Source organism: Pholcus phalangioides, unplaced genomic scaffold, assembly GCF_987345545.1.
Source record: "Pholcus phalangioides strain wild (caught in Gottingen) unplaced genomic scaffold, Ppha-v1.0 ptg000015l_1, whole genome shotgun sequence".
NCBI lineage: Eukaryota > Metazoa > Arthropoda > Arachnida > Araneae > Pholcidae > Pholcus > Pholcus phalangioides.
Genome location: NW_028301608.1, coordinates 115402408 through 115526981, shown reverse-complemented (window position 1 = coordinate 115526981; position 124574 = coordinate 115402408). Strand labels below are relative to the sequence as shown.

Below are 124574 nucleotides of genomic sequence, written 5' to 3'. Positions count from 1 at the left end.
AAACTGGATCAGCTTTATTTCGGTCACACCGAAATATCTCAGGTTCTTAATATACTTTTATTTCTAGTGTGGCAGTTATAATGCGGATCAGAAAAATTTTAAAAACTGCTTAAAGGGTTAATAAATACTTTATTTTTGGCATAAAAATCCTTTGGTTAAACTTGCAGCTTTTATTTCTCCGCAAAACTTGAATTTAGGTAGAAAAAAAGTGTAAAAAATGTTTCAACATTCCATCCATCGGATACATAAAGCTCTTCTATAATAATGCATGGATGCATATAAATCATGTTATTCCATGTGTACAACTGGTGCTTATTATGCTTGTGACACAAAAATATTGTTATGGGAAAAATTTGCTTTTGAAATCACAGATCAATATTTTTTTCCCTTTTTTGTTGAAATTTTTTAAAGATTTTGTTCAGTTATCGTAATTAGCGTTTGTGTGTTTCTTTTCAAATTTAATAATGACAGTTTTTGTGCATTGTTTATTTGTCTGAGTCTTGATATAATTTCCCCTCTTGTACAAATATTAGTTCAAGTTTAAGTAGTAGTAAACATCAAATGATCTGTCTTATGAATGTTTGTTACAAGTCTTGTAGTTTTCTGTTCCAGTCATTGTATTAGTAGGGTTTTGATGTAAATCTCTGGTAATGTTTGTGTTATGATGGGTCACACTTTGAGAGAGTCTCCCCCTCTTCCCCTTTCCAGAATCTAAATGTATTGAAAATGCTTCCCCAGCATCCCTCAATTCTCTTCTTGCTCGTTTAATTGTGTAAATTGTGATTTTTTTTTATCTGTGATTTTTCGATATTCGATAATTGATGGAAATCAAGTTAGAAAGAAGAAAAAAATAGAGATATATATATATTTGTTACCTGTGATTTGTGTATTGTACTGAGTTGATGAATTTTTCTGAAAGTAAAGTCACTACATATTTATTTTGACGAAACAATCTTTTAAAACTTGATTCACGAAAAAAATTACCATTGGCTAGTTCTTCGTTTCTGCTGGGATAATACGTTGGGATTTTTTTTGCATTGAGGATCCATTATTACTTTTGCATTATTATTTGTGAATCTGTTACAATGCTGTAATAATTACATTAACTGTTTACTGTATATTTTAATTGATAGCATTATGTAGATTGAATTCTTTGTTTAAAATTTAATCTATCCATTGCCTCCAGAAAATATGAAATTCTGTAGAGGAATGTGTATGAGGTGCATGTTTGGTTAAGTAGTAGTAATCACCAGCTCACCGTGGTGACTAGAAAATCAGTATCCGCGCCCATATGTGATTGCTAAATTAGAGCCCATAGACAACACAATAGTTTCTGATTTAACAACAGTGTGTTGAAAACAAAATTTTTGTTTTTCTGCACAGTCACATGGCAGTGAGTTTGATGACAGTCAGTTTTCGACATTTTGTTTTCTACAGTGAAACACCTGCACGAAATAGAACATCAAGAGACTTAAATATGAAATAATATTCTGTTTTAGACAGATTTCCATATTATAAAGGTGCTCATCAAAGCATAAATTATCAAACAGACGTATCTTTTAATTTCATTCAAGATGGGTTTCAGTCTCATAAAAACATACTTGACTCCTAAGAAATTTTGCTGGTGCCTTTATTTATTTTTTAATTTTGTCAAGCTCTGGTATAGTATTGTATAAAATCAAAGTATATACATACAGCGGAACCTCTCATAATGGACACTCCCCATTTAAATGTCTGAATAAAGGTAATAAATGCAGGAATTCTCAGTTTAAAGCAAAAATATCCTATTTTAGAACAATGTGGAAAACGGCACAGTTAAACATTCTCTAACCAGTTGTGTGAAAAGTAATAACTGAGTAATGCATAACTCATTTCATTTTCATTCATTTCATTCAATTAAACTGAAGATATGATCAGCGTATTTGCTTTTGGATTTCTTTTGGATATAGTTATCAATTGTTTATTGCTACCCAAAACCCTGAGTTCAGAAGTAATCATATTAAGTGGCATACACTGTATAAACTTCTGCGCACAGACATGCAGTGAGACATGCTTTCCTTTTCTATGAAGAAAAAACGCTGAAAAAAAAACTTACTGGATGGGCTAGATTAGCACATGGCTAGATTATCAAGAGTTTATTGTAATGAGTAACGCTTTGCACTTGGATATTCTCAAAATTAATTTGCAAATGATGAAACCATCAGAATGTCCGAATGTAGCTTGAAAATGGCAAATATGCACTGAAGGTGGTTTGAAGGTTAGATTCGTGGGAATAAATAACCTTAATCCATTCTTCTCATAATCAAGTTTTCTGCAAATAGAAAATTTAACTAAGAAAAGTAGGCGGGAAAAAGAAGCAAAATATGATTTTACAATACTCAAAACAGCCCACTAGAATTCAAGGAAAGAAAAGAGGCACTATCAATTGCAAAAAGGTAAATTTACGAATAAGAAGATTTAGATTAGGTTACTAAGAAATCTGTTACCTTTCTATGTTTGAAAATTTGTCATAGATATACTTTGCTGAAATCTGTGTTCATTATAAGCAATCAAAATAACATAGATAAGCAATACGAAATTCACTGGACGGAAAAACTTCATTATATGTAAAAATTTTTAATATCTGTTTTCATTATAAACAAGTCTGACTGTATTTTACTATCCCTTAACAGACACTCCTCATTAGCAGACAGAATTTTTAGTCCTAAGGGTTATCCGTTATTGAGAAGTTCTACTGTACTTATTTTTGTAGAACATTGAAATATTACGAAAAATATATAAAAGGTTTTTTCCCATCCTGGAAAGCAAAACTCTTTAGTTGCAGATCAATGCTAACGATGGTGATAGAGCGAGTAAAAAGTGGGAAAAAAAAGTTTTGCAACTATTGATGTTCTACAGACAAAGTGCTACTCTGGTAAATGAAATAGATTCTGTTCATATTATTTTTCAAGTTTAAATGTTGCCAAGAACAATGTCCTCCTAAATGCAACAGTCATTATAGAAATTAAAAGAAGGGTGGTTATATAAGCAAAAAAAATTTTTTTTTTCTCAAGTGTAATTTTTCTCTTTGTCGGCAGAATTGTTTTGCATATTTTTCTCCATTAAGTTCCATATTGAAAGTGTATATTGTTCTGCGGTTTTATGTTAAATATTATAACTTATGAAAACCCTTGTGTGTAACTTAATTTCTTAAAAATTTCATTACGAGTTCGTATGTAAAGCTTGTGAAAAAGGAAAATGTTGAACAACTCCTGCTGGTTAACCTGTAAATGATAATCTGCAGTCATAGGAATCGGAAAGGAAAAATGAAACATTAATATTCAAAGATGATTGTAAAATTTTATTGCTTTTGTTAAAAAACAAATTCTTCTTCAGGGCTATTATGCCATGGCTGAAAGATTAAAATATGACCTGACATTGAGTCGAATAATGTTTGAGTCAAAATTTTAATGTGGCACCAGAATCTTCTTTGTTATAGGGTAGCTTGGTGGGTTGAGTTAACATTAATTGTGAGTTTTCCTTTGACTATTGCTAATTTGGCCAAGCAAGGTTTGGCTGTATTTTCCACTGGTATCTGCAAATCATGAGTGGACTGGTTGGCAAAGTTGGGTACACTAAGGGAGAAGTGACTGGTATCCCAGATTTCTGCTTTAACTCCTTGCAGCATCAATGTATGCAGGGTGGGGTATATATTAGAGGACCTGTGCCTCTCCCAAGACGATCAAAAATTTAAATATTTTTGAAAAAAAATAAAACATAGAAAGAAAATACCTTTATATACAGAAATACCTGCTATAAATTTCTGTTAATTTAAAATAATTTATGAAGGTTAATAAAATTCTCGAAAGATATTTCTTATGCTCCTTCTAAATCCAATGTGCCCCTTCAACAGTCAATATGTCCCCTGCCTTGCAGGTGTAGCTAGCTGTAACTTGTCTTGAAACAATATGTCTGGATTACTGTAGGTTTATGATATCTGTCTTAGCTGCAAGCAAAAAGTTTGCTTGCACAGTCAGATATCTGATTAATCACTTTTAGTGCCACCTCTCCTATCATGTCAATTTTTAAAGGTCCCTGCCAGCATAATTAGCAATTTGAACTTACTATTTATTAAGTCAACCTACTTATGAAGTCATTTTTATTCAGTCATCAGAAGTAGCTTTATCCCTTTAATTGGCAAGCATTGAAATATCTGAAGGAAAGAAATTTTGAGAGATTATATTCAGCAAGTGTGTGTGTGTGAGGTACCCTGAATGCTTTTAGATGACAAAAAAAATTGTCAGTATTTGAAAAAATATGGGATGTTGCACTTCAAGGAACATATTGTATGTATGTGATTTGCATAGATTTGATAAATGTGGTATACAAAAAGTCATTTACTGTTTGCCAACATACTTTTCCATCATTGTTGAAGAATGCACACAGCAATATGTCTCCTAAGCACATATTTCCTTCCAAAGTGCAAGGGTTAAAAATCTTTCTTGCTTGGCTTGTCAAGAACTAAGAGATGTATCGGCTGTGTTTGGTGGGAAAAAAGAACACCATTATAAAATTATCAAATTTTAAATTTGTGGGAACAACAAAAATACTAGGTACAGCTCACAAGTAAAAATTGAACATTTAGGAGTTGCTTAGAAGCATCGATGCTGAAACAAGCTCAAAATATAAAATGCCTTTATTTGAAAAATATGAGAAATTTGTGGTGCTTTTTAAAGCAACACAGCTAAATAAAGGGTTATACTGAGGTCTCTGTTTTGACCTCAAAGCCATTCATCAATAGCCTAGAAGATGAATTGTGTATTTATTAATTAAAACCAAATTCTCAGAATATATAAAGCAATCTTCCCTATTAATTCATAAAAAAAAAAAAAAAAAAAAAAATTCTCTAGGATATAACAATATGCGACCAAAAATTCTCAGACTAATTAAAAAAAATTTTGATGTGAGCTTTTCGGGTGATGTCGAAAAAGTAGTTGGGATAGCGTCATATGCTTAATTACATGCAAGATCAGAAAGCAAAAAGAAAAATCAAGTTTTTATTTTCAATATTTTAAGTTCAATCAACCGCTCTTTGCCACATGAACAAAATTCCTGATCATGCAATTTCTGTAAATTGCAAGTTGATGCCCATTTTCAGGAAATTCTCTCTCCTTTCTTGAAACGCTTTTTTATTGCATTCTCAAAAGTTATTGGAAATCTCATAATTGTTGTTAATATCATTTATTTATTAATTTCCCCAAAATGTATTATTTTTTGTATATAGTATGTAAATGATCATCGAGAACCTGCAAAAATAAATGCTTATAACAACTTGTAATATATTAACTTAAGTGAGAACGAAAGTCAATGATGGGTAGAGAGTGTATCCCTCAAAATATAGTCACCGATTCATTTTCTTTGAACTACTGAAGTTTCTTTTCTTCAACGCCAATGATTCCCTGTCATTAAGGAAGGGAAAATCAATTTTGTCCTATTTAATTTTTATGCTTCTTTCTGATAATGTAAAATACACCAATTGTGATTATCATATTTCTTGGCCTATCTGCTGCATGTACTTACATTTTTTGAAACATTAATTTGGATGCTTGGGGGTACTTACTACGTTGTTCAAAAAAACAATGTCCAAGAAAGTTGATTTAAAATTACTGCATAAAATCCAAACACCAACTAATTGAATTGCAATTAAACTCTTCAGAATTATTTTGGGGAGCTTAGTGGTAATTTTCTGATAAGTATTTGCCACAAGGCAGAATGTGCCAAAAATTGTGACGTACGTTGCAGAAAAATATTAGGAAGAATTTTTAACACACAGAAAAAAAACTCTTCTGTGCATAGAAAACACTATTATGGGAAATTTAAAGTAGAAAATTTCAATCAGCTGAGTGCTTGCTGCAGAACAATGCAAAACATCCTACTTTGAGGCATACTTGTTTGTAGAATACAAGAAAACAATAATTTCATAAATATTGAATTTTACCCTAGAAATGTATGACATTTACACCAAACAAAATACTTTTATTATTATTATTTTCAATGGCAGCACTTACTCTAAGAAATATGACAATTAATGATTAATTAAAAAAACATTCTATCAGAAAAGTAATTTCATTTAGGGTATAAAAAAATCTATTACCAACTGTTTCAGTTTTGATGTGTGTTATCGTGTTTCGTTGTTTGTAAAAAAATTGTCAATTGACAATCCCATAAAATTTTAGATTAAATTTTGAATGATTGTAGATTGAAATAAATGCTAACTTGGTGTTTTAGAGATAAGCCGTACTCACTGTTCTTAATGTCTGTGAAATGATGCGTTTGCCATTGTATTGCACTAAGAGATCATTTATCTTTCCTATTCATAAGGCTTAGCTATATTGTATTTCTATGTTCAGGATGATGTGCTTTTAACACACTGAGTTTTCAAATCCTGTTGTAGTATGCACTTCTGTGTGATCTTCACTATTTTAAAAATATATGTGCATTTTCATACATTTCTTGGAAAATTTTCCGTATGTACAATTGCTGCGCAATTGGAAACATTGTTTGTGCAAGCTATATTTTTGTTAGTCTTTCTCTTTGTTCTTTGAAACATAGAACATAATTAAAACATATGGATTGTGACTGAAATTTCATCACTGTTCGGGGTGTCTTGTAAGGGCTAATGTAGCTTTTATCTTATCAACCTTTCGTCGGAGAGGTAAATGCTCAAAAGGCATTCAAAAATTACCCTCTACCAGTTTCGAGAGTAAAAAAATATAATGTGTAACAAAATGAAATTTTTTAACTTTTATATAGTCCCCATCCTTAACTTCCAATTAAAATGTTGTTGCCCCGTCTCCCCTGAGGCAAAAAAGAAGAAAATTCCAAGTTTCTAAGCGCAATATTCGCTGAGATATTCAAATTCAAAAACCAGAGAAAAGTTGGGGAAGGGCAGCATAAAGGAAAGAAAGGAGCTTTGTCCGTTAGTTTTTGCTGTTCTTTCATAACTTTTCTCGGGTTTTTAAATTCAAGTATAGCTAATGTTGCACATAGAAACTGTTGGCCTCAGAAGAGACAAGGCAACAACTTTCTAACTGGAAGTTAGAGAACAAGGGGACTGTAGAAATTTAGATTTTTTTCATTTTGTGACACACTGTATTTTCACTCTCAAAACTGGTATAGAGTAATTTTTTAACACCTTGTGAACTTTTTTTAACTCTTTTACAGCTGGTTTTTTCCCCCTCAAAATAGACTCATCCAACTTTGGACTAATCTTTTTCCTCTATTTTTACTCTTTTTCTCCTCATCCTTCTATGAGACAGCCTTTATTTCAGGTTTCCACATTTGACGAGATCTTTCATTTTCCTCCTCATTTTTGAAAAAACCAAAATATACCCATACTCCCTATCTGGGCCATCTTCGGCTTTATAGAGTTGAATTGGGATCATACCTTTACGACAGTCAGTTGATGAGATAAAAGCTACATTCTCACTTATAGGACACCTTGTATATCTGCATCAAGATGTTTTGTATTTTTGTTTTTTTTAGCTTTAAATGAATGTGAAACCTATTTGAGACATACTCATCAAACTTACTCCCACATTGGCCAATAAGCACTGTCAAAATGGTATTTATCACCACAGTATTGTATAAAAAAACCTGACCAAAAATTAAATGCTGGATGGAAAATTATTATAGAAAAAATGATTGCTGGTTCATCAGGCATTCATTAATATTTTCATTTATGGCACCATGTAATCTGTACTTAGCACTCAAATTTATGGAAATGTTTATCGAATGGTCAGTGATCAGACTTTTTAGTAAAAAGGTGCAGTTTTTTTTAAGTTTTCTTCAAGTGATGAGTGCATTTGATTGTGAGTGTCATTGCAAAAATGTTTTTATGATCTCAAAAATGTATTTTTTTAAAACATATTTTTCAGTTTCTTGGAACTTTTTATGTTATTTTTAAGGCATAGCCTTTTTTTCAGTGGTGTTTTTACCAAAAAGAATTTTGGAAGCCATCTGCATATTTTCTGGAAATAGCATCTCTTTTAATCAAGAATTTCATTAGGAAAAGTTCATAAAAATTAGTTTCTTAAACTAAACTCTTTGAAGTGACTCTGAAAGTGATAATAACTTAAATTGTTGTGATTTTCTTTCATTACTGTGTTTGGATTTTTTTGGTACTTTTCACTATCTCTATGAAGATGATTATGACGAAAAACTCACAGAAATCAATTGCGAGATCGTAAAAACCTGATGAAGAGGTTTTGTTTTTCTCATTACATTCTGGTAATAAGATCTGGTCATTGAATGTGGAATCTGTATAGTTTTTCCTGCTATGTTGTCTTAGGCTTCATGAGACATGGTTAATGCATGGGCAGAGATACAGGGGGTGGGGTGATTTCCCCCTTCCAGCATCAATGATGGAGCCAACTGATCTAATGTATATACATATATGTGAATTGTATCACTATTGTACCTCCCCTGCAGCCTTTTGAGTCTGTCTCTGCCTATGGCTTATGTGCTCATGTCCATCTGTATAGATTCCAAATGTTTGTAGGTCGTTGCTGCTTCTTTTGAGACTAATGGGTACTGCAGTTGATGCTCGTTTTACTTATGAACCTGTATTGATATGAAAAATAATTCATAAAATTGAAAGTTTGTAAATGGGGAACACGTTCAAAGGAATAGTATATAACAATAAACAGTGTAAATTAACAGTTTTCCAGGTTCAGCTATAAGAGTATCATTAACCTAATAAGTTAGCATCACATAGTCATAAAAAAATATATATGTACAGTAGTACCCTGATTTAAGGATTTCCTTGATTTAACAAATTTGTTTTGAAATCCCAGTGATATGTTTGAGATTATCTTGGCTCGAATTTAACAGATAAAACTTCTGGCCCAGTCTAATTCATTAAATCAGGGTTCCATTGTCCGTATAATATTCTTTTGAATTCTGTTCTTATATTTCAAGTCTTTGCAATTTCTTTGCACTGTTATTTATTTAAAAAATTTCACAGTAAATTTTATTCACATCCGATTAAATCTTATACAGATTCTCTAAAAAGAAGAATTGGGAAAGATGTGTGAGATGTTAGGAAACAGCTATGTGTTGATTTATATTTTATATACAGTCTCTAATCAAAGAATTTTACGCCTTCATTGCAACAGACAGTTGAAACAGTAATGAGATTAGTTCAGTTTCACCTCTGATAGGTAAATACTATTAACATTAAATTTCCTCAGTACTGGAATATATATTTTCATGTCGATTACTAATTGACTTTTTTGAATAATACTCATCGAATTGTTTCATGGTTATATAGAATGTTTTTAACTTAATTTCACTGAAAAATTTTATTACGTGTTTTTCAGAAAAGATAGAAAAATTACATATTTTTTGTATATTCTGCTTGAATGGCTTAGAAAAAAACTAAAGCGGGTATTACGGCCTGAAAAGCCTTGTACAGAATGTTTTTTTTCCTTTTCAATGTATTTATACTGAATTCTTGATGTATGAAATATTGCATTAAATTATGTAATTCGAGCATTAATTTTTCTGTAAATATTGTTTAGATGTTTGCGAAGCAGCTACTATTTTTTTATTCCTTGTACGATTCTTGATCGAGTTATGTGATGAGTTTGTGTCAGTTTTTCTTAATTATCCACACTTTGTAAGAGTCTGGATTGATGCTATAGTTTTTTTTTTGTAAATGTATGATGTATTTAACTGTCTCCAGTGCTTTTTTACTATTAGTAGTTGATCTAGTGAAAGGGTATTCATGTGTGCTATATGATACTATAGAGCTTAAGTTATATCTGAATAATGCAGATTCCAGATAAGAGATTCCTAGTGACAGAAAATAAAACCAATATTCAGTTGAAGCAATTACTCAACTAAAACTTTACATCCATTTGACTAATGAAATTATTTTTATTGGCTGCATGTTCTGAAACTTGTACTAACGAATTCCTTAAAGGAAGTAAACATTTTTAATTTTTTTTAGTTTCTTCATGGATAAATTTGTGTAGAAATTCTCCATTTGAAATCAAAGTTGTGTTTTCTTTTAAGCTACTCACTGTGCATTACCATTAATTTTTCCTCAATGAAAGAACAGTCCTATTTCTCCGAAGATACATTGTTTTTAGTTGTGTATATACCATTACAGGACTCCCACTCATCCTACTTTTCCTTTTTTTTTGGTAAAATGTCCTACTTTTGTCCTACTTTCTTGGTTTTGTCCTACTTTCTAGTGTTTGTTCTACTTTTCCTACCAAATCTTATCAACAAAATTTGTGTAATTGATTATACTTGAGGAGGAAATTGATATATTGCCAAATATTACAAATGTTGTGGATTGCAATTATTAATGATTCTGCCAAAGCAGAAATTGTATCATTTTTAAGGTTATTTTGGGGGGGGGGGGGTATGGGGCCCATTTTTCATTTGCTTAGTTTGAGGGTTAAACAAGTAGAGTAGTAATTAAAAACTTCTGTCCAGATGGAAAAATAATTTTGTAATTAACATTTCATGGTCTTGGACAGTAACTAACATTCATCATTCAAAATTATGGTGCACATTTTGTATAGAGGTAAAGCAACAGTTTGCATTACAAAGCAGTTGAATACATGGGCCTATTCTAGGTTTGTAGCATTCAATTGTCTTCTGTATTTTTAGACCATGCAGAGGTATAAACAATGTTTACACTGCTCAGCAGAGCCAGAAATGAAAGTGCTTTAGTTGCCAAAAACTATGACACCGGCATTGGACAGTAAAATGTAAACAAATCCTTTTAAAAAAAGATGAACAATGCTGTAAAACCATTCGGTTCACCTTGACTTATTTACATCAGATCTTGTAATTTACATGTTTTGCACTGTGCTTTGGAAGTGGTCTTGAAAGAGCATCATTCTTAAAAAATGTACATCTTTATAATTTGCTGTGCATTGTGAGAGTTGGCAGGCTGGACTGTGGGAGACTCCGAAGAAGAATGTAATTTATATTGTATATTGCATGGAGAGACAGAAAAGAATTTTCTGTGGTTGCTAGTGCACTGTTTTGGCCAAAAATTGCACACCCCCCCCCCCACATCATACTTTTTCCTACTTTTCTAATTTTTTGAGTGGGAGCCCTGCATTAAGAAAATAGCATGTATAATGACTTCTTATATATATTTAGTGTTCTTTATTTTTGTGTAGAGAGGTCATAAAAATCAAGTGATACATATTAAACAACGTCAATGAAATATTTTCTCTCAGTATGGTTTCTTTATCACTACTGAGGCTCAGAACACCTTTTCTCTGTTGCATTTTATGAATTGAAATCAGTTTAGTCTAGAGTATCATTGAAAATGAACTTTTATCACTATAGTCATTTGTTTTGGTGCAGTTTGACCAAATTGGTCATTGCGCCAATAAATCCAATCCAATTTTATCGCTGTTCTAGAGAAAAAAATTTTATAAAAACCATTTTAATAGCCAAAGTTTTATGTTCAGTTTAAGAACAAATTTTTTTAACATGGCACCTTCTCTGCAAAGGGCTGCATAGATGTAAGTTTAGGAGTGTGGTCAGCTCTTCAACACTCAGAACCAAAGATCAATGTTGCTTTCATGAATATGTTAGCTTCAGCCAGCGAATATGTTTTTAGAGCTTCGAAGAGAAAAAAAATTTCAACTATTTTTTATTTTCCTTGTCTCCATCTTCTAGATAAATTGGAGTAAAAGTTTTTTATTATTATTACGTACTTTGGGTATTATAAACATAGTTACTGGAATAGTGGAAAAAATGTGTTAAAGGTGTCTAGTTTTGGATAAGAGAGATCTCGTTCTGTGTATTTAGAGTAATTATATGGATTAGCTTTATTTCAGAATTCAATACTAATTTAGCTGACTTAGTGATATATGTGTGTTTTAGGTGACTAGAAAAAATCTGTTTCTGAGAAAAGAAAGTTTGAAACATTAATTTGATGTTATTCTTTAAGTAGCACTACGTGTTTGTTTTTATTCTCAACATGTATTTATGAGCTGGCTATCTGAGACTAAGACTAACGAGTTAACATCCTTTGAAATATGTGTGTGTGTATGTGTATGAACAAAGTAGAGGTTTATATCAGGTGTGTCCAAAAAAAACTTGTTAAGAGTGGATTTATTAAATTTAGACTGACAAAAAGTTCATGTGATGGTGTGGCAGAATTGAACGAAGCAATCTGTAAAGAAGGCAAAATTGAATTTAATTCATTTGGGATGGGGGGGGGGGGGGTTTGGGTCTGGTTTTACAAGTTTTGGCCCTCGGGCAAATATAAATTTTTGGAACCCCCTTATATGTCACATTCTTTGAGGTGGGAGGGAGCCTGTGCCTATTATACAAAAGGCAGCCAATTTTGGGGCTGTGCCCTGTTTGTCCATGTGAAAAACAGGCTGCGGGGGTCACCCTAACCATTCACGCAGGTGTCCAACTTCTGGAAGGGATGGATATAGCCAGTGGAAATTTGGTCTATGCGAGCCAGTCTCCCATTTGAAAACGTCTCGCCCCAGAGAGCAGGCAGACCTTTAACATGATATTTACATAACATGAAAATTTTCAAGCATTCACCATCTTCACTTCCAAAACATGAGAGTCGTGACAATGCCAGCACAACACAAAACAGGCACAACTCTGACAACATGAATACGTTAAAGTCACACTCATGCAACACATTCCTGCAAATAATCAATTCATTAGAAATTCAGCAGAGGAATGTGTGCAAGGTGCATGTACAGTTAAGTAGTAGTGGTGGTGGTCAGGTCGTGAGGTCCAGGGTTCGAACCCCACAGTGGTGGTCAGCTGAAGTTGGTTTTCTGTGGTTCCCAACTTCAAGGTGTGAATGCAAGCTGATCTCCCCTTTACAAAGTCTCATCACAGAGAGCAACAGACTTACAAACAATACAAATGTAATTGAATCATAACACATCACTCACTTCACTTCTGAAATACAGATGGCAACACTGAAAAATCAAACACAACACCAGATACGCACTCAGACTGTTAGGTACATACACACACACTTCCAGCACAACTCACTAGGTAGTAGATAGAAATAGAACTGAGTTTTGCTCAGTTTGAAAGAAAGAAATAAAGGAGAAGTGTTGGAACTTTGGTTGGTCTGCTAGAATGATGCTTTGGGTGAGCTGCATAAAGGTCATCGTGACTAAATGACCCAGCATACATTTCCCATGGTGAGATTTTCTTTCAGAGTAACACTTATTGTCATGTTGATTATGTGGATGCTGTAGTACAAAGAAGTTATGGGTTCTCTACACCACCTATCCTATAGCTCTGATTTGTTCTCATTGAGCTTTCATTTGTTCAGACTTACGAAAAAAGCTCTAAAAAGAAACATGAGTGAGGATGAGCATTGCCATTCAACAAAATCACACCACAGGAAAGCATGCTGTGATGCTTAGTCATGATGAATGTATGCAGCTTGCTTTTTTATGCTTGCTACTTAAATGCTTTGAGTGTATAACAGGAAGACTCTTAATATCAAACTAAACAGTCTGAACATTCTAGGAACTTATCTTTTCCATCTGAATTGGTGTGAGAAAGAAATGAGCTGACATATTACATAGCACAGCATCTGACACACTTTTTTTAATCACTACAGCACAAACCACTTATTGTGTCCACAGTGTAAAATAAAAAGATGTTCCTTTAAGTTCTCCTTCATCCAATTAGGAAGTTATTTATCTCAGCCTTCAGTCGGTTTCTATTATATATATATATATATATAGTCGTGCATTTTAGTATTAAATGAAAGTTAATTTGAAATTTTGACATTTCCTAGAATGGATTAAGCAATTTTCCATAAAAACTTACGGGAAGTCTGTTTTGGTTAACGGTTTCAGTTAGTTAACAAAGGAAATTCTCAAACAAATTATCTTTAAAAGCCAAGGTACCACTGCATTGATCGCCTCAAGAAGTATATATCTGTGTGAATGGTTATTTTGACTTTTTCAAAGGACATAAGTGCACTCTGGCTTTCTTATAGAGATAGATTTGTTCAATTCTGCCACACCATCAAAAATGTACCTTCTTCGTCCATGAATCCACTCAAACGGATTTGATCGAGTTTGATTGATTTGATCGATCAAATGATCGAGTTTTCACTCTGGATTCAATTTCAACAGGATTCATTTGCAAAGTTAATGTTTGATATTTTGAGAAGCAGCTCAGAGAGCCACGAAATTGGTTCATTAACATTTATTATTTGGAAAGTTCCAGTGCTGTAACGTAAATAAAAAAAGAAGCTTGTGAAGCACATTAATGTGCTTTTTATTTTTAATTTTTTATAATGCATCTGCGAGGTACTTAGATATAAATTTGAATGTATGAGCTTCATGCTTGTTATACAACGGCCTTCCCATCATCTCAAAGAGTAATGACTGCTTTTGTTGCCATTTTTATTCTCGAATATTACAGTGGTGTAAAATTAATTTTTATTTGGAACCTTTGTATGTAAAAATCGTGAAAAAGAAAGAAACTAAATGTGTGTTTGCATGTTCACAAATTACCGGAAATAGTTTTCTAGGAATGAAAAAATATATCTTGTGTGGAAGAGTATAGACCATAGTAAAGTAAGTTTTCGACGTTGCTGTGTGTGTTGATACCATAGCCAGTTCCCGGTGAATGAGCTAAGATTTATAATATGAATTGTGTGCAAAAAAATTCACACAAAATGCATCGCTGTAATAAAGAGCATGGAAATCTTGACTTGTATGTTCCCAAGAGTATAAAAAGTATCATCATCATGTTGCTGTGTATTTATTATTAATTGAACTTGATGGGGTACTCTTTTGTATTGTGAGTTATTCGGTGGCTTTTCTTTTCCTTCCCCCCCCCCCCCATCGTGTATGTAAGTTTGTGTATATGTGCATGGTGTGCACCGCTTTATAAACATATACAGTACTAGTACTGATACCGCACATGATTGTGATATCCCTTCTCTTATCCAAATGTTTTTTTTTTTTTTCTGGTGCACATTTAAATAGCTCAAAGCCAAGTGCACTTTTTCTACCGGTATAATATTATTGATGTTATGTCGAACCTCTGTGCATAGATATTTTCAATTTTTAAGACATCTGCGAGTTATGTATCGAAAAATAAAGGAGAACATTATATATATTTAATGTTGAACATGCAGAGATCGCAATAAATCTGGAAACAAATATTTTTTTCGCTCATCTACGAAGTTCTGTGTACTAGAGGTTCTGGCGTATTTCTCTCCCCCTCACTTTCAGTTCAGTTCTCTGTCATACTTACACTGTATATTTTTGTACATATTGTGTGTGCATTAAAAGAAATTTTCAGCCCACATTTGTGTTGGTTTCGCTGTATTTTTTCCATTGTTTGCAGTGGCTCTTAAGGGGTCATTCAAGTATTACGTCAGCATCTAGGGGGGGGGGAGAGGGGGGTTTCGGATTTGCTGACTTTTGATGACAAGGGGGGAAGAAGGTTTGAAGGTTGCTTACTTCATCAACCACCCCTTTTTGAAGATATGAAATATTCTAAGCTGCTGACAGGAGGGGTCAGTGTTTTGCTGATTTTTGTTAACAAGGGGGTGGGGAGGGGGTCAAAAATGGCTGAAAATCTGCTTACATAATACTTGAATGGCCCTAACCTATGAGTTGTGGCCCAAACTCAACTTTATTCACAGGGTCTTCCAAGAAGTATCGTTCAAATCCTCTAACAAAAAAAGGTTCTACAAAGCTCTAGCCCCAAAAACTCATACTGTGCAGTATGTAGATTCGCACAATGGCACCTTAACTGGGTGAAGCTAAGCACAAGGGGCAAAGTGTTTAAGTCAAACAGGAACCTTATATTATTAAAATTATTCTAAGATATTTTTTTTCATCAAAATTCTGAAATTATTTTTTCACTGAATATGAATTTCGTTAATTCTGAAATTAATTTTTTTTAATCAAATATGAACTTTAATTCCTTTGAAATTATTTTTCCCATCGAAAATGAATTATATTTCTGAAATTTTTTTTTTTCATTGAATAAGTCTTTATTCTGAAAATATTTCCCGTTAATGAAATTTTCATAAATTGTGGAATAATTTTTTCCACCAATTTTGAAATTATTTCTTTCAAAAATTATGAAATAATTTCTCATTAATTCTGAAACGTTTCCTATCAATAATTTTGAAATTACCGTAGTTTAAATTATTAGAAACTTCTTATTTGTTCTAAAAAAATTATGTCCTAAACATAAGAGGAATTCCTTATACTTGGATAGTATTTTATAAATATTAACACATTGCTCAGAGTTCTTTGCAATTGATAATGAGAGTGACTCGATGATAATTATAACGAACTAGAGTCGATGTAGCCGATCGTGATGTACCAGGTGAAAGTGATGAGGAATTTAATGGTTTCTGAGATGAATAATAAATATCTTTCTTATATGTCTTAAAAAAAAAATGTCTTTGATAAAAGAATTTTTCAAATTTTAAGCCCAAAAATCAGGAGATTCCTTATACATGTTAAAATAACTTTAGAGAGTTGCTGCAAATATAAATAATTTTGTAAGAAAAATCTTTGTCGGCTGTGGTTTTTATTTTGAATAATTGGAGGGGGAATGAATATCACTTTTAGAATTTATGTAATGCTGTTATGAGTTATATTTTTGACTAATACTTGAAGGTTTTAGAACACTTTGGTGACAACAGAAAGCATTCATGTGGATTGATTATTTTATGAATTCTTATGATGCTGGGTAACAAATCAAAACTTGTAATTTTTGAACCACTTCTACATCCATATTTTTGAAAAGAGGGAAAATATGTTTGCAAATTAAAAATAAATTTGCATATGTGCCCCGCCCCTTTTTTGCTGTAGAACTTGTAAGTTATGAAGTTTGCCACGACTCCTTAAAAACTGCTTGAAACTCTCTTAAAAAGTCCTTAAAAACTCCTTACTTTCCATTTTGAAAATTTTGTATGAACCCTGCTTTACTTCTTTCAACAATTCTAGATTATATTTTTGATTATGTACTTCTTTTTTTCTTGTAGCACACATTTTTCATAAGTTCTGTAACTAGTAAGCCTTTTTGCTTGTGGGCTACTGCAAAGAGTTTTGAAGACACCTGGTCTAAAATACTAAAGTTTGAATGTTTCATGCAAATAATGATGATTTTGGTACTGGCAGAAAATTCTAACACATACTTGTCTAAATGAAACTGCAGAATATTTTTCAGACGACCTACTGTGTGCATGATATGTGATCAACATACCTGAATAAACGGTTTTAATATGCAGAGGCTCATTTATGGTTTTTCTGCCTGAGGGCTACACAAATTTTGCCTCCTTTTTCTTATGGTGCTATAACCCACTTGCCTTGCCCCCCTGTAAATATGCCTCTGTCTCTTGGTCACTTACATGTTTTCATATTCTCTTGGCCCCTTCCATGCTCACACACTCTGTACATCACCCTTTTGGTCATTCACGTGCTTGCACACTGTTTTGGTCACATTTCCACACTCAGAAGTCTTTCTTTTAGTCACTCACTGACCTGTCCCTTGCTCTCTAGGTTACTCTTAGTCACTTCCATGCTCGCACACATTCTATAGTTCACTATTATATTCATTCACATGCTTGTACACTCTAGGTTGCTCTTTAGCTAACTGACGTGCTCACATATTCTTTAGGTCACTCGTTTAGTCACATGCTGACCTGATCCCTGACTTTCTAGGTCACTCTTTTGGTCAGTCCAATGCTTGCTCAGGCTCTATGTCACTCTTTTGTTCATTCACATACTTGCATATGCTCACTGACCATTCTTGCTGTCTAGGTCACTCTGTTGGTCATTCACATGCTTGCGCAAGCTCTAGGTCCATATGCTTGCACTCAGTCTAGGTGGCTCTTTTGCTCACTTACGTGCTTGCAAACTCTTGGTCACTCGTTTGGCCACTCACTGACCTGGCCCTCACTAGACAGAGGTAGATTCATGCCCTTCTCTCATTCTACTATTTCTCTACCACTCGTTTCTCAAATTTACCGAGCTAAGCCTGCCCTTAAATACACCACTGTTAATATGACATTAGATGACTTTGTAAGGCTGTACTATAGAAGTCAGTCATACCTTCACTTGTGCCATCGATGTAGGGCATTAAAAATTTTTTTGGATGCCATCAACGTACTGATATAACTTTTTTGTGTGTGCTAAATTTGACAACCTGTCTAAGAGCATATCAGATGGCAGAGTAATTTTTGAAATCCAATACTTTCCTCCTAAAAAAGCAAGCACTGACCCCGCACTTATTGATCGTCCAATGTAGAGTTCATTAGATGTGACTTTGGAGCGATGATACTCTATGATTGTTTACGAACCCCGTTTGTGAAATTCAGTGCATCGCGGATCCCCTATAGTAAAGGTCAATTATCCGCGGACCCCTTGCAGCGAAGGACAATTTGTAGTGTGCACCCCCTCCCATAAAATCCAAAATGTATTGTTTTGTGTAATTTGCATACACCATAAAAAATTGATGTAACAAATTATAATTTCACAGCATTAATTGTGTCATTCGTGTAATGGTAGTGAATGAAAATAATACCGGGGGACAAAGCACTTGCAGAGTCTCAGCAGGGCCGGCGCCAGGCATTGAAGCGACGAGGCGGCCGCCTGGGGCGACATTTTTTATGGCAGATTTATTATGACGATGTTTTCACTCTTGGAAATTTTTACACATCGAAATAACTTTGAAGGGAAAGCCGCGTGGATAAATAAGTGCAGGTAAATGTAATACTTTTCAGTGTTGAAATGCTCTATTCAACTCTTTGCTATTCAATGCTTAATTCATCTCAACACACCTCCTTTCTTGCACTTGCAAAAAGTGTCACCTATCTCTAGAGGGGACTGGTATGTGAAAAAAAAAATTAGGTTCTCTTTCCCTCTTTTGTTCAAGATATTTTCACTCTATCAAAATTTTTCCTAATGACTTTTCGATTTCTTATCACTAAAAATTCATAAAATGGGGGGGGGGGCACCAAAGATCTCAGCCTTGGGCTCTACTGCGGCCATGGCCCCACAGCTGTGCCTGATTGAACTCACGTGGCTGGAGCCCTGTCAACCTATTGGGAGGCATATTCACGATCGAGAGCTTTGATTATAACCATCACCAGAAGAAAGGCACTCGCACAAGAACTCTGACACATGGCTTTAACTGAAATAATCATGCTAATCATTGAATGATAGGGTGTTCATCTGAGTTGTCGGTGAACATCTGAGTATGAAGTCAAGCATGTATCCTCAATGGTTTAAGTGAACACTATGATCCCTACAAGGGTAGGGTTGGCAGGTCTCTAACACGGGTCTCAGTCTTGGGGGTTCAGTTCCAAGATGGAGGGGGGCCCGATGAGTACTGAGATGCTCGCGGTTCAATAGGAAAAATTCTATTCTTGCACATATTGCCTTTTATTACACCTACACACAAGGGTGTAGCCAGGGGGGGGGGGGACCAGACCCCCAAGTCCCCCCCCCCCGAAATGTGAGAAAATGACCGAAAAAAGGGGAAAAGATGGCCAAATCTATTGTTCTGTCAGTTTGGTCCTCCCCCCCCCCGAAATGAAAGTGGTTCCCCCCCGAACGAAATTTCTGGCTACGCCCCTGCCTACACAGACCTGTTTCTTTGATCACAGAATTTCGATATCTGTGCGGAATATACAATATAGGGAATTTTTTTCTGTGCAGCAAAAAACTCTGTGCATGGAAGCATTCTCAGAATCAAAATGGCCATATTTTGTAAACTTATTCACCGTGAAAAAAATTGTGCCTTTCTTAGGCACTTTTGTCCATAACCAATAAACGGGTAAAAATAAAATTTCGTAAGTAAAACATAAACAGCCTTTTTCTCTCTAGAAAATATTGAACGGTACAGTATTATATCACATGTGCGAAAAACATTGGTGAACTAGAACCCCTTCCGCTACCTATCAAATAAAACTGTTACAATTCTTCGATTGAATTTAATAACCCGATTTTGATTATTGCACTGCATGAAAAAAAAAACAATGACACGGTATTATTTAATATTTTATGAGTAATAATATTAATTAAATTATCAAGTTTGGCTCTAAATTTCAACCGTTATTATTTGTCAGCGGTAAAACAACGTTAATAAAACTCGCAAACTGCAGCTGCCCTTGACTTCCATAAAGTTTTTGATTGTAATCACACAAAGCTTAAGGTGGCTGCCGTTGCTAGTTGGTGGGAAGCACTGAGCTCTCGTCATCGTGGTTTCTCTACTTAGGTAGAGATATTGATCAGTCAATGGCGAAATCGTTGCTTAAAATCAACCGTCGGTGATTTTTTTAAAATTATATATCACCCTTTATACATAAAATATTCTCACCAATACAAAACAATATCGATATACTGATTTACATTGTTAACAGTTTTCAGGGATTAAAACATCTACCCCATCAGGTTACACTTTCAAAAATAAATCTCGTAGGTTGCAAATATTCTCAGTATATTTCTATTTAGACAAAAAATATGTGTATATACATCAAAACTCCAACAATGTCACCAAAACCATTCAATGTGATTTCTAAACATTTGACAAGCATATTTATAAAATTAATAATAACAATGATAGGAAAATAGAGTGGAGGTTACAAATGGTCTCTTCAAGTGGATGCAATTTGCGAGTTTTACTAATAATGTTTTACTTCACATAAATAACAACTGTTAAAATTTCGAAGCAAACTTCATAACTTAATTAATATTATTGCTCAAAATATAAATTAGTATCATATCACATTGCTTTTTTATATGGCACGTTAATCAAAATCCGTTTACTAATTTCAATTGAAGAATTGTAACAGTTTTGTTTGATAGGTAGCGTAAGTGGTTCTAGGTCATTGATGTCTTCCTCACATGTAAAATACAGGGTGATTCTAAATTCACGGGGCAAGTTTTAAGAGGTGATCTAAGACCATGGGCGGAGATATGGAGGGACAATGCTCCCCCCCCCGCGTCAAAGGTGGAGTCGACAGATCTAGTGTATATGCGTACATATGAATTGACATCATCATCGTGCCCCTAGACTTCCAAGTCTATCTCCACCTATGTCTAAGACACCTAAACAAGCAGTTTTGATCGTTGAATGTGCTGTTGAATCGCAATAGCAAAGGTGGTAGAGGGTGTTTTAGGAGTACGATTTGCTGATTTTTCCGACAGATTTGCTGCGATATGTGCTATCGTTCATTCGGGAATTGGATTGGAGTTGGTTTTTTATAGCTGCAAGGACCATATCAAAGTTATGCTGCGCCAAACAATGATTAAGCGGTATAATGACTTGTGGTAGAATTTGCGTTACCAGGTTGCGCATGAGAAGACCTACCACATTACAATACCCTACGCCCTGGTCACGAACACAGCGCGATTTTACAGTAGGAAATGAGGAGAGCGATTCTTTTTTCAAGAAATGTGCATTTTGGATTCGGAATAAATAATTAATTTATAAATTTTCATGTTTTCTCCTATAAAAATGCGCAAAAACACATTTGTGATACTCGATTGAATAAAATTTTTCTTCATGTTATTTTTAGTAAATTTTTGTACATGTGCTAAACAGCTCAATTAATCCTTTGAAGGGCAAACATTTTTCCAAAACTCATATGAAAAAATGTAAACAAGTGCGCCCACTATGGTACCATGGTACCAACCGTCCCCTTCAAAGAAGAATGGTTATATTTATTTGGATGTCTACTTTTTTCATCAGAACGTTTTTATTCAGGAAATTCTCTCGCGGAATCTTAAATCATCAACGTTACACACGGCCCCTACAAGGGGATCGTGACCAACACTTTGGGAACCACTGTATAAATGTAATAGAGGTAAAGAAAAAAAACTCTTTTCTCTAGACAGTCGTATCTTAAGGGCGGCAAAATATTATTCGCCTCAGACGGCAGAATTTCTAGGACCAGCCCTGCTGTCGGGGGTCCGCAGACAACAGGTTGGAAAACACTACTGTATGACTTTTAAAAGAAATTTATTACCTCAGGAATGTTATGAAAGGCATTTTGGCTCTTCTGGAATCGAGGCAATAGTACATAAATACTGATTTTAACTGGCAAATGTAGAACTTGGAAAATAATTTAAAAATATCATCCCTATTTCTTGACCCTTAAGATAAAAGACCCTCAAGAAAATACAAGAATCTTGCGCGGAAAGTACCTCATATTATACAAGCTGGCCCAAATTTTTTTCACGGCAAATATCTCTGCAGCTATTGATTTTAGAAACATACTTTCAATTACAAAATTTCAATTCACGTGGTTACTAAAAATCTCAAAATTTGTTTGAGGGTCCGCATTTTATGAAAAAAAAAATGAAAACATTTGTTTCATACAGTCCCCGTGAACTAAAAAGCTTTCATATTATTGAAGTGTAGCTCCAGCTTTAAAGAGTCATTTGCAAAAAGTTTCGTATTTTTAAATGCAATGATATTAAAAAAAAATTAAATATGCACATTTACAATGAATGTTTTACATGACATTGACAAATGTGAACATTCCGGCCTTAAGATGATCATCGACGTGACAATGGAACAGCCAGGTTCCCAAGTTGTCGAAGGTCATCTCGACCGTCCGTGAGATTCCTGGGAACAGGTCAACGACGTCTTCTCTGCGTCCGCTCGACAGCGTCGCGTCGTCTTTCTCGACGGCAGACAGGCCGTGGAAATGGGCCGTGTGCAGGTCGATCTCCGATCCTAGACCCATCAGGTACCAAGCGACCCTGTCAGCAAGTTTACCAGATAAACCTTTGAGGTTACCGTAAATTCGACCATTGACAGCTGCAAAGAAATGATTAAACAAGTTTCAGGAACGTCGAAAATTTCAAATATTTTAATGTAGTACATTTTGGAGATGATAGAAATTAGGAATGTTCATCTCTTTCACCGGAAGGTACTATACAAGGGTATCTCATGATTACACCTACAAACTTTGAGGGAGGGGGAAGAACATGAATACATAATAACATGACAACCTAAGATCCGAATGTGAGAATTACCACCAAGACCAGTGGTTCCCAACTTCTCGTGCTTCAAGTATCCCTCCTGGAAATGCGTTAGAAGTGCGCGTTGTATTTCTTTAGAAATGCATTAAAAAACGTATATTGAGTATCTCTAGAAATTACGTATGAAGCGCGCGTCGAGTACCCATGAAAATGTGCACGAAGCGAGCGTTAACTACCCCCCAGAAATGCGTACGATGCTTACGTTAAGTATCCATAAAAATGCGGAGAAGACATGGGTACCACTAGAAATGTGTGAGATTTGCATATCCGTAGAAATGCGCAAGAGGTGTAAGTTGCGCACTCTGAGAAATGCACATGCAAGTCTTACTTATAATTAGAGATGCGAGAATGCTTGCGTACTCCTAGAAATGTGGAGGAAGCTTGCGTAGTCCCATGTATATTGTGTCAACTTGTTTAGCACTTTTCTATGACTATTCGTTTTTACATCATTACCTATTATTTTTTGCGTGACTCTGACTGACCCCGTTACATATACTCAAGAGTAGGTCGTAGCACAAATGGGGGTACCATTGCTCTAGACAAGGTTTGAACTAGAGGGCGAGGGAGAGGGCAAGGGCCCCCGGGAGGGCAAAATTTAGAGGGGTGGCAGTTTTATAGATAGGAATAAAAAACGCCGTTATAGGATTATCAAATTTTAAAGTTGCGTTGGCGCAACTTTAAAAAATCCTAGTTACACGGCCCTGGCTCTAGATGCCAATGAAAACTCTCCATTCGTTCTTTCTTCTGTGGATATCGTTCTTTTCAAGGTGTGTTCTCCACCATCCCTAATATTTTGTGTGGTGCCATTTTGAGATACGTTTTTACAGCTAATTTTAATAAACGAGATTTATATACCATGGATTTTGTTGCTTTCGATGAAGTCGTCGTCGTCGAGGCGCACCTCGTGTGGCGCCGAGCAATATTCGTCGACGTTGCTCTGCAAATACCAGCTGTCGTTCTCGTCGAATACCGAGAAGAGGACGCTGAACTCCTTGTCGACATCATTCCTTGAACCTGGTGATCAAGTAGGTTACGTGTTACAGAAGAGCAAACAAATAAGTCATCAAATTAAAAAAACCAACTCAAACGATCTTGTATTTAAGGTCCTTTCGCCCCCATCCTACAGCATACCAAACTTAACCATTAAAGCAATAGATATTAAATGTATAGATCAAAGGGTGGCCAACCCACGGCACGCGTGCCACAAGTGGCATGCCATGATATCAGCAGTGGCACGCGAACACTTTTCAAAAATTAAAGGAATTCTGTGTGTTTCGTTTCTTCAATCAAATAAATTCTCCCCAACTTTTAAACAATTCTTTCCTTTATGAATGTGATGTTTTTGTAGGCTGCCAAACCTACATTTTGTACGGTATATAGGCACTCTTAAAATAATAACAATATGAAATTCTATTCAACTTGCTATTCTCCGTTTTTCGCCTTTGGGAACAGTTGTTGGACGTCCCACGTGCGCGAAATTCAGCATCGTCCGGATGGGAGGGGGGGGGGGGAAGGGGGACATGCATTTTGTAATGAAATTACATTGTATATCTATGAATTATTGGGGGGGTGGGGGAAATCTAAGACCTCCAAAGTTTATTGGTGGGGGGGGGGGGAGGCAAGCATTCTTAGTTTTCAAGTTACGGTGTCCATGCCCAACATGGTGCAACATATAGGTCTACCGATATAGTACGTACACACATAATCCGCATTGCGATAATCGAATTTATGACTAAAAATTAAAAACAATTTTAGAGCTCCAAAGAGTGGCAAACTGAACATTTTTACGAAAATAAGAAGACAGCGAATAATATTTTACAGAAACCGAAATAATGCTCATGTCTCGTAAATCAGGACAAGTGGTCTGCACGTTAAAATTCGTAGAGTGGCTCGCCCATCGAAAAATAACCTTGATTGTGGCACGGTATGGAAAAGGGTTGGCCATCTCTGGTATATATTTTGACCGTAAAACTCTCCATTTCTCATGTGTTTTTTATCCTAAACAGTTGCACGAGAGTGATAGATGAAGCTACAGTTTCTTTCAACTCCTCTTTTTTCAAACCAAGCACAACCCCGTCTATCGCCGTGGGAAATTTACTTGTGTCGGAAGTGTGAGTGCATATTTTTCAGTGCTGCCATCCATCTACACTTCGAATTGTGAGTGAAGTGTAATGGGTGAATATTTGTACCGTTGTAGGCCTGTTGCTCTATCTCTGTGACGAGACTTTTTAACGGGGAGTTGGGCTCGCATTCTTGCCTTCGATTTTTTAACTGAAACATACAAAAGCTCAAGGATTTTTTTTTTCTTCCGGGCTCGAGCACCTTGATGGATGGTTCTCGGATAGTATCTCCGGAACAGCCAGAGGATTCACGGTGTTGGGTTTAGGGAGCTCATGATAACGAGGTCTGTTATTAAGCCAGGCCCCCTCCACACTCGTGTCAAGACTGGGGAGACCGAATAGTCATTCGCAAATATTTGCTTCCAATATTTGCCTCCCCCCGATACAAAGAAGCAGCAGCGGCATAGTCTGGCTACCAGCTCGGTTCAATATTTCTCGGTGAATATTTGCTTCCAGAACACTATCCAAGGAAATAATACGCCAACTCTTGTTGTGATTTTTTTCGTTCTCCGGCCAGACGGATTGGAAGATCGGGAAGGAAGGCGGCACCTTTGACTTTTGTTGGAAGCTGGAAGGTACTCGACCAGCCTTCCAATACCCTCCAGCCTTTTTGTTACAAAGATGAATATTTTTAATTACAGAATTTAACTGTCGAAAGGTGAGCGAGTAAAAATCAATGGCTACGTGAAGAATAAGTACAGTAAAGCTTCTCTTTTGCGGACACCGATGGGACGAAAAAAATCGTCCGTGAAAGAGAGGGTGACCTTTAATCCGGAGTTTGAAATGCATACTTTTATTATACAAAGGAAAATTATTATTTATCCGGAAAAGAGGAGTGACTGCATCTGAGGGGTGTCCGTTAAGAGGGGTTTTACTGTACTCCCTAATATTAATCATGATGAAGGTGAGTCTTACCGTCGTTGTTGAGGGTGCCAGGCTTGCAAACCACTATAGGCCCAACGAGGCCGCTGCTCGTGTCCTTTTGTGTTTTCGCTGTGGAGTAGTACATCCAGTTCGAACAGTTGAACCCATTATGCGTTGGTCCAGCTGCTGGAGGAACGGTCCATTCCATCTCTATCGTTTCTCCAGGTGCGACGTGTCGATGGTAGTCGTCTTCGATCGTGTTGTTACCATCACTGTGGCGATCGTTTTGCCACGAGACCCCGTGGGGCCTCAGGTTGAAGGAACCACGAGAAGCTTTGTTCATGAAGACCACGTGTATGGTGTCGCCGATCTCAGCCTTTATGACGGGTCCGAGTATTCCCTGGTGCAAATCGTTTAGGGTCCTAGGCTTTTCGTTCTCGAAGGTTCGATCCGTGAACCCGCGGTACACGACTTTCCTGTATTTGGACCCGATGTGAGTTGCGTCTTTTCTCACGAAGATTTCGCTTTCTCTGCAAAAAATACACAAAAAAAAAAAAAACGAAATAAATTAATGTTCAGGAAACTGTTTTATTATCGTGTGCTTTCCTTTCGGAGATATCGTTATTATCACACAGTCGAGTCACATTATTATGACCACTTCCTCTTGCGCCTCAACAGCGTCAACTACCGCCGGCCAAAGTGATGTGGTCCCTCTGCCATGCTAAAAAATCCAATCTACCTATCCATTCACAGGGTGTCCCGGAAATGACTACGCAGCTTTGAAGGTGAATTTGTATGTCATGAATATAGAATTGCATTATACTGTTTGCTGCATTTTTATTGGGAAATCAGTCAACTTTCAACCCGAACAAAAATATGCAATTGCAAATTTCACTTATCTTTGACGCTGCAGGGGATTTTAGGCAATTACAACGTTCGTGCACCTCCTAAACATTCCTCTGAGGATTTTCTCACTATTCGATACATGCCGGTATGTGTTGCGTGTGTATGGGTGGGGCCCTAACATATTTATGTTGTCAGAATTATGATTGTTTCATGTCTAATGTTCTAATGGTGTCATCTGTCCTCAATATATGAAGTGAAAGTGTGGTAGATGCTTGAATTTTCGTGTCATGTAAAAATCGTGTTGAAGGTCTGCCTGCTCTCTATAGGAGACCGGTTCGCCTTCGGACCTCGAAGTTGGAAAATCGCAAAAAACCAACTTCGACTGATCACTACTGTGACACCAACGGGATTCGAACCTGGATACTACATAATTATAGAGGTCGGACAGTATAGATACTATATACAGTGGCAGGACAGCACTTCCTGGGGAGGTTGTTAAAAAAAAGAAAAAAAAAGCTTCTCTCCACTATTACTTCTTAACCATGCATACAACCACGTACACATTTCTCTATGGAATTTTCTAACGGATCGGTACCTTCAGGAACGTATATATGTGCATGGCCCTAACATATTTATGTTTTGTTAGAGTTATGATTGTGTCGTGTAATACTGGAGCTACCATCTGTCTTAGAAAGTGAAAACGGCAAATGCAGAAATGAATTTTTCACTAAACTTTTATATACTTCTTGTTTCCACCAAAGCTACTAAGGGCTACTCCACCAAGGAGTCCGCGGACTCGTGGTTTAGTTACTGCTCGGATTGTGGTTCGCCGTTATCATTAATATTATCCGGTGGTAACAAATGATATTCGAATATGTATTTTGGACAGAAGGGACTCACTCGTTTTCTGTCAAATTCTCTCCAGTGATGGGATTGATTTTGGACGGTGCGTAATCCCATTCGATTTCCACAGCAGCTATGTAATACGATCTGGTTTTACGTCCATCCTCAGTCTTCGGCGATTCGCTGGTCACTTCTTGGGTTACGTCGGGACAAGACACGATGTCATAACTCGCGCGCATACCACCTCGTATGTCTTTGGTCGTCTCGCTGCGCAGAGGGTACGTACCTGAGGATAGTAAATTCACCTTAACACATAAATTACTGAGAAATCTCAAATTATAATTTAATTGCACGATCGTAGCTAGAGACGGTCACGTGGTCTGACTTATACTGATCCCGATACAGCGCTGTATCCAGGAAAAAGAAAATTTCAGGAAGCTCACCTATAGTTGAAGGCACGACGTAGGCCGTAACGTGACTTCCGGGAAGTAATTCGATGGTTTCTCTGTGATTTCCGTGATAGATGAGTTTGTTGCCGATAAAGTGCACGACGTGGAGATCCTCGGCCTTGCCTATGGTTATGACGTGCAGGCTGTTGTTGACACCGGCGCAAAGGCTCGGTTTCGGCAACGTGCCATCCGTGAAACCGTTTATAGCTTTTACAAAAAATAAAAAACAATCAGTCATCATATAAACCGAAATATATTTCACAACAAAGATCATTTAATGCTGATGGCATTGATAATTGTTCGCAGAAAATAACCTATCGTTAAAGATTCAGTCATCGTCATACAGGATGTCCCGTAACAGACTCTCCCTCCCCCTCCCCACCAAGGAGATTAAAAAGAGGGTGTCAAAAAGGAACCAGTTCTGATTTGGACCTGCTTGACCAATAGTTTCCGGATAAAACGCCAAACAAAATCTAAAACGTTATATCTATAGTCACTGGATAAAACCCAGGACGACTCATCGTCCGCCATTAATGCACAATGTGACGTCATTATCATCGCTGCAGTCAATAGCTGTCCCCTATGCCGGTTTTTTTAACGAATTAGACGTCACTTTGACGTCACATTGAATAAAAATCTAGTTTTTCTGCCCTCGATAAGTCCGCTAGGGATTTTAATTCGTCTTCATTACATCCGCATTACATGCGCGTGACGAGTATGTAATTTGTTTTCTATGTAGAAAATCGAGATGTAGAGCTTCATGAACTACTAGGCTGACTCACTCACCATACCATCTTTGAGCGTATGACATGATAATTATTGTTATAGCTCATACATTATTGCTATAGCTCCCAAACTAGGCAATATTGTTCTCTGTTGGGGGGGGGGGGGTGATTGAATGATCCAGAGGGGAGGTAGAAGATTTGTATAATTTAGAAACCTATTGGTATAGTATAGAATCCTTTGTGTTGGCTTGAGTTGGGGGGAGATGGTGGTACACAAACAGTTTGGGAAACTCTGCTATAGCCAGTTGAAGGGTTCATTGAAATTCCAGGCTGACTCACCCGCCATCTTTGAGAGCAAGTGTGATATCAGTATTATCGCTATATTCAATCGCTGTTCCCCACCCTGCCCTTTTTAACAATTATGCGTCACTTTGAGCTGAAAACCCCCTGTTTTTGCTCTAAGGAGGCCGATAAGTCCGCTCTCTTTTCTATGGCCTCTAGCGAAACGCTATGTTCCCTTGAAATTGTTTTTTATGATTTCCGATACATCACTGGAGGCAAACCTGTTTTGTGTTTAAAGATGGAGGACGAAGAGTCCGCTCTCCTTTATAGGCACTTTCCAGACAACTTGTATCGACAAGTTGTGTGTAAGACGCCTGGAAAGCTGGTGGTACTCAACGTCCTTAATCTCAGAACAAAAAAAAAACTGTTTTTCCCGCTTAAAAAGGACGTCTAAGATTAAAAAAACAAAGATAGGGAACAGCAATTGGCTATTGTACTAACGTCCCACGTGCACTCAAAGATGACAGATGAGTCAGCCTGGGACTTCAGTGAACCCTAGTCGTAGGCATTCGATTCGGAAGTAAAAGATTCAAATTCCGTGACGTCATAATTTCTGTCCCGCCTTCTACTTGAAATTTTAGATCGTAGAGGGCTCTTCAGACACCTTTCATCTACTCTGTGTGAGGATTCTTATCCTCCAAAGTATATGCGGTCTTTTTAAGGAACATCCTGTATCTCCCACTGATCGAAATGTAAACTCACAATGAATTCTATTGGATTCCAAAACGCTTTCGTCAGAGTCACTTCCAGAATAATGCGAGTCGTTTTCGTCCATATTTGCCAACATCAGGACGTGTTCGGTGCTCACGTATTTCTATACATGATAAAAGCGTATCAGTTCATGGAATTTAGGAAAAATATATATCGTCTTATACTGCTCATGTTTTGTTTTTTTTAAATGCGTAAATATTTGCATATTCGAGTGCATGCATATACACAATGCACTCACATTATGTACCAAGGTCTCTCGAGAACGTAAAAATTTGATCCTTCTTGCTCGTTAGAAAAAAAAATAAACACGTCATTAAAAAAATTACGTGATTTTTAAAAAAAAAATAAAATTAAATATTTTTAGGATATGAAATGACGTATATTCTTATTTTGATTATTATATAACGTCTGTTTTGCTCATTACATGACACATCATTTTATAACAAAAAATACTTCATGTAATGACCAAAACTGACGTTATTTAATAATCAAAATAAGACTACGCAATTTCATGTCCTAAAAGTATATCATATTATGACAAAAAAATACATACGTAATTTTTGGTTATTAAATGACGTCTTTTTTGTTCATTAATAACGTATTTTTTGGTTATAAAATGGCGCGTTTTTGGCCATTAAATGACGAGTTTTTGGCCATTAAATGACGAGTTTTTGGCCATTAAATGACGTGTTTTTGTTCATTAAATTATGTGTTTTTAGTCATTAAATGGCGCATTTTTTGTTGAAAAATGACATAACTCTATATTTTATTTTATTTAGCTGCAGCTGTTTTTAAAGAGGATATTTCTGTGATCTTTATTTCTGTAATACCGGTTTGGGACACATTATGACTTACTAAAAACGTTATTTATGACGTGATGGAGCCATGGCCCCCACATCCTGGAGCAAGGCCCCCAGGCTGGGATCTTTTGCGGGCCCCTTTGTGATGAATTTATAGCGTGAAAAGCAAAAAAAACTATGAAAATCGTCCCGGGCCCCAGGGCTGGAGCCTTGTCAGCCCACCCCTTGTGGGACCATGGATGGAGCGTTACCTGATTTCCGTCTGCGTCCAAAACCCCCTGCCTGCACGTAAGCAGCACTCCATTCAGTCCAGAATACTGGTCCGTTGTAGTATCGACGTCTGAGAAGTACCTCCAGGTGACACACTGGGGATCGTGTTCTGTCGGCTCGTATTCCTCACTAATGTAAAACCTCAAAGTAGCATTTTTACCAGGCAAAATACCTTCTATACCTATAAAACAATAATTACACTTAACGACACAACGTTTGTAACGAAAATAATTATGTGACTTATATACGTCATGGCTGACGTCCGAGGTCTTACAAGTTTGCCAAATGGCCTTTCAACTTCACGTGTTCTCAGAAAACACGAGAAGCTAAATAACTTCGAGCTTTGGCTGGCCAACTAGCCAGACCCCGGACATTCGCCGTAACACAGTATTACCATTAGGGTGATCGGCGCACACAAACGCTGTAGACCGCAATGAGTAGGGCCGACTGGCCCTGTTCAAGAAACGTATCTCCAATAGTTCTCCGACCTCGGCTCTCAACGTCGGGCCAAGAAATCCCAGGCTGTTCGGTTGGGCCACGACCTCCTGGAACGCTTCATCTTTGTACTGCACATACACAGCTTTTAGGTACGTCTTATTTGATCGGTGCTGTTCACTGCAAGAAAAATATGAAAATAACAAAGACAGCCTTCACACACTTAGATCGGGGGGGGGGGGGGAATCTCATCCGGCATAACAACTGATTTAAACTAACATAGATGTTTCAATAATATTTTTAGATTATATTTGTGGGGGTGTATTTCAAATTATTTTATTAATATGGATTAGAAAGCCCAAAACAACTTTTATTTTCCTGTTGCGGCCCAAGCAGTTATCCTTCTTCCGGCGCGGTCCGACGTAGTCTTTATCTCCCGAAGGCAGCTCAAAACAATGTTTCCTCTTTTCGATAGGCCAAAAAGAGTTTTCTTCATTCATTATTGTTTTCAGATGTGGCTCAAAACACTCTTTTACCTCCCAAATGCGACTCAAAACAGTGTTTCACTTCTCAAGTGCGGTTAAAACTGTTTCTTCGTCAGGCCTTGGTTCAAATGCTGCTAAAAACAGTGATCCCCCTCCCCCCCCAAGTGCTGCTCAAATTAGTGTTTATCATCCCGATACGGCCCAAAAAGGATTTTTATCATTCAGTGTTGAAAACAAGATGTGGCTCAAAACAGTGTTTCTTCTCTCAAATGCGTCTCAAACACAACAGCGTTGTTCCTCCCGATATGTGCGGCTTGAAGAATCCTTTTCCTCTTCCAATATGCGGCCCGGAAAAACTTACTCCTCCTCTCTCCGTGTGGCTCAACACTCGTGGTGGACAACCGTGTGGCTCTCTCAATGTGACCAAGAATACCCAGAAGGTTGAATATTTCTGATTTACATCCTAAAACCACTCCATGATTAATTAATTTTACGATTAATGTATACATATTTATGCAATGTGTAAATATATTTACGATGTTCCGTCTCTATTTGGAGCAGATGGATGGTAATTCCACTCTTTCTCTTCGGCAGCAATGTAAAATGTTCGGGTGCGTGCCGGTGCTGTATGTGGTGCGACTGTAGGGACGGTGCCTTCCTTGGGGGCGCATGCCAATATTTCCATAGACGCTTCTGAAAGTAAACAAAAAAGGAATGTGTTGCATTAGAATATTTAATTCAGGCTATATATGTTTTCTTGCTTGGTATTCCTACTGATAATAATAAATTCGGGAATTTACCGGATTGGTCGCCGATAACTTGAGACCGGACGGGCCAGGTTCCCAGATGATAGCTTGTCATCTTGGCTGTCACAAACTTCCCCGGATACAGATGGACTATGTCTGTACTGAGAGAGAGGAGGAAAGACATGTAATTTTGAGTATCGTGCAATCTTGACACGAGGCCAGATTTGCACAACTGCGAAGAGTGCAGCCATTCTGAGTCGCAAAATATTAAGGCCAGTGAAGTGAAACAATTGTAGTGTGACCTTTGAAGACCGGACACACCCCGCTTACCATCTCGGAGAGATATCGAAGCGTTCCCGAAGGATGGGTGCATCCGAAAAGTTTTATTAAAAACAACGTAACATGACCACCTCAGACGAAGGCAGCAAAAAATAAAATAAATTACATAAAAATTGATCGTCAACCTGAAGTCATATAACAAATAAATAAAATCTAAACAATCGACGCCAATGGGCAATCAAAATTATAAGCGGAATTATAAGATGGTGGTGTATAGCCGTCCATCCCAAAAATGTTTATTTTCTTCCCCCACCTCCCCATTTCTCTCTACTAAAGAATGAACCCCTCTCTTTTCATGGTGAGGCTCATACAAAAAGGCAGAGGCCATCTTTCCGCACTACATTTATTTTGAATTTAACAGCTTATCAAAGCCTTCCATCAATTTGTTAGGTAAATCAGGGAAGAAATTACTCGTCTTATTCTTTGTTAACATATAGGACCCTGCCATGGGGAAGGGGGGGGGATGTCAAGAACCCCCTTCTTCCCGAACAGGTAAAAGATATAGTGTCCAAAACTAGAAAATATATGAGACCAACTCTATCCTAGAGCCTTGTTAGCTTCCTCCTTGTAGAATCCATGTATACAGATATTGTGCTGCAATTGTTTTTTCCGTACTGGGTCATGAAATCACCCAGCCTAGCCCTGGCTTGATGTTACACTTGCAGAGCAGTATCACGTCCCCCCTCCCCCGGATAAATTGATTTTGTATGAAGCCTCCCCTACCTGGCTGAAATTACACTGTGATTACCAATTTACTTACTCTCGAAAATTGTAACTATATCTCATTATAAGGAGGTGCCTTCTGCACTTGAGGCCCCAGGGCCGTGACAGGATGGGCCCATGTGTTAAGATGGCACCGTATACTTGAATCTTGGTTAACTCCTTTATGATCACAGACGTAATATTGCGTTCAAACGCCAGTGGAATAAATTCAAAGTTCTATGCATTTTCTTTCCTCCCTCTTCACTATCGCGAAGCTTTATAGTAACCCTATCAACTGGAGTTGCTTTTTTTTTTTCTTTCCCTCCTTTCTCTCTGTATATACTCCTGTTAATACTTTTTTCCCACACATATAACATATCTTTCTACTATATACATGTAAGAGCGAAAGGGAACAAGTACGGTGAGCGTGAAAAGAGGACTCTAAAAAACTCTCTGATTGACCTTATATATTATGCTTTTTCCTTTTATATATTTTTCTCCCTTCCCCCTCATTTTTCTAACGTGTGGTCAAGTTATGGCGAGGTTACCAGATTTATCGCCGATTCGTGAAATAGAGATAATCCAAATTTGTTGCCAAAAGCTTGCACGTGAAGTGGTTAAAGATGAAGCTAAAAGATTATAGGAATGGTCAAGATTTTCCTCTTCCCTAAGCAATATTTTCTTTAGCTTCTGATTTTGAGTGTTATGCCTTTGAAGCTTCGTAGCACGTATTTTAAGGATAACTGCGATCGCCTTTTTCTGAAATTTAAATAAACACTAATTGCCGAAATCAAAACTGAGACATTGAAGATGGTTAATCCAAATGTGAATAAATAGTTAATTTTCATCCAACAGAGATGTGCTTTAATAACGTAACACCACTAAAGTGACACTCACCGGTGTCCATTGACAACCAGGGTATGTCCCTCGAACGAGATGGCGTGGATGTCTTCTTCGTTGCCCATGCCCATCAAATGCCAAGTCACACCGACGTCGATGCACATCTGCAGTCCGCGTAGGTTTTTGCTCGAGTAACCGTTCACTGAATGGAATTTGCTAGAATCCTGCAAAATGATAAGAAGCAGACTTGATGGAAATGTATAGTTGAGACATAGGAAAGCTGGGTAACTTTATGGACAAGGCCGTCTTAAGAGCATCGTGGGGCTCCGGGCCAAATGATTTTTCTGAGGCCCCACCAGGCAAATTCTCGAAAATCTCAACCAGATCTCATTTTTGTGGGGCCCCTTTTCTCTTGAGGCCCCCGGGCCCATGCCTTAAGACGGCACTGTTTATGGATGGTCACACCTCTTTTTTTGCCAGTCGATCAAGAAGTCACGGGCAGCATAAGTTATCCGAGGATGGTGTCACTCTCCGCTATCCATACGAAGGTTTTTAACAACTGGCTGATGCGAAGATATATATATATATGAAAAAATGAATTTTTTCTTTCTTTCCTAAATATATATATGAAAATATATCTTCGCGCATTATCCTCGAATAAGTCGCCATCTGGTGGCATTATCAGCAATTGTGAGCTTTGGCTTGAGTTAGGTCATTACTTCCTAGAGATGTATCTCTAGAAGGTAATGGTTAGGTCCGACCCCCCCGTCCATGTACGGTCCCGTTCAGTGCACACGAGCTCCAAACAAAGAAAGATTGAGATATTCGTTGCCTCTGTAGTCTAGTGCGTTCACCCGGATAATGAAAGAACGTGGGTTCGATTCCCCACAGGGACAGTTGAATTGTCTATTTTTCCTAAATATATCTTCGCCTCAGCCAGCTGTTAAAAACCTTCGTATAGCATAAGGTTGACAGAAAAAAAAAGAAAGAGAGTTCTTGCTCGTCAGAAGCAAAAAGATACAGACGACAAATGTTATATGTTGTTGGTCACTTAATATTAATTAATCCATAAGACGATGGCCACTCACCTCATCTTCTTCAGCATGGCCAACGACGCCATCAGCTGTCGGATTCGCATCCGTCACGTTGTTCTCCTCGGCATACCAACTTTGGCTCTCGTCAAATATCAAGAACATGAGCACGAACTCGTTCTGTACATCATTAGCGTGACCTGCAATAAATTATGCATTAATTGTTGTGCTGTGCCTTATCCACTGAAATAATTTCGGTGTAACGCATTTCATGCCAGCTGTACCCATTTTCCTACGGTAATTATAGTAATAACCTGGTTTGCAGATAATCAGTGGTCCTATCAGTCCAGTATGGATATCCGTGTCACCAGTCACGTGGGAATGGTACGCGAACAAGATGCAGTCCTCATCCGATGCTGTCGGGCCTCTGTCAGCCGGTATCTGCCAATGATACGTGTAGTTATATCCGGGGCGGACCATGTCACCAGCACCATGTTCAACTCCGTCTTCGTTATAAACGGCACCTGCGGAGAAAAATATTCTAGTGAAGGAAAGAAATAATGCTGATCAATGATGGAATATCAACATAAAAAAGGAATAAGTCCTCCGGAAATCATCAGTGTTTACTCAAAAGACACGTTCTCCTGTCAAGAACGTATGATGTCAACTTTGGCAATCTTGGGTTTATTTCATTTATCCTGGACTGCATAGGCCGGGGGTCTTCATGTCATGGCCCTCTGAGGTTTTTTCTGTGACCCGCTGACCATTTAGAAAATGGATACTTTATACGTAGAAAAACGATTAAATTCCGAAAAAAATTCGTTTAAGAACTCTTCCCACCGAGATTCGAATTGCTGTATTTAGAACTGTGAGGTACTTTCCAGATTAAATAGTAAAACTGCATTTGATAAATTAAAAGGGTCGGCGTAACGAATTCGTGGGCCCAGAACCCAAACACTTCTTGAGACCTACGATTTAATATATTCCGAGATGCAAAATTCAGCATTCAAAGGTACGCATAATTACAGAATTTACAGAAATGCTAAAAAAACACCTTTAAGGAAAGAAATAATTTCAGAATTATTGAAAAACTAGTTACAGCATCACTGATAGAAATGATTTCAGAATTCAGAAGGAAACAGATATTTTTTGGATGTAATGCTGAGGTGAACTCGGAAAGAAAAGTTATCTGATCTTCGCACCCAGGCGCCCTCTTGCAAACCGGCAAGCATGCTATCATTTACACCACTGGAGACACGACCCTACCTTCTTTATTTCACGCATTGTGGTGTGAGGCATAACATTCAGAAAATATCTGTTCTAGATTAACTGAGATTCCAGTACAATTTCAGAATCTTCAACAGTAATTCCCGAATTGTCAAGAGTGATTTTAGAATCTTGAAGAGTGATTCCCGAATTCTCAAGAGGGATTTCGGAATCATGAAGAGTAATTTCGGAATTGTCAAGAGGGATTTCGGAATTGTCAAGAGGGATTTCGGAATTGTCAAGAGGGATTTCGGAATCGTGAAGAGTAATTTCAGAATTGTCAACAATGATTTCGGAATTGTCAACAATGATTTCAGAATCGTGAAGAGTAATTTCGGAATTGTCAACAATGATTTCGGAATCGTGAAGAGTAATTTCGGAATTGTCAACAATGATTTCAGAATCGTGAAGAGTAATTTCGGAATCGTGAAGAGTAATTTCGGAATTGTCAACAATGATTTCAGAATCGTGAAGAGTAATTTCGGAATTGTCAAGAGGGATTTCGGAATCGTGAAGAGTAATTTCGGAATTGTCAAGAGGGATTTCGGAATCGTGAAGAGTAATTTCGGAATTGTCAAGAGGGATTTCGGAATCGTGAAGAGTAATTTCGGAATTGTCAAGAGGGATTTCGGAATCGTGAAGAGTAATTTCGGAATCGTGAAGAGTAATTTCGGAATCGTGAAGAGTAATTTCGGAATTGTCAAGAGTAATTTCGGAATTGTCAAGAGGGATTTCGGAATCGTGAAGGGTAATTTCACAGAATCGTAAAGAGTCATTCCAGAAAAAATATAAAGAAAAAAAATTAAATTCTTCAAAGAAATAATTTCACAGTTAATGAAAATTTGAAATTATCGAAAAAAAATAACTTTGGAATTATCGGGACAAATTTTAGGCTCAATAAAAGAAATAATTCATTAAAAAGAATTAATTAATTGAAGGAAGTTATTTGCAAATGAATACAAATTAATGAAATATTGTTTCATTCAATAATTACGAAATCATTACTCATTAAATCCGGAATTGTTTCTCTTATTAGAGTTCTGAAATGTTTTCTAAGCATAATTTTAAAATTGCTTCTTTCATCAATTTTGTAACAGTTTTTCATTGAGGTTCTTTTAAGTATTTCTATAAATTCTGTAACTATGTAAGACTTTACGTTGGCGGGCTGCTACAAAAAGGTTCGAAGGCCACGTTGGGCCATTTCAATTAGCGGCCCATGCGTGACCCCTGCCCTAATTGCTAGTGCAGAAATATGATTCGGATACAGGTTTCAGCGCATAATTTACTGATAAGAAGGTATATACGATAAATGAAGTTATTATACATAACAACCGGTTAATATTCGTACTTACCAAGCATTTTGATAAATCTGATATACTTCCGTAAATTTATCACTTTTACCGGCGCTTATACATAGTACCCGAGTATTGCAGGTAAACATGATAAATCGTACTGTGGGATATACTATACATGATGATGCATGCATGTATTGCATCATTATATCAGGGTACGATCGCAAAATTTGTTATCATTATATCGGGGTTCGACTATTTTCATCACACATTTGAAATTTTTTTCACATATTAATCAAATTCACTAATTATACCATGGCATTGTGCATAATCACAGATAAAGGCTATAAATTTCAAGTATATATCAAATTTATCGATCTGCATCTTGGTTATTATGCATAATCGCCGGTTATATTGATAACGTTTCCAGTAATTTATCAAACTTACCTAGACGATTGGTAAGTATGCACAATAATCGGCTGTTATATAGATAATAACCGATTTATCACACCTTTACCGTAACATATATATAAGATGATAGAAGTTTTACGTGATTGGAACTGAGTCTTACCTTCGTGCTTTTTGTCGTAGAGCACACCATGCGCGTGCAGCGACACGTCGTGCGACGCTCCATTGTAAAGGACAATCTCTATCTCGTCACCGACCTGGGCCTTAATCACCGGGCCCAATATACCCAGGTACGGGCTTCTTTCGGGCTTTCTCGAAGTGAAAGTGTCGTCCGTGTATTCCCTGAAGACTGCTTTCTTGTAACGAGTCGCCGAATCTTCTCCACTGACAGGTGCGTAGTCCCAAGTCGTATCTTCAGCGGCAATGTAGAACTTCCTGTGGGTCGGGCCGTATATCGGTGAGGCCCAAGTGAAGGACAAGAAAACGGTCAAGATGCCGCAGCCGAGGCTGAAGATAAGAATGACCGCGAGTCCGGCCATGATGTTTGCTTTTCGCCTTTTGCGAACGAGAGTCCTCCCGAAATAACAGGTTTCCATTTTTTATTATTCTTTCTGTTGCATATAATTACGCGATTATTATTATTCTTTTTGCTCTTTGGTACGGAATTGACAAGGAGGAAATGCTGAGTGACGTAGTGGCCCGTTTGCCAAACGGCGACTGTCACGCGAATGATTGGTTGGCTGAATTCAACTTCCCGGCCTTTGCAAGAATAGTGAAAGTTGTTGTTTTCCTCTTCCAAGAAACGATTTCTCTTCTCTTTTCATTATTATTATTATTATTTCAATTTCAGCCGCATCGCGACGAGCAACGGATCATGTAGACATTCTGCTGTTTGTTACACGATTACACGAAAAAGTCATGGTTTTGGTCCATAATCACTAATACAATAGACGCCAGTTATAACGACCCCCTTCGTCCCATGGAAAACGGACGTAGTATTCGGAGGTCGTTGTATCGGACGTTTAAAAAATATTATAAAGTTTAGTTTCTCCGGAAAATTTATTGTTCATTGTACCGACAGAATTAAAAAAGAAAACGTTTCATTTTGTTGGTAATGTCGTCTGGCTGAAAAAAAAATTAAATACCCTCAAACGGAGTGACTTGGTGCAAAATTTGAATAAATTAATATTTTTTACTAAAAGTTTCGCCACTAGTAGCGATAGAGAGATAGAAAAGTTTCTTTGTGTTTTTATGCAAGGACCCGTGGTTTCTCGCTCACGTGGATTTGGTAATGTGAAAACTACTCGGCGATGATTCCCCCCCCCCCCACAACATTTGAGCCCTTCCTCATGACCCCCTTGCGGGGATGAATTTTCAGAAATACCGTCTTAGTGGGTATCTACATTATAAAATATAATACTGACTACATTTCATATATTTATGGCTTCAGCAATAATTGCTCCATATTACCTTTAAACCCCCCCCCCTTCCCCCGCAATTACTAGAGGATTGAATTTTGAAAAACCCTTCCCAATGACACTCTCTACATTGCAATACAAAAATACTGACCAGATATCGTTTTTACGTTTTTACAGCTTCAAAGGCTTCGGCTCGGCGTAATTTCTCTATATAACCTTTGAGCCCCTTCATGCCCCCCACTAGGGTTCGAATTTCGAAAAAAACACTTCTTAATGAGTTTTTACGTCATGAAATAAAACTAAATTTCATATTTACAGCTTCACCGGTTTCGGCTCAGCGATGTTGAATCGATCAATCAGTCAGTCAGGACATGTTATTTTATATACAGGGCGCATAGCAAAAAGGGGTGTATGACATTTTGCTGGCGAACCGTTCGTTCTAGAGGTACACTTCCAACTAAAAAAAGTTTCCAAATAACTTGTAGTACTCAGATACGTCATTCATGTTTAAAGGGGGTTGCATAGTTATCAAAATAAAAAAAATTGACTTTTTATAGTCCCCGTGTGTTCCCAAAACCCAGTTAGATAGTTGTTTTCTCGTCTCTCCTGATGCCAACAAAAAAACAAATTCCACGTTTCTAAATGCAATGTTCACAGAGATATTCGAATTCCGAAAACGGAGGAAATTTGGGAAAAAACAGCTTCAATTGCGGGTAAAACGCCCCCCCCCCCCGCATTTGAGTAAAGGGATTATATTCTGGAAGGGACAGAGGCCGGGGCTTGACTGGTCTGACAGCACATTAACTGCGGAAGACGGGAAAATAATCCACCGCCATTTATACGACATATTGAATACTTAAAAGCGTCTATAACGGGGATTTTCTCAGAGTTTTTCCACTCGCGACTCCCTTGCCCTATTCATGATTCATTTGCGACTTCTCAGAAAAGTTCAACCAATATTTTGCATTTTATGCATTCATAAAAAAACCACTTCAAAAGCGTAAATAGGCTCATACATCAATATTTCAGCTCGTCGTGACGCCTCTGACAAAGGTTGATGACGCCCAACGAGCCGCGAAACACACTTTCACACTTGAAACACTGGTCTATAGTATTTCAAATCATCAATAATGATGGGAGCAGTTCGCTACGACCAATGTATATTGACGATAGGAAAAGTTGAAGAGCTAAAATCTCCCAGGTAGGGGGGGAAAAACAGGAAATTTTCCATTATTTTATTGCGGCCTTGGAATAGTCAACAAATTATACTTATATGACCCGTGAGTGATTTAGGAATCACTGATGCGGATAACACTCTTCGTGAGGTTGAGCATCCTTACAGGTCTATATCGACTTTGAAATTGTGTCGAAAAGTGTAGTTTATGTACTTTTTTATGTAGGATGATTCAAAAAAGATGGGCCAGACTTTAAGGGGTGGTAAAACACACGAGGATTTTTTTTTTTTTTGTCACGGGATGTCTGGTAAGGAAATAAACGTAAAAGCGCTACATGTTACATGAGACATGCTTCATTTTATCAAAAAGTTTAGTAGAGAAACTTAGCGTCCAATTATCGTCCAGTTAGTTCGACGAGCTCCCTCTCGAAAATTTTGGAAATTGTTATCAAAAGGTTGGTGAAGTGGATAGACGATAATAATGTATTGTCGAAAAACCAACTTGGGTTTAGGAAGGAAAGTCCTGCGTAACGGATCTTCTTTCCTTCTATAATCATGTGACTAAGGCAAAAACGTCGAAGTTGTGAATCTTGATTTCCAGAAAGCATTTGATCTGGTCCAACAAGATAAACTTTTAAAGCGTTTACATGAGATTGGCATTGGCGGCAATTTGTTGAATTGGATATAATCGTGGTTGAGAGATAGTTAACAACGGATTATGATGAACGGGGAAATTATCCTGATTGAACAGGTGCAACAAGTGGAGGCCCTCAAAGAAATGTCCTTGGCACCATATTTTTTTTTCGCTTTTTATCGATAAACTCGACCAGGGTATCAATCGGATTGTTAGTGAATTCGCAGATGACGTGAAGCTAATGCGGAGGGGGGGGGGCGGGTAGTTGAGAATCCAAGCGATAGGGAGATGCTCAAGAAACAAATATGATTGCAGCATGGGCCAATGAATGATGGAGCATGCCTTTTAATGTTGAAAAGTGCATCGCCACTCACTTCGTCCTGGATTGGAGTATACCGCAAGGTTTTGGAGGCTATACCTACAGAGGGTCATAGACTTGGTTGAGGGATGCAGAGAAGAGTTACGCGTGCTCTTGTTGGCATACAAGGCTTGAGCCGTGAAGGCATTTGATTTTTTGAATATGTTTACATTGGAGGAACGCAGGTGTCGGGGAATATGATCAAAGTGTTTAAAATTTTCAATGGGATGGATAAGATGGACCATGAGTTATTAATACACTATCGATCAACTGCTTCGACAAGGGGACAACAGTATTGATTGGTAAGGGACAATCCATGGTGTCGCAGGGAGTTTTCCCTAATAGGGTTGTTAATAAATAGAATAGCTGATCTCCGAGGGTAGTGAATTCTAATACAATTGATACGTTCAAAAAGAAATGCGATGCCCATAATGAGAGGAATCGAAAAGTTGTAAGATAAGGCAACCATAAAAATTTTGTGGGGCAGTGGATTTTATTTTATCCCATTAATTTGTTAGTATTTGTTTTCTCGTGATAATTGCTCTTACGTTGAGTGGCTGTATTTTAGATACATTTGACATCCATATTTTTTATAGGTATCTTCTTTCAGACACCTCGTTAGGCGTTTCGCCTGTTGTGACCTTTGTATTTGCATTTTAACGGCCAGGCGTTGGAGGTGGGGGGGGGGGGTTCTTTTCGATCAGCCCATCTATAATGCGTTCAGAATAAGCATATCAAAATTTCGACCACACCAAAAACTGATATAAAATCGGATGATTTTATTGTTGAATTATCTACACCACATGCATATATATTTAGTTGACAGATGTGTCAGCACAGAGATGCAATGCGGTCCGAGATGTTTGCGTGTCGAAATCGATAACAGCAGAGTACCAACGATCCTCAGAATCGAAATCATGTGAACTCTCGTCTTCCAGAGCGTTGTGTTCAATTTTGTAGATGGCCGACGCTAGAATTTCTCTGGAAACGAGTTGAGAGTATTTCTTGGCGAATTTCGTGAAGTCCGCCAGAAGTTTCTTGGACGACTCGGCCGTCTTTGAGAAGCTGACCGACGTCGCACTCTTGTCGATTTTGAATCCCAGGACGGTCTTTTTGGTGCTGAGATCCGTCGGAAGCGACGCCTTTCGGTTCTCGTCCAGAGTCACGCACATGTTGGCCGTCACGTGCTTTGCCACGTCATCAGAAACTTCGATATGGGAAATGAATCAATAAATTATTATTCGGATTAATTTGATTTGATCATTTTGTCGATCGATATATCGAAAGATACAAACAAAAACTACACTAATCAACGAAATTTTTTTTCTCCTTCATAAGGAAATTTTAATGGTTTTAGGGCAGCGTTTCTCAACCTATGGTCCGTAGACCAGGGGTGTTCCGTAACAATGGTACAGACAGGCAGATTAATGTATTTAATTCTAACTCAATGAAAAATTATCCGATTGTGAAACTGATATTAATAATATATATTGCCTTGGGTTCAAATAAAAACAAAATCCTCATACGATGAGTGACCATATTTCATGGAAAAAAATATGACAAATTTTGATCCTAAATACCGGATATCGCTAATTCACGCCAAAACATGCGATTTCGAATCATATTACCAATCATTACTGAAAATTATTGAGATTAAGGGACGTTGAAAATCACTGTAAAAAATGTATTTCTCGAAAACATGCCAAAACTTCGGGATCACATTTCATTCAGGAAAAATACGGAAAATTGGGATCTCGAATATGGCAAAATTCAGAACATCGTCAACCGTCACCAAAAATATTATCAACAGTCAGAAAAATCATCAATTACCGCTAAAATTTCTGAAAAATTACCAATGGGAGGTGAATGAAGAGCTACTGAAAATTGCAGTGAATTGTAGTTGAAATGCAGTTTTTCCGGGAAAAAACGTTGAAAATAAGACAAATTTGTGAGATCGATATTTATATTTGTAGTCTTAAAATTCTCACATAATTTATATATAATATATATATATATCGCACAATTAATATTATCACACAATTTATAACAAAGTTTATAAATTGGAAAATTTGCACGTACATTTACAGTTTGAGTAAAGACAACATTCTAAAATCTAATTCGTTAGAAAAACGAAAATGGACGTTTGCGTAAAAAAAAATCAGTCCAACCAAGAATATAGAAAAGTTCCATGTAAAATGCGGATCTTATAGTTACACTACTCACACAGTGGTCCGGCGAAATGTTTCAGGCATTTTACTGGTCCTTGGGTTTCAAAAAAGGTTGAGAAACGCTGTTTAAGTAGGGCTGATGTTTTCAAAACTGGTGTTGGTTTTGCCAAATTGACTCTAGTTTCTGAGTTGATGCATATTCTGAACTATGTACGCTGCTTATGTATTAACATTAAAAAAGCAGAGCCAATCTGACAAAACCAATGCCAGATTCGAAACCAGCGCTCCAAAATCTTCCTAAAGTCACTGAAATATCTTTGAGAACAAAATTAGTGTTGAGCAGCGTTATTAAAGAGTTGCTTTACCTCTTCCTCTTAGCTTGACCTCTATGGGCCAGTGGTCCGACACTTCGAGTGCCTGCAATAAGAATCACTCTTTTTAAACAAAAGTGAAAAAAAAAATGCATGTACAGTAAAACCTCGGTGGAACGATATTCTGCGGATCAAGAAAATACATCGTTATGATTTTCATTTATATACTTCGATAACGGGTGTGACAGTGCCATCTGTCAGTAATATTTAGGACTAACATGCAACATGCTGTGTGTGTGTGTTTTTATGTTTGTTTTTTACTTTTTTCTTCACTCCACTGCAGTTGGGCATATGCCTAGTGTGTGAGTTTACGTATAAATAAATAAATAAAATTAGGCAGAGTCATTGCGTTTTCTTTTTAGAAGACCTACTCAAATCTCTGAACGAATTTCGTTTCATCGAAAGAAGTTTTTGATACCGAGTTTTAAAAATCGTTTGTCAATTTCAGGAGACCCAGTACATTTCGACATTTATGCACTGAATCTGCGTCCATTTCGCACAGAAATAAAGGTTTCTGCACTACTGGGAAATAAAAAAGAGGTTGAAAACATCGAAAGTTGTATCATTGTAGAAGAACACACAAGTCTTTCTATAATGCTGAAAAGTAATCAGATTAGATAACAACAATTATTGCAAAAAATGGAAAGAAATGAATAAATATTAATATTAATTTGATATTCATTTTATGCTGTAATATTTTTTATACTGATTTTTTACCCCCATATTTGGCTGTCATTTGCGCAACGCTTTGTTTGGCAAAAAAATTCTTTTCAATTAATTTTCATATAAATTTTTGTATGCAATTAAGTTTCAGAAGTTAAAAGGTCTAATAAGAGTGCCACAGTTTTTTTTTAATTTTGTTTACAAAGAAATTTATGTTTTTAATTACTTTTCAAAACTGAAATAGTACTTGGAAATTTTATCCTGATTTCTCCGATCTGGAATTTTTTTTTTCCATAACCATTAACAGAAATCATTTTTTCAATAATAGAAAGAAGTACACTGAAGAGCTAAAAAAACTGGTACACCTGCCTGATATCGTGTAGGGCCCCCGTGAACCCGCAGAAGTGCCGCAACACGACGTGGCATGGACTCGACTAATGTCTGAAGTAGTGCTGGAGGTAATTGACACCATGAATCCTGCAGGGCTGTCCATAAATCCGTAGGAGTAAGAGGGGTTGGAGATCTCTTCTGAACAGCACGTTGCAAGCCATCCCAGATATGTTCAATAATGTTCATTTCTGGGGATTTAGGTGGCCAGCGGAAGTGTCTAAAGTCAGAAGAGTGTTCCTGGAGCCACTTTGTAGCAATTCTGGACATGTGGTTTGTCTGCTGAAATTGTCCTGGTCCGTCGGAATGCACAATGGACATGAATGGGTGCAGGTGATCAGACAGGATGCTTACGTACCTGTCACCTGTCAGAGTCGTATCTAGACGTATCAGGGGGTCCCATATCACGCCAACTGCACACGCCCCATACCATCACAGAGCCTCCACCAGCTTGAACAGTCCCCTGTTGACATGTAGGGTCCATGGATTCATGAGGCTGTCTCCATACCCATACACGTCCATCAGCTCGAAGCAATTGGAACCGAGACTCGTCAGACCAGGCAACGTGTTTCCAGTCCTCAACAGTCCAATGTCGGTGTTGTCGGGCCCAGGCGAGGCGTAAAGCTTTGTGTCGTGCAGTCATCAAGGGTACACGAGTGGGCCTTCGGCTCCGAAAGCCCATATCGATGATGTTTCGTTGAATGGTTCGCGCGCTGACATTTGTTGATGGCCCAGCATTGAAATCTGCAGCAATTTGCGGAAGGGTTGCACGTCTGTCACGTTTAATGATTCTCGTCAGTCGTCGTTGGTCCAGTTCTTGCATGATCTTTTTCCGGCCGCAGCGATGTCGTAGATTTAATTTTTTACCGGATTCCCGATATTCACGGTACACTCGCGAAATGGTCGTACGTGAAAATCCAAATTTCATCGCTACCTCGGAGATGCTATGTCCCATCTCTCGTGCGCCGACAATAGCTCGATAACCTGCCATTGCAGCAGCAGTAACCGATCTAACAACTGTGCCAGACACTTGTTGTGTTATATAGGCGTTGCCGACCGCAGCGCCGTACTCTGATTGGTTCCATATCTCTTTATTTGAATACGCATGCTTGTAATAGTTTTTTTGGCTCTTCAGTTTAGTTTTTCCTTAAATGTTTCTGTCACGTAATACATGTGGTTCCCTAAAATCATAATTGCTAATTATTTTAGAACTAATTAATAGCAATTATGATTTTGGGGCATCACGTATCACGTGACAGTAATTAAATTTAATTAATTGATTTATATTAATTAAAAGTTAGTTAATTAGAAATTTACATTAATTACAAAGAAAAAACTAAGAAAAATTTAACTAAACAAAGAAAAGACATGCTAAATCAATGTTCAATTTTAAAAAAAATTTTAAATGTGTTATTAAGGTACAAAGTTGAAACGTATAAAAAAATTGTGCAATTTGGTCCTGAATCGGAGGAGCGGTCGGAAATAGGTTAAGAGTAGCTAAAAGTTTGATTTAGTGAACACATTTCAGATAAATTTTTTTGTTTTTTCCTTTCACCAAAAGGGCTTCATAATTTTAGGTTGTATTTTTGTCCGTAGAAGACTATTATAGAGATGACTTCAAAAAGTTCATGAATTCCTCACCAGGGGGGGCGTTTTCGTTGCTTTCATATTGTAGCGCATGGTCGATTTAGTATACGTGGATCTTTTTTCCATCGCTCTATCTTTTTCCGTTCAAAAGTTATGAGTGTTTTAAGATTAAGACGGGAAGCAGCCTCTTAGGATCATTTTCGGATGCCCGGGAGCAAAAAGATAATATTCCAGAGAAATATGGAACACGGAAAATTTCATATAAACCTGAATAATTCTTGAAATACGATAGATAGAGCCATGGGAGTAACATAGTGGTATAATAAGATGTCTATGCGCTACATAATGAGACTAGTCAAAACGCCACCTGGTGAACAATTTTAAAACTTTTTTACCTTATATCAAAAACTAATGGCGGCAAAAAAAAATTCTGACCACTACGTTATGGAGCCAAATATAGTTAACATTTTAGACTGTATTTATTGAGTGTACCATGAATTAAATAGTTGAAAAATGGAATAAAAATAATTAGTAGTTATGAATCGTTATTTTTGTTGTACTTGTGTTAGTTACTACAGATCATCGATTTGTAATAACTACAGTCAAATCCCGTTGTAACGAACTCCAAGAGACCGTAGAAATCACTTCGTTATAACAAAATTTCGTTATAAAGGAATTTCAGGTTATTTAAAAATGCCCCTATGTAAACTTATCCGGAGGATTAGAAAAATGTTCGTTAAAACGAGAATTTCACTATAATGGTATTCGTTAAAACGGGATTCGACTGTAATACAAGAGTTACTGAAGTCAAAACGTTCTTAAAAATTATATTTCTCTTATTTACCTCTTCAGTCGTCAACCCATAGGCTTGCCTGAAGTTGTAAATTTTCACCGATGACCAAATGACGGCATTTTCCATTCCCATTCCAGCGATTACAAACCTACAATAATAAGCAACAATTTCCAGCGTAATTTTGTCAATTCATTAAACAATTACCGGCTGCCCCAAATTGTTTGCACAGCGGATATGTCTGCAACCGTGGACTAGAGACATATTTTCAATAAATGCTATATTAGCGGAGATATTTGAATTTGAACTTTTCAGCATTTATCACCATTGATCGAGTGTGTGGGTATAGAAATTGTGAAACGTAAATTAAATTCAAAGTCGTAAAAATTCTTTAATTGTTAAAAAACGTGATTGCTGTTGTGAATAAAACGGTCGAGATCATTCTATCTGTGTACAGCACAGTGATAAGTTTACCAGAATAGTGATTTTATATACGTATTTAATATCTCGATACATTGAAAAATATCCCCCTTTTGTAAATGACTTTTCAGAGCCGAAATGACACTTCACTAATTGGAAGTTTTAGCACACCGAGTCTGCATAAAAATATGAATTTTGCTTTTTTTTTCATGTATACGACCCCTGAAAAATTTAAGACATTTTGAGTTACCGCACGGTATTCGAAAACTTTTTGTAATTAAAAGTATGTTTCTCTCTAGAAGTCAACGGTTCCAAAGATTTCCGCTGTGCAAATAATTTGTGACAGCGTGTATGAACGTTGGCCTCCTTCGAGACACAGATATTTATGAAATGCTTGGATAATTTGTTGCTTTATTTACTTATTTTACTTTCACGTTGAAACTTCAATAAAATTGCTATTGAAAATATGGCAGCTCCTATCTTAGATCCTAGTCACAAACATTAGAGTCCAATCTTGTCACCGAAATTTACATGAAATGAAATTTGACTGCGTATCATTGCAATTGCTGCGAGTCGTATGCATCATCAGTTTTGAAAAAGTTACTTTCTTGGTCTCATCTCAAGTTGAATCATGATGATAAACGACACATAAATGATAGAATTTTCACTCTATCATGTTGAAATGGAATACGTATCAGTTACTTGATTGTTATAAATTACCAAAAAGTTTATTACAAAGGCTATGATCTGTCAATAATCCAACATCAAATTTATTGTCATGTGTTGGGCGATAAGAAGTTTACAAACGTGCTGGACAGATTTTGAATTGAGAAACACGGGTTTCCATTTTCACTCTTTTTTTATATAGTTCTAATATACAGTGTCAGTCAACAAAAAAAATAATATAGGTGAATAGCTTGTAAAAATTTGGGGAAAAACATTTGCCCCCCCCCCCCCCACAGGGGTGGGACTAATAGGGCTCCAGCCGCGGGACACAGAATTTTCATCATTTTTTATTTTTCACGCTATCCATATACGAACGGAGCCATAAAATTCTGACCAGGGGCACGTCAAAGAGCCCAGACTAGGAGCCCTGCTGCAGGATGTGCGGGCCAAAAACATGATTTAACGGAGTGTGAACATGGAGTGATTGTAGTAGCTTGAAGCCACGGAGAAAGAATAAGCGAATCCGCCGGATTTATAAAATGTTCAACAGTATACGTAGCTAAAGTATTTAACCCTTTAGTTGGCAAACATTATATCCAGAGGAGAAAAATTTTGATGGATTATATATTAAGCAAATATAACCTTAATTATTTTAAATTTAATATGAGGAAAAAATTTCAATATTTAAAAAAATATGGGATGTTGCACTTCGGGGAACACACTGTATTTATATAATTTACGTAGATTCGAATAGTTTAAAAATGCCATTTATTGTTTGCTAACTTATTTTTTATCAATGTGGAAGAATGCACAGCCATATGTCTCCTCCACACACAAGGGCTTGGCTTGTCAAGAAATAGGAGACACGTGCACTCCTTTGAGCCATTCTGTGCTGGTGATTTAAAAAAAACTACATAAACTGTTCTCACAAGTAAAAATCGAATGTTAAGTAGTTGCTTAGAAGAATCAATGCCGAAACGAGCTTAAAATATAAAGTGCATTTACTTGAAAAATGTAAGAAAATCATGTTGTGTTTTTTTGAGAACACGGCCAAATAAAGGGTTAAAGACTGGACTATCACTCAAAAAAACTGGGTCTCAACGTGAATTTTGTGGTCGTCACCGGCTGTTGAATGCTCGGGCGGAACAAAGAGTCTCCAGACTTGTAAAAGGCAACACAATGGTAAGTGTAACGAATTTCAGCAGATTTCAATCAAGAATCTCTGAACGCAGTTTGCCGTACAATTTATCGTATGGGATATAGAAGGTAATGCCAAGTGCATTGCTACAACCCTTCAAGCTGGTTGAGGCCGATGATTTGGGGAATGTTTCCCTAGCATGCTTATTTAGGTCTTTTAATTCGTGTTTATGAACGTCTGAATAAGACATCATATTATCTAAACATAGTTTCTGATCAAATACATGCTTCATCTCAATGACTATATAGCTTCGTTTCAACAAGATAATGCGTCCTGTCATAATGCTGGTATTAGACAGGATTGGTTTGAGGAGCATGAAGGATTACTTTGTTTAGGTGCAACCCCCTCCCTCCCCCGATCTCAATCAATCCATTGAGAATTTATGAGATAAGGTTGAAAGAGCCATCAGACATCTAGATGCAAAACTATCCAATCTCATACAAATGGGAACTGCCATTCAACGAGCAGGGGCACGAGGTTTCACAAGCGACCTATCAACATCTCGTAGGTCCATGCCAAGAAGAATCAACTCTGTATCAAAGGCAAAAAGTGGCCCAACGAAATATTGCCGAGATCGTAACTATAAGTGGCCATTCGGTGTATAAACACAGAAAACTGGCTCTTCAGAGAGGTGGCTTCTTAATAGCGGTGATCAGATAAATTGATCATATAATTCAGGTAAATAGTACGACCGTATCGGGTGGTGAATCTTCAGAGTGGTTCAATCGCATTCTTTTATGCAGAATGATTAGCCTCGATAAGGACGAGGGGGAATTTCAAGTATATTCGCTATTTTCCACTAGTTCAGTGTTTCTCATAAGTTGCTTCACGGCTTCTAGGGACACCCGCCAACCTTTGTCAGGGGTGCGCGGCGAGCTGGAGATATTGATTTGTGTGTCTATTTATGCTTTGAAGTGGTTCTTTTACAAATGTGTGTGTGTGTGAAAATATCAACTAAACTATTCTGTGGGGAGCCGCAGGTGAATCATGAATTTGACAAGGGAGCCACGGTTGTCAAAAGTTTGAGAATCACTGCACTAATTTATCATGAATCTATCTAATTTATCATGAATCTTTATCGTCGTCATCATCTGTTCGTCGAAGTTATTTCGTTGAGGATGAAAATGTCTTTAATATTGTATGCCAAAAAAAACTCTGTCTGTTCATACCTGTCGTAAGGGCAGCAATTCGCGGACAGAGTGGTGTCCACATCGTGGGAGATAAGCCAAGTGAACTCTTCCCTCGTCCAAAGGTCGATGTTGTCCCAGTCGCTTATGCGCACGTTCTGGCAGCCGGCATTCATGTCTCCCATGAGGATGGCATTCTGTGACGAGTAAATCAGAAAGAGTCATAATGTACAATGTGATTCGAAAGTCAGGAAAAAATGCTAAAAAGCTATATTTCAGTGAGAAAAAAAGCATAATCCGATGCTTTTGGATACACTTGACCCTTGATTGGTGGTAACGGGGCGCCAACTGAAAACTTGGATACACAGTTTCACTCCGTTTTGATTTATAACTTTTAGCATCTATCACGTTGAGTTCATTTGTAATTAAACAAAACAGAAAAAATAATTGCAATTGTCAACTAGATGGTGATACATCCATACCGTCGTGAAGAAAGGTATGCTAATTTTAAGAGTGAATACAGTATTTTCTTTTGTCACATTCTCTGGAAATTTCTTTTTGTCACGGATAGAGCACCATCTGTTAGACAAAATTTACATGAACATGAGTTGTTTTTAATTTACTGCTTTGGAACTGCTCCGCGGGTCACTTGAGTGTTGAAGAATTATGTGGCAGGTCGCTCGAGTGATCTGGAACAACATCGTGGGTCACTCAAGTGATCTAGAATTGCGCCTCTTAATTCATTTCTACAAGATTGGGTTTGAGGTCTTGAACCACACCAAATGGACCACGGGTTGAGCAATGTATGGTATAAATATTTCCTTTCAAACCGAGCACAACTCCGGTACTACTTCACCAAACATCAACTCTGGCCATATCGCTATATTGCAATTTACTGACATTAATGAGATGGGTTGGAAACGAAGGCGCTGTCTATCGGCGGTCGCCTCACAAGCCCATTAAGGAAAATATTTTATCTATATCCACCCTCGGAGTTTGAACCTGGGACCGTGACAGCAACCTTCACAGTGGTAGACGAGCATCTTACCACCACGCCACTGGACAACTCCGGGCGTTATAATTCCGGTACTATCGCCATGGACAACTTACTACCGAGTGAGTTGCGCCGGGAGTGTACTTAACAGTCTGAAAACGGTATCTAGTGTTGTGTCGTATGTTTTCGCGCTGCCATCTATATCAGGGATAGCCAGCTTCTCTCTGTTCGAGGGTTAACATCATGGTCAGAGGCAGTGTCGCGAGCCACACTAAGCACAAACTCCGATATATGAGCCGCATGCACAAGGGACATGTAAGCCGCACCCAGTATAATTGCGTGATATGGCATCGGGGGCCACAAACATTTTGACGGGATTTGTTAACTAAATAACTAAAAACTCTTCATTTTATTAAATACTAATTATAAATAATTATTAATGAATTATTAACTGAACTCTTTTCATTTTTTGGAAACGAGTACTTACATGTCCTTCCATAGACTGCGCAGTCAGCTGTTCACTTCAAATTTCGTTTCTTACCACGACGTTTGAAGTGAACAGACGTACTTTTTTCGCCGAGAAACCGAGCGTAAAGATTTGGTATTCAATCCAAGTGAGAAACTCGGTCAGCGTGACTAGTGGTAAAATTTTCCTCTGAAGACGGCACCCATGGGTGTTGAAATACATTAGGACTTTTTGTATTTTCGCGTATTTGCCTTATTCGTTGGTGTCTTCTGAATATTCTTGGGCAAAGTTGATCAACTCTTCCATATAGATGAGGGGTGGCCAATATCTGGCCCGTGGGCCCGGCAAGATGAAAAAAACTATTATATATATTTTTTGTATTAGTTTTGATTGACGAAATTGTAGTCAAATGTAGAAAAAAAAATATTTCTGATTTGACAAAAACAATTTGTATTTTCAGCACACAAACACAAGACCTCTTTAAACACACGGGTCACGTGATTGATTTCAAAAACCTACTGTGGGAGAGTTGTGGAAGTAACAGTAGCAGGTTTTCTTGCGCAATCATCGGAGGTCGCTGATGGTAATCTCGACGAGCCAAGTTTCCCTTTTTCAAGTAACTTTTCCCATAAAAATTCAAGACTAATGTTATTTAAAACTACGTTCATAAAGTAACTTTCTCTACTCTAGTTAGAGTATTAGCATTCATATTTTGCTGAAAGAAAAAGATAAGTTTTCTTGACAACACTAACGGATTAGAGAGTAAAAGAACAAGAACCCGCGGCATATTTACAGATCACTTGAGAGACCGGCGGCATAATTCCAAAGCACTTGAGCGGCCTGCGGCAGAGTGACAGATCAGTCAAGTGACCCGCAGCGCAGTTTCACATCACTTAAGATAATATTTGTCGCACCACGATCGCTTTCTGCACACGAAGGCTAATTATACCGAGACCCGCAATTTATTGCAGGTCCAGCGTTTTTTTAATACTCACCGAGAAGTTGGTGCGCTAACCCCCTGCGGTAGCAATTTTTTTCTGTGTGTGTGTGGTCATGTTGTCGCCGAATATGTTGGACCATCGCGACAGAAATGTTTTTTGACATTAAACATTGAAGAACCGGACACACCCAGCTTCCCATCTCAGCGAGATATCGAAGCGTTTCCGGAGGATGGATGTATCTGGAAATTTATTAATTTATGTGAAAATAACAAACAACGATATTTCATATATACATATATACAATAAGGAATCTGGAATAAAAATTGTGATCACAACATCGTCCCAGTCGTGGTGCAGTCCGTAATCGTATTATGAATTTATGTAAATAGTCACGCAATATTATTATCGTGTATATGATAGAATCTGGAACGAATTTATCCAATCTCATTGAGAGTAAGTACAAGCAATCACGTCAGAATGAAATATAAATTGTCGTCTATAGCCCCGTTTACATGGGAAATAAAAAAAGTGGGTTTTAAACCCGCTTCAAGAATTTTCACCAATGACTGCTCCCCATTTCTTTCCTTACGAAGAAACAAAAGTCGTAAAGCGGGTGCTAGAACTCCCAATGCTACCGCAATATTGTACACGTAAACGGGGCTTATGTGGCCGGCGCCTCCTTTTCGTTCACACCTGCCAGTAGTGGATAAAACAGCTGAGGCTTGTCTTCTTGGCCGCAATTTATACTTTTTAATTGGTATCCGTACTGCCTCTCTTGTTAGCTCACAGGGGCCGTTCAAGTATTACGTCAGCAATTTTTCAGCCATTTTTGACCCCCTTTCCCCCTTGTCAGCAAAAGTCAGCAAAACTCTGACCCCCCCCCCTCCGTCAGCAAAATTTCGTTATCACTGCCCCCCCCCATCTCCTACAACATATTGGTGGGATCAGAAACTGTACACGGGGAGGGGGGCATAGGAAGGCTCCTGCCCCCCCCCCCAACGATCAAGAAAATAATTTTTTTTAATGCAAAAGATATATTTTTAAAAACAATCAAAATTGCGAGAGAAAATACCTTTATATGTTATTATAATCGATTTCTGTTAATTTCAATGCTATTCGAAGGCTAAGAATTCAAAATTTCCTTTTAAGAAATTCATTGTGACTTACCCTCTAAGCCATAAAATGATAAATCCTTAGCCCGTGGACCGAATGTGTGGGGGGGGGGGGGTTATCTGATATGGTCTGCTCCCTTAAACCGGAAGAATCGGGTATCGGACTCGCAACACCTCTAAACATCTTTCGGCACTTCTGGCGAGTATCTTATCGACCTGGGCTACCGTGCCCCTTCACATCACTTAAGAGGCCCGCGGCGCATTCCCAGATCACTTAAGTAACCTATGGCAGATTTACATATCACTCAAGTAACCCACGACATAGTTACTGGACACTTAATCAGTCGTGGTGCAGTTCCACACCACAAGTTATCCGCAGCACAGTTCCACATCACTCAAGCAGCTGGTGGCACATTTACAAATCTCTTAAAAGACCTGCAACATATTTACAGATCACTTAAGTGACCTGCAGTACAGTTTCTGAGCATTTATGAAGCCATCGGTGCAGTTCCACATCACTTGTGTGGAATATATGGGCAATCCGCGGCACAATTCCAGATCATTTCAAGTGATACGCGGCACATTTACAGATTGTGACCTGTGCACCACAGGTCACCAAGTGACCTGTGGTGCTTTCGGATCAAAGCGGCTGCGACACGTTTCCAAATCAATGAAGTGGCCCGCACTGCGTCCAAAATGTTGAGTCTCTCTGCTCTACGACATTGGAATGGTGACCCCGTATACCAGGTGGCTCCTTCCGAGAAATTATTTATTTTCGCAAAATCTAAAAATCATAATAATAATTGAAATTCTTATTAAACATAGAAGGCAAAATCTAAAAGGTTGTGATGAATTTTTAATGCAAATGATGCAGTGATGAATGCCCCTACACCTCATATCAATCTAGCTCATCCCAGAGATACCTTGAAATACAAGTGCTAAAACAACAGATCCGCATACAGATGTCCCTCAATTTACTCGATTAATTGGTTCTGCGAAATGATCGCACAAGCAAAATCTCGTAACGTGAGATCGCGTAAACCGAATTATATCCGTCAAAGGGAAACGGGGACAAAATTTCACGTAAATTAAGGGCCGGAATCCGTATCGAAATGAACATTGATCGGAAGTTGGCATAGACTAAAGATATATTATTTTTACTCTGTGGAAGTTGGCTTCTTGACAACTAAAGAGGTAGGTGTAATTCTTCCCATGCCTTTATTTGACCGTTCCGAAAAATTACTGGGTGGAGGCACAAAAATGTACACTTGCCCCTTGTGACATTACATTCTTGTTTCTGGAATTACAGTCCCTGGCTCTGTTTTTTCCCTCCGGGGACGTCTTAACTTCATGGACCCTCCCCCCCCCAGGAGGGGGTCCAATTTTTTTGTAGGGTCCCTTACCTGACTAAAAGTCATTGCTTCCAATTTAAATATTCTCGAAAATTCAAATTAGATCTCACAATCATGAGGCCCCCGCGGGTCGTGCTCTGTTGGGCCCATGCATTAAAACGGCATGCCTCGAATCTTCCCAACATTTTCCCAAACTATGACTTAAAAGCATGATGTCATGTGCATTTTTTTACTATCGGAAATTTTCGAAACATTTTGTTTCTACTAAAGTCTGAGGGTCCGCCCCTTACAACCTTCCGCCCGGGTGCATCGCACACCTTGCACCCTTACTTAAACCGCCCAGTAAAAAACCATAAATTTCGTTGAAACGGTAACTGGAGCATTATAAACGTCGGTGCTAAACCAGGCAAAGAATTTCTGAGACAGGCTCTCACTGAGGGATTAGCGCACCAACTCCTTGATGAGATCTTTGTGTGCGCCGACGTTTATGGCGCTGCGGGCAGGGCCGGACTTGGGCAGAGGTATGAAAGGTGCATCCGCACCGGGCCGCTAAATTTGAGGGGCCGAAAAACGAAATAAAAATGATTTTATTAAGTTACATTGACTAACATTTTGACTTCTTAATAAAGCAATAACGTAAAATTCTTTCCAACACAGGGAATCTACAGACTTAGGATTTTGACCCTGAGTCAAAGTACGCGTGGGTTCGGTGCCCTGGGCGCTGGACCAGAAGAAGCGCTAAATTCTTCCTTTAACGACGAATTTAAAACTACACGGGGGGGGGGAAATTCATACTTGCCCCTAACGAAAAAGTATTAGTTGAGGATTTGGGAAGTGGTCATCTAGCCCTGACAGCCCTTCCTTGTGGTGCTGTACGAAAAGATATGGCCTCCTAAGCTGTGCTGTATGGTGGGCACCTCTATGGTGAGCAAGCGTGTCCAACTTTTTGGAGAGTGAGGGACACTTCACTGGTTTGAAAACGTGCCGCGGGTTGAGTGATCTGTAAATATGCCGCGGGACACGCAAGTGAACTTTAAATATCTGGGCGCGCCACTTAACTGTGTCGTGGGCAGTTCAAGTGCTCTGTAATTGTGCCGTGAGTCACTCAAGTGATCTGCAACAGCGCCCGGGGTCATTTAAGAGATCTGCAAATGCACCGCAGGTCGCTTAAGTGGTCTGCGAATGTGCCATGGGTCACTGATCTAGAAAAACACCAGAATAAATGAAAGAAAAATGATACTAGAATAACTGAGTATACTGAGTATATTGAAGTATGCCGAGTATACTTAAGAACCAATGCTTTAAACCATTTTTCAACATTACAAGGAAAGGTACGGGAGTGCCAAAATGCGTGCTTGCCTCAGCTGACGAAGCATCTAGCTGCGGCCCTGCCCATGATGAAAGAAGGGCAGGGGCTCTTATGATGGCCCTGAAATTCCAATGTCAATGAAAATTTCTTTCTGTGCTTTTCAAATACAAATACAAATACAAATACAACGCCACAACAGGCAAAATGCCCAACGAGGTGGCTGATAAAAAGATGTCCATAAAAATATGGTTGTCATATGTTTCAAAAATACAGCAACCCAATTAAAAATGCAATTAACACAAATTACAAACAATATATACACATGATAAAATATTATACAATGCCCATAAAGAATACTTATGGTTGTCTTATTCTAAGAATGGATAGCTTCTCGATTTACCCCAACATGTTTATCGTATTTCTTTTTAAACGTGTCAATTGTGTTACAATTTACTACCTCCGGGGGTAAGCTATTCCATTTATTAACAACCCTATTGGAGAAAAATTCCCTGCGACACCATAACCTTGCATTGTCCCTCACCAATCGATACTGGTGTCCCCTTGTAAAAGCAGTCGATTGGCGGTGTACTAAAAGTTCATGGTCCATCCTATCCATCCCATTGAAAATTTTGACCACTTCGATCATATCTCCTCGACACCTGCGTTCATCCAATGTAAACATATTCAAAAAATGAAGTCTTTCTTCATAACTCAAGCCCTGTGTGCCAATAAGGACACGCGTAGCTCTTCTCTGCACCCCTTCAACCAAGTCTATGTCCCTCTGTAGGTATGGTCTCCAAAACCTTACAGCATACTCCAGTCCAGGGCGAACTAAGCCTCGAAAAAGCGGAAGAATGACTTTAGGAGAACGCGAAGAGACCTTTTTGAAAATGAGACCAAGCATTCTATTCGCTTTTTTGACAACCGCTGAACAATGTTCAGAAAACTTAAGTCGCTCGTCAATGAGAATTCCCAAATCGGTGACTCTAGTTGCATCCGGGATAGTGACACCATTCAACTCGTAAGAGAACCGTGGGTTGTTCGAACCAAAATGAGCGACCATGCACTTATCTACGCTAAACGTCATGCTCCATTCATTTGCCCATGCTGCAATCTTGTTTAAGTTGGTCTGGAGCAACTCCCTATCGCTTTCATTCCCGATTACCCCCATTAGCTTCACATCATCTGCGAATTTGCTAGTAATTCCATCGATACCCTGATCGAGTTTATCGATAAAAAGTGAAAAAAGTATGGGGCCAAGGACACTTCCCTGAGGAACTCCACTTGTGACGTCTGTCCAACCAGAGAATTCCCCGTTCACCATAACTCGTTGCGACCTATCTCTTAACCACGATTCTATCCAATTCAGCAAGTTGCCCCCTATTCCAATCTCGTGTAAACGCTTCAAGAGTTTGCCATGTTGGACCCGATCGAATGCCTTCTGAAAATCAAGGTAAACAACGTCGACATTTTTGCTCTTACCCAAAGCCTTAGTCACGTAATCATAGAAGCAAAGGAGGTTAGTTACACATGACTTCCCCTTCCTGAACCCATGCTGATTATCCGACAATACATTATTCTCGTCTATCCACTTCACAAACTGCCTTTTGATGATAATTTCCAAAATTTTCGAGAGGGAGCTCGTCAAACTCACTGGACGATAATTAGACACCACTTCTCTACTACCCTTCTTAAATATCGGAACAACGTTAGCCAGTTTCCAATCTCTCGGGACGATACCCTCAGCACACTACTCCTGTATATCTGTGCGACTGGCCCCAACAATTCATTAGCACCTTCCCTGAGAACCCTGGGATAGATATCATCTGGTCCTGGTGCTTTGCTTGCACATACATTTCTTAGAAGATTTAGGACCTCCACGTCTTCCACTTGAATATCGTTGAGCGTTTTATTACCCCATGCAACACCCGTATATCGAATATCATTATCTCCATTAAAAACCGACGCGAAAAAGTCATTGAAAGCACTACACATGCCTACATTGCTCTCTACTTTTGAGCCTCCTATCGAGAGGGGGCCAACTGTCCCCTTACATCCATTATTGACGTATCGAAAAAATGATTTTGGGTCAGAGCCAATGTTATCTGCCAACCTAGATTCAACTTGCTTTTTACTATCCCTTATCGCTTTCTTCAACAGTCTTCTTTTATCAGTAAACAATGATAGGTCACCTCGTCCACTTTTATACTCTCTGAATGCTCTTTTCTTTTCAAGATAAAGGTTCCGCACGCTATCCGTGAACCATAGAGGGTGTGATGTACAAACACGCTTTTTTCGAACAAAGGGTATGACGTCGTGCAAAACAGAGGACAGCTTCGTACTAAATTCTTCCCATTGACTTACCACCCCTACTGATTCCAACCGGTCTTTGAAAACTTCCGCTAACCTTCTTCGCAAAACATCAAAGTTAGTTCTCCGAAAACAAGGAACCAGTCTTTTGTTATCAACCTTACCCGAGGAAAAGTTACAGAGAAATCTGACGATACGATGATCACTGGAAGAAAACTCTTCCCCCACCGAAACATGTTCAACTAGATCCTCAGAACTAGTAAGAACTAAATCCAAAATAGCAGTACCCCTAGTGGCTTCTGATACATGCTGATACAAAAAATTTTCGAGCACCAACTTAAGAAAGTCTCTTTCATACTGATTTCCAGATGAAAGGTTCTCCCAATCAATACCCGGGTAATTGAAATCCCCTAGTATGAGAACCCTCTTTCGCTTACACATGTAGGAAATTTCATCATGCATTTTGGCGATATAGTTTTGATCCCTATTCGGTGGATTGTAACAAACCCCAACAATAAGCTTATGACGTCTTTTGTTCTCAAGTTCAACCCATATGGTTTCAATATCACTTCTCTGCACGTTACACTCTCTAGCCTTCAAACATGATTTCACGTATATCAACACTCCACCCCCTTTCCTATCAGATCTATTTCTCAAAAAAGTATCGTATCCGGAGATGTGTAAGAAGGATTCATCCCCATCGTTTGCCCAAGATTCTGTAATGGCTATAAGATCCAATCCCTCCACAACTATCATAGTTTCTAAGAAATCTTTCTTATTACCCAAGCTCCTGGCATTTATTAACACACATTTTAATTTGCCCGCTGATTTGTTGTCAATCGAGAAGCCATCCAAGTCAGAGGTGGGTAATTCCCCGTCAGTACTGTTGTGATTATCATTAACTAACCCGCATTCCCGACTACGTGGTCTGGGAGTAAAAAACCTGACCTAAGACTATCGTAAACCTCCCAGACCCCTCTCTTATTTAGATGGATCCCATCCGAACGAAGCCACCTATCGGTAAATGCGGGAAGCTCCAAGAACGTGACCCCAAGTGAGGAGCAAATGTCCTTCAGGCCTATATTGAATTGGTGTTTTATATTGGTGCCTTATATTTTCTATTTGCAATACTGCATACCGTAATGTTTTTTGTGTTTCAGTTCAAGCTGCCATCCCATTTTTCGACTGATCTGAAAGACTTCGTCCGAAATGTACTGCAGATCGATCTGACGAAGCGTTTCGGCAACCTCAAGAACGGCGCCCTGGATCTAAAGAAAATCTTGGAACCAAGTGGTTCAAAGATATCGACACTGGGACGCCATTTTCATGAAACAGGTAATCTTTTCGACAGTTTCAATTATAAGAAAGAAAATTCATTCAAGTCAAGAAGCGCTCAAACTTTCGAAGAGTGCGGGCCACTTCATTGGTTTGAAAACATATCGCAGGCCACATAATTAATTTATAAATGTGCCACGGGTCACTCAAGTGATCTACCAATGTCACGTGGCCCATGTCTCATAAGTAAACTCTAAATTTGCCGCCGGTCACTTAAGTAGTCTGGGAATATGCCACGGGTAACTTAACCGATCTGTAAGTTTGCCACGGGTCCTTGATTGACCTGTAAATGTGCTCTGCAGGTCACTTAAATAATCTGAAAATGGGCCGTGAGCAACTCAAGTGAATAAGAACGAGCCACGAACCACTCAGTCAAGTTATCTATTACAGTGCCCTAGGTCACTTAATTTATCTGTAAATAACTTAGACCAGGAGTGGCCAACAATTGGCCCGTGAAGGGATTTTGTGCGACCCGCGACAAGGTTAAAGTACCGTGAAAAAATTAAATTTGTGATCATTATTTGAACTATCGGTTCCAACAGCAGATTTCTTGGTTAACAAACTTCTTATTTCTAGTGACGAAATTAATTTAATAACTAACTGATTAATTCAATTAATAATGGAGCGGCTTATACACCGAAGTTGCACCACTGATGCGGCCCGCGACGCTATAGCTGACCATTATGTTGGCCCGCGAACAGAAAGAAATTGGCCACTCCTGGCTTAGACTATGATGATCTTTAAGTATGTCACGTGTCACTTGTTTGGCTTGGAAATACGCCGTGGGTCACCTTTAAGGAAATTAATTTACCTCACATCACTCCGGTCATATCGCCACACGCCAATTTCCAAGGGTGGGGAATGAAGGCGCCATCTATCGGTGGCCATCCCCAATCTCGGTAGGTAAAGAACTTGGCTTTCTATGTTCTTCCGCCGGAATCGAACCAGTGGACCCTGACGGCAACTCTCATTGGTGGAAGACGAGAATCTTACCACTGCACCGCTCGGACGCACTTGAGTAACCTGTACGTGTCACTTAGTTTACTTTTAAAACATTAAGAGAGGTAGTGGGCCACATGAGAGGACTCCGAGGGGCATATTCGGCCCATGGGCCATGGGTTGAACATGTATGATTCAAGCCAGGGGTCTTCAACCTTTCAGACACGGCGGGTCGAAAAAAAAAATACTCCCACGAAGCCAGCGGTCCACCAACTCATGCAATTTAGAGACATTTTAATAGGAAGGGGGGCCAATGGGGCTCCGAGTTCAATAGAGACAAAAATAAATAAAGACTTTCTGAAACTAATTTTTTAATTAATTACCAATTTTGATAAGTTTTGAAATAATTATTGTCACTAATTTTGAAAAAGTTTCTGATTAACTACAGATTAAATTAATTAATTCTGAGGTTAATTTTAATCTGAAATGATTCTTGAATTATTTTTATTTCGGTAATTTTGAAATTATTTTCTTTCCTTCTCAATGTATCGTGAAATTATTTCTTTTTGGATAATTATGCAATTATTCTTTTATTTTGATTGTGAAATAATTTCTGGCGATATTCATTTTTCTGTTGTACAGTTTTAGATTCTGTGAATAATAATTTGAGCTCTCTTTTGTTTTTGTGTATTCATGCCGTCGCAGGTTGAGCCGCCGTTCAAACCAAAATACAAGGGACACGGGAACGCTTCAAACTTCGACGATTACGAGGAAATGCTTCTCATGACAGCGTCCGAAGAAAAGTACCGAGACGAATTCAAAAATTTCTAAACAGGAGGAACACGTGTGCAGTTGTGTCGTAAACTACCAAAATGGGAATAAGTCGCGTTTTGTACTTGAGACCTTCCCCTATCCAAACTGCTGAATGAATGTTACTTCATTAGTTAGTATTTGTTTGAAATTGCGCAAAACGATTTAAATGACCGATTTCGTTTACTAGAAATCATACGTTCTCGTGTCGTATCTGTAGTCGAGCATAAACTTGTAGCAGCGCATTCGATGTATTATGATCATTAAATGTATAAATATATCCTATTGCACGCAAGCCATCTATGACTGAAACATCATTACGCTTGGATATGTAGCGGTAAATGTGATAAATCGGTAACTATGCATACTTACCAATCGTCTCGGTATAGGCCGAAAAACACTGCACTGAAGTGACGTGATTATCACATCGCGTCGCGGATTCGACGCGACTGAAGACTCTGCGAATGAAGTCGAGGTGGGCATCTTCAGCCTGCGAATGGAGCCAGAGCGCGCCCGGAGACCCCGTATTTTGAAAAGCCCCGAAAAACCCAAACTTTTTTCTACTTTAAGGAGCCAGATATTTTCGCCTCCGTCCGGGACCTCAACCGACTAAAATCCGCTTCTGTGTGAGTGCATTAAATCATCCCATGTTTTACGAGATAGACAAATTTACCCCATATCATTCGGCTATTTGGAGAAGCGATCACCACACCCCTCCCCTCGGATCCACGCTTGCCTCCACGGCTAACTCTGTGGCGGTCGTGGCAGCCATAACCTATTCAGAGGTCTCTGGAGAACGATATAAGCCTCATTTAGATGTGCAATATTGCGGTAGCATTGGGAGTTCTAGCACCCGCTTGACGACTTTTTTTCCTTTGTAAGGAAAGAAATGAAGAGTAATCTCATCATCGAGTTTTACACCCGCTTTTTCTATTTCCCGTGTAAACGGGCTATAGTGATCGTATTTTTCCTAAAGCTTTTAGTTACAAAAACGCCAAACAACTTCTCCAGGAGCACATGCTCACATAATATGCACGTTAGAATTCTGCCCCCTGACTTACCCAGAGACGGTCTTTTTCTTTCAGATACCGTGAACACTCACTTTTTTTTGCTTTCTTTCAGAGACCGAACACAACTCAGGTCTATTGCCATTGGCAATTTAATACCTAGTGAGTTGTGCTGGAAGTGTATGTACCTAACAGTCTGAGTGCGTATGATTTCTCAGTGCTGCCATCTATATTTCAGAAGTGAAGTGTAATGACTGAATATTTGTACTTGTTTATAGACCTGTTGCTCTCTGTGGCTAGACTTTTTAACAGGGAGATGGACTCGCATTTGCGCCTCGAAGTTGGGAACCATAGAAAACCAACTTCAGCCAACCACCACAGTGGTGACGGTGGGGCTCGAACCCGGGTCCCCACGATTCGAGTCCGTCACTATGACCACTCGACCACCACAGCGGCTGAACATACTCACTGCGTTCAGTGATGAAAAGCGTGGTTTATTAGTGTTTTTTAACCCGTGGTCCACGCAGAAACACATTTATGGCCGCCTGTGGGCTACACGAATTTTGCCGACCTTCTCCCATTCTAGTCTAATTTTCATTGGCTACTCTTGTTCCGAATTCGCTCCCCTATACTATGACCGGCTTGCCCCTCCTCACTCCTGCAGAGTGTCTCTAAGTCACTCTTTTTCTCACTCCCATGCTCACACTAAAGTCACTCTTAGACATTCACATGCTGGCACATCGCTTTTGGTTCCTCACATGCTTGCACACAGTTTTGGTCACTCACTCACATGCTTGCACACAGTTTTGGTCACTCACTCACATGCTTGCACACAGTTTTGGTCACTCACTCACATGCTTGCACACAGTTTTGGCCACTCACTCACATCCTTGCACACTGTCTAGGTCACTCTTTTAGTCACTCCCAGACATTGTTCCTTGCTTTATACAGGGTGACTCAGAAAAGATGGGAAAAACTTTAATAGATGATAATACACACCAATACAAACAATTGTCATCAAAGAATGCACGGTCTTACATGAAAGGCGAACGCGACAGCGCGTTAAAACGGCATTCTTCTTGATATTTATCGGGAGAAAAAGAACACCATGCATGCAAATGTAACCTGGAGGAGGAGAAGAAGAAGAAACCGTATGCAAATCTGCATCACAGTGAATAAAAGGAGCGGACACAAGCCCTGTGAAGTTATTCCAGCGTGCAACAGTTCTAACAGTTGTAACGTACGGGATAATGGTGCACTTTAGTAATACTGAAAAGGTGGGCATGCATTTCATTTACAGAGCTGCAAACGGAAGTACCACAGAGGAAGCACGAATATACGGTGAGCGTTTTCCCCACAGGTGGTTGCCCAATCCGAAAACATTTGTGACTTGTAGCACGTTTGCATTTAATTTTAGACCATGCATTCTTCGATGAAAATTGTTTGTTTTTATGTGTACTACCACCACCTCTTAAAGTTTTTCCCATCTAGATAACTCTTTTGATCATTTACGCACTAACACATGCTAAGTCATTCAGTCATTCTTCTGGTCATTCACGCTCTAAGTCGCTCATTTACTCACGCATGTGCTTGCAAGCTCTGGACAAGCGCTTATCCAATGCCCTGACGGTCTTTACCATGTGTGGAAGCCATATCCTATTCTAGTGTTTCTCAACCACCGGACCCCTGCCATAAGTCAAACCGGGCTGTGAGTGATTCACTGTTTCACTTTTCGTCAGTTATTTCCCATTAGGCGTATGTATGAACGGGCCTTCTACTCACAAAAAAGAAATCAACCTGGCCGTGGCCTTTTAAACGTCGAGAATCACTGTCCTATTCAGGTCTCTGGAAGACAATGTAGTGATCGTATTTTTCTCTGAAACTTTTGGTGACGAAAACGCCATACAACTAAACACCGATCAAGATGGATTTTAAATTTTTCCCGCATATTAAAACAGTTCCATATGGCAATCGAAATACTCACCTTCTGTTTGTAAAGCTTGGCCGCGTAATCGTAAACCGATGCCAGAGCGCTGGTCTCGTTTGCTGCATTCTTTGGCTGAGTATGAATACCAATGGCTACCAAGGACTTCGTGTCCCCTGTAAAATGATGACGACGATTACGTCACTGCCAATTACCATATACACCCGTTACTATTATTAATTTGCCTAATGATATGATGGAATCGATGATTTACCGAAACTTACGCAACGTGGGCGTTGAAAAATGAACGATGTACGGAGGTCTCATGAAGTCGTCGTCTTCATCGGGATAAGCCTTCCCTTCGAGATATTCCAGTTTCTTATCCCTGAAATTTATGATAAGAAGTAATGAAATGCCAGGAATCATCATATGTGATTCTGAAATCGTAATATGCCATTCGAGAGTCATAAGTGATTTCAGAATCATTACAGGGATCATTTTGTGATTCCAGAATCATTACAGGGATCATTTTGTGATTCCAGAATCATTACAGGTATCATTATAATTGTTTCCAGAATCATTACAGGGATAATTTTGTGATTCCAGAATCATTACAGGTATCATTATAATTGTTTCCAGAATCATAATATGTGATTCCAGAATCATTACAGGTGTCATTATAATTGTTTCCAGAATCATAATATGTGATTCCAGAATCATTTGAAAATAATCCAGAATCGTAATATGTGATTCCAGAATCATTTGAAAATAATCCAGAATCATAATAGATGATACCATAATCATTTGAAAATAATCCAGAATCATTATAGATGATTCCATAATCATTTGAAAATACTCTAGAATCATAATATGTCATTCCAACATCATTATAATTGTTTCCAGAATCATAATATGTGATTCCAGAATCATTTGAAAATAATCCAGAATCATTTGAAAATAATCCAGAATCATTTGAAAATAATCCAGAATCATTTGAAAATAATCCAGAATCATTTGAAAATAATCCAGAATCATAATATGATTCCAGAATCATTTGAAAATAATCCAGTATCATAATATGATTCCATAATCATTTGAAAATAATCCAGAATCATAATAGATGATTCCATAATCATTTGAAAATACTCTAGAATCATAATACGTGATTCCAACATCATTATAATTGTTTCCAGAATCATAACGTGTGATTCTAGAGTCATTTATTATAAGTGATCCCATTAGAAGTGGTGAATATTCCAAGAAGACTTCCACCAGACAAAATGCATTCTTTTGTCCATAGCCTTCCGAATGTGAAAGGTTGGCAGGGCCTCAACACCCGGGCTGGGGCCAGAATGGGTCCCTATTCCTTTGTTTATAAAAATTGTCATGATATAACATGACCTGGGGGTATCTCTGCCTAGGGGCCTGGATCGAGGATTACATGCTCACATGACAGTGGTTTTTAACCTATGGTCCACAAGCCCCCCAGGGGGGGGGGTCCGTGAGTACTTCGTAGGGAGGGGGGGGGGTTTCCACGGGATAATTTCCATTGCATAAATGACACATTTTGCGCTGTGAAATAGTGAATTATTCAATATTTTATGACATGCAAATTGTAAAGAAACAATACATTTTAGAATCTAAAAAAAAGTGGGGGGGTCGTCGATACTGACCTTTTAAGAGCATCATGGGCAATCGGGCTAAGTGATTTTTCTAAAGCCCTGCTAGGAAAATTCTTAAAAGTTTCAACCAGATCTCATTTTCGTTAGGTCCCCTCTTCTCTCGGGACCCCGGACCTTAACACTTCACTGGGTACACGGTGCAGTGGGCTCCACGATATCAAAACGTGTTTAGTGAACGGAGAATGTTTAAAAAACTCAAGCTAATTGTATGTATGTATTGAAAATTTAAAGCGGGATTTGCATGACCACACCACCCCTGCCCCCTCCCCACACACACACAAGGATGGGGCTGACAACGCCTGGGACGATTCTTATCATTTTTTGTTTTTCACACTGTAAATTCGTTACGGAGAGCAAGTGAAAAATCTGACTAGGGGCCCGCTAAAGATCTCCGCCTAGGGGCTTTGCAGCAGGATTTGGGGCCTGTGTGTGGGCAGGTTTCAATACTTTTTGTTCAAATATTAGCCAGAGCATCATTTAATATTGCCTGTTATCCGAATTTCATCTCGTTTGAAGCAATAGGAAAAAAAGCATTTGTGTCTTTTGGAGATAGCGACAATATCTGAATGAACCCGAATGAACTCAAAATTACTGGTTAATTTTTTTTTTTTGCCTTATAGATATTATTCACCTATATATTTTTGCTCTGCGTGACTGTATCTTACTGGCTTGTACTTGGTGTAGTACTTATAATGTAGTTCTGTACTGACTGAAAACAAGTGATTGATCTAAAAAAACGAAAGTACAATTTGCTTCTGTATTATATTGTATTGTGTATTAAGTGTTAAAGAGAAATTAATGCCATGACAGATATAACAGGGGGATGCTTGAAAATGCTTCCTTATGGATAAGTGGGTTCTAAGGGGCTAACAGGAAGTATGTTAAAAATTAAGACAAGTACTCTTGAAGAAGAAGAAAAGCATTTGTGTCTTTTGTTCAGTTAATTCTGACAATTGTAAGGATTTATTCTGTGAATTATTTTGTGTTTTCCCCCACGAAACGATTGCGTTGGCTGGTGTATTGGTGTCTGTAGTGTGAAATTACTGGTGTCACTGCTATAAGTTGTACTGTGATAGCCATGTCGAGTTATGCTTTGAGCTTGCTGAGTCTATGCTTAAAAGTCTGATATAAAAAAAATTCCTTTCTTTTCTTACAAATGTCTGAAAAAAATGTCCTAATTTTATTTTCTTTCTTTCTTTTTTTTTTTTTTTCTAAAACACACACGTCTTCTATCTACAAGATCTTTCTTTACCCTTCATAGCCGTTTTCTGGCCCTTCCTAAGCGTGATGATGGAGTCTTCTTCGGTACCACCTACAAATCACTATATTCAGATATTCAGAATGTAGCACAGTCGAATCCCGTTATAAGGAACTCCAAGAGATCGGAGAAATCACTCCGTTAGGAATTACAGATTTTTAAATTGTTCCTATCTGGGAGATAGGAAAGGTTTTCGTTAAAACGAGATTCTCACTGTAACGTTATTCGTTAAAACGGGAATCGACTGCATAATTAGAAACGCAACTTCATACTTACTTGTATATGTAGGCGTATTGTTCTTTTGCTCGGTCCCGTCCCAACCTTTCGCTGATGACCATCAAATACTTGTCTTCAGCAGGGACCATGCTTAACGGAGCACATAAAACAAAGAACAACATTATTAAAAATGCATGCCTTGTCAGGTTCACAGGAAAAGCCCACAACGTTAGCTGTACAGGATAAAATTAGCAATTCCGATCCAAGTAACTGATGGCCACACCAAATGAACACTTTTCACACAGTGTTCGGTTTCAACAATATTATGTGGAAACCCCTAATCATTTGGGCAGGGCCCGATTTCCACATGGGCAACATAGGCATTTGCCCAGGGTCCCATGTTTTGAGGGGCGCCCAAAATTTATAATATTATATACTTTACTACAAATTTTTATAAATTTAACTCACTAAAGACGACTTTGATTTTTAGAAAGAGAAAAAAACACTGAGTGAAAACCGCTCTCACCATTTATTGGCAAAGAAAACAATTAAAATGTCGAATGGCAAATTTTCTTACCAACCGGCGTCGATGGGTTAATTTAGTAGAAAGATTTGTGAAAAATCAAAGAATTTTCCTAAATCACATAATACTATTTCCAAAGTGCCCATTCTTAGCAAACCCTATTAAATATCAAATTTTAATATTGTACCAGTCAGTGATAGACTTTACACAGCATGTACAATGTACCTATTGCAATATTCACTCCACGACGAAAAAAAAATGTTTCAATGTGTCAATTCCTCAATTTCACATCTTTTCGACCGTGCGATGATTTATGAAACGATGACAAGAAAGTTTGCATGCTTTGATCATCACGAAACCCTCAAATCTTCATGAATACGAACTGCAACAATTTTCATCCTTGGTTCAGGATAGTGACACAATGCCACAAATGTTAAATAACGCTAGAGGTTTAGAAGGGACGTTTCCAGATGTTGAGACAGCATTGAATCATCGTTGACGTCACCAATATCAGAACATCTTTTAAGAGAAAGATAATTTTTCTTATTAAAAAGGATTAAATTATCAGTTTGCTCAAGTCTTTCATAAGAAAAAACTGTAATCTCTTTAGCTTTATTGTGTATTGAAAAAGGGATAACTCAAAAATTAGATTTTGATGACATTGTCAATTATTTTGCTCATATAAGAGTGCGGAAAAAGAAACATTTATTGTAAAATATTCCAATATGGGGGGAATTTTTCATTACATTTCTTATTTAAAATAGTGCACATATCCTATTTTTAATGTTTTTACAATCAACGTGTATTGTATTTGCTTACGTATACGTATTATTTCCCCCCCTTCCTTCGACCACAGTCGAGGAGTAAGGGGGGGGGGGAGTGGGAATACCTCTTTTGCCCAGGGCCCCCCCCCCCCATCAAGTCAAAGTTGGGATCTGCATTTGAGGGTAAATTGCCTTAATTGTGATAGATATTATGAGGAGTTATGAACGATGGGGAAGAGAAAACTACGCAAAATTGAACTTTCCGAAGTGTACACACGTAGCACTCTAAACACAAAAATCATGCATTGATACTTTTGAATGTCGGAGGTAGAGATCACGGATTTACCTGTTCAAATTCTCCACTAATGTCTTCATGAGTGATTCATCAGTCGTTACAATTTCTTGAACAAGAACCAGATCGTAACGTGTCAAAACCTATCAATAAAATAATCTTTACCATTTCAATTTTCTTTACATAAATAAAAATCAAATAAATTCACTTTTTTTACATAAAGAAACATATCTCTACGGCAAATTTGAAAAAAAAAAGTTAAGATTGAGATGCGATTTTTTTTTTTCATGCCTGTGACTGACTGATTTGATTGAATCCTGCTGCTGCCATCTGTATGCATGCTGCGTTTGGTTATAAATGCAGTAGCAAGCGGTCGAGTCACGTTTAATGTGACTACCAGCTAACAGAGAAAAGGCTTTTTTGCAGTCGTCCGGGCAGTATTCAATATATATAATATAATATATATAAATACAACGCCACAACAGGCAAAATGCCCAACGAGTTGGCTGAGAAAAAGTTGCCCATAACAAATATGGTTGTCATGTATTTCAAAAATACAGCAACCCAATTAAAAATGCAATTAACACAAATTATAAACATTATATACACATGATAAAATATTATACAACACCCATAAAGAATACTTATGGTTGTCTTATTCTAAGAATGGATAGCTTCTCGATTTACCCCAACATGTTTATCGTATTTCTTTTTTAAACCTGTCAATTGTGTTACAATTTACTACCTCCTGCTCAACAGATAGCAGTACCACCAGAACGTAGAGAACGCATTACTCTGACAACATGAATACGTTAAAGCCACACCACCGCTACCACTTTGCAGCAGAACCAAATTCATTAGAAATTTCTCGAAGGCATGTTTACGAGATTCGTGTACGGTTATAAGTGATAGCGATAATAATTCGGGCAATAGCTAGATCCTCTTCAGAGTCGCCCCTAGAGATGTGTGGAAGGTGTGGTCAAACTGGGTCCCGCGTTCTGGGAGTACTTAAATTTTTTCATAATTTTTTAGGATGATACCTTGGGACCTTTTCCTTCTAAGTGAAAGTAACGGAAGTGGGGGGAGCTTTCTGGTGTACATCAGATTGTTTACTATCACTCCACGACCTTTAAATTTTTGGAACCTTTGCTGTAAGACAGTAATTCTCAACTTTTTGTACGCCGCGGACACTGTACCAATAAAATGAACGCCCCTTAAAAAAATATTATTCAGTATGTAGTAATGTAAAAACACTGTCAATTATTTTCTCATTCAATCTTACTAACCCCCTAAAATCTTCGTAAGGAAGAACCCCTGGTTGAGAACCCCCTTCTCTTAGACGTCTGATGAGGAATCAAAACCATTTTCATCCTGAATGGAAGGAAAGGACGATAATTACCTGTTTGACAATGTCCATGACTTTCTTATTTGCGAGCTTGCTGTTCCCCAATTTCTGAATATTAAAAGAACCTACGTGAAGAGGTTTTTCGACAGGGTTTCCCGAAGAAACTGTCTTGCAATGGCACACGTGAACAAGGGCTATTAATACTTGGACCAGCCATAAACAGCTTGTCGTTCTTGCCATAATTACGGGAAATAAATTAATAATAGTAATTATAGAGTGTTGAAAAAAGAACTGAAAAAATTAAGATGCTCGTATTGTTTATCATCGGACAGAAAATGAACCTGGGGGAAAGCATCATCTGGCTGTTTTCACATGTCTTATCTATATCGTATCATTCGTGATTAACAGAGCTTATAAAATTTATCACACATACAACTAACCCATTTATGCACACATGTTATACCTTCAAAAAACATTTAAATTAGCAGACATTGATTAAAATAGCATTTAAAAGGCTTTTTTGATTTTTTTTCATGAAAGTATTTATGAAAAATTGAATTTTAGGTTTCTTGAGGGAGAGGGGAAAGCCATCTATGCCCCACAACTCGCGTACATGTAACATGTTATGTATGTTACCATACATTATTGAACCATATTAAGGTTTAAGTGGGAACCCCCGACCCCACAAAATCATGGTATCCTGGGCAAATGCCACTCTTGCTCAAGCAGAAATCTGGCCCAGTTTGAGGGAGAGGAATGCTTGCATGCTGTAACTGCTGTATCAACTAGCCTATGCGAAATTATATAGCCATTTATAAATTTAAATTACAAATAAAAAAGACAGTAAAAAAACAATAAAATATTGACAATGAATGTTTTTACGAGCCACTGAGAAAATAAAAGCTATAGTTCTCATGCATGCTCAGCGCACGGCCCGCAGCATGGCCCCCACAAGGGGTGGGCTGACAAGGCTCCAGCCCCGGGGCCCGGGAGGATTTTAATCATTTTTTGTTTTTTCGCGCTATAAATTCATCATAAAGGGGGCCTCGTGAAAGTCTGATCGGGGGCCCCGTAAAAGATCCCAGCCTAGGGGCCCTGCTTCAGGATGTGGGGGCCATGAGCCAGGCAATTCCAAACAAGATTTGAAAAAAATATCATTGTAGATGTATTCACTATCGATTATCGTTGTAGCGATGTTTTGCTGCATATACAAATGTCGTATCGTATGCAGGATTTTCTCTTTTTTTTTTTCCTTCCCGAAAGGGGTTTCTTTTTTTTTTACTGAAAAAATACACCATAATCTTTTCTCAAAGGAGGTGCACAAAATTTTTCGGGGGGGGGGGGTGTAGGGGGCCCCGCAAATCCTGGCCTGGGGGCCCGGCACTAGCATGTGGGGGCCATGGCCCGCAGGCCTAATGTGGCCCGTAGGAGTCATCTGATTTGGCCCGTGACCTCAAACCGAATTTTGTGAAAACGAACTAAACGGCACATTTTTATTCATCACTTAGTGACAAGATAAATCCTCTGTAGTCCACTTTAACAATTGTATTACTAACAATAGTAGACAAGTCATCCACTTTAACAATTTCTAAATTTTCCAAAGATCCTTCAAGTGATCTGGAAATGTATCCGGGCCAATGAAATGTTTTATAAATGTGTTGCGGGCCACTTAAGTGCTCTGGAACTGTGCCGCGCGTCACTCAAGTGATCCGTAACTAAGTCACGGATCATTCGAGTAATCTGGGAATGTGCGCGGATAACTTGAGTGATGTAGAACTGAACTGCGGGTCGATTAAGTGGTCTAAAGCTGTGTCACGTGTCACTTAAAGGATCTCTAACTGTGCCACGGAGCTCTTAAGTAAGTGTTATGGAATTGTGCTGTGACCTGTGAATGTGACTCGGGGAGCTTAAATGCTCTGGAACTGTGCTACGGGTCACTCCAGCGATCTGTAAATGTGCTGCTTTAGTTCTTTTTTTTTACAAAACTAGGTTTGAGGTGGCGGGCAACATCAGATAACCCTGAGGGCTACATTTGGAGAGCGGGCCCATGGGTTTAGCATATGGCTTAGAGCAGGGATCTTCAACCTTTCTCCAGTCGTGAGAGTTGCATATACCCATCATCAAACGAAGAGAACTCCTGACGGCAAATTTGGCATAGGTATGGGATCATTCAAGTAATACGTCAGCATCGATGGGCGAGGGTGGGGCCACTTTAGTGATCTCTAAATGTTCCGCGGATATTTTAAGTGATTTGTGATCTGGAAATGTGTCTGGGCCACTTAAGTGCTCTAGAATTATGTCTGAGGCCGCTTACGTGCTCTGGAACTGTGCCGCGTGTCACTCAAATGATTCGTTAATATGTTGCGGATCACCTAAGTAATCTGGGAATGCTGCACCGGGGGGCAGATGTAAAACTGCACCGGGGGGGGGGGGAAACGAAAAATTCAACTACTCGTTTTTCTGAGGCCCTCTTCTCTCGAGGCCTCGGCCATGGCCGGGTGGGCCCATGCGTTAACACCAAAGCCGCTTGAAAGCTTTGGTTAAGACCGCACTCGTCGTTCTCTTTGGGTGGCCTAGCGCAGTGGTCGACAAACTCCTTTGTCAACAGAGTCAAATATCAACAGTACAAAAGCCTCGTTTTCGACAACTTTTTCCCGAACTTCCTCGTTTTGACCCACCTGGTTGGTCGCGGATGCAGCGTCAGGCTTTCGACAAAAGCCCGCGAAAAAGATGACTCACTAGGGAGGGGAAAGGAGCAAGAACAAAATGGCCAAAATGCGTGTCTAAACCAATGCCGTCTAAACGCATGAGGCCCACACGGGCACGGCCCAGGGGCCTCAGAGAAATTAGAACCGGTTGAAATTTTCAACAATTTGTCAGGTAGGGCCTCAGAATAATCACTTGGCCCGGGGTCCCATTATGCTCTTAAGACGGCCCTGGTCTAAACATGATTTTTCAAACATCTGGAGTTTTTGTGCGCCCGCACGGGGTATTTTGTGGAGCAGCCACACTCTAGGGGCCAAAGAGCCGCATGTGGCTCGCGAGCCGCGTTTTGTCGACCACTAGCCTAGCGTATGAGGAAGCCTATAATGGCGCGAAAATAAGGAGATGCGAGACCCTATTCATAAAATCCACTTGGAACCAGTACTGCCATCTATTGGTTATCATAGCAGAAAAACTAGTGATTTGGTCCGTTGATAGATGGCAATATCGGTTTGCCAGAAAAACTCCAGTTTGTAGTGCCAGTGTTGTAGTTTTTTGGTCGATAGATGCCGACACGTGTACGGTATTGCAATCCTTATGATTAAAATAATTAACAGAGAAAGAGATGAAACAACGGCGATTAAATATTATAATGATAATTAAATCCTCTTTTTCTGTCTTGGAAATACAGTGAAATTGATTTATTTTCGATGTAGTACGTACTTACTCAAATGTCCGTGCTCCTTAACGACCGAACTTGAACTAAACTCAAGTAAAAAGTTGTTTACAAGAATCCCTATTGAAAAGAAGCGCATTATAAATTCATATCTACATTTCGCATAGTTACAATAATATTATGGACACTGAAACTGAGAACGTCGAGATGGAGGTCGAAGAAGAGGAGGACGATGGAGAAAATTCCGATGACGAGCCATCTTCTCAAAATTCCAATTCGCCGGAACCTTTGACTGATGAAGAAGATGTCGAGGAGTCGAAAATCGCAGCCATCGAACAACAGGTGAACGTGTTCGCTTTTAAATAATGATTATAATTAATATCACGCGCATGTTACCAGGCACGGATCCATGAGACATGACGGGGGGGGGGGGCTTAGTTAGTTTGACCGTCACATTTCCACATATTCGGCTTTTTTTTTAGGGGGGGGGGGAGAGATCCAGACAAAAGTGAAAGTAGGCATCTTCAGCTACAAATGAAGCCAAGGCAGATGTCTTCAGCTGTGAAATGAAACTGAGGTAGACATCCTCAGCTTAGAACGGAGAGAAGGCAGAGGTCTTCGACTGCAAGTGAAGCAGAGGCAGATATCTTCAGCTTGGAACGAAGTCAAGACAGACATCATCTCAGCTGTGAAGGGAAAGGAGGCAGGCAGATACAAGGTGATGTGTCAAAGAAGCGACATATTGTGTAGGTGCAACATATTATCCCGTACTTTATGGGACAGACAAATTTTCTCTTAATTTACATGAGGTGAATTTACATCAGGAGTGTGGTTGAATACATGTTTTGTGTTGTGTTGAGGGATTAAGGCTGAGAGAATTATTAATCTCATGAATTAATATTTTAAAAAAATAAACCATGGGGGGGGGGGCAGAATGTGTGTTGTTACGTTAATTGTAATTTCCATATTCATGTTAAAGGAAACAACTCATTCACTTTCCTTTCTATTGATGGGAAACTTTTGAAATGATTTTAATGTGTTTGAGTTGTCTAATGAGTGTGTAGGCAGAGGCATATTTACAAGAGAGCTTAGAGGGCTATAGTACAGGGTGCAAGTTCAGAGGGGCACGAATTTGACGAATGATAGGTCAAGAAAACTAGTAGAATGGGAGAAGTGTGGCATGATTTAAAAAACCCCACAGAAAGGGAAAACCATAAATCTTCTTCCGCCTAGAGAGCGAGGGGACTAGGTCAGTGAGTGAACACATGAATGACCTAGAGTATTTACAAGCACGGGAGAGCAAGGAACCGAAAAGTTTTGGGATTCCAGTTGAAATGAAAATGCTGTGTCATTGATGTTTTGCATCTGATAAATTAAATATTTTAACATTAATATGTATAGGGATAAAATTGTGGACGAAGCCAAACGTGTATAATGAATGAGTAAAAGTCGTATAAATAAGAGTCGTATTAACGAGTGTTCCACTGTATTGTAGTTTTATGAGGGTTTCTGTGTATACTGAACCCCACTATGTGAGTATACATTACTTGACGAGTGATTCCATCACTATTGAATCTCAAATGTTTGTAAAATTTGGAGAGAAGGGTAGAATGACATTTAATTTAATCATTTTTGTCGCACCATGGTAATTTTCTGCACATGCGGGCTAATTAGACTGAGACCTACAATTTATTGCCGATTCCAAACTGCAGGCTTGTTTTTTTTTATACTCATCGAGAGGTTGGTGCAGTAACCCCTCAATGCGGGACTCTGTGTGGTAGAAATTTTTTCTGCGGTCATGTTGCCATTTCTGTTGTACCCCTGTGTCTGGAAATTTTTCTGACAAGAACGAACCAGGTATCAAACTCGCCGCACCTCTAAACATCTTTTGGTACTTTATCTTGAGTATCTTATCGACCTGGGCTACCGCGCCCAGAGAATGACATGGTGTCTGTCTTTGGGAGATGTGTTGGTAACAGTATCGCTTTGTGATGAAGCTAGCCAATGGTCATTCTCAAGTGGGGCCATACAGTAATAACAAACCATAAAAAAAATACAAATCAAGACCTGCGGTATTATATGTCAAAGTCTTTTTAGGAAGAGCTGTGTTACATAAGATGAAATTGGAGATGATTATAACCGGGAATTTCATGTTGAGAATTTATTATTTGCAAATGTGGACTTGTGTAAAATTACTTTTTGTTCAGATTTTTTTTAAAATTGAATATTTGTTCTTCACCTCTTGTTGTGTTCTTTTCGGATTGTTTTCTTGTTATCATTGAAAAACTATAGAAATCAACATCTATATTTTGACATCTGAAAAACAGTAGAATTTTTTCTTGTTTTTATTTTCCATTCTAAAGTTTGAGTTTTTGCATGTGTTTCTGTAGTGCCTGCTCAAGCTAGAACAGTGTTGACAACTTAGTTATTTTCTAACTAGATCAGGCCATTCTTGGCCATTTGGATGGAAAAAATACCCATCTAGTTGCTAGTTGTTTGTCTTTTTCAAAAATTTCCTGTGTACTTAGTAGTCTATCATTAAATCACGTGAAAATACAGGAATGTTCCGGGAAATACAAGACGTATGATCATCCAAATGATGATTAAAATTAATTCTTGTTGTTTAAATCCGGTTTCTAGTTGTTTTCGATGAAGCGATTAATCTATTTTTGAGAAATGTTATCATTTTTCTGCATCTGCTGTACAATGTCATCTTGCTTCCTTTTGTACTTGCAATAATTTTCTACCTCGCATGTTTTCTATATTGTTTCGAATCAATGCCAACGCAATGTGTCATTAATCCTATTGTGCATAATTTTTTATTGCAGCTCTCTCTATAAACTTCTGATCTCTGCTCTCCCTTTTTTGCATATGTTATGCATTAACACAGAGAGAGAGTTGTAATTAATTAATGAGTTTAATAATTAATAATTTCATTAGTCAGTACTTTTATTAATTATTAATTAATTTTATTTAAATTTGAAATTTTTGCCTGCTCTGTCATTTGTATGGAACACACTGTAGCTTACTCTATGTTCCAGACTCTGCCACGAAGCTGGGCTGGAAGAGATCTCGGCAACGGGATAAGTCCAGTGGCAAAGTTCTGGCATTCATTCATTCATTGTAGCTTACTCCATTTCGAGTGCCCTTTTTTTCTAGTGCCCCACCTGTTTAAATTTCGTATAAAATGGCCTGCTTCCCTGTGTGGGGACTTTGATATGTATATTGATATAATAAAGGATACTTTTCCTTTATCAAACTCTCCGGATTTAGGTGGGAGACTCCGGATTTTGGCAGAAAATTAGATTTTACGCGAGCTTACACGTAGTCGTGACGTCAGTGACTGCTGTTGTCGTTAGGAAAAACACTCATAGAGGACAGCTGTGGTCTTTCCGATTGAGCAGCCGTAAAAAAAAGTCTTGCATTTAAGCGACTGGGAAAGACATGACGGTTTACGTAGCATTTATCGTCAATCATTTATCAGGGGTAAGCCCTTGGTTGCCGAAATTCCTGTATAATCGTTATTGTATTCCATTAACAGCCGTGTGGTAAACACAAGTTTTTTCGCCAGCAGCTCTGTATTTTGAAGTTTTTAATTGTTTCCTCCAATTAAATATGTCTTCGGAAAGAAAATTTAAAACTTTAAGCTTATAAAGCTAAATATAAAGCTTTTAAGAGTTCATATACAAATACAACGCCACAACAGGCAAATTGCCCAACGAGGTGGCTGACTTAAGAACATCATGGATCCCCGAGCCATTTTTTGGCGGCCCTACCTACTACTGCTACACCACAGATGGCCCCCCCCCCAACGAATCGGTACATGCGGGAGTGTACATGTAGTGAAACCTGCCGTGAAGTTTTTTTTTTGTTTCTCTGTAATGCTTGTTATGTGTAGTGCTGCCATCTGCCACCAGTTTTTCTAACTATGAGTGAGGTGTTATGATTGAATGATTTATCATTGTAGGACTGTTGCTCTTTGTGGCGAGACTTTTTAACAGGGAGATCGGCTCGCATTTGCGCCTTGAAGTTGGGAACCACAGAAAACCAACTTCAGCCGACCACTGCATATACCCAAGATTATCAATCACTGATAACATCCACGAGAGGAAACATGTTTTATGAACAGTATAGATGTGATTTCTCTGTTCTGCCTGGAAAGATTGACATGGGATTATATTCTGCTCGGGGGGGGGGGGCAATGCAGAACCTGTCTCTGGGGGGGGGGAGGAACTTTTTCTTAATTGATTTTTTTTTTAAATTTTGAAAAAAAAAATTGTAAATTTTATTGATTGAGTCTATGAGTGCCGGGTACCCTCCCTCCCTTTGGGAGAATCTCCAAATTTCTGGATTCAAAAAGTTGGCACGTCTGCTAGTGCAGTCGGTAGAGCGTCAAATTGGCAATCCAAAGGTTACGGGTTCGATTCCAGCTTGTTAACATCTGTAGGCAATATATTTATATTTTATCATAATTGTTTTTTTACTGCTCTTATTGGGTTGCTGTATTTTTGATATAGTTTAGTTCAGCGGTTCTCAACCTTTTTATACTCACGAAGCCCGTTTTGGTAAAAAAATTCTATGGCAGAGCCCCGTAGGCCAATTTTTTAATTATTCATCAAAGTTGCTGATTTATTTTTATTATTTTAAAATATTTATAATTATTATTTTTTAATTTTAATGGTTATTTTTTTATTTTTCTCAAGCGGCCGCAGAGCCCCTGGAGAGGGCACAAAGAGCCCCAAGGGCTCAGCGGAGCACTGGTTGAGAACTGCTGGTTTAGATATATATTCGACATCCATATTTTTATGGGCATCTTTTTTTCAGCCACCTTATTAGGCATTTTGTCTGTTCTGGCCTTTGTATTTGTATAACCGGAAGCTAATGATTGCAAGAAATTTGTGCGATGTGAGAGGCTTGTGGAGTCAATACTTGAATGCATGATGGCCCCTTGATTCAAGAGAAGCTTATTTGTTTGCTCAATAAATCAGTTTAGCAATCCACTTCTCAACTTGTCTCAATTATACTGTCGATTTTTATCCTTTTGAAAACTAAACAACTGTAATCAGTTGCAAAATTCAAGAAACATATCTGTAGCAAGGCGTGAGATAAAAAATATGCATAACTCGAAAACATGATTTTTGTTTCTCTAAAAATTTTGCACCAGTGATGAAACGTATTGGAAGAAACATTAAACAATGTTTTGATATTTCCGTGCTTCTTGATGATACTTGATCTCTGATGAATTATTTTGTTTGAATGAACAGATCAAGGAAAATCCATACTTGTATGAATCTCACATGGAGCTCGTCAATCTGAGAAGAAAAATGGGCGACTTGGATGAATTACGCAAAGCAAGAGAAGAAATGAGCAAAATTTTTCCACTCACACCAGGTAATATTTGTTTTATAATTACTTATAGATTTATCATAACAGCCAGATAAATTAAGTGCCTGTTGTAATTTCAAAGTACATTTAGACTCTTGCTTTAACAAATGGCTGTTTCAAGGAACACATATTTTCTGGATATTATACTGAGGTGAACTCAGACACAAAATTCATCTGTTCTCCACGGGGATTCAAACCCAGGCCCTCTTGCAAACTGGGCAAGCGTTCTACCATCTACGCTAAGGATGGGACAAATAGTGATTTTTCAGAGTACTTAATATTCTGCTGATGTTTTGACCGAATATCAGTTTTCTTAAAATTGTCCTTTATGCCCCTGAGTAGCTCAATACGTCTAGGTAAGTGAACTTTTGTAAAAATTCATGCTCACTTCCACCGTATTGCAGTAGAATTTCAACAGGGCTCCCACTTTTTTGGTAAAATGTCCTACTTTTGTCCTACTTTTTCTACTTTTTTTACCAAATCCTATCGACAAAATTCATGTAATAGGTTTTAATTGAGCAGGGAATCATCGATATATTGTTAAATAGTACAAATGTTGTAGATTGCAATTAATGATTCTGGCAAAGCAGAAATTGTATCGTTTTCAAGGTTATTTTGGAGGGAGGTGCGTGTGGCCCATTTGGTTTATTAATTTTTCATTTGCTTAGTTTGAGAGTTCAACAAGTAGAGTAGTCATTAAAAACTTTGGTCAAATAATTTTGTATTTACTTTTCATGGTCTTGGACAGTAACTAGCAATCATCCAAAATTATGGTGCACATTTTGTGTATAGGGGAAACAACAGTTTGCATTACAAAGCAGTTGGATACATAAGCCTATTCTACGTTTGGTGATTCTGATGCTACCCAATAGCATGCCATTGTCTTCTGTATTTTTAGGGCATGCAGAGGCATAAGCAACGTATACAATACTCAGCAAAGAGCTAGAAATGAAAATGCTTCATTTTTCAAAAACAATTCCACTGGTATTGAACAGTAAAATATAAACAAATCCCTTTAAAAAAAAGATGGCAACACAATTGACTTATTTACATCGGAACTTGTAATTTACAGATATTACACCGTGCTTTTGAAAGTGGTTTCGAAGAAGCGTCATTCTTAAAAATCTTCTTACATGCCTTCATAATTTGCTGTACATTGTTAAAAAGAGTTGACAGGTGTCCAACCTGTGGAAGACTCCAAAAAAATGTAATATATAATTTGAGGAGAACAGAAAATAATTTTCTGTGGTTGCTAGCGCACTGTTTTGGCCAAAAATTGTTTTTGTAACCAAATCATTTGTCATTTTGCTTTGACTTGAGTCAATCTTATAGGACACTGAAATAGTTCTATAAAAAAATTAATGGGGAAAAACTTAATTTTTTTTTTTAAAAATTTGTTTTTGTTATGCTATGATTATGTTGTCTAAGGGGGGTACTCTCCCCATTCTACTTTTTCTAATTTTTTGAGTGGGAAGCATGATTCTATTTTGAGTTTCATGTTTTACTTATCCAAGAAATTCACCCTAACATAACCTCTTTCAAAGAAAGGGAATGTGCACCAAACAATTAAATACAATCAGTAAATTTTTAATTTATAGGAACTAGTCTGATTAATATAATTTTTTTTTTAATTTTTTTGTCTGGCTTAGATTTACAGATATTGGGTCAAATACCTGAGTATTATTCATCCAAACCAAATATTCTGCAAAAAGGCTGAATATTGAATAGCACCCAAATATTCCTCCCATCACAAATCTACACTACTTATGCATGTTCTGCCTTCCTTATTTCACGAACAGTGGCATGAGGAGCTAAAGTAGAGGCATTAGTACCTTTTCTTTTAACTTCAGCAAATAGCCTCCCAAGTAGGAATGGAAAGAAAGAGATAGACAGCTTCTTCTCAGCCCAATATATAATGTAAACATATTTTCTGGATATTATGCCGAGTTGAACTTGGAAAGGAAAGTAATCTAGCCACTGCCGGGATTTGAACTTAGGTCCTCTCGCAAACTGGGCAAGCATGTTACCACCAAATGACTGTTTGCTGAATCACATTTTTTTAAACAGAAGTACCAGATACTAGAATCAGAACTAAAAATGGTTCATGGAGGACATTGTTTCGAGTGCAATCTTGAGGGGGCGGGGGGTGTTGGCATATTTCAAGGATAAAAAGGAAGAATCTATTTAAAAACATGATGAGATTAAAAAAAAAAACTTTTCTATAAAACTATTGACATTTACACGGAAACAGTAGATTCAAGTTCACCTACCCTGATAAAAATCTTAATTATAGTCTTCCCAGGATTTCATTTGTAAAAAAATGACAGCAAAATATATTTTGTTCATTCAATCTGAATTCTATAGAATTCAAGTCCATTAAATCAATGGTTATTGTAATGGTATTTATTTGAATTAATTTTTAGCCCCTTGCAGTACAGTGAAACCTCCCATAATGGTCACCTCTGAACAACTGCCACATTTTCTTGGAACAGAACACATCCCATTTGGATTAACATTAAGATTAACCTTCAAACAAGGATTTTTGAAAAACTGTCAATTTTGGAAATTGAAATGAAAGAAAATTAATGTATTATCACAAGAAAAATAGTTCAAGATTTTCCTTGAAGGAGTTTTTCCTTCCTTGAGCTCTACAAACCTAAAAATAACTGTGGGTTCTTCCCTAGGTCAGTAGTTTTCAAAATGTGGTCTGCACACCCTGGGGGGTTCCTCAAGTAGATGCTAACGGCTGTGCTATAATAGACATGTTTCAGAAAAGAACAAAACTGAAATTTGTGTTAAAATTTGGTAAGTGGTTATGCCATAGACAAGGGTATCCTTATTTTCCATGGTGTTCAACAAAGGGTGCTTGGTTAACAACAACAGAAAAAACGTGGATAACAACAGAAAAAAGCTGATTGCATCAGAGGATGAATCAGATCTCTTTGAAGAATACATGTCCCAGGTACACAAGAAATTAGAGCACAACTCTGTATGCATTTTTCTTGAAATGTTAGAATGAAATTAACAGCAGGAAATAACAAATAAAAATTCTTCAAGGAGAATTCATGTATCTTCAATGCAAAATAAATATCATGTGCAACAAAACAGCTTCTTTTAATTAGTTATACAGTTGATGCTCATTATAGCAACCATCCATTATAATAAACAGCACAACAGGTCCCAAATATTTTCCTATTTCCACCATGTTATTTTTGATTCTAATATAACAACCAGTGAATATCATTCAATTTGTTACAATGTTTGTTACAAGGAAATCAGCCCCCACCCATTTTTTCCTTTTCCCTTTTGGCAGAGAAATAGACAAAATCTGGCATTGAGTGTGTGCGGCCTTGACCTTTGATGTTTGTAGAAGAAATGGTATGAAACCAATGGTATGATGGTTCAAAGATAAAACATTGGTACTTCTATGGCACTTCTATTTCCATAGAAGTCAGCGCTATCACTAGTGCCCTGCCCAATTAGTGCCATCACTTAAAACTTTACCTACCAATTTTTTTTACCTGGTGGCTCATTCCCACTTCTCACATGGTTGATTTTTACCTTATTACCTTGATTATATTATTCTAAATTTTATTGCAAAATTTTACTTAATTTCTCAATAGGAGAAAAATCAGGCAAGTGAACCCATTTTGCTGCATGTAGTAAAACATAACTGTTTAGGCCATACACAGTATTTTTGTAAGTACAATGTACATACTGTATCATACAGTATGATGTATTTAAATTATTACTTTTTCCCACCAGATACACTTTGCAACATTGTAACAAAATAAAAAATTTTTATTCTATCAATTTAATATACACATAATATTTACCAGAGGAGCTAACTTTATGATTTTTCAAAACTTTGGATATAACAACCTCCCAATATAATGTTCGTTTCCATGGAACAAATGGGGGAGGGGTTCTTATAATGAGCATTGGCTGTAGTATAGTTTGTCATAATTTTACATGCAATCAAAAAATTTATGTTTCATAAATACTAAACCTCTTAACAATGGTAACCTTCCAATAATGGCCACATGTGCTCAGTTCCATTAGTGGCCGTTTCCACTCTACCTCTCAATAAATCATGTTGGTTGAATTTGTGTACAAGGTTTTCTCAAAAAGTATCAAACTGTAATTTTTTGTGCATGAATCAATGAAACTAGGGAAGCTGCAATGTTACTGAATTGCACGAATCCCTATTTCTATCCAAGTTGACAGACAGCAAAAGGAACAGTCGTGAAACCAATTTTTCAATTAATCATTATTCAACTGAAAATTCTTGTTGGGCAGTAACAACGGTCATCATAGAAATAATCTCTTAGTCTCTGACAACAAATTTCAATTTATTTCCGTACATGAAAATATGACAGTGCATTATAAAACAGGTATTATTATTGATACAAATGAGAGCATTAAACAATATAATAAAAAAATTTACATCTACAGTCAAACCACGATGAAAAGGGCATAGAAATGCCCTGGTGAGCTCTGTGGTCGATAAGAAGGGTTGGCAAAAACAATCAAGAAAATGAAATTAAAAAGTCAGAAAAGAAAAAACATAAATTGATGCTATTATAATGAGGAAAAAGAAAGAAATATACTAAATATCTAACGAAATTCCTCTCAAAAGTTCAAGCACAAAGGTCAATTGGTCACTAGTTTTCTCTTGTTCTCTGGGACCACATCACAAGAGGCGAACCTGAAACTTTCCAATCATCATGAATTCGCCAGATCTTTGAATAAAGTTAGACATCTGAGCGATTGTTAAATTATGGGAACCATCAACAAGGCACCAACAGCTCTCCCCAGCTGCATTGGAATTCCATCGAAAGAGATGCATGGACGAGCACCTAGTTGAGTATCAGCATGTTATGTGTAGTCGAAGGCGCAACGATAACATCATCACTAAGTTCTCAAGTATTAGTACCCACTGCAGCAAACTCGAATAACCATCATCAGATTATTTTATAAAAGAAATTCATCCTGTTCTGCTGGAATCAGGCAAGTGCTCAAGCACTAGTTAAAAATTAATTTTAAATTTTTTTTATACAGCTTCCTACCTACAGCAGGATCGATTGTACTTCAAAGTACAAAAGTTAAGTACTGAATGACAAAATATGATAAAAATGCAATCTTACAAACATCCTCTGTCGAGAGACTGGGAAAAACTATGTCATCACAAACAATTTACATAAGATAATAAACAATCAAACATCGATACTATACAATGGGAACAAAAAATGACAATATGGGGGTGGATCATCCACGATTACTGACACGATCATCGCGACCGACTATGGGCGGAACAAAAAGTAAACATTTATACTATTTATAACAACCTAAAATAAAAATGACTAGATTTAGATACTTGGATCGAACCTTTGCGATGGGGGTCTATGAGATATGTTACAGGGCCTGGTTTGGTGCATGTATGTAGGCAAGTGCAATTTTTTTTTATTTCTTTCCTAGTGTGCATGCCTGAATTTTTTTTCTGTCTGCAGAAACTGCCAGTCATCGGCGGACCGCATATAAATGTAGAAGTGTAAGTGATCAGGTCGTATTTTAGTTTTTCACAAAAAACTTTGTGGAAAAACTTGATGTGACAAACCACTTGTCACAACTAGAAGCTGAACTGAGCATTGCAAACAATCCAATGTAATAAGAGTCAAAATCTGAACTCTGAACAGTTTAGATTTAATTTGCATAAAATATTTTAACAATTAGATTTAGAAATTTTGCCAAAATTGATATTACCATGCCATCTGTCCATATCTCCAATCATCAAAGTTCATTGTAGCTGAATGTTTGAAGTCGTTTCGTCCATTGTTTTACCTCGGTAGGCTTTACATAATGAAAAAGCGGCCTTAGGAATTCAGGAACGTGGAGGACTGTAGATGTATTTCAAACTATGACGTCCGAACTCCCCAGGTGGAATTAACCAGTAATTGATGAAGTACGGCTGGATGTGAGGGAAGCGGAACTACAATTGCAAAAAGACGATGTCATTGCTGCTTTTTATACCGAAGAGGTGACAATCACCATCAATTGCATCACTGATTTGCATATATTCTGGATTTATTTCGTTACTGCAGAATCGCAATGCAACAGCAGTGGCAATGATGTCATTTCACCATAAATAGTCAGTTCAGCATCTCAAGAATGATGTTTACCGATCGTACCTGACATACCACAAAGTCTGACGACCTTGGACTGACTTGGGATATTTAGATGAAAATTATTCAATTAATGATGAAAACAAATTTAAGAGCAATTCTTTTAAATGGGGTGGTTCATTTTCACCTGCCGCAAGTTTGTAGCGTTACATTGAACAACACTTCTGCATTAATCGTGGTGGAGCTGTCAATTGCAACACAAAGCCTCTTGGTGGTACTCCTTGGTGATGATTGTACCATGCGGTTCATGGTGAACCACTCCACTGGAGTCAAAGAAGACGGTTAGCATGACTTTGAAAATGCATCTCTTGAAAACCAAATCGTCAGTCAAAATGAAATGAATAGATCCAATGCTAATGCTCTCCTCGTCTGCAAGTTCTCTGATCATGATTTGATGATCCTGCATCACCAGAGTTCTTACTTTGTCAATGACTATCTCATTTCTGAATGTTGAGGACCTACCAGAACATGCTTTGAAGTTGTACTACTTTTATCTGTGTGGTGTCCATTTCTTCATTTCCAAAGGTCTATTGAAACTTGTGGATTGTTTCCAATTGGGAACTCCAAGCTTCACACAAAATTTAATGCAGTCGTGTTCTCTCAAGTTTATCCTGCCATTTTGTCAGAAACGAAAAATGTGATGCTGCTCACCTACACTTCCTTATTCATCAGCAGTCTGCGGAAACTGGCAGCTTCTGCAAACAGATGTGTACATTCAAGCATGTGCACTAGAATTGCCTACATACATGCACCAAACCACACCTCCCTAACTTATTGGTTTACGCATGAAAAACTATTATCAGATACTTTTTGATCAAACCTTGTATAGGCCTGTACAGTCATTTTTCTATATACTATCTAATATAGGCCAGCGCAATCAGTTGAACTAACAGTAACTCAAACTGTAAACAATGGAACCCTGATTTCATTATCTGCATGAAACCAACAATTTTTTCTTCTTAAATTGGGGTTGAGATTATGACAAATACAGTCAAACCTTGATTTAAGGATAAAATTATATGGTACAAGGCCAGGGCTGGACAAATCCCAGGCTCCAGGTCAACTAAAAAATTGATATCAGTTCCTAAAATTTTCTTTGCGTAGTTACTAAATTGCTGTCTGAGAGCAGCCCAAATATTGGGAATTTACAGCAGCCTATCTGCCAACATGAAAGAGGGTCCTATGCTCTGAAAAAGTCAAAAGAAGCATTATTTTGGATCTTTTTCTTTGAGTAAAAATAAATTTTTGGTGCCTAAAAAATTGTTTTGCCACCTAGAATTTTTTGCGATTTGTCCAGCCCTGGTATAGATCATAGGCATATGCAGGATTTTGTTTTTCTTTGGGGAGGGGGGAGACATAATTTTTTTCTGACTGGGGAGGGGTTAAATTTTTTTCCTGCGAAATAAATTATAATATCAGTAACAATAGCCCAGACAGGACCTCATTTGAACTATTGTGTCTGTTCCCAGATTCAATTGATAGATTTGAATGAATTTCCTTAATTTAATGGAAAAGTTTATGAACTTTTTTTTTCAAACAACGCGTTTGAAATTGGTCTCCACTCTGCCATGAAACTGTGCTGGAAAATAACTCAGCAACAGGTAATTTTGGTGGCAGAGTTCTGGCATTAAATCATTTATTCATGACTGATTAAGTTTTTCTTTCAATTGCAGAGTTATGGATGGATTGGCTTACGGATGAAGAGAAGTTGGCCTCGAGCGATGATGACAGAAAGGCAATAATAGCTCTATGTGAACGGGCGGTTAAGGATTACACATGTATGGTTTTGTTTTCTTTTTTTTTCCTTTTTCTCTTTAATTAACTTTTGATTCCCTGGAAGTGGAAAACTCACAATTTTGAATATAGTCACTGATTCCAGCCTTTAAAAGAAAATTTCCTTTAAGGAAAATTTATAATGTTTGATCTTGTTTATACCTTTCTATTTCATATAATTTTGTGAATAAAATCTTTTTGAAAAGTAGAAAAGAGAAGAATATACATCTCTCTTTTGGTGGAGCGGAAAAGTACACGATTCAATGTGTTCATTCAAGTTCTGACAAAATTTTGCTATATGGTAGTAATATACACCACACAAGCTACCATTTAAGAGAGAAAGAGTAATTAAACTTCATTAAATAAAAACTCAACTATTTAATCTAATTGTCCCCCCCCCCCCCCGGTCAGGACTAGCCTAAAATTTCTCCATGTATTGCTCAGCAGAAAAAAATGATAGCGTCAGATTTTTGGAACCTTTATTGGTTTTTAAGAATTTATTGTTAGACAATAGAGCAAAGACTGCCATATCTTGTGGTATTTTTCCAAACTATTCATGTTTACTCTTACCAAAATTGTTATTCTTTGGGTTTTTTAATCAATTTTGAATTAGGCGCTATCCAAAAAAATTTGGAGTTGGGGAGGAAACAGAATGGAAGCAAGTAATTTTTCTCCTACATCAAATGAAATAAAAACTCGATAGGAATGTGTGTCAAAAATTCATATTAATCAAGTTCCATTGTACTGATGGAAAAAAAAATATTTAACTGTAAATTATTGTACTACTGTGTTCATAAAGTTCTGAGACTTATTTTATTATGGAAGAATGAATACAGATCAAACTGGTTTATTTGGTGGTTCCTTTGAAGTAACTACCCTGTGCAATTATGCATTTTTGCCATTGTTCATACAAAGATGTGAATGCAGATTGCAAGCCTTTTTTGTCACACCCTTCAATGCATTCATCGCTACTCACTGCACTTTTTCGGAACCTGAGAATCGTTGCCCCTTAAGCAAATTCTTTGTTGTTTGTCTGAGGAAAAAAGAAAAAGTCACCTGGGGAGTAAGTTAAATAAGGATAAGTTTAATAATAATGAACAAGATCAGGGGGAATAAATAGGTTGTAAAACTATTGGAATTTGATGTTTTGACAGGTAAAAAATATGACACCAGGAGATACCTGTGAGTCCTTAAATGTCTGCATGATTCTGTTACCCTCAAGCAACCAAATCTTTGAAAAGCCAAGTCATGGGTGCTCCATCATGGCAATGAGCTCGCTCACAGATTTCTCCTCGTGTCAGATTTCCTGTCAAAACATCACATTCCAACACTTCCACAACCAGCTTATTCTCCTGATATTGCCCCATGTGACTTTTTCCCTTTTCCTTGAACAAAGAGTTTGCTTTAGGGGCAACAATTCTCAGGTTCCGATGAAGTTCAGCAAGTAGCGATGAAGGCACTGGAGAGTGTGACAAAAAAAAAGGCTTGCAATCAACATTTACATCTTTGTATGAACTATATGGCAAAATTGCACAGGGTAGTTACTTTGAAGGAAACAACAAGTAAACAGGTTCTATCTGCATTCATTCTTCCACAATAAAATAAGCCTCTCTGAACTTTTTGAACCTAGTAGTATAATCTGCTATTTTCAAAAAATCTCTTATTTTTATTTATTTGCTTGCATTGGCATGGTTGTGCTTTTGGTTTATATATTTTATTTACTTCTCTGTTTTTAAATTTTGTAGCTGTCTCGGTGTGGCTGGAATACGTTCAATTCATGATTGGCCAGATGGGATCTGAACTCAGCAGCGAAAGTGTGCGGGCGACGTTTGAGAAAGCTCTGTCTTCTGTGGGAATTCATGTCACGGAAGGATCATTGATATGGGATGCTTATCGGGAATTTGAGTTAGCGATACTGAGCACAATTGAGGTGAATTTTTTGATTTTATTCAAATATTGATATTCATGTTCAAAAATAATATATGCTGTGTTTTAACATGTATAAGAAACCCCTTTTTTGCAAAAAATTGTGTTCCAATAATAGGTTGTTTCTTATACATGGATAGTATTATAGATATTAACAAATTATACTCAATTCCTTGCAATTTACAATGAGAATGGCTCAGATTATGATAATGAACCAATTGTTGTTGCTGATCATGATATATCAGATGAAAGTGATAAGGAATTTGATGGTTTTTATGATATAAAAAACAAAAATACATTTTTTTATTTATCTTAAAATACAAATACAATGCCACAACAGGCAAAATGCCCAGTGAGGTGGCTGAGAAAAAGATGCCCATAATGCATGTTATAAAAAATATCTTTGTGATAAAAACACTTTTCTCCAAATTTCAAGCACAAAAAATCAGGGAGCTCTGCATACATGTTAAAATATAGTACTCAAAATAATTAATATTATTTTGTAATGAATATTATATAAAACATTACGATAATTGTTATGAGAGAGGTTTATAAAATATGTTTTGAAATTTTTATCAAATTTCTGTACATTGATAAATGTGGTGAATAAATGATACAGTGTCAATGCTCGTTTTTACAAACCCATATGGGCTTAAATAATTAGTTCTAAAAATTTCGAAAATTCATACATGAGAAATATGTTTTGAAAGATTGTATATTTTTTGGAACCAGAAGTCTAGTTCATGAAATTGAGCGTAGACTGTAATAACAATTTCAACTTTATTGTTTTCATCAAAGTAAAAATATTCCTACTAAAAATATTAAATTTTTCACACTCACAGAAATAAGTAGAGTGATACCTAGACTAAGGAATATTTTCGTTGGTATAGGTGAGCGAACTAACCTACCACGGCCACGTTGTGAGCTAATATTTTTGCACCAATCATCATCATACTGTGACTCAAACCCAAACTTATTCATATCAACATTGGAATTCTTTTTCATATATATACCTCTGTATATTTTTCAGACAGTTTTTGAATTATTTCATATAAAATGAGAGATTAAGCTAAGAAAATATGCATTGAAAAAAAAAGCATAGATGTGAATGTTTTCAGTGCACACGCTCTCTCTGTGCAAGACTTAGCATCAAACTGAACAGTCTGGACTTTCTAAGAGCTTATCTTTTCCACCTGCATGCACACAGAAATAAGCTGATCAAATCGTAAATAGATGGGGACTCTTACTGGAAAATAATCCCTTCTAATATCTAACCCTAATAATATTTTTAGTATCTCATTTTCCTGTAAATTCTCATTTATCCAATTTTGAAGTTATTGTTGCCTTTGGTCATTCTTTATTTATTTTTTATAGTGCTTTAAAAAAACTTATCTTCAAATTTTAGGCCGTGCCTAAAACAATTTTTCATAGAAACCTATGGGAAATCTCTCTCACATTTCAGCTTACGAGTGTATTTTTATAAATAATTGTTAAATATGATATTTGATGATGAAGAAATTCTGGAGAGGTAGGGCTTCGCTGGGTGGTGTGCATGTGCAACATAGGGAACCACAGCTTGGTAAGGAGCCAGATGACAGAATTGCATCAAATCAGGTCGAAACGAGCTGCCCAAAGGGATACCACTAATGCTAAGCTTTTTTTTTTAGCCGAGCACTACTCAGATCTATCGCCATGGGCAATTTAGTACCTAGTGAGTTGTGCCGGAAGTGTAAGTATGTGTACCTAACAGTCTGAGTGCGTATCTAGTGTTGTGTATGATTTGTTAGTGCTGTCATCTATATCTCAGAAGTGAAGTGTAATGACTGAATATTTGTACTGTTTGTAGGACTGTTGCTCTTTGTGGCGAGACTTTTTAACGGGGAGATTGGCTCACATTTGCGCCTTGAAGTTGGGAACCACAGAAAACCAACTTCAGCCGACCACCACTGTGGTGACGGTGGGGCTCGAACCACTAATGCTAAGCTGCTTGATGGGGGGGGGGGGACTGGATAGTGCCCTCATCATGGATAAAAAGAGGAAAGAGGACTGGATGTGCCAGACCGGGTGGCCTTCGAGTGTATCTTGAGGGCTTCCTGGTCGGAGCACTCTCCAGCACGGACCAACTCAGCCGAGTAAATGGCTAATATCCCTAGCGGGACAGAGCCAGGTCCCTGCCTGGTAAGAAGAAGCAGCTTACGAGTGTAAATTAATGAATCTGAAATTAATTATCTTTGTTATCAGAGGTATCGCTGTACACATTCATGAATTTATTAAGGAATTTACGAAAAATTTTACAAGGAATAAAAATTTGTTATTGAAAAATTAAAAAAATTATCAACTTGCATTGAAAGCCATTCTCTGTCATTTCGATAAAAATATGACAGCCTATATTTTTTGGAATATCCATTGTGGCACTTACATTTTTAAAAACCATGATCTTAATTTAATGAGGCTTGTATCAAACAAGTAACATTTTTGTTTTGAATAGAGGATGTGAAAATTGGAGAATAATCTGAATGAATGAATGAATGAATGAAGAATAATCTAGAATATTCTTTTTTTTTTTAAATAATTTAAATTTTTTTACTAATTTTGTTTATATTATGAAATATAAATCAGTTTTCATTGCCTGAAACATTTACAACAAAACAATTTTCGGTATAATCACTCCCCTATGACAAATTTTAGTGGTCATAATGAGAGGTTTTAAAAGTTTGGTTGTATGAAAACTTTAAAATTAAAACCTTTAAAAATTATTTAAAATTAGATAAATTTTCAGAAATTAGTTCAAAGCAAAGAGTAAAACTCAAAGTTGATTGACAAAGGAAGAATTAAATTACTAGAGAATATTCTTATCGAAAATAGTAAGAACTATTCTCAAGTTATTTATAGAGATTATTTCTTATAATGCATGTTATTACAAATATTCTTGAGAATTCTACCTGGAAGGACTACTATTGTAAATAACTAAAGAATATCCTCATTGAGGAGAATATTTGAGAATATTCTCTGGAAGGAACTATTATAAATAACTTCAGAATAATTCTTATTATTTTCGATAAGAACATTCCCCAGTAATTTGTAAAAATGGTCCTTCCAAAGAATATTTTCAAGGATAAATAAGAGGAGAATATTTTCAAGTCATTTATAATAGTATACCTTCCAGAGTTATACTACCCAATATTCTCTGGAATATTCTCCTCGATGAGAATATTCTCCTAAAGATTATTCTTGAGTATTTTATATCTCTAGTTTTGAAAAACAGTTTCTGAAAAATTGACAGTGAACATGATAGAAAACATTCAGATATCGATTGAAGCACATCTCAACTATTCAGAAATAATTCTGAAAATGTTCTAAAAATATTTGTTTGTAGCATACAAGAAAACTAATCCTATAAAAAATATTTTGTGTAAAGAAATGGAGCCACGTTTTGAGATTCTTTACTCATAAAAGTATACTTGAAGTATCTATGATCTCTACAGTGCCAAGTCTAGTGCTCATTTTACAGGATTCTCATCGACCTGGAAAGTCAGGGAAATGAAAAACTATCAAGGAAAGTCAGGAACATCAACCGTTGGAGTAATGGTTATATAACGAGACTCACATACCGGAGATTTTGTGTTCGATTCAGTCTGACACCCATCTAAATTTTTTTGGTTTCCTGTGGTTCCCAAATTTGAGGCGCAAATGCGAGCCGATATCCCTATTGAAAAGTCTCGAAACAGAGAGCAACAGGCCTCTGTTGTTCAATTCTGTTCTGATACAATTATTCAGTTGTTACACTTTACTCATAGTTAGAAAAAAATGGTGGCAGATGGCAGCACTACACATAACAAGCATTACACAGAAACACTCTTGACATCAGGTTTCACTGCACGTACATGCACATTCCAACATGTACCAATTCGTTAGAGGTTCCATAGAGGAATATAGACAAGGTATATGTATGGGGTTTAGTAGGGAAAGTCAGGGAAAAAGTTACGTTACTATGCAAATTTTTGATAAGTCAGAGAACTGTTTTCATTCACTCCAAATATGCAATAGTTCTTTATTTCCTGAGTTTATTCAGCTGTGGTTGTCAATTTTGCTGTCATTTGGCATTTTCTTTGATGATATCCCATATTTTTCCATATTTATGATTCTATACTTTATTTTTACATTCAAAATCTTTTTCCTTGCTTTTATCCTAAACGCTATCTTTATATAAAATTTCAAGTTTAAAGGATGTTATGACAGTGACAGGACAAGCAAATACCAATGCATCAACCTTTTAAATATGCTTTGATGTTTTTCAGACTGGGACTTACAATGTATTTTTAATCATGTATGACCTATGCAATTAACTATTGAATAATGTATTTTATTCAGTGTGCTACTGAGGATCCAGAGGAAGTTCGTGACTCAAAATTGAAAGAACAGAGGAAGAGGTTATACAACCTGTATAAAAGACAGTTATCTATCCCTTTATTACGTAAGTATTGAAACCTGCTTAACACATTCACTGTGGTATCAGTCCACCATGTAAACAAACATGTTCCACAATGAACGTGTGAAAAATTTCAAAATTTCAATGTCTTTAATTTCAATTTCATTGTAAACTGTAACATTGACATATCTAGGTATTTTTTTTAAATAAATGTAGTAAATGCTGCTTAATGCTAATCATTTGAACCGTGCAGTCATTCAAACTCTGATCACCATTTGCAACTCATTTTTCAAAATTTGAAATGTCAATATTTCAAGACAGGCAACTCTAGTTCTTATAACTCTTGTTTTAATTCAGAATAAATTTGTATTTGCAGCTGTAACATTTATTTTTTCAATAACTGTCAAAAAGATCACTCCGGTAGTTCTAGGGGTATGGAAACTCTGCTAGTTCTAGTTTTAAGGCCATCACTGTGGAACTCTCAGTTGTGGATAACAGTATCTATTGTTTTGCTTAATAGAAAAATCCAGTATCCAACATTTGTCCAATGACTTTTTCATAAATTTTAATTAAAAAATTGAATATTCTCATCTTTCCAAGTTAAAGTATTTTTAGCAAAAAATTTTTGCTTGTAACTTGGATAATTAACAAATTGAGAGACTTCTAACTCAAGATAATTTTGTATTCGTGAATTTTCTGCAATTGTAGCTTGTCTGGTTCATATTAATTGAGTTTTGTATCATATCTTGACTGTAATGAAGAAATTTTAAGATATGGGAATCTGCATTTGTTAATTTTCCTTCGTGTATTTTTCATAGACATGGAAAGGACTTATAAAGAATTTCAGGAAATGTTTCCTGAACAAGTTGATGGAGCTATTGATCGGCAGCATCAGAAGGCATGCAGAAAGCTAGAACAAATAACTCCATTTGAAGATGAAGTGGTAAGCTGTATGAGAAAATCAAAAATATAATTTTATGTCATGAGTTACTTGAATATGATAAAAATGGCTTTTTTATCTGAGGAGCGTAATCCTTAATCAATTATTATGCAAAAAAAAATGATGTGATTCTCACATCTGGTTCACAATGGAAAAAAATTGCATACAAATAGGAGTATTTTTTTATGATGGCAAATAACAATAATCATGCAATTTCTCTCTATTTTTGGAACCACCCGAGTCATTTGCCTTTCATACCTGCATTGTATGTATTGTAAATGCATATCGCTATGGTGTGCTGTCTTTTTTTCCTATATTTCTAATAAACGAAGATTCGCAGCAGCAAATGCAAACATAAAGTTCTAACTACAGAGTTGTCATGAAATAACCTTGTTGATATACGTGCCCCTAGCAGCTACAAAAATCAACTAATACAAATGAAATAGTAGGAAATATGGTGTTTCAGAGTATGCTCTCAAGAATGAGATGAGAAACAAAAATTTAGCTGTTGCAGTTACAGCAAGAAAATTTCTAGAAATTTTAAATAATAACACACACTACTTTTATTCATTGCAAAATTTTCAGTTTTGTAAAAACCTTATGTTGTGTTGAAACATTACGTGTAGCACCATAAACACCGGAGCAGGACACTGGCAAAGAAAGATCTCACCTGAGGTTTGGTGTACTAACTGCTTGGTCAGTCAGATCTAGAAGTTCCAGGCCAAGCGGTTAGTGCACTAACCCCTTGATAAGGTCGTCTTTATTTGTCTGTGTCTTGCGCCAGTGTTTATGGTGCTATAGGCACCATTTCAACATTATTCATGGTTATTTATTGTGCTGATCCATTCGCAGTGCATAAAAGTGATTGCTGCTGTTTGAATTTTTTGAAATTTTATTGCTGTAACCGTAAGAGATAGGGTTTTTTTCTCATCTCACTCTTGAACGCATATTCTGAAACAGCTATATTTCAAACTTCATTAGCATTAGTTGATTTTTGCAGCCGCTAGGGGCTTGTATATCAGCAAAGTTATTTTCTGACCACCCTGTATCTGAACATAGCAAGAATGAAATTATTTTTTATTTCAGCCCAATGTACAAAGGAAACTTTTTTTCTGGATATTATGCTGAGATGAACTCAAAAAGAAAAATCTACTGGTTTGCCACCAGGAATTGAACCCAGGTTCTCTTGCAAATATGCTACTGCTGCCACCTGGGGGCCATTTGCTGAAGTTAAGGGAAGCTACTGAACCTCTACTTCAGCACAGTGTGTAAATAAGAAAGGAATGGCATGCTTGCCCGGTTTGCAAGAGAACCTGAGTTCAATTCCCAGTTGAGATCAGTAGACTTTACTTCTGAGTTCACCTCAGCATAATATCCAAAAAAAAATCTCTTCTTTATCTGAACGTAGTTTGTGAAACAGAAAGAATCCTAAAATGCAAAAAAACAGACAAGGTTCAAATCAGCCAATTATAATGATCTTCATAAAATGTTAGGTTTGAGTTTTAAATGATTCTCCCAAAATTACAATGATTCCCCTCAAAAATTAGAATAATAATAAAGGTGTGCTGTAAAAATTCAGGCAAGCTCTTTTCTTTCTTATTCATTCTAATTTTCAACAAATCAGTAAGTGTTATTATGCCAGTGCCACTTTTTTGCTGCTCTAGTGAATTTCCATAAAACATACTTCCCCTATTTTATTACATTATTCATAAATTTATTTTCTTACATAGTTTTCCTCAGAAGCCCCACACTTGGATGAATACAAGAAATACATCCAATTTGAGAAAGAGCATGGCGATCCTGTCAGGGTGCAGAATTTATATGAGAGAGCTCTGCTAGAAAATTGTCTTGTTCCTGATCTTTGGATTGAATATACAAAATACTTAGTATGATTTCCTTTTGGTATTTTTCATGAATCTTATTTTATTATTTGTTCTTTTTTAAAATATTTCGTCTAATCATGTAGAATTTTTAACCTCGCACATCTATTAATGATTTATATGAAAAATATTCTAGGATTCTGTGATCAAAGCTGAAAATGCTGTTTTACCTGCTTATGAAAGAGCAATAAGGAACTGCCCATGGTCAGTTGTTTGCTGGAAAAATTATACGATGGCGTTGGAACGTCATTCTCAACCTCATGACATCATAAAAGGTTTAATTGTTTGATTCAATTTAACATTTTGATTTTTTTTAACCCTTGTACTTCTGTCCTGTCTTGATTAGAAAATCACAAAATCAGTAGATTTTTTTTCAATAAATATAAAAATAGGGAAATATCCATGTGTGTGTGTGTGTGTATAAATATTGTAGAAATAAAATTGCATGTTAGTGCTATTAAAAAAAATAATGGAATAATGGACAAAATAAATAAATCAACCAATCATTTTTTTCGATTTTTCTGAGGCTGATTTTTCCTATCATCATCTGTAAACAATTAACATGATATCAAGGAAACATTTTATTTTCTGGATATTATGCTGAGGTGAACTCTGAAAGAAAAGTCATCTTGTCTCCACTGGGACTCGAACCCAGGTCCTCTTGCATACCGAGCAAGCATGCTACCATCTACACCACTAGAGACACGCCTGCCTTCCTTATTTCACACACTGTGGCGTGAGGCACTGAAGTAGAGACATTAGTAGCCTCTCTTATGACTTTTCTTTCCGAGTTCACCTCAGCATAATATCCAGAAATTAAATTTTTCCTTGATATCTTGGACTGAGAGAAAGCCATCTATCTCTCTAAATTAACATGATGTTGTTTAAATACAGCCAGACTCGCTTATAATTAAGGCAAGGATTTCTATGCCTTTGCATATTTCACTATTTTTACGCGATAGCATTTTTTCATGATTTTCAGTAATTCTAGGTTATTTTTCATGATCTCTGGAATTTAAGGCATATTTTGGAGCATTATTTTGCATATTTCAGCATAACAATGAAGAGGGTTTTTCCTCGAGCCCTCTCTTCCCTTAGCTTCATTTCCGGCGATTGACAATTTTATCAATGTTTGAAAATTTTACTTACTTTTTTGACATCGTTTTTGGCAATGACTGGCTATTTTAGCAATTATTGGCAATTTTATTTGTATGGGCATTATTTTTAGCACTGATTGGTGATTTCCTGTAATTTCCTTGTGGAAATATGGTCAGCCTATATTATAAGAGCATATTTTAGGTTTTTATGGCATGTTTTTAGTCTTTTTAGGGCATCAATGCATTTTTTGTGGAGCATAATCTGTCTGTTTTTAGGTAATAAAAATCCTAGCCCTACTTATAATGAACACTGATATTACAAATGTTCACATATAACTAATTTTTCAATTTCTTGTGAATTTTTGTATTGCTTATCTGTGTATGGATGTAACAAAGTTCATGTATAACAAATATTTTAGCTGTTTTTTAGACTGTTATAAGCAGGTCCAATTGTAACAAAAATTAAATTTTAAAAAAATTGATGCAACTTCTTGAAAAATTAGAGAACTGCAACTTGATTTCAGATAGTGAATATGTTTTAAACTATTTTTCACTTAAATAAATGCATATTACAATATATGCAGAATGACTGAAAAAAACAAAAATGAAATTTTTTGAGCGATTAAATGCTAATAGATTAAATTTTTCATTTTTGGCAGCAATTAAATATTAGGATTTATTTCATTCTTATTTTTTTGAATTTATGAACAATCATCATATTCATTGTTTGAAAATTTTTTGGTAGTCTGGTTCTATGTGCAGTCAATTATAATTCTAACCTGAAGTGATGTGGAAATCAGAAAAAATTAGATCTCATTTCAAATTTGTTTTTCAGAATGAAAAATGTGAATAGTTTATTATATGTCGAAAGCATGTTTCAAAAGTTAGGGCTGTTTAACTGTCAAGAAGAACAATAAATCATGCATGCACAATACTTTTAACTAGTCCTTTGTGCATCTAAGTACAATGTTTTCACCAGTATATTATTCCATTTTGTGCGGCAGTAAATAGTGTTGAATAAGAAATACAACCTCTGACAATAAAGTTCGGTGAATGAAGTCAGAACGGCTGATCTGGTAACACTGGCGAAGCAAAACTCTGCACGTGCGTAGTGGCAGGTGTTGACCATCTGCCGCCACCGTTGTTCAGTTGAGCGTCGTTTCTGTTCCGTAAAAGACTTGTTTTACAAAGTGCTTGTTTAGTGCATTGGTTCTTAACTGAAAACAGGAAAATCCACAAGGAATTTCTACCTGAGGGAACGACGATGAATGCTGCAAGGAACATTGAAATTTTGACCCGTTTCATGAAACATCTACGCAGGGTTATGACCTCATTACCACAACAAGGTTCATGGTTTCTTGTTCACGACAATGTTCGCCCTCACACAGCCAATATCGTCAAACAGTTCCTGGCAAAAAAGGGGGTGGTGCAAATTGAACATCCACCATACTCGCCAGATCTCAATCCTCCAGACTTCTTCCTATTCCCACTACTCAAACTCGCTTTGAAAGGAAAGAGATTTGACGATATTCCTGACATCCAACGAAACGAGACGAGTCTTTTGAACTCCATCCCAAAAGAAGACTTCTTGCAAAGTTTCCAAAACATGTATAGGAGATCTCAGTGGTGCATAGTAATGGGAGGTGACTATTTCGAAGGACAATAAGGTAACTTTCGTTAACATTTCATCTATGTTAAAGTTACAGGACTATTCACCGAACTTTATTGTCAGAGGTTGTATTTATTATGCTCTCACCTATTGAGAAATAAAAGCAAAAGTAAACCAACCCATTTGCAAATAAAAATTATGGCACAACTATGTTTTAGAATTAAATTTATGTTAGGATTATGAAAAAAAAAAGAACCAAGAGTGTTGCTTTTGGTGGACCTGGAAAAATTCTCTTACAGACCTGCCAATTTTTGGATTCAGCCCGACAGTGCCAGATTTTACTATGTTCACAAGGCTTCTGGATATTATGAATTTGTATTGCCGGATTTCAATTATTGTCATCAACATGATAAAAATAAAAACTTGAAAAATGAAGGAAAGATACATTGTGTGTGTGTGTGTGTGTTTGCTTTTTACAGCTAACACTGTTTCTTTTCCTTAGAAACAGTGCTAGAATAAAAAGCTCTTGTTACATCATATCACCTGAATGGCACCCTGTATGTTGGTCAAAGCCATCTAAATCTGTGAACATTAACAAACACAGCCGCCCATTCACATTGGAAGTGTTGGTTTTTTTTTGTGTTTGATCGTAAGACAACTGGTAGATAATTCAATAGGTGTTACTATACCGGCTATATTTGATAGCAAAAATTATAGAAAATCAGGATCTATATTCTGCAAAATACAGGACACCTCTGGTTGTGGACAAAATTCATTTTTGCTGTTAGAAGGAAAATTGGGGGCTGTTAATTAGAATGATTTTACAAAAAAAAAAATGTTTAGCATAATGAAAATGTCCAATAAGTATCATTCAAGGAAGCATAGTTGAAAAAAATGAGAATTCCCGTAGAAAATAGTTGGATAGCAAATGATGACGAAAAATATGGGAAATGTCATGAAAAATATGGAAATGTCCTGTAAAATATGGGTAATATATGGTGACTTTATATATCATTTAAGTTGGTTCTTATTATGTCCAAAAAAAAAGAAATTTGGCATACAAAAGAACATTGCTAGGATTTTAACTAAATTGCAGGATTTTTTCATAAGAAAGTTACAGGGTTTTACCTTCCAAAGGTTTGGCAGGCCTGTTCTTATAAGATCACTTTGAAACACTGCAAAAAAAACCACATTTCAGGAACATTGTTTAACTGGCAAAGGAAATTTTATACCGAGTGTTTAAAATGTGTTTTGATCTCTTATGGTAAAATTATGTGTGGTTTATACGAGAGATATATCTTCGTTTCTGTTTGTAAGTGAGGAAAAGGTGTTCAGAGAAATAACATTTTTTGGGACCAGAGGACTACTTCATAGAACGTGTTGGTTCCTAGAATCGAGTAGCAAATGTAGCTATATTTAATGCTTAATGTAACCCACTTTTGTCCCCATAAAATTTTTCATTCATGAAATATCAATTTTTACAATATTTTCACTTTATTTTGCACGATAAATGCAATTATGCTTGTAATGCTGTTTGTTTCTGCTGAATATGTTTGAAGGTCCAATGTGGGAATTTCAGGTGTGTATGAGAAAGCTCTGTCTTCAGGATTCTCAAATGGCGAGGAGTACAGGGAAATCTGGCTTGGCTATCTAGATTATTTAAGACGACGCATCAAGTGGGATATCAGTATGTCTATTTTCACTGTGCATTAAAAATTTGCATGTTTGAAAAAACTGTGCTTGTGTTTTTCATTTAATTTCCTCATGGAACCTTTTTTCCTCCTCAGGCCATGAAACAGAGCTGAATGATCTTAATGATGTTTTTGATAGAGCAGTTGAACACATTATGACATGTAAGATATTAGGATTGTCTCTGGTTTTTAACATTATTTTCTATAGTATATTGTGTAACCTGAAAAATTATAACTGTACATAATAGCTCATGGTGGTAAGACAACTCTCTAATGTGCCAAAAGATTCTGCACTTTTGCGAGGTAATAACTGATTTTGTATTAACACGAGATCTATCATCACTATTTTTCCACCAGTATTTAAAACAAAATTGGCTCATATTCCTGATTAATTTACAGCACTGTTTTTATAGTCATTTTTAAAGAAAAAACTAAAACACATAGTTCATATTGAATTTACAGTTTCCGGGTTGTTAAGCCATGGTCTGAGAAATTCAATTTCTGATGTTTTGCCCACATCTGTGGCAGACATCTCCAAAGGTGTGTAGGTTTCTGCAAAAAATGGGAAAGGTGTCATACATCTACTCCTGCGAGTTTTTCTCTACATAGATGCCCTTGTGGGCTTGATCTGCCACAAAATACAATTTTTCTGCACACATTCCTGTTACGTGTTGTTTTTGATGGTTTTTCATGTTGATTATTTCTATTGAAACACATGCTAATGTGTGTTTTTTTTTGTACAAATTTTTAGTTTTATAGTGCATTACGCTATTCTAAGATTTGTTTCATTTTTATGTGTATCATTTAATTTTTCTGTTCTTGGCTTCAGCAAGGTAAACACTTCTGAAAATTCAGATTTTTTTGCCTTTAAAAAAATAATCTTGAGTTAAAGTAGATATAACTATCAGATCAGTCATTATTGCAATAACAATAACTTTCATGAAATTACTTTTGTGCGCATTAATGCATATTGGAAATGAAATAGCCAGACATTATATAGAAACTTTAACTGTGGGTCCTATTTTTTATTATTATTATGATTCATATATGTCATGTACTTTTCAGAGAACAAATAAAATCACCAAAGGATATGATCTATACTGGTGATCATAGATGAAAAAGATGAAATTCATAATTCACTCAAATATAGAAATGTGTACAATTCATATTCATCATGTATAAATGAAGCAATTTTCATTAATATTGTTAGAATTTATTAGATATATGAATATCACAATTTTGTGAAAAAAAAATTTTCATAAAATATTATTATATATATGTGACAAAAAAGGGAAAAACAGGAGTCAGTTTCCAATAAAACATATATATATATATATATGCTAGTCATTTCATGAAATAACTGATCAAGTCGGCTAAATTGTAATAGAGCAATAATTCCACACTAACTTGTTATTCTATAAAATAACTAATGATAGACAGTTAAAGGGTAAAATAAACAATTTGACTGAATTATACAGCAGGCAAAATGCAAATTTAGTTATTAAGATTAAAGGTAAAAAGGGATTATACATATATATCACTGACAACAATTCATCGACAGAAAATTCACAGCTGGGAAAATTTGGTGACAACAGTTCAACATGAGTCAGGGAGCCAATAAATGAGCGAGGACCAAGTGAGTGAATCAGTAAATGATGCAGTAATGAGTGAGTGACAGAGTGGTTAGTGTTGTTAAGTGGGTGAGTTAAGTGAGTGAGCAAGTGACCTAGTGAGTTCATGATAGAATGAGTGACCTAGAGACGCCATTGCTCATTCATTCACTCACTCGTTCATTCATTTTCTCACTCCCATTCACTTGCTCACTCGTTCATTCATTTTCTCACTCCCATTCACTTGCTCACTCGATCGTTCATTTATTCAATCGATCATTCATTCACTCATGTCTAACTTTTGTCTGTGAATTTTCCCAACAAAAATAAACATGTTTACCTTTCACCGCTACTGAAAGCTAAATGAAATATGTTTCATTTTGCACTTTAACAGAGTGTAGATCGTTATTCTATGCAATTACTAATTAAAGTATAGAATACAAGCAAGTTTCAACCAACTCGACCTGTTATTTTATGAAATAACTGCATACTCTATAGCAGCGGTTCTCAACCTTTTTTGACTTGCAGAGCCCTTTTAAGTAAAAAAATTCTATGGCAAAGCCCCGTAGTCCAATTTCTTAACTATTCATCAAAGTTATTGATTTATTTTTACTATTTAAAAAAAAATTATAATTATTTTTTAATTTTACTGTTTTTTTTTATTTTCCTCGAGCGGCCGCAGAGCCCCTGGAGAGTGCACAAGGAGCCCCAAGGGCTCCGTGGAGCACCGGTTGAGAACCGCTGCTCTATAGAACTGGGGTTCCCATAATGTGCTCTGCCAAAGATTTCTTGGTGCTCCGCAAAAATAAATGTCATTTTCTCAAGTGTTTCAAAAATTTATATTTATGCTCGGTTAAAGCTAAGAGCTAGCTATCTTTATGAATCAATGAAAACCCAGTTTGACGCAAAAAGCGCAATTCTACATAACAATCAGTAATAGAAACGTGTGGATATCGCGCTGGACTCACATCATGAGGATTCAGGTTCAAACCCTGTTTGTGACATAGCGCAAACCATCCCAAGATGGTCTCTCTAGGCGGTTGGCGGTCATGTCTGTCTGTGACATAAATGAAGTCGGCTGAAGTTGTTTTTCTGCATTCTCAAAGTTCGAGGTGCTGATATATATGAAAAGTAAAGCTGTACAGTGGACAGTACAAAACAAATGCATGCGACCATAGGAAATGAAATATCAAAACACGGTGCAGACATATGTAAAAATAAAGTAGTATGGGGACAGTATGTAAAAATGGCATAAGGCAGAAGACGACTGTAAAGAGGCTATGGGCGCAGCACCTCGGGGGGCAACCCGGACTGTGGGAGAAAGTCAGATTATAGTCATCATTGTCAGTGAAATCTTCTGCATCTCCATGCTCTCAATATTTCTTTGAAGGGTTGGTGCTACTAATTGCTGCTTCACTTCATTTTATATGATGGGGGTCTCTCAAGTCCAAGCTGGTGTAGAGTGGTAGGGTGGTAAGGTGCTCGTCTTTGACAGTGAAGGTTGCCGTCAGGTCCCAGGTTCAAACCGAAGGGAGAATGAATATATATATATTTTTTTGTTAACGAGCTTAATTGAAGGTGCCACAGATAGATGGCGCCTTCAATTAAACTCAACTCATTAATGGCAGTAAAATTGCAATATAGCGCTAGAGCCAGAGCTGTTGTTTGATGAAGTTGTAAGTTTTCCTCAAGAAATCTTGTTAGATCTCCCAGAATCTTGGATGATTGTTGGTTCCATGCCATCCTGCGGTACCACTTCTCAATTCATTCTACCCTCAGTTTCACCAAATGGAATTGGCTTTTGTGTGGACAGACAGTTGCATAATGAAATGAGCTGCCCACTGCCCTGCACAGGCATTTGTCGTGGCTTGTCTTTTTACACCACTCCAGGGAGGTCTGAAATGGATACTGGTGTGAGAAAACAGTATATTTTCTCTGGTCCATTCTACTGGTTTCAGATTAAATGGGCAATACTAGATGAATGGCCCTACCCTTGATTTCTGGAACATCCCAGAACCTCTGCCACCTTGTCCACATCCCCATAAAAAAGTTGCAGAAACTTTCATCGATATGAAGTAACTCTTAGAAAAATAATGAGTAGAATCATCTATCGCTCTACTTGTTGATAAAATAAAAGTTGGCGCAAGAAAAAAAAAAGTTTTTAGTTTTAAAAGAGATGGGAAGTTCAAAGAAATAAAAAAATTATTTAATCAAATTACTTTTGTTTTCCAAAACAGAGCATTGTGTTGAAATCGAGATGTATGGCCATGAAACATATCAAAACTAAATTTAATTGCACACAGGTTCAGTGTGGCTTTTGTAGTCCTTTCAAACTTTGTGCTTTGCAATAAACTTTTTGCCTAAAAAGTACTGTGTGACTTGAAAAGTTTGGGAATTAATGCTATAGAATAACAGAGATTTCATACGTTAACGATAACATATATATTGATCACTAATCTGGTGGGAGGGGTAGAAACTATTTCTGTCGCAAGTGCAACCATATTTTATTGAACGTTTTATTGAAATGTAATCTAGTATTATAAATGCAATCTGGTGTATTCATGCTTGTGAAATTTAATCTAGTATTTATCTTGTGTAATAGTTATTTTGTACAAGCTTAGATGAATTTTTGTTTTCAGATTTCCCAGAAAGTGATTTACAATGTTCCATACTGCAATATAGGGCAAAAATAGAGGTAAGCTGGGGAAAAAATTGAATATTGAAAAATAAACCATTTGTGCTAAATAATTTATATATTCATACATTCTACTTACATATTTATAAACATTAATATGTCTGATCAATAGCATGATCTGTGTTCATTTAACCTAAACCCATGGTAGTTTTCTCATGAAATTCTGTAGAAAGGTTTTTATAGAGAGAATAAATATATGAAAGACCACATAACAGCCACGAAGCCTAGCTTATATTCTTGGCAATGCTAAAATTACTATCAGTGCTGGCATATTGTCAGTGACAAATAAATGGCTACTTTTATGTTTGCACCTTATTCACGGAAACACACATGTAACGAAAATGAAATTATGTCCTTCAAAAATAAATTAACTACATAAAAAACCTATATTCTGAAAAGATTCACTGCTGTACATGTTTTGCATGTATGTTTCATGTACCTGATTAGTTTCTGGAATTTTTGTAGCAAATAGAATTCTGATTTTGTAATTGAACTTAAAAATGTGTAGAACCTCCGCAATTTATTAATCACCCATATACCTGCATATAAGATGCAAGATGATTCAAAATTAATTCATTGAATTTCAGACCTACCAACTCTCCTGATTTAGGCCGGATACTCCAGATATTTTGCCATTCCTTCGGCTCTCCAGATTTGTTAAACATTTCTCTGCTAATTTTAGCAGAAAATCAGATTTGGAAGAAAATTATTTTTTTAGATTTTCCCTGAACTTTCAGGATGTCATGACATCTATGACTTCGTATACCCTAGATTATCCATTACTAATACCATCCAAGAGGATTATATTCTGCTCAGGGGCTACGTAGGACCTGCTTAGCGAGGAAGGGGGGCACTTTTTCTCAATTGATTAAAAAAACCGCAATTTTTTTTATCAGGTCTGTGAGGAATGACCCCCACCCCGGGCGAATCTCTGTATTTCTGGATTCCAAAAGTTGGCACGTGTGATCGTATTTAATGTAATAGAGTTCTAGAATAAATATTTTATACCCATGAATATTTCAAATTCAAAAGTGCAAATTTTACTGCAATAAGTTTCACATTGGCATTTTTGTTACTTTGAGAACAAAAAATGCCCTGTTATCTACATGAACAAATTTTATTCCCCCTTTAGTGAAATCTTGAGAAGTTTGAGGAAAGTGTGATTTTCAGAGAAAATGTTGCTGCTTCTAAATGTTGCATCTGTGCACAGCCTGTTACCTTATAAAAATATGTACATATTTTACTAATTCTACATTTAATTCTTTATTTGACTTCTACTCCACGGATTATGCATGGGAAATTACGGTATGGTTGCAGGATTTTTGTGAGAAAATTACAGGACTTTTGCATTTTCAAGGTTGGCATGTCTGAAATTTGATTAAATATAAGAATTTATATTATTATAGTTACATTAAAAATTATTTGTATTTTTCAAGTTTAAATTTTTTGTTTATTTATTACAGGCAAAGTCGTGCAAGAACATGACTCGAGCAAGAGAGATATGGAATGAAATAATGAACTATGGTCATCACGGTGAATCTGAGATGTGGATAAATTTTGCAAATTTTGAGAAGTAATGAAAATATTGTTTTGTTTGTCATTCATATTATATGCATATGTCATATTCACTTAAGCCCACCATAAGAAAGTTCTGTGTAACAAATTTTCTCTCTCTGTCCTTGCGAGCCTCCAATATCACAAAAATTTTAAAAATATAACTTATGGTAATTTTGTCAAATTCACTAACATTGAACATAGTGTTTTGAAGTTTCGGGCAAAGATCAACATATTTTGTTTCTTGCAATTATGTAGCATACTGTCTGAAGTTGAGGCTCTAATTTGGATAAGTGAAGGCAGAATCCAAGGCTGAAGTATTATTACAAGAAGGGCTAAGAATGGCTTAGAATTTAATCGATGTAACAGCATTCTTTCTTTCATTCCCTGTTTTTTGTTTCTAAGACCACTTACTAAAATTGAATTCAAATGTGATCTGGGTAATTAAAAATTAGCACAAAATAAAGAGCTTTGTTATTTTGTGGTTTTTGACCAAATCTCATTTCATTTCCAACCATTAGATATGGCTGCAATAAAAATCATTGAACTAAACCACACGTTTCAAGTACTTCAATTGCAACAATAAATTATATTTGATAAATTTTTATCAAATTCATCTAATGAGTTATTTTGAATCTTGAAGTTAATTAGCGCTCGGTTTTTGCAACAATGAAAGAATTGTGCATGAATTTTTTGATGATTGAAGGTTCTGTTCAATAGAGAACTATCCAAAATGATTGGAAAGACCAAATTATTAAATGAACTTGCGGTGATCCTAAAAATAGATATTCTCTGGAAAAAAAATTCAGGAAAAGATAACTTTGACTCTTTTTTTTTTTATTATTTTATCAGTGATAGTAAAGTAGATATCAAAACATCAAAAACAAATGGGAAAGTTATTGTTTAAAAATAATATATTTTAAGAGTTTTCAAGAGGGTGATCAGGATTGAATATTCTGGTGCAACTCACCTCTTGAGGATAAAATAGTGATAAATCACCTTAATGGCAATAACAGATTAGTGTTATGTGCACACATGCACATGCATGTTGAAAATCTTACTAATTCAGGATAAAATAATCTGCATATCTAAGTTGAATAACTTCAAAGAAATACTGAACTGCTCTCACTTTCTTGATGAATCTTTTGATTGACTGATTGGTTACTAGTTGATTGTAGTAAATATTTATTACAGGTTTTTTCCTTGTCTTTCAAACAGATCTCTCTATTGTAATGTTCTCTTGGTTTTTTTGTAATCCTTTTATATTTTCTTGTATTATATAGGCAATATGGTGATGATAAGCATTACAGAAAGCTTCTCCTTAAGGGGCTTCATTCTGCTAGTGACTGGCCGGAATCACTGGGGAACCTTTTGTTAACGTTTGAAAGGGAAGAAGGTAAAATAAAAATGGTCTTTATGCTTATTTGTTCCATCAGTGCTATGGTCAGAATAATTTTTCATACGTAAAAATCAGTAGTAATAAGTGAATATCAGTGGTCTTAAAGTATATATTTCAAATGCTCTTATATAGACATTCTTTCCTAAACACAAAGATTTTAGTTATACAACTGAGTGTTTTCTTGATTTATATGTAAAATAATGAATAAGCGTTCAAATATAAAGTGTGGAATTTTGCTGTATTATAACTAATCGCATTTGCAATATGGGAAATATGACCATACATTAATGTAGTAAGTACTTTTTAAGTGTTTAAATGTTTCTGTTGACGAGACAAATGAAAAACTTCAATAGTATAGCAGTTTTAATTTTAATCTATTAAATTCAAAATTCAATGTCATAAAAGCAGCTTGTGGAATACTAGGAGGGTTCCATACTCTATTCCCATACCTAACATGCTAATATTTAGTAATATGATATCCTCTCATTACGTCATGCATATGAGGAGAGGAAGAAAAAACGATATACTGAGAGAAATCATGATATTGCCAACAGTATTATCTTGGTTTTAATGTTAATTAATCTGATTGTGTTTCATAATAAAGTGAGGTGTAGCGAGGGGCTACTGTCTCAAGATTCATAAAACATTTTTTTGTTACAGTTTGCAGTATGAACCTGTGAATTAATTTTTTCAATTTAGAATTTCTTAGGTTTTTATAGTCTTCCATTGTCATTATTATATTTTTTAATGAAATTTTTATTCATTCATATCTTCCATTTTTTTTTAAATTTAACTTGTTAATTTCATAAAAAGATTATTTGTAGGAAATGATACATTGAATACTAAACGTTTTTAATTTTTCTTGATATATTTAGGTAGTCTGGAAACGTTGGATGTTGCTGCTGAGAAGTATGAAATTCAGATGCAGCGAATACAAGAAAGGAGACAAAAAGTATAGATAATATTTTTTAAATAATTATTTCATTCTTTTTTTTTTTTCTGTATTTTGAATTATTTTAATTATAAGATTATTTTATAAGCATCATAGTAATTACTGAATTCCATGAAATAATCTGCACATCAATGCCCCACAGCAGTGCTTCTAAGCTTATATTGTTACTGGTATCTTTTCCAGTTCGAAATCAATGGAACTGTCTGGAAATCTATCTATACTTAGAATAAGACAACCATAATATTCTTTATGGACATTGTATAATATTTTATCGTGTATATATTGTTTATAATTTTTGTGATTTATTTAATTGGGTTGCTGTATTTTTGAAATATATGACATCCATATTTGTTATGGGCATCTTTTTCTCAGCTACATCGGTGGGCATTTTGTCTGTTGTGGCATTGTATTTGTACTATTGTGCTTTTATTGGTCTCACAGCTTTCACATCGTCATGACGTTCACATTAGGGAAAACACCCATGGAGGGCATCTGTGGTTATTTCCGTTGAGTAGCCATAAAAAAAAGTATTGGTGATCGCATTTAAGCAACTGGCAAAGATGCGACATTGTTTACTTAGCGTTTATTGGCAATCATTCATCAGGGGGATGACCTTGGTTGCAGAAATTCCTGCATTATTGTATTCCATTAACGCCCATGCCGTAAACACAATAAGTTTTTCATCAGCTTTGCATTTCGAGGTTTTTTAATTGTTTCTTCTTATTAAATATGTCGTCAGAAAGAAAATATGAAACTACTTTGGGGGGGGGGGTTGGATTTTTAGATTTCCAAAAAAAAATATTGAATTTTTTTTTATCGGCCTATGAGCGGGGGGGGGGGGGGGGTACCCACATCTCTGGATTTCTGGATTCCAAAAGTTGGCATGTATTTTGTGCTGCTCTCAGCCTGCAATTTATTAACTACACAAAGAAAATTTTTTAGGCACTGATACCACTTTTTTAGTTTCCATGGTGACTAGGAACCTGGGAGCTCAGTCCTGCTTTACATGTAATATGAACTCTAACAAACCGCCAGTGCAACAAAGCATTAAATGAATAATTTTTAAAAAAATTAACAAATTTAAAAAATTTCTAAATTGATGGGTTTTTTTTTCATAGAAAGTGCTAATTTATACAAATACACAAATACAAATACAATGCCACAACAGGCAAATTGCCCAACGAGGTGGCTGACTTAAGAACATCATGGATCCCCAAGCCATTTTTTGGAGGCCCTACCTACTACTACTACACCACACATGCACCCCGCCCACACACCCCGTCTTCCCCTGCGGAACCCCCCAACTAATCAGTACATGCGGGAATGTTCGTGTACATGTAGTGAAACCTGGCGTGAAGTTTTTGTTGTTTCTCTGTAATGCTTGTTATGTGTAGTGCTGCCATCTGCCACAAGTTTTTCTAACTACGAGTGAAGTGTTATGATTGAATGATTTATCGTTGTAGGACTGTTGCTCTCTGTGGCGAGACTTTTTAACGGGGAGATCGGCTCGCATTTGCGCCTTGAAGTTGGGAACCACAGAAAACCAACTTCAGCCGACCACCACTGTGGGGTTCGAACCCGGATCCTCGCATCGCGAGTCCGTCACTATAACCACTCGACCACCACAGCGGCACCATATAAATACAAAGGCTACAACAGGTAAAATGTCCAATGAGGTAGCTGAAAAAAGATGCCAATAAAAAATTAGGGTGCCAAATATAACCAAAATACAGTAACCCCTAGCTGCCAAGTCTCCTGGATTTTCCGAGAGTCTCCTGAATTTTAGCTTCATCTCTCGACCTCCCGAAATGTTCTTAAATCTCCCGAATTCTTACGAAAATCACAAAAAATCCCTAATTGTCCGTAAAAATTCCCTACTTCATTTAAAAAGAATCTCCGCTTCTAAAAACAATCCCTAAGGAATTTCTAGAGGGGCAAAAAGTCTTTTGCCTCATTCGCGTAGAATGTTTGTTCACATCGCTTCTGATTGAACACAATATAAATTTTTTTACATCAACATTGAAGGTTTGGCCTCCAATTTCACTTATTTTTTGCTTAGGGATTTATTCACAAGGGTTTAAATTCCATGTATGTAAAATCCTTATTTTATTTTACTTCAATTTTTGAGTAGGGATTTTATTCCCTACATTTTAACTGTTATGAGTGGAAAATCCCTATTATATCTATTACAGATCCCCCCGGAAATCTCCCTAATTTTCATTTTCAAAAGTTGGCAGCTATGCAGTAACCCAATATAAAAGCATGTAGCATGAATTCTTAATTTTATTTTTTCATACAAATTTATTGCAATGTTTACGAAGGAGTATTTTTTTTTTATCTCAGAGAGCTGAAAAAGAAGCAGAAAAGCATCAGCAAGAAGTAGACCGAAAAGCTAAGGCAAAGGCTGATAAGAAGGCTGCCAAGCTTGCATCATTTAAGGAATCACATTCTTCATCTAGAGTAAGATTTTGTTACACACAAAACATGCATTATGAAAGTCTGGAAATTTTCACCTCCAAAATGAAATAAAATGCAATATAATGAGGAATATGATTATAATCATATTCCTCATTATATTGCATTTTATTTCATTTTTATACATCATTATTTAAATTTTTTTTAAAATGTTGTTTCTTTATTAGGCAAAGAAGTCTACCCACCTGTCAGAAAATGAGGGTGTCAAAATGGACTCAGATGGTTTTAAAATACCATTTGCCCCATCTAGAATATCATCGGAAAAAAGAGAGTCTTTTCAAGTGCCAAAACAAACCATGAAACGTTCTGCTGATCAACCACTACAAAGAGAAGACAGTAAAAAACCAAAAGGTACTTACTCTGAATTATTTTCAAGTTTCAGACTTTGGTTGTTAGTAATTTCTTTAGTAATTACCATTGGTTGGAATAGGTATATTCATAACTATCTCAAATTCGAATTCTTCGACATTCATTGGTATGAAGCAGCTTAACCAAACTTTTACTGCTACAAAGCTAAGCTGAAGAAAATCTCAGCAACGGAAAAGTTCAGCAACAGAGTTCTATCATCCATGTAGCTTAACCTTCCAGGTCCCTGAATCATTAAACATTAATATTCAAAGTTTCATGTGTTGTTGTGGGAGAATTATATATTGCATCACCACTTAGTTGATTTTTTTTGCAAATTCACCAGCACATTATGAAACCATAGATACTGTTGTGTAATATGGAAGGTAGTAAGGAAAGTCCCTTGGCCACATTTTACTGGCAAACTGTTGATCCTAGAGACATATTTTCAATTAGAAAAAGTATCCAAGTAATATGTAGACCTCAGGTACATCATTCATATTGCAAGTGGATAGTGTAATTATTGAATAATAAAAATTAACTTTTATACAGACATCCTATCCTCAAAATCCCAATTCAAAAGCTGTTGCCCTGTCTTTCTTGAGGCCAACAAAAAAAAATTCACTTTTCTAAATGCAATATTTGTTGAAATATTTGAATTTGAAAATCTCTGAGAAAAGTTGGAAAACAACAGCTTAATAAGCTATGGCAATAGACCTGAGTTGTGCTCGGTTTGAAAAAAAAAAAAAAAAAAAGCTTAATAAGCTTGCCGCTGTGGTGGTCGAGTGGTCATAGTGACGGACTCGCATTGCAGGCACCCGGGTTCGAGCCCCACCGTCGCTACCGTAGTGGTCGGCTGAAGTTTGTTTTCTGTGGTTCCCAACTTCGAGGCGCAAATGCGAGCCGATCTCCCCGTTAAAAAAGTCTCACCACAGAAAGCAACAGTCCTACAAACAGTACAAATATTCAGTCACTACAGATCACTCACTTCACTTCTGAGATATAGATGGCAGTACTGAAAAATCATACACAACACTAGATACGCACTCAGACTGTTAGGTACACACACTTACATTTCTGGCACAACAACATGGAACCTTTTTGTTGACTCAGGAAAAACTAGTCAACTTTCCAATGTGGTTTTACAGAGCAGGGTGTCCGTATAAAAAGTTCAATTCTTTTTTATTTCAAAATAGCTATGCAACCCTTTGCAATGTGAATGATGTATCTGAGATGTTCACATTATTTGGATACTTTTTCTAATTTAAATTGGTATGCCTTTAGAATCAAAGGTTTGCCAGTAAAATGCAGCCAAGGAACTTTCCTTACCACCCTGTATATTGGTGATATATGTATTGTAATAAAATAAAGAAAAAAGTACTTGTGCTTAACTGTCAGATTTCCATAGAAACTCACAAAGAAAATACTAAAATCTCATAGCATTAGTTAGTTGAATCTCAAACCTAGTTATATGTTGTAGTGTCCATAAGTATTACTTTGTAATAAATATTCTTTTCTGTTTTAACTGTGCATTATTTCTTCAGCATAAAGTTCTAAGTGTTAAGTTCATTTTATAGAAGAACCAGAAGGAACTGAAGAAACTAAACGCAATCATAGTCAGACTGTACAGCATGATCCATTGAAGGATGAGAGAACTGTATTCCTTAGCAACCTTGCTTATACTACGGACGAAGATGAAATAAGAGAAACATTTTGTCAGGTAAAATTATATATAACTGGTTCTTTGCTGAAAATGTTAGTCTTATTCTAGATAGACAAAACTAGATTCATTCATAAACATGAACCAATTTTAGATATAAAATCACTATTTTTTATAGTACCATGATGTCTAATATATGCACGTACAATAAATCAAATGGGTATATGAGATAAAAATAAAACATATACAAATAAATTTACATTTTTGATTGAACAAGAGGCTCAAAAATGTATTTTTTCACTCACTGTTGGGCTAAGAATATCCATAGAAATTATTATTAAATTTAATCTAAACTTCATTTGGGGGATTTTGTATTATTATCAATTAACTACATAAAAATGTCAGTGACTAATTCTAACACATCTCGTAAAGAAAGAGATTACCTTTTGTGTGAAGAAAAACATAGATATACTCAAAATATAGTGAAAATGACAGCTATAAACATTTCAGAACTATATGAAGTTCCTTCTTCTGTAGCATGAAAATCAAAAGAAGCAAAAAAATAATCTCTTATAGTGTAGGTTACACGTTTGTGGTTTTTTTTTCACACTATTAGAGGAACTTTATATAATTCCAAAACAGTATAGCTGCCACTCCCACTGTATTTTGGGGTATTATTTGCATTGTTTTTCCTTCTATGTATCTCATATAGATTGATTCAAGTCAAGATAATGGTCATTACTGTGTGCAATCTTATGACTAAGCTATTGTGTAAAAGCTGTTTTAAGGCTATTTTTTTATCTTGTTGTGATCTCTTAATGTTCCTTCTCTTTGAAAAAATCTCAAAAAATTTTCATGTTTTTGTCTTAATTTTTTCCCTCTTTTGAGAAATCTAGATGGTTTGTCTTTGAGTTAATTTCTTTTGACATATTTTTTAAAAAGGTTTGTTTTAATGTGGGACAATTTTTTTTCCCACATAAATCTCATATTTCAATATTAAATTCAGCTTGCATGAATGATATAAATTGCACCATTACCAGCATTAAAGTACCATTTATGTAAAATATTTTACCAATGTAGAATATTATCATAGCAACATACATTTTTAGAAAAGTTTTGTATTTGTAATAATATTTTTATTTTATGTGGAGATTTTTTTTCCTTTTGTGATATTAAATTCAGTTGCATTGTATTTTTATGTAAAGGTGGGACCTGTAGAAGAAGTGCGCCTTGTTCGGGACTACAAAGGAAGGTCCAAAGGATATTGTTACGTTGTTTACTCCAACAAGGTGAGTCAAATATGAAATTTAAGCTGAATCATTTCTACTGAAAGTTATTTCATTATTATTTTAATCATGTTTTGTCAGCTTTTCTTAATAGTTTGTTGATTGATATTACAGTTGAAGCAGTTTCCCAGTATATCTATATGCATAGATTTTGTATTTTTTGTTTTGTTGTCAGGTTGATGCTGTAAATGCATTGAAGAAAGATCGTTCAAAGTTAAGTGGTAGACCAGTTTTTGTTTCTCCTTGCCATGATAAGAAAAAATCTGGTTCTTCACTCCAGCAAAAGTTCAAGGTTATATTATGATTTATGTATATATATGTTACAGTATGAAACATTCAAATATTTTAAATTTTTTGAAAAAGTTTTTTTAAGTATTTTTGCAAATTAAATTACGTATTTTTTTTTTACATTTATCATCAGTTCGGAACAGGGCTGGAAAAAAACAAATTGTTTGTTAAGGGTCTTCCAAGCAGCTCCACTGAAGATGATTTGAAAGAAATTTTCAAGCAGGTAAAGTTTTATGGCCTAAAAATAGATTTCTAGATGAATTACTGAATAAGTTAGTAAAATGAACTGTATACTATAATTATTGCTGGAGTACCTAACAACCTTGCGTAAAACTGTCGTATATGGATGCATGCTCAAGTATACACTGTGTAACAAAATCTGTAAGAATCACAAGCCTGATTTTTTTAAAGGCATTTAACCACCTGAAATTATAATTATTTAAAACTTTCTACCTTGTCAGTTAAACAAATCAAAATTTTTGTTTTTCTACCGTAATGATTTGCTTCCCTTCATGACTCAATAATCAAAGCATCATTTGAACATTGAGCTTATTGAGAACTTAAAATCTACTTCCAAAAAATTTTGGAGAGATTATTTTTATTTGTAATATAAAACAAATATATGGGAAAATAAATTTTTATTAACGTTATATTTTTATGAACTTGACTTATTTAACCTGGGCGAAAAGAAACTGTTCAATTTTATTTCTTTTATTTCAGTATGGAAAATTGAAAGAAGTCAGAATAGTAACTTATCGAAATGGGCATTCCAAAGGCATTGCATATATTGAATATGAATGTGAGGTAACCATGATTTCTCTTACCATGCTTTGTCATTTTCATCTCTTAATTCCAGCTTTTCATACTCAGTGTAGTTACATAATGTTACGTATTGTTTCTTCTAATATAACTTTCAAAAACTGGTATATCCATTCCATCCAGCTTCTCTGAGTCTCCAAATTTTGTCTGTGATGAAATTTTTGTTCCTACGGTTTTATGTGATTTTAGGCAGAGATATGTATTTCTGATGCTAACTTTCACATGATCCTGTCAGGGCTAAGACTTAAATATAGTAATTACTACATTTCTACCAATTTTAAACAGTTCCGATCAGTGTTTGAAAATACGCATCTAGATGTGTGATTCACGTATATCAATTCAATTTATTCCTTCAAACGTTGAGGAGTGAAAATATTCCAAATTTCAGTCACATTTTTTTCTAATAAGAAAAAAAAATCTTTTTAAAAAAAATCCCCCTCTTTTTTTCTTTTTTTACAAAAGCCACCTTAAAATTTTGAAGAGGAATGAAGTTACACTTCACTTCTTTTTCTTCAATTCTTTTACTTTGGATAACACTGGTTACAATATCTCTCGCTAGCAAAATGCTTCTTCCTTTTTTTTCTTTCAAATCAAGTACTTGAAGGATCTCATGAGACTAAAAAATACAACAATGACTTTGATGTTGTTCTTCTAAGAAAATCTAAGTTAAAAGTAATGAACAATTAATTTTTTTTATTTTATTCAGGCAGATGCTACTACAGCTTTAGTGAAAACAGATGGTTCCCAAGTAGGTGAGCACACCATTTCTGTGGCCATCAGCAACCCACCAGTGCGGAAACCAAAGTCAGATCAGATGCAAAGTAGTGTCACCGTGTCCACTTTACTTGGTGGTGGTGGGAGCTCATCGGGTGCTGGACCGTAAGTTTTACTTTAAATCATTACATATGAGAAATGTTTTGAAAGTAAGTTTTGTCTTAGTTTTTCAGAGGCCAGCTTTATCACAAAGATAGACATACAACTTTAGAATACAATGTAATTTTTTAGTGTTTTTTTTTACATATTCGTCAGGGTACTGATGTATTTGTAGCATGTCCCAAACAACTGGAAGAAAATTTTCTTAAAAACTCTTGTAAAAGAATTCTTGGCAGGTTTGAGTCTCTGCATTGCTGTCAAAGCAACATCCAAACAATACTGATCATTGATGTCACAACCATTTGACTAGACACTTCATCGCCACCACTGTAGATGCTTTGTAAACAGCTATGGATATCTTTCAAACAGGTCCCCCCCTCCCCCGCATTTCCACTGCCTTCTTATCTCTCTTTACACTCTGCTCATGCACCAGGGTTGGACAAATCTCCAAAAATTTACAGACCTGGTCGGACACACGACTTGCATATGTCCAAAAAATACTCATGAATATTTCCGGATTCACTCATTTCATTGTAAATATCATTTCTCATTGTTAAAAAGAGTGCACAAATAGCTTCATATAATAGTTATTCACATAATCTTATTTTAAAAAAATAATAATGATGCACACACAAAATTTGTAATATGAATCATAGTTTCCCAACCTTTTTGTTCCACTGCCCCCTTCAAATTTTTTTTCTTCTCATTGTTCCCCAATGCAATCCAACCTGTAGGTTATACAAATACAAATACAACGCCACAACAGGCAAAATGCCCAACGAGGCGGCTGATAAAAAGATGCCCATAAAAATATGGTTGTCATATGTTTCAAAAATACAGCAACCCAATTAAAAATGCAATTAACACAAATTACAAACAATATATACACATGATAAAATATTATACAATGCCCATAAAGAATACTTATGGTTGTCTTATTCTAAGAATGGATAGCTTCTCGATTTACCCCAACATGTTTATCGTATTTCTTTTTAAACGTGTCAATTGTGTTACAATTTACTACCTCCGGGGGTAAGCTATTCCATTTATTAACAACCCTATTGGAGAAAAATTCCCTGCGACACCATAACCTTGCATTGTCCCTCACCAATCGATACTGGTGTCCCCTTGTAAAAGCAGTCGATTGGCGGTGTACTAAAAGTTCATGGTCCATCCTATCCATCCCATTGAAAATTTTGAACACTTCGATCATATCTCCTCGACACCTGCGTTCATCCAATGTAAACATATTCAAAAAATGAGGTCTTTCTTCATAACTCAAGCCCTGTGTGCCAATAAGGACACGCGTAGCTCTTCTCTGCACCCCTTCAACCAAGTCTATGTCCCTCTGTAGGTATGGTCTCCAAAACCTTACAGCATACTCCAGTCCAGGACGAACTAAGCCTCGAAAAAGCGGAAGAATGACTTTAGGAGAACGCGAAGAGACCTTTTTGAAAATGAGACCAAGCATTCTATTCGATTTTTTGACAACCGCTGAACAGTGTTCAGAAAACTTAAGTCGCTCGTCAATGAGAATTCCCAAATCGGTGACTCTAGTTGCATCCGGGATAGTGACACCATTCAACTCGTAAGGGAACCGTGGGTTGTTCGAACCAAAATGAGCGACCATGCACTTATCTACGCTAAACGTCATGCTCCATTCATTTGCCCATGCTGCAATCTTGTTTAAGTTGGTCTGGAGCAACTCCCTATCGCTTTCATTCCCGATTACCCTCATTAGCTTCACATCATCTGCGAATTTGCTAGTAATTCCATCGATACCCTGATCGAGTTTATCGATAAAAAGTGAAAAAAGTATGGGGCCAAGGACACTTCCCTGAGGAACTCCACTTGTGACGTCTGTCCAACCAGAGAATTCCCCGTTCACCATAACTCGTTGCGACCTGTCTCTTAACCACGATTCTATCCAATTCAGCAAGTTGCCCCCTATTCCAATCTCGTGTAAACGCTTCAAGAGTTTGCCATGTTGGACCCGATCGAATGCCTTCTGGAAATCAAGGTAAACAACGTCGACATTTTTGCTCTTACCCAAAGCCTTAGTCACGTAATCATAGAAGCAAAGGAGGTTAGTTACACATGACTTCCCCTTCCTGAACCCATGCTGATTATCCGACAATACATTATTCTCGTCTATCCACTTCACAAACTGCCTTTTGATGATAATTTCCAAAATTTTCGAGAGGGAGCTCGTCAAACTCACTGGACGATAATTAGACACCACTTCTCTACTACCCTTCTTAAATATCGGAACAACGTTAGCCAGTTTCCAATCTCTCGGGACGATACCCTCAGCAACACTACTCCTGTATATCTGTGCGACTGGCCCCAACAATTCATTAGCACCTTCCCTGAGAACCCTGGGATAGATATCATCTGGTCCTGGTGCTTTGCTTGCACATACATTTCTTAGAAGATTTAGGACCTCCACGTCTTCCACTTGAATATCGTTGAGCGTTTTATTACCCCATGCAACACCCGTATATCGAATATCATTATCTCCATTAAAAACCGACGCGAAAAAGTCATTGAAAGCACTACACATGCCTACATTGCTCTCTACTTTTGAGCCTCCTATCGAGAGGGGGCCAACTGTCCCCTTACATCCATTATTGACGTATCGAAAAAATGATTTTGGGTCAGAGCCAATGTTATCTGCCAACCTAGATTCAACTTGCTTTTTACTATCCCTTATCGCTTTCTTCAACAGTCTTCTTTTATCAGTAAACAATGATAGGTCACCTCGTCCACTTTTATACTCTCTGAATGCTCTTTTCTTTTCAAGATAAAGGTTCCGCACGCTATCCGTGAACCATAGAGGGTGTGATGTACAAACACGCTTTTTTCGAACAAAGGGTATGACGTCGTGCAAAACAGAGGACAGCTTCGTACTAAATTCTTCCCATTGACTTACCACCCCTACTGATTCCAACCGGTCTTTGAAAACTTCCGCTAACCTTCTTCGCAAAACATCAAAGTTAGTTCTCCGAAAACAAGGAACCAATCTTTTGTTATCAACCTTACCCGAGGAAAAGTTACAGAGAAATCTGACGATACGATGATCACTGGAAGAAAACTCTTCCCCCACCGAAACATGTTCAACTAGATCCTCAGAACTAGTAAGAACTAAATCCAAAATAGTAGTACCCCTAGTGGCTTCTGATACATGCTGATACAAAAAATTTTCGAGCACCAACTTAAGAAAGTCTCTTTCATACTGATTTCCAGATGAAAGGTTCTCCCAATCAATACCCGGGTAATTGAAATCCCCTAGTATGAGAACCCTCTTTCGCTTACACATGTAGGAAATTTCATCATGCATTTTGGCGATATAGTTTTGATCCCTATTCGGTGGATTGTAACAAACCCCAACAATAAGCTTATGACGTCTTTTGTTCTCAAGTTCAACCCATATGGTTTCAATATCACTTCTCTGCACGTTACACTCTCTAGCCTTCAAACATGATTTCACGTATATCAACACTCCACCCCCTTTCCTATCAGATCTATTTCTCAAAAAAGTATCGTATCCGGAGATGTGTAAGAAAGATTCATCCCCATCGCTTGCCCAAGATTCTGTAATGGCTATAAGATCCAAGTCCTCCACAACTATCATAGTTTCTAAAAAATCTTTCTTGTTACCCAAGCTCCTGGCATTTATTAACACACATTTTAATTTGCCCGGTGGTTTGTTGTCAATCGAGAAGCCATCCAAGTCAGAGGTGGGTAATTCCCCGTCAGTACTGTTGTGATTATCATTAACTAACCCGCATTCCCAACTACGTGGTCTGGGAGTAAAAAACCTGACCTATACTAAACCCATAGCTTCTGCTGCCCCTCTGGACTTATTTTGCACATTGGGAAACACTGATATAAATCATTATCTGAATAAGTCTTATCACTATTGTGACTGTTGATAAGTTGAAAACCAGTAGTTTTTCCTAATCATATTTGTCTTACTGCCGCTTTTTCAGAAATTCTTTTTAGATTTAAAGTAAAATTTATCAATTTTTGGACTGTCGATCGTGATCCCCATAAAAATTAGTGCTGTCACCAATTGAAAATCAAAATCAGTTAATTATAATTTTCCGTGCTGTTGGTGTCTGAAAAGAAGTTGGTGAGTTAGTTACTGTTGTTGTAGTGAGTCTTAAAATAACTGATCTTGCATCACCACTGATAATCAAAACACAAAAAAAAATTTTAATTTTTTTCTGTTTTTTTTTTACGTGCTTGTGTCAGACATGTGGTTGAAAGAAATATATGCCTGGGAAGAATTTTTACGTTCCCCAGACATGTCGGACAATAGATTTGTCCAACCCTGTCATGCACCCCTTTGTGTCTAGCATTAGTCTTGATCTTTCTGTTGTGCATTCAAGATAGTCTAAAAGTTTTCTTTTTTGACTAATTGGTCATTCCCTTTTAAAATTGTCTCTATAAAAAACTTGCTTTTGGAACATTATGCATAGATTTAAGCCTTCCCCCCCCCCCTCCCTTCGTATAGTGCTTGTAAATGGGAAAAACAATTTTGTTTGCATTTATTCTCAATTATTCTACATGGGGAAAAACAGAGTTTTTTAGATTTTGTTTCTCAATCTAAACTGTATTTTAAACTTCTTTTGAATATTAAAGAAAAATTATATTTTTTTTAAGGCGGGGCAAAGGAAGGACACAATTATCTCTCATACCGCGAGCACTTCAGAGACCTTCACAACCATCAAAATCAGCTGGCAGTGCACAGAATACTAGCAAGACTGTCCAGAATGGTGATTCAAATGGTACAGACACCTCTAAAAAAGAAGAAAAGTTGAGCAATGCGGATTTCAGAAGCATGTTGCTCAAGAAATCATGATTCATCTTAAACATTTGAATGGTGTAGCGGATGCAAAGGCAGAATTTACGGTTTGGGGTGTGAGAAAGGGGTTGTGGATGTGTGTATGTGTTTCTCGACTGTTTCATAATATGTTTTCTTATGAAACTGCAACCCTTTCCTAATTGTTATCCATCATTTGTTCATTCTCTGTAAAATATATATAATATATATTCATCTGAGATGCTTCAAAGCTCGATAGTTGCCTAATAAAAATAAACTTTGGTTTTGTTAATCGTCTGTCTTTAGTTTTTTGGTCCTTGAACTCAATCCACATTTCTTCTGCAGGGTAACCTAAATATGTATATATATATATTGAGCCAATGACTTACTGTGATTTCCCGTGTGTAATCTGCTCATTTAAGTTTTGTCATTTTGAGAAGAAAAAAAATCTATATAATCTACATGTCCGAATTTCATTCAACAATGAAATCTTAAGGAATAGAATACGATGTTGGTCACGTTTGTGTAAAACAAAAATGTTGAACCCTCTATTCACCTCCATACAGGATCTATAAAATATTTATAAAAATATTTATTCCTATTCCAGTCTCAGAAAAAAAAAGCTGCAGGTAATACACAGCAATATATATGCCATATTGGGGTATTCAGATGTATTTTCGATGTACAAATCCCCAGATTATACATAGGAAAATTAGATACATTAGTTGTTTATAATGTTAGTCACTTATTATTTCAGTGGTATATTTTGGGAAAAATTTACTTTTTTTATTGGAAGGGGAGATTTTTGGAATTGAGTTACTAACACAGGAACCCTCATTGATGAGTAGCTTAGATTTTTTGATTATTGTTTTACAATGGTCAAAACAGTAAACAGAATGATAGATTTTATACTTAACCCTCTGTCAGGTAATATATCAAACTAATTTATCATGTGGCAAACACATTTAGAAAAACCTTTTGTTTTGTACAAAGTTTTATCGAAAGATGTCTTTCCCCGTTATTACTATGAAGGTTTCGACAGCTGGCTAATGTGAAGATGAATCCAGGAAAGAGAAAATTGAATCACCTTTGCAGGGGAATCCTCATGTCCTCTCACTTGCCGGGTGAGCGCCCTAGACTACTATACCGGCCACTAGACTTTCTTTCCCAGCATAGTAATAGCAGAGAGTGACATCATCTTCAAATGAGTCGCCATGTGGTGGCAGTGTCCGCAATGTGAGCTTTGGCCTAAGTTAGGTCTGGCTGTACATGTTCAACTTGCACAAGCTCTAAGAAAAGAGGATGTACTCTAGTGGATTAGGGTGCTCACCTGGCAAGTGAGAAGACATGGGTTTGATTCCCCACAAAGGTCATTGAAATTACTTTCCTGGATTTATCTT

At 36.9% G+C, this 124574-nt stretch overlaps 3 protein-coding genes and 1 non-coding gene across 4 annotated transcripts; 1 reads left to right on the top strand and 3 right to left on the bottom strand.

Moving 5' to 3' along the window:
* Positions 1–22001: 22001 nt before the first annotated feature.
* LOC149077663 (hephaestin-like protein) lies at positions 22002–39205 on the bottom strand. Its single transcript, XM_089245226.1, has 14 exons — positions 38723–39205; positions 35908–36117; positions 35651–35793; positions 34620–34786; positions 32736–32842; positions 32472–32628; positions 31410–31630; positions 30997–31196; positions 29937–30048; positions 28162–28374; positions 27776–28004; positions 26081–26559; positions 23901–24059; positions 22002–22821 (listed from the first exon to the last, which is right to left on the bottom strand). The coding sequence occupies exons 1-14, from the start codon at positions 39153–39155 to the stop codon at positions 22514–22516; spliced, it is 3138 nt and encodes a 1045-aa protein (XP_089101352.1). The 5' UTR covers positions 39156–39205; the 3' UTR covers positions 22002–22513.
* Positions 39206–42903: 3698 nt separating this feature from the next.
* On the bottom strand, positions 42904–72436 carry LOC149077662 (deoxyribonuclease-1-like). Its single transcript, XM_089242873.1, has 9 exons — positions 72154–72436; positions 70809–70897; positions 69236–69325; positions 66304–66404; positions 66080–66195; positions 51563–51717; positions 48164–48260; positions 44677–44728; positions 42904–43350 (listed from the first exon to the last, which is right to left on the bottom strand). The coding sequence occupies exons 1-9, from the start codon at positions 72337–72339 to the stop codon at positions 42959–42961; spliced, it is 1278 nt and encodes a 425-aa protein (XP_089098999.1). The 5' UTR covers positions 72340–72436; the 3' UTR covers positions 42904–42958.
* Positions 72437–75314: 2878 nt separating this feature from the next.
* On the top strand, positions 75315–123466 carry LOC149077660 (spliceosome associated factor 3, U4/U6 recycling protein-like). The gene is made up of 23 exons (XM_089245225.1): positions 75315–75820; positions 80743–80869; positions 88719–88823; positions 90564–90748; positions 95116–95218; positions 95992–96116; positions 97844–97999; positions 98130–98268; positions 102279–102386; positions 102487–102552; positions 106640–106695; positions 108159–108268; positions 109533–109645; positions 110524–110600; positions 112944–113060; positions 113243–113426; positions 114998–115140; positions 116286–116369; positions 116542–116658; positions 116788–116877; positions 117375–117458; positions 118180–118352; positions 123015–123466. Exons 1-23 carry the CDS (start codon positions 75659–75661, stop codon positions 123211–123213), a joined length of 2823 nt encoding a protein of 940 aa, XP_089101351.1. The 5' UTR covers positions 75315–75658; the 3' UTR covers positions 123214–123466.
* On the bottom strand, positions 98624–98697 carry TRNAT-GGU (transfer RNA threonine (anticodon GGU)). The gene has a single exon. It is a non-coding gene; the product is annotated as a tRNA-Thr (tRNA).
* Positions 123467–124574: the final 1108 nt, after the last annotated feature.

Bases quoted from the DNA above. Each gene is read 5' to 3' on its own strand.
- LOC149077663 (XM_089245226.1), bottom strand. From the start codon at position 39,155: ATGGAAACCTGTTATTTCGGGAGGACTCTCGTTCGCAAAAGGCGAAAA. The intron at 28,375-29,936 runs GTGAGTTTACAT...TTTTTGTAAAAG, and splicing joins GGAATCCAATAGAATTCATT to CTATAAACGGTTTCACGGAT. The intron at 24,060-26,080 runs GTAAGACTCACC...CTTGATCACCAG, and splicing joins TGGCACCCTCAACAACGACG to GTTCAAGGAATGATGTCGAC.
- LOC149077662 (XM_089242873.1), bottom strand. From the start codon at position 72,339: ATGGCAAGAACGACAAGCTGTTTATGGCTGGTCCAAGTATTAATAGCC. The intron at 51,718-66,079 runs GTGAGTATTTCG...TACTCGTCACAG, and splicing joins CCAAGCTTTACAAACAGAAG to AATGCCATCCTCATGGGAGA. The intron at 44,729-48,163 runs GTAAATAAGAGA...TTCTTATTGCAG, and splicing joins ATGGGTTGACGACTGAAGAG to GCACTCGAAGTGTCGGACCA.
- LOC149077660 (XM_089245225.1), top strand. From the start codon at position 75,659: ATGGACACTGAAACTGAGAACGTCGAGATGGAGGTCGAAGAAGAGGAG. The intron at 80,870-88,718 runs GTAATATTTGTT...TTTCAATTGCAG, and splicing joins AATTTTTCCACTCACACCAG to AGTTATGGATGGATTGGCTT. The intron at 95,219-95,991 runs GTAAGTATTGAA...TATTTTTCATAG, and splicing joins GTTATCTATCCCTTTATTAC to ACATGGAAAGGACTTATAAA.